Genomic DNA, 109917 nt, shown 5'->3' on the forward strand with positions numbered 1-109917 from the left:
GAAACTTAGAACAACAGTTTTTCTATCTGGGAGAGGAATTTGAAAAAATTTAAGAAGTCTTAGTAATAATAGAGAACAGTTATTAACACATTACTGTTGGTGCAAACTCTTTAAACTAATTTCTTGCTATTTTAATTTTTTGCTTTTTTAAATACAATTGTGACGCTAAAGTCAAGAAAATTGACTTGTTATTCATAATATATGGCTTTCCTTATCGATAGACGTGACAATGATGTGGCAGGGGTATTACTTGAAATGAAGATCAAATAATGCCCGTGCCACATTATAGTCAGACTTGACGATTAAATTGAAATTAAGCACGACTACATGGCCAATTACGTTCGCCGTTCGTAATTTCTCGAGTTGTTCCCTGACCGTTGTTCCCTGGGGGCAATTAAGGTTTTTATACAAAGTGTTGTCGCAGAAACTTCAAAAAGGGCTCATTTGATTGGAAATTAAAATGGCTAGCGGCCTTTTTAACAGCCGAAAGTGATTGTAAGGCAACTAACACCCCTTTCACGCCCACCATCTATCCAAACACATCCAATCAAATTTGAGATAGCCATTTTGTTCAAAGTAGTTAAAAGGTCCGGAAATGATATCTTTGAAGATGATAGTCCCCCCACTGCCCTCAGGGTAAAGGTTGTAAGTTATGCCCTGGGGGCGTATAAGGTTTTTATTGAAAGTTTTGTCGTAGAAACTTGATAATATCTTTGAGAATGACACTCCCCCCACAGCCCTCAGGGTTAGGGTTGTAAGTTATGCCCTGGGGGCATATAAGGTTTTTATGGAAAGCTTTGTCGTAGAATCCTAGAAACTTGAAAAAGGGCTCATTCGATTCGAAATTCAAAGGGCTAGTGCCCTTTTTAATAGGGCCCATTTGATTGCCGTTCGCCGTTCGTGATTTCTCGAGTTGTTCCCTGACCGTTGTTCCCTGGGGGCATTTAAGGTTTTTATAGAAAGTGTTGTCGTAGAAACTTCAAAAAGGGCCCATTTGATTGGAAGTTGAAATGGCTAGTGCCCTTTTTAATACTGGAAAGTGACTGAAAGGCAACTAACACCCCTTCCACACCAACCATTTATCCAAACACATCCAATCAAAATTTTGAGATAGCCATTTTGTTCAAAGTAGGTGAAAGGTCTGGAAATAAGTAATATCTTTGAGAATGACACTCCCCCCACAGCCCTCAGGGTTAGGGTTGTAGGTTATGCCCTGGGGGCATATAAGGTTTTTATAGAAAGCTTTGTCGTAGAATCCTAGAAACTTGAAAAAGGGCTCATTCGATTGGAAATTCAAAGGGCTAGTGCCCTTTTTAATGGTCGAAAGTGACTTGAGGGCAACAAACCCCCCTCTCACACCCACCATTTCCCCAAACACATCCAATCAAGAGTTTTAGATAGCCATTTTTGTTCAACCTAGTTAAAAGTTTTAGAAACTAGGTCTTTGAGGATGATAACCCCCTCAGAGCCCTCGGGGCAAGGGTTGTAAGTTATGCCCTGGGGGCATATAAGGTTTTTATAGATAGTGATGTTGTAGAAACTTCCAAAAGAGCTCATTCGATTGGAAATTAGAAGGGCTTGTGCCCTTTTTAATAGTCGAAAGTGATTGGACGATAACCAACATCCCACTCCCACCCACCATTTCCCCAAAGACATCCAATCACAATTTTGAGATAGCCATTTTGTTCGACGTAGTTAAAAAGTCCAGAAATAATGTTTTTGAGGATGACACTCCCCCCACAGCCCTCAGAGTAAGGGTTGCAAATTATTTCCTAGGGGTATATAAGTTTTTTTTTTAATAGAAAGCGTTCTCGTAGAAAATTCAAAAAGGAACCATCTGATTGGAAATTCAAACGGCTAGTACTCTTTTTAATAGTCGAAAGTGGTTGGAGGGCAAGTAACCCACCTCTCATGCCCACCATTTCCTAAAACACATACAATCAAAATCTTGAGATAGCCATTTTGTTCAACGTATATATTACACACTATTACACACATTACAGTCACACTTGACGATAAAATCAAAATTAAGCACAACTACATGGCCAATTACGTTCGCCGTTCGTAATTTGTCGAGTTGTTCCCTGACCGTTGTTCCCTGGGGGCATTTAAGGTTTTTATAGAAAGTGTTGTCGTAGAAACTTCAAAAAGGGCCCATTTGATTGGAAGTTGAAATGGCTAGAGCCCTTTTTAATACTGGAAAGTGACTGAATGGCAACTAACACCCCTTCCACACCAACCATTTATCCAAACACATCCAATCAAAATTTTGAGATAGCCATTATTTTCAAAGTTGGTGAAAGGTCTGGAAATAAATAAAATCTTTGAGAATGACACTTCCCCCACAGCCCTCAGGGTTAGGGTTGTAAGTTATACCCTGGGGGCACATAAGGTTTTTATTGAAAGCTTTGTCATAAAAACTTGAAAAAGGGCTCAATCAGTTTGAGATTGAAATGGCTAGTGCCCTTTTAATAGTCGAAAGTGATTTGAGGGCAACTAACCCCCTCTCACGCCCACCATTTCCCCAAACACATCCAATCAAAAGTTTTGATAGCCATTTTGTTCAACGTATTGAAAGTTTTAGAAATTAGGTCTTTGAGGATGATAACCCCCTCAGAGCCCTCGGGGCAAGGGTTGTAAGTTATGCCCTGGGGGAATATAAGATTTTGGTAGATAGTGATATTTTAGAAACTTCAAAAAGGGCACCTTTGATTGGAAATTAGAAGGGCTTGTGCCCTTTTTGATAGTCGAAAGTGATTGGAGGATAACTAACATCCCTCTCCCATCCACCATTTCCCAAAACACATCCAATCAAAATTTTGAGATAGCCATTTCGTTCGACGTAGTTAAAAAGTCCAAAAATTATGTTTTTGAGGATGGCACTCCCCCCACAGTCCTCAAGGCAAGGGTTATAGGTTCTGCGCTTGGGGCATATAAGTTTTTTTTTTTTAATAGAAGGCGTTTTCGTAAAAAATTCAAAAAGGAATCATTCGATTGGAAATTGAAACGGCTAGTGCCCGTTTTAATAGTCGAAAGTGATTGGAGGGCAACTAACCCCCCTCTCACAACCACCTTTTCCCCAAATACATCCAATCCAAATTTTTAGATAGCCATTTTGTTCAACGTATATATTACACACTATTACACACATTATAGTCAGACTTGACGATAAAATCGAAATTAAGCACGACTACATGGCCAATTACGTTCGTCGTTCGTAATTTCTCGAGTTGTTCCCTGACCGTTGTTCCCTGGGGGCATTTAAGGTTTTTATAGAAAGTGTTGTCGTAGAAACTTCAAAAAGGGCCCATTTGATTGGAAGTTGAAATGGCTAGTGCCCTCATTAATACTGGAAAGTGACTGAAAGGCAACTAACACCCCTTCCACACCAACCATTTATCCAAACACATCCAATCAAAATTTTGAGATAGCCATTTTGTTCAAAGTAGGCGAAAGGTCTGGAAATAAATAATATCTTTGAGAATGACACTCCCCCCACAGCCCTCAGGGTTAGGGTTTTAAGTTATGCCCTGGGTGCATATAAGGTTTTTATAGAAAGCTTTGTCGTAGGATCCTAGAAACTTGAAAAAGGGCTCATTCGATTCGAAATTCAAAGGGCTAGTGCCCTTTTTAATAGTCGAAAGTGATTTGAGGGCAACTAAACCCCCTCTCATGCCCACCATTTCCCCGAACACATTCAATCAAAAGTTTTACATAGCCATTTTGTTCAACCTAGTTAAAAGTCATAGAAACTAGGTCTTTGAGGATGATAACCCCCTCAGAACCCTCGGGGCAAGGGTTGTAAGTTATTCCCAGGGGTAATATAAGGTTTTTACAGATATTGATGTTGTAGAAACTTCAAAAAGGCTTCATTCGATTGGAAATTAGAAGGGCATGTGCCCTTTTTAATAGTCAAAAGTGATTGGACGATAACTAACCCCCCTCTCACGCCCAACTTTTCCCCAAATACATCCAATCAAAATTTTTAGATAGCCATTTTGTTCAACGTATATATTACACACATTACAGTCACACTTGACGATAAAATCGAAATTAAGCACAACTACATGGCCAATTACGTTCGCCGTTCGTAATTTGTCGAGTTGTTCCCTGACCGTTGTTCCCTGGGGGCATTTAAGGTTTTTATAGAAAGTGTTGTCGTAGAAACTTCAAAAAGGGCCCATTTGATTGGAAGTTGAAATGGCTAGAGCCCTTTTTAATACTGGAAAGTGACTGAATGGCAACTAACACCCCTTCCACACCAACCATTTATCCAAACACATCCAATCAAAATTTTGAAATAGCCATTTTTTTCAAAGTAGGTAAAAGGTCTGGAAATAAATAACATCTTTGAGAATGACACCCCTCCCACAGCCCTAAGGGTTAGGGTTGTAAGTTATACCCTGGGGGCACATAAGGTTTTTATAGAAAGCTTTGTCGTAGAATCCTAGAAACTTGAAAAAGGGCTCAATCAATTCGAAATTCAAAGGGCTAGTGCCCTTTTTAATAGTCGAAAGTGATTTGAGGGCAACTAACCCCCTCTCACGCCCACCATTTACCCAAACACATCCAATCAAAAGTTTTAGATAGCCGTTTTGTTCGACCTAGTTTAAAAGTTTTAGAAACTAGGTCTTTGAGGATGATAACCCCCTCAGAGCGTTCGGGGCAAGGGTTGTAAGTTATGCCATGAGAGCATATAAGGTTTTGATAGATAGTAATCTTTTAGAAACTTCAAAAATGGCTCCTTTAATTGGAAATTAGAAGGGCTTGTGCCCTTTTTAATAGTCAAAAGTGATTGGAGGATAACTAACACCCCTCTCTCATCCGCCATTTCCCCAAACACATCTAATCAAAATTTTGAGATAGCCATTTCGTTCGACGTAGTTAAAAAGTCCAAAAATTATGTTTTTGAGGATGACACTTCCCCCACAGCCCTCAAGGCAAGAGTTATAAGTTATGCCCTGGGGGCAAATAAGTTTTTTTTTTTTTAATAGAAAGTGTTGTCGTATAAAATTCAAAAGGGAATCATTCGATTGGAAATTGAAACGGATAGTGCCCTTTTTAATAGTCGAAAGTGATTGGAGGGCAACTAACCCCCCTCTCACGCCCACCTTTTCCCCAAATACATCCAATCAAAATTTTTAGATAGTCATTTTGTTCAACGTATATATTACACACTATTACACACATTATAGTCAGACTTGACGATAAAATCGAAATTAAGCACGACTACATGGCCAATTACTTTCGCCGTTCGTAATTTCTCGAGTTGTTCCCTGACCGTTGTTCCCTGGGGGCATTTAAGGTTTTTATAGAAAGTGTTGTCGTAGAAACTTCAAAAAGGGCCCATTTGATTGGAAGTTGAAATGGCTAGTGCCCTTTTTAATACTGGAAAGTGACTGAAAGGCAACTAACACCCCTTAACACCCACCATTTATCCAAACACATCCAATCAAAATTTTGAGATAGCCATTTTGTTCAAAGTAGGTGAAAGGTCTGGAAATAAATAATATCTTTGAGAATGACACTCCCCCCACAGCCCTCAGGGTTAGAGTTGTAAGTTATGCCCTGGGGGCATATAAGCTTAAAGATATTTCGCTTAAAGATAATGCATTTCGCTTCGCTAAAGATAATGCATTTCGAAATACATTTCGCTTAAAGATACATGCAAGACCACGTGGCAGACGGCCACCAGTTACCCTGGTAGCGATTAGAAATGCTATGTGATTTTGACTTCGTCGCAGAAAATTAAGGGTAGCTGAAGTTTAAAGATGCTCCTGTAATCAAACTAGATCGTACTGGCTGCATAGTTTGTCAGTGGAAAAGTCTGTCCTTAGTTTCATTAATATTGAACGATATCACTGAAAACTGAAAAGTCATTTATGTGGATGCTGGTCCTTTTTTCTATCTCATTTTTATGTTTATCAAGTTTTTTTTTGGATAAAATAATAAAAGATTTATCGAAAGGTATATACGTATACATTGATTTTATGTCAAAATATGCGGGAATTAAAACAGAAACTATATTAAATTTAGTTAAAATAACTAGCAGGTATACTTATTATTTCAAGTTTAGGGATAATTTTTACCATCAAATTAGGGGAGTAGCGACCCTTAAGTCCGCTGCTAGCAAATATTTATGTTGAGTATGTAGAAACTTTAGCTATAGAAGCATATCTTTTAAAACCTAAATTTTGGGGCAGATATATGGATGACGTTTTAGTTATTTGGAATTATGGGGAATCACAAACTGAAGATTTTCTGGAACGTTTAAATATTTTGGGTGGGGAATTAGTTTTTACAATTGAAAAAGAAACAGAGAATAAGTTACCGTTTCTGGAAAATTGGATCCATTGAAAAAATAATGAACTAGCTTCTTCAATTTACCGTAAACCGACTAACAACAACCGTTATTTGTCTTTCGCATCAAATTACCCGATCTAAGTAAAAGGGGTGTAGAAATTTCTTTGGTTTGTAGGCTATTAAATTAGCATCCCTAGAATACATGAGTAGTGAACTAATTTTCATTAAGGGCATTCTTCTAGGTAATGGATATTCCAAAAATATGATTTCTCAAATAATTGAAAAAAGGAAAAAAAAAAGTAAAAAAGTTAATGGAACCTATAATATTAGAAGAAGATGAGTCAATTCAACAAACAAATTACATAACTTTGCATTATATCCCAATATTCTCATAGAAATTAAGCAGAGAACTAAAAAAAAAACATAAGAACAGCATTTGAATCAGGACAAACTATAAGCTCTTTGCTAAATAATGGAAAAGACAAGGTTCCAAGAAACATACAAAGGGGAGTATACAAAATTCCATGCCCTTGTGGTAAATTTTACGCTGGAAGAACACCGTAGAATTTAGAAAATAGGTCACAGCAATACAAAATGCGATTGATTGCTTGCTAAAACATAATCAAAAACGGGAAACGTTTGAATCAGCTGTAGCTGAACACGCATTTGACTTTCCTCATCACTATATTTTATTCGATCAAACAAAAATTATAGATACGTCTGTACGACTTTTGCAAAGTTTCAGAGAAATTATAGAAACAGAAAAAATTATCTATGGGGATATTAATATTAATAGAGATGAAGGGGATTTTAGGCTAAACTCAATATATAATAGTTAAATTAAGGAGCAGGAAAATCGTCAACCAGTAGTGATTTACATAATTGTCCTGGAACAACTGATAACCTTGCGAATAAAAGTCAGAAAGGGGTCAAAGCTGGAACAAGTCAACAGACTGTGGCTAAACTAGCAAACAAAAAAATCCAATTGATTTATAATTCATGAGTTTGTTTATTAGCCTGTGAGATTTAGTTAGGGATGACGGACTTGGGGTTTGGTGACCTTTTTCGTTTGTTCAAGTTATTATAGTTTTCACTTTTAATAGATTCCCATTTATATACTGAATGTTAAGAGGAAAGTGACCAATGTTTCAATATAAACACTCACTTTGGTTTTATTCTTACATTGTAAAATCAGTGCTGGAAGTTTGTTTATAATGCGAGGTTTCTTATTTGTTTTTTTATTTATTTTGTTCATGTGTTTAATTGTGTTTTTTTTTTTTTTTTTTTGAGACAACTGTTTTTTGTTTTTTTTTTCACTTTTTCCCGTTTAGAAAGGCTCCCGGACATGGGGTCAAAATATTTGGACTATATAGTTGTTGTTTTTTAATTGTTGTTTTGCTTTAAATTTTTATTCACTGCTTTGTTGAAATTAAAACCTGATTTCTCGCTAAATTTTTCGTAAATGGAAAAGCAGTGTGGTCTAAGAAATTATCTATATTATTTGAGTGCAAAAAAAACAATTTTTAGGCGGTATGATCTCTATTATCTCTGTCTGTGCCTTGCCCCAGTCTTCTTTTCAGCATTTTCAACCATTTAAGAAGAAGTAGATCAAATTAACAAGTAGAAACCCAACAGGTCTGCGAATTCAAATATATCTGACTGAAAGACAAACCTAGAAAAAAAGGACTTGAAACGTTAGAATGTGAAGGATTTAAAAGGATCTTGAAGCCTCATATCCAAATCCTACTTGTAATCAAGATTATGTTTATCTAAAAAATGTTGAAGCTTCTTTCAATGTTTTGGGTCATTATTTTCCCCAAAAAGCTCATTTTTTTATCAATCTTTAGTAATTCTCTCTCTTCTTTTTTCAATTTTAGCTTTTTCTTTGATCTGCTACGTGGTGAAGATACGACACGAGAAAGTCCGTAAGAACTCCAAAGAATAAGCAAAAGAGCTCACAGATTCAATAGCAATCTAGTTTAATAAAAAACTATGTTTTCCAACAAACCACATCTTTTTATTTTGTCTTCTTTTATTTTGCGAGCTTCTATTTGGGCAGCATTTTAAAATTTTGAAAAACTTGCAACCCTATCCTCTCATATAAAAAAAGGAAATTCAAAAAAAAAATATGCAAAAACCAAAAAAAATTGACATATGTTGGACTCTATATTCTATTCAGCCCGCTCAATTACTTTCCAAGATAGTAAAATGCCATCATCTAGCATTCAAACCACCCTAGTCTATTCCAGCAAACCGGCCTAGTAATATTCCAACAAGTGATAGAATCAAGTTCAATCTATGTTAGCACAGAAACTTAAGGCCTAAACTGATTACGGCAAATTTAAACTAATGCATGCAAATTTAATTGATTGCAAAGTTAATAGATTTACATACTGAATCTTTTATTAGGCTAATTACAAAATTTTCTTTCTTTTTTGAGCAGAAACTTAAGTCATTTTATGCAACAGGTTATTTTAAAATTAGCCTATAGGCTAATCAGCCAGTTACACTTATCTCTTCCTAAAAGTCAAGTGTCAATCCTTTTTCTTTTTTGTACCTGATACTTTTCATGCTGAAAAGTATGTTCAAACCTTCACCTTTTACTTGAAAGTAGCGATTTTCATAATGTGAGATTTCTAGCTTATGCTTGTGCATTTTATTGTCTAATTATATCCAAGCTGATTCCAAGGTGAATTTCCAACGTCCTTCTAATCAAAGATCCACGTTCTATTGCTTTTCATCGTAGACGTTTGGCTTCGCCGGTCGCCATTCAGAGTTTTGCTCCAGCAAAAACGGAAATCGGTACAACAGTGAACTTGCCGGTTATCAAAAACAGATTTAAAGCAAAACGGTGATCAAAAATACAGCTAATTGCAAATCAAATACTTTGACTTGCACTCTTTTTTAGCAAAAATTGCTCTTTTTGGGCCTTGATTTGCAGTCTTTTCCGATTTCAACAGGCCTAGGCCCACCTTCACACGACCAAGTCAGTGCCATAGAATAGTAAACATAAATACTTACAAGAAAGTAAATAAAACCAAGAGAGGTAGTGTAGGGGGGGGCAGCTGGCCCCCCTAGACCTTCACATTTACATTAGATATGGCTGAAAAAGCAGATGGTTTGGAAAAAGCCGTTGATAAAACTCAATCACACTATTGACTCCCCCCCCCCCTAGACAATATGCTGCCTACGCCCATGGCCTTATTTTTAAACTTTATAATTCCAGGGTTGTGAGTGTACAAATAATTGTACTTATCTAAAATATAAAACACACTCGAGAACTTGTATTAGGAATACCCGGTTTTTACGCTGTCTATCCCAGACAATAACCTTTGGCTCATTGAGAAACCATATTATAGCTTTTTTAAATTTAATATTCAGTTGGTATTTTGGTTAGGTTACGCGCTATGGGCGGCTCCCCTTCCATAATTCTTTGTGGTGATTTTCATAATTTTGTTACTAAAGTTTTGTATTTTCATCATATTTTGTTTTATTTCATTAGCATTCATTAAACTTCACTTCTTGAGTGTGTTTTATATAATGCACAAGTACCAATACAATCTTTTTTTTTAATCTGTCAAACAAAATATTCTTTTGGAAAGTGTCACAAAAACTTTTTTAAATTCACCCTTCAGCTTTTTTCAGATTTGGCATTGGCATTCTTTGTTAGTTTAGCAAGTATTTCGAATACCTGCTGCATGGCTTTTTGGGGTAAGATTTCCAAAATTTATCTATGGTATCTTGAGCAATCTATATGGAGAAAAATCGTCTCTAGGAGTAGATAATTATTTATTTTGGTTTTATGCAATTCAGATTAATCCAGTTAGGCTACCAACATCTAGAAACAGGGTTTGGTAGGCCTATATATTTAGGGGTTGGCCTCTCCAGAAGGAAAGACTTTAAAATTTTTACAACTGGTTAAATTTTTTTTAAATACTTCTGTTGTTTATAAAACCATATATATATATATATATATAAGGCTAGCCCAAAACATATATTTTTCTTGAATTTGCTTCTTGCTTTTTCCCATTGACATTACCTTTAATTGCATTTTCTAGTGACTTAGGTTAAAGAACCTGTAGATGCAAAAACATTACTTGTTATTAAATTAATTTTAAATATGGTAAAATTCTACTTTAGCTACTTTTGGCTATCCTAGAAAGGGGCTAGGTTAGGAAAATGAAAGTTTCAGGGATGGGTATACAGTCTAAATATGGTCTGGGAAGGTGTTTTGAAGTACCTACCTCAACTCATTCTCCCTCTAGAGGGTCCTAACCTTTGATGACCTTTAAAACCTGTGTGTTATAAAAGTAAAACCTTGCAAAATAGATCTTTTGCTTAAAGGAAGCACAACAAAATTGTTTTTGGCTTCACAACTTTTCTCAATCCTCATTTATAAGGTTTTAAAGATATGCAAATACATATCCTAAATTAAAAAAGAAGAAAAAAAAACATTGATCTGGCTTAAAATTCTACCCAAATAACAGGAATTGTATTTTCAGAACTAAAACCAGAGAAAATGAAACTGAAAATTAAGGTAAAATGTTGTTTTGTCAAAATTTCAATTGGTATTGACCTGTCATGTAGGCAAATTTCAGGACCCTCTAGAGAGATAAAGAGTAGAGGTATTTATTTCAAAATAATTTTCCCAACCTAACCCCAATCCAAGATAGTCAAAAGTAGCTGAAGTAGAATTTTACCAGGAGATTATTGGGCCTAGCCCACAGAAAAGCTATGGAACAAATATAGGCTAATTTGGGCTATAGACCTACATTTGCACATTTGGGGAAGGGGGTTAATTTTAGGCTAGTAATGTGCTCTTAGAAATGGTATAGGTTAAGTAAATATTTTAGAATTCTTAAAAGTATTTTAGGGTAAACATGCAGTTTTCAACATAATTTAGCTAGGATGAAAGTGAATAAATCAATTTATGTCTATTTTATGTTCTCTTTTAATTTAATAATTGTTTGTGGAGGAAATTACATTTTGGCTCAAAACAGCCTATAGTAACCAGCAGTTGAGAAATGTGTCTGAAAAAATTGACTAGTGAAAAAAAGGCCTTTTGTTGCTGATTGAGGAATAGGAATCATTATTTTTAAGTCTTGAAAGTAAACAGTTGTTTTGAAAACAAATTCATAGAAGTTTTAAAAAGAGCCAGAAATTCCTAAAAAATTACATCAGTTTTGCTGTGATTGTTTTTTTAGGGGTTGCAGACTCTTTTTAAGAATTCCTGCAAATTTGTTTTGAAAATAAGTTTTTACTATTTAGACCAAGGAAAATAATAATTTATATTTCAGAATTGGATACAAATTTGAATTTTTTCACACCTGATACATTTTTAACTTTTGGTTATAATGGAATTTTTTACCTTTTGGGGCCCCATTAATGGTCAAAGATATAATTTCCCCAAAAATCAATTATTGAATTGCGAAAGAGCATAAAAAGGACATCAAGTGACGTGTTCACTTACATCCTGGCTAAATTATATTGAAAACTTCATTTACTATTATTAAAATTTTAAAGTGTTTTTTTTTTCTGTAGAGACAAGCCATAAAAAAATAGGGTAAGATTACCCAGTAGTTGGACAGTTAATCACGCTTTCAACAGTTAAATCACTAAAGTTTTGGTAAATTTAAAGAGTAGCAGCTCTCAAGAAGGAGACATGCTAAATAAAAAAGAGATACATTTTTAGGCTGTTAATATTTTTATGGTTTAAGCCATGGTTGAGATTATTGTATCTTTACTAAAATACCACCCAGATGAGTAAAGTTAACCACTTGAATGATTTTCTTGTTACGAGTGTTGCCTAACATCACCTATTTTTCCTCATTTCTTCCTAGTTTGAGCAACTTAGTCTTTTCAAAATTAATTTCCATGTCTATTCTTGTACCTTGAAATATCAAAACCTCCAAGAATCTTGTTTATTTTGATAAACAAATTTTCTAGCAATCTATAATCTATCTATGTTATTTGGGTAGAATTTTAAGCCAGATCAATGTTTTTTTCAAAATTTATGTTATGTATTTGCATATCTTTAAAACCTTATAAATTGGGATTGAGAAAAGTTGTGAAGCTGAAAACAATTTTTTGTGCTTCCTTTAAGCAGAAGATCTATTTTGCAAGGTTTCACTTTTATAAGACACAGGTTTTAAAGGTCATCAAAGGTCAGGACCTCTAGAGGGAGAATGAGTGAAGGCAGGTCCTTCAAAATACCTTCCTGGACCATATTTAGCCTGTATACCCATCCCTGAAAGTTTCATTTTCCTAACCTAGCCCCTTTCCAGGATAGCCAAAAGTAGCTAAAGTAGAATTTTACCATTTTTAAAAATGAATTTAATAACAAGTAATGTTTTTACATCTACAGGTTCTTTAACCTAAGTCACTAGAAAATGCAGTTTGAGGTAAGATGCAATTTAAGGTAATGTCAATGGGAAAAAGCAAGAAGCAAATTCAAGAAAAATATATGTTTTGGGCTAGCCTTTATATTTATATATAAGAAAGGGTGGGGTAAAGTAAAGCAATATGGTTTTATAAATAATAGAAGTATTTAAAAAAAATTTAAACCAGTTTTAAAAATTTTAATGTGTTTCCTTCTGGAGAGGCCAACCTCTAAATGTATAGGCCAACCAAACCCTGCTTCTAGGTTCTGGTAGCCTAAACTGGATTAAGCTGAATTGCATAAAACCAAAATAAATAATTATCTACTCTTACAGACGATTTTTCTCCAAATAGATTGCTGGCAAATTTTCTAGGATGCTCAAATTGTCTGTTCCTTAGAACAAAGTTCATCAGAGTAATTCCTTAAAGGATAGAATGCAATGCTGCATAACTCCTGGTTCCTTTCCTAATCAACTACTAATCTGACTTCCTATCTTAACCACAGCACTATTATTCTTGTACATGGCATGAATTACTTTAATATACTTTTCTGGTATCAAACAGTTCATGGTAACTAACTGTAAGTAAGGAGCAACTTGGAACAATAGCAACCAAAAACTCTTAAAAACATAATTTTAATAACAATAGACACCTCAAAAGAATTGACCTTTTATGCTGATTCCAAATATAGAAATCTCATTAAGTTTAATGGTGCCCATCAAAAGCTACAAGCCTGAGAAAATTGCTTTATGTTGGATAAAGGGGGAAACACCCCCAAAAAGTCAAGGAATTGTAATAAAAATTCCACCATCAAATTCAGCATATCAGAGAACCCTAGCATAGAGGTTTCAAGCTCTCATCTGCAAAAATGGGAAATTTATATTTTTTGTCAGAAGGAAGGTCATAGATGTGTGTTTATTTGCTTTTCTCCAGGGATGATTGTATTGCAGCAATAGTTCTAGAAGATCAGAAGAGGTGTCATATAAATGGAAATTAAAATTTCTAGTGCCCTTGTTAAGTGACCAAAATATAGGAGGGCAACTAGGATTTTACATTTTACATGGGAAAAACGTTCCATACAGGAATTTCAGGGAGAGGGAATTTATCTTGAATGGGGGGGGGGGCAGATTTTCCAGCACTATTTAGAAAACAAATCAGAAATTAAATTAAAAACAAGTTTTTTCAACATAAAGTTAGGAGCAACATTAAAACTTGACCTGTACCTTGCTCTTTATGCTAAAGTCTGGCTTTTGGCACCAATTCTTTCAGAATCTGGATTAAAACATGACGTTTCTTTGGAGCTGCTGCTTTCTCATCCTGCTTATATTGGTTTTTGACAATCAATTTGAAAACGTCCTTGTTTTTCTCATACTTCTCTCTCCTTTTGCCAGCAACCTGTTTAGCTTAACTGCACTCATCACATCACTCATTATGTCATATATGGTTATGAGTAGACAATCAGTGTTAGAAGTAACTAAAGGGTCATTAAATTCTGAAGCTTCTCAATTATTAATCTGAAAGTGAAAAGTTGGTCATTGCATCCTCTCCCATTTCTAAAACCCCACTCATCTTCTCTTTTATCATCTGCAGCATCTCTCATTCTGACAAGTATCATCTTGCTATGTAATTTGCTTCCCACAAAAATCAAACTGATGTCTCTGTAAAGGCTGCACTCATCCCTATCATCTTTCTTATAAAGTTTTAATTAAAGGTTTCTTATAAAGGTTCAGTTAAAGTTTTTTTTTCTAAGAATGCTATGTGAATTTCCTTTTTCAAAAACTATCATCTTTGTCAGTAGTTTATCTATGTTGCAATTAGTATGTTTCAAAAAGACATTTACCATACTATCATTATCTAAGGCCTTATTTTTTCAATCCTTCAAGTATTAATTAAAAATCTTTAAAAAAAAGCTTTTTAAGGAAAAGTTAAGAGCTACACTAAACCAGAAACATGTATAATTAAAGTCAAAAAATAATTGAAACATAAAAAGAGCAGAAACCAAATAAAAGAGATCCAAAACAAACAGAAATAACAATTAATAATCAAGTCAAACTTTCAATGCACAGAAATTACCACAAACAAGAGCAGGGCTAATGTCCCTAAGCCTTCCAAAGGCCAAAAGCATCATTTACATTTCACCAAAAACAACTTTTATTTCAAGTAGTATCTTTATTTGTCAAAACATCAACAAAGAAAGAAGTCCCTAAGCCTTCCAAAGGCCAAAGGCATAATTTACATTTCATCAGTGTTTATTTCAAGCAGTATCTTTATTTGTCAAAACATCAACAAAAAAAAAGAAGAAAGTTGCCATAAAAACACTGATTACTGAAAAACATAATAAAGTTTGAGTGACTATTCCTAAAAAACACACAGTTTTGGATTTGTTAATATAGTAAGAGAGAAAACATTCGAAATATATTATATCTTCAGTAAAGTGTAAATAATACTTTGACCTGTTAGCTTCTCTTGCTAGTGGTAATTTTTACTCTGACTAAGCAAACAATGCTACCACTGATTTAACTTAGGTTATTTGTGGAAAGTATCAGCTAAAGAGGTTAAATGCTTTTTAATTTCGAAAATTACTATTAGAATTTAATTCGATATTTCTGTTAACCAAATTGAACTTAGCTATTAGATATATTTTTACTAAACCTAGGCAAAGCTATTTTGTGAGTGTTGGAACCCTTGGTCCCAGTTTTGTCAGATAAATGTCCCTCCCAGATTCATTTCTTTTGGCCCCTTAATTATTTTCCTTCCTTAAGTAATAAATATTAATTTTCCTATTATTTTTTTTACGCCATTTTTGGTCCTCTTAACTGCCTACGTGCTTAATAGACCACGAGGGAAAAATTACGCAGTTAGGGCGGTTGACTAGTAAATTAGTAGTCCTAGGATTGTCTGGAAAGATTCATTTACCACCCTAGTAACCCCCGCCGAGCACGTGGCTAGCAGGCCGGGAGGAAGTGTTCATTTTTTAGTCAGTTCATTTTATACCGCGTGATTGTGAATACAGTAAGCATTTTCTATGTACTCTTTAACGTTTCAGCTTAGGTCGAATCTAAAAGAGTTAATTAGAAATCTTATCGGTAAACTTTGGCTTTAAATGTGGCCATAGACCATCCGATCACGTTAGTATACGGAACCGTTGGAGTAACCGCGGAAATCCCACTAATTTGGGGCCAAAGAGGGATCGTCCCCCTCCAGTAAGTGGCATAGCAACTCTTTGCGCTATTTTTGCCTTTAAAAGTGGTGACCCCGCATAATAAACCTCCAATAAGTGGTGCCAGCGGTGCCCACACATCCAATAGAGAGCTTTTGTTTTTCATGTTGCTAATCTTTTATTGCTTATTGGTTTTGCAATGAAACCTCTGGACATTGTTAACTTCCAGATAATGATCATAATCTTGATAGGACAGTAAGTATAAAAAAGTAAAAAAGGGTCATGAATCTTGTTTTTGAAATGAAATGTACTTTCCTACTGCACTGTCCAATATCATGTCAACTAACACTGTCTTATACTGTGAATATACCAGCTGGGCTTTAGTATTTTCCAATTAATTTGTTTGTTGCTGCCACTCAGACCTCAATATATTTTGGAGTCTTCCTTGTAGCCTATAAAATTGGTTTATCTTTAAAACAGCTAGGCCTGTATCTGTGATTCAAATCATGTACTGCAACATTGTTGTGCTAAAGGTGGATCCAGCTCATGCTTGCTTTATTCTTATTCAATTAGAATGCTGATTGTGTTTTTTTTTTCTAAAACCAGATTTTGAGGTTTCCCTCTTTCTAAGGCCTTCACGCGTTTCTGCTTGATTGAATCTTATTTTATGTATATTTTGTATGTTGCAAGAAGAGTAAAAAAAATGTAAAGTGTAAAAAAAAAAATTAAACCACCAAGGTGTGATTATCTTCTGATCATAATGATTAAAGCAATTAAGGTTTTGTTTAACTTCGACGTGAAGCTTGTTATTAAGCAGGGCTCCCACGGCGTCAATAAAGTTAATAAAGCTGTCCATAAAGTTAATAAACCGTTTTCCTCTCATAACTTTATTGACTTTATGGTTGTCAGAAAGAATTTAAACTTTATTTAACTTTTTCAATAAAGTCTGGAAAGTTTAGCCAATAGGAGAAGACTTGTGGAAAATTTCAATTCAGCTAAAAGAAACTAATTAGATAGCCAGTCTTGAACTTTTTTCTCTAATTGTGGAACATTGATATGTGGAACATTGAAGCAGAAGACTTGCTTATTTCACTAGTGAGAAATAAACCTATAATATACAGATCCTCACAAGGGGAACATAATGACAGAATTTGTGTTGAAAACGCATTCAAGGAAATAAGTGAAGTAATGTGTCAAGAATTGGGTCCTCATTTTTATCTGTGAGCCTTCTTTAGTAAATTTTAAAGTAAAAACAACAGCTAACTTAATACTAACTTATTACATTGAAAAAGTTGTAAAAAAATAATGTAAGATATATTCAAGAATGAACGTGTGAATAATTCAAATTAATTGCTTCAAAAATTTCCATAAAGTCAGTAAGGTAAAATTCAGATGTGAGCGCAACGAACTTTACGGTATGTAACTTTGTGGAATACTTTATTAACTTTATTGATGCCGTGGGAGCCCTGCTTTAGGGACTTTGAAACCTTTAATATCAGTTTCAGTGAATATCATATTTCATTTTTGAAATACAAACTTATTTCGTTGTAGATTTCTGCATTTTGCAAAAGTTACCAAATTTGCATGGCTAATTTTTCCCAAAAAGGAAAAAAGGGCCATGAATCTTGTTTCTGTTGTTGTTTGTTACAACTGTCAGGGATTTGAGACTGCAATCAATTTGCTGTTTTGGTCATTAAAGGAGTCGCGTTTTTGCTTTGATGTTATGGTACTGTCAGAAACGTTTCAGCCTGATTTGACACCAATGTCTCAGCTTTGAATAGAAGGGTTTTGTTTGTGTTTTCAGAGCCAAAGTAAGATTTCGCTATGAGGTCTAGCTATATAAGTTAAGAATGCGTTTTCTGTTGAGGTTGAAACAGAATTAGGTATCTGTTACAAGGGAGCTTTCGAGCCCCCCAGTTGTTCAGATTTCCCAGGTTGATCATATAGTTTTGTTCAGTTGTCTTTTTTAACCACCAATAGTGCCAACTTTTCAAACGCTATATTTATTTATTTTTTTATTTCTAACCCATCATAAAATACAAAAAGTACACAGAGACGGAGTACACAGAGAAAACGACAAAAAAAAAGAATAAAAGAAAAAAAAGAAACATCACAACATTTATTGGAACAATTAACAAACAACATCTATAAGACACTGAACAACTTCTAAATGCAACCAACTTTAAATATCACTGTATAAGAAGGGGATACCTTGGATGAAAACTGATTTTCCTATTCTGTTTCGAAATACGTTTTGATAGGCCTATTGCTGGGTCGACTGTTTTATATATAATTGTGGGTTAATGCTGAATTTCGGGTCCACGGGGGGGGGGGGGGAAATGAAGTAAATATTTTGCAAATTTGAAGTATACTGAACGGAGTTTACGTTTATTTGTTTGTGAGAAAATCATCCAAAATGGTTCTGTGTATAAAAAATGTGGTAGTGCTGTTGAATTATACAGTTTAGCAAGGATTATTTGGTTGAAACGTTTTTTGTTTTGGACAAATAAAGCACAAGACGCATTTTTTTCAAGGTAAGAAATCAGCAGCAAATGGGTTTGCTTTAGGGATGGCCCGATTGGTGGCTGGCATTTACCCCCTTCCCGAGTGATAACCCCCCCCCCTCCAGAAAATACACCCCCCCCCCCTCCCCGGAAAATACCCCCCGTCGAAAATTAGACCTTCCAAATTTGAGAATTTTATTTGAGTTTTTTTTCTGTATGGGGGAGGAATTTTGGCACTTGTGTATTATACGCCACTCACTCAAGTTTACACTGTGTAAAATTCGAGAATAAACCGGTTTCTTCGTTAGTTTCTTTCAGCTTAGTACGAGACAAAGACAAGTGACAGAATAGATGGAAAATATATAATTTGGGCTATATTATTGCACATAAGGGGGGGGGGGTAAAGTATTTGGGTAGTTTGAAGTCAGAAAACAATTCTTGTATCATAATATGCAGAATAGTTGTACCTAATATATTTTGCATGCAGAACCGCTATACTTTACCCGCCCCCGCCCCCCCCCTCCCTCCGCCCTAATGTGCCAATATATAGCCAAAATTTGTTTCAAAAGTAACGAAGAAACCGGTTTGTTCTCGAGTTTTACACATCATAAACTTGAGTGAGTGGTGTATAACACAAAAGCACCAGAATTTTTCATGGAGAGAGAGCTGGATTTCCCGGTATTATTTAAAAACGATCAGAAATTAAATTTAAAAAAAAGTTTTTTTAACTGGAATTAAGGAGCAACATCAAAACTTAAAACGAACAGAAATTATAACGTATATGAAAGGAGTTGCCCATTCCACAAGACCTTTGCTCTTTACGCTAAAGTTTTGAATTTGTGTCCTAATTCTTTAAGAATGATTCCTGTAACACAATGGTCGTTTAATTAGAACATTTGAAAATTCTAAAAAAAAAACTTTAACGCAAAGAGCAAGGTCTTGAGGAGGCGGCAACCTCGTTCATATATGTAATAATTTCAGTTTGTTTTAAGGTTTGATGTTCCTCCTGACTTTCAGTTGAAAAACTTTTTTTTTTATATTTAATTATTTACAGATAGTATTTGTTAATGGGAAACATACGTTTTTTAAAGAAAAGTAAAGAGCCTCATTAAACCAAAAATGAGCAGAAAAAATGTCGAATAATCTTTCAAGTAAAAACTATGGAGTCTTATAGAAAAAAATAATAAAAAGATATAAAGTATTTTTGTATATGAAAAAGACTATGTTAATAAAAAATGAACAGAAATTAATATAAACAATTTTTTTCTACAAAACAAGTTTGTCAAAGAATAGTAAACAGCCTCGTTAAGCCAAAAATGAGTAAAAATAAATTCACATAATTTTCCGAGCGTAAAACTACCACAAATCACCATCAATAAATGAACTAACACAAAACGAACAGAAATTACAATAAATAACCAATTCAAACTCAAAACAAGCAACAATTAACATGAGTACGACAGACAACCCCGACATCTCAATACCAGAACAAAATTTGCACTTTACTGAAAACAAAATACATTTTAAATGTTTTCACCTTTTTGACTTTAACAAATAAAGAAGTATTAAGACTATAAGAAATAAAAATCAGAATATGTTTATCAAACTGACAATTCACAGTTATTTTTTTTTTTTTTAAGTAAAGTGCAAATTATGTTCTGGTCTGAAGAAGATTTGGGGTGTAGCAGCCATGCTGCTTTTAATTTGTGCTCGCTTTGAGTTTGACTAGGCTATCTATTGTAATTTCTGTTAGTTTTTGATTTCATTTATTTATTAATGGTAATTTGTGGTAGTTTTACACCTGGAAGATAAGAAAAACCAACGCGTAGAATTTGCAACGCTTTCGTCCGTAAAAATTTAAAATAATAATAATTTGTTGGTTCCCAAAGCTAACTATCCTTTCAAAGGATAGCTAAACCCCCTTAAACTTTTTGGTGCCATATGGTTTAGCTTAATTTTGATGATTGTTTGGCTACATTTTTTTTCTTCTTCAATGTTTTTCCGGGTATTTTCCGAGGGGGAGGGGTGATTTTCCGGGGGTGGGTAAATGCCTAGAACCGGCCCGATCATGTGATATTGTTTTGATCAATTGTGTTGTTAACGGAAGTCCAAGAAAATTAAATTTATTTTTTCTGGAGATTTTAATTTTTTTTCTTTTGGCATTAAAAGGGTATCTAAACTTAATTTTTTTAAACCTGATGTTGTCATATAATTTGCTACCAACCATAAGTTAACTTTCGCGTTTAAATTCAAGTACAGCAACGTTAATTCATAATATTTTGTCCCCAAAATATTTTCTACAGTTATTAATTTTTTTTGTGATCAATTCCTTTTTTTATGCTTTAAATATATAAGAAGATGATTACTATATATTTAAAAAAAAATTTAAGTTGAATAATTTAACTCGTTTGATTTTTCCAATAGTCAGTGACCCAGGGACCGTTATCTTTCAAGGGGTGGCTCACATTCGCAGCAGCTGGTTTGAGGGTGGATTCTAGGGTAATCGGGGGCGCTGACAACGAATATTGGGGTGCACAAGTTCGCACGCGTGTATAACACGGTCACTTTAGCCTATAGAGCCAAATTTGGCCTATAACGACGTCATACTGCTTTTGATTTTTTTACACGGTAAACTAAACTGAAAACTTTATAAACTTGACATATTCTGAACCCTAAGAACGAGTACTTTCACCTGGTATTTTTAGTTTCCCCCACCCCAACCTTTATTTTTTTTCGTTAGCCCTTATTTAATTTTGAAAACAAGGTTTTTTAATGTACTTTTTCTTAGTTTTTTCGGTTTTTCTGAAATTTTTGCCTGCAGAAGTACATCTTTTTATGCTTTATTTGAATTTTTGTCGTTATTACAAGTCAAACCAAGTACCTCTTAAAAAAAAAATCTTAATTATTGAGAAACTATTTATTTTCTCTAAATAACGTCATAGTTTTCAGAAATTAGCCTACAATAACTAGGTTTTTTTGAAAATTTTTTCAGCTCTTAAAAAAAATGAAAACGAACCAAACTACACATCATTTGAACCGTCAGGATGTTCACTATACGTTGTTAATAAAAACAAAGTCGAGACTAGAATCTGCAAGAATATATAAGCGTTTGAACAAGAAAATTCTCCCCCCCCCCCTAAAAAGAGAAAACTTTCTGAATAGTGGCGTTTTACTCGAAATATTTTCAAGACAACCTATAATTTTTATCTCACCAAACGATAGATCTTTCTTTTTTGAATCAAATAATATATTTATATTCTATACAACTAATATTTTTAACCAGAAAAAGAAAACAGATGCCTCGTTCTGCGATCCCATGCGCGAATCTGGTATATATTTTATGGTTTATTTGAATTCTTCTCGTCATTATGAGTCAAACCATGTGCCTCTTTTCCAAAAAAATCTTAATTCTTGAGCAACTATTTATTTTGTCTGTAGTAGTAGATACAATCTGGCTTACGTTGGCTCATACACGAGTCTCAAGGTGGCGAAGCCGTGTGAACGCGTGGTGCAGAGGTGACTAAGGCTGATTTGAGATACTATTTACTTTAATTTACAGCATAGCAGGGGCCAATGATCCAATCGGTTAGATCGGGTCAACGGCCGCTGATGTAGTAGACGTTAACAGTCATGATCAGCTGAAAGTAAGGTTTAGACGACTGCATTAGCAGTTTAATATCAAAACAAATAAAAATCAAATATTTAAAACTGAACATGAAACGGTGGCTAAAATCTCTTTTTCTTCTTCATCTTCGTCTTCGGACTCGTTCTGATTTACATCGGAAAGTAGGGATTTTTGGGGGTTAGCTCCACACTTGCACGCGCTGTCACAGAAACCTATTTTGGAGCATTTACAGTGCGAGCCACATCTCGTCTTGTCATAGTTACAAAAAAGAAAGCGATGCTAGCCCATGCAGCATCGCAGAAACTAGGTCTGGCTTCAGTTCATGATCTTCAATTCTCCAGCCCATATTGGTAGCCTGAGGTAGATTAATACGGGGCTTGTGGCTTTGGATCCAAATCAGTGACTCGAACATGCACCTTTTCAAATGAAGCAGAAACGAGATATCAGTAGGTGGTAAACGCCGCAAATCCTCCAATCTTGGGCACAAATGTGCTCGAAGATCATTCAGACTTTTGAAGTTAGTCGCACTTCTACCATACACTGTAACCACAAGCTGCTTACAGACGTTGGATAAACCATCACTTTGCACAGATGATGGCATTTCTGCAAGGGCTAGAACTTCATCATCTAAAGGCCCCAACAAAGTTTCTGAAGACTTTGCAGCTCGAAAAAAGCGGACCTTTCCAATTCCATACAGAAAGCTTGTGGTGTCACATCCACGCTAGCCGGGTATAAGCGGCTAGGCGTTGCAAAGTGTTGCTCCTAGTTTTTATGCTGCTGTATTAACAGGTATGCAGTAGGACGGAAATTTAACCCAGAGCTGCTTGAGGCCGAGACTAGCAAGATGCTGGAAGTATTATGCAGCTAGTAAGACGATATCAGTATCGTTGGCTTGTATTATCCCAAGTGTGCTCTTTCGTCTTGCGGCAACTGCTGTGTGGTATAACACCCGAGTGTCTGCTTCCTCATGGCCAGACGACAGATCGTCATCAGCAGAGCTTCCATGGGGTGAAACAGTAACAGCTCTATGTTGACTCTCGAAACCTCCAGCGAGATGAACCATCAGACGGGTCGAAATTTTGTACTCCCAGACCTCGAAAAGAACTTTCAAGAGTCGACCTTTGGCTGAGCGACTACGGAGAATCCCGTCCCAGAGTGTTGCAGCTTTGCTAGAGGAAGTGAACGGGCTAGAAATATTTCCTCTAGGATCTCCTCTTCTTTCTCGACAGTCAGATGCTTCTTTGAGGTTGAACAAGTAGTCATCACGGGTTCTATCGTGACTCAGACCGCCATAACTGTCACCCAACAAATGGATAGACTGACAAGGTTATGTTCCTAAGAATCCTATCGTAAACTCTTATTCCCAAATCTGCTAGCGTCTCATTTTGTTCTGGTCGATAACACCTTATGCCACTCATGACATCAACTATATAGTCAGATCGAGGAGAGTCTTCAAAAACCTTACGTGGAATTATTTTTGGTCATGACTACAACCCACACAGTTACAGAGTTTAGCTCAAGGCTGCTTACTTTGCGCCAGCACGTTGATGAAGCTTCTTTCAACTGGAAGTTAATACTACATGTGAGATTATATATGGCTGTAGAATGTAATTCAGTAGCTGGCATAGAAATAAAGGTTTTGTCACATCTGCAAGACGCAGAGCTCGTTTAAGCAGCTCAGTTTCCCCCAAATATTTTTTTTGTGGCTTTCTTTTTGCTTTCTTTGGCAACAGAGGCGAAAGTTTGTACTATGCCAACTTTTACTTTCGTGGATGTCCCTTCGAGATACGAGCTCATGGCTTCGAAGCCAATTTCTTGGAAGTTCAGCTGACTATTTGATATGGCTTCTCGAGCTGTATCCCCGTCATAAAGTTGTGCAGCTCTGTTCACGTCGTTTTGAATGGGTTTCTGAACAACTCTACAAAATCCATAACCCGATTTCGGCATTTTATGGTCAAATTCGTAAACGCAGTGATATCATAATGATGCTTCATTGTCTCTTCATCCATATTCAAGTTTACTTTCACCTTTTTGGTGACAGCTGCAAGAAAGGGGAGAGTAGCCAGATATCGATCCTTGGCATTTTCATATACCAGAAACTCCTCGATGACCTTTGATGTCCAGATTCACAGTCGACTCTAAAGCCAGATCGCATGCCATGCTGCAAAACGACTTGGTTGTTTTCCTAACAACAAAATTGCCACTTACAAACACCCTGTGAACTTCTGGCGTTTTTTCAGGCAGGCGTAGCATTTCTTATATGTACTTAAGCGCGGCTGCGGCGTATTTATGGTTTCCAGATGCGAAGAAAACCGGAATCATCTCTTTTGTGGCGTTTAAGTGTGATCCCCATCGGATAAGATCTAAATAGTTGATACAGAGGCTATGATTCCTTATGGTAGATCTGGACTCGTTGTACTTCGAGAAAAGCGGAGCAATACTGTCCAACGCATCTCTTGTCTGTTTACATGCTTCAGAACTAGTTTCACTTTTAAAGCGTTCAATTGCATAACTCAGGATTCGAAATTTCTCGACTGTAGAAGGCACTAAATTGAAGCAGGATGTTTCAAGCCAATTCTCAAATGCCTCCCAACAGAGTGAGTTCATTCCTTCGTAGACCTGGAAGTGAGCATGGAGTGCCTGGTACAAGTTCTTACCTAAAAGGACCTTATTTGCAGTAACGTCCCTGAGAATCTCTGCCGCAGCAATAACTTCTTTTAGTCCTGCTCCATCCATGAGAGATCCAACCGTTCTCTAATAGTTCATGAGCTTGTGAAAACCGCCCAATAAGAGAATTAGATTAGACAATTTTTCGGGCTGGGACTTTCGAAGGCCATAGCTTATTTCATAAACAGCTTCATCCTGACTGATGACTGTGTACTTGTTTCCAAGCTTCGCTGCTGTTTTTTGACAGATGCTAATGGCATAGGCTACGACTTCACAGGATATTTGTGAATAGGGACGCAAGAATAAGTAACCTACGGTGGTTTTGCTAAACCAGAAAAGAACGATTCTTGCGTTGAAGGCTTTCCGACTGGGAGTTGGTTCTTCAAGTTCCACTTCAAGGAGTTTCGTGGAACACAACCTACAAAGCGTCCAGCAGAGGTCCAGGTTCGGCACCGAGAATGGCATCGGAGTCTCGTAACTATTTTCAAACAAAGAAAGTAAGGAAGCAGAGTCACACGGTCGCGTTTTCCTGGGGATTTTAACGTTCCATGTATGTTCACTAGCTTGAGTGCCAAGAGGGTTGTCGGTTACCATATGTCGGGTTCGTTTCCGGGGAATCCTCCCGAAACTTCCGCTCGATACACCAGTCACATCAACAGTTCTTCCGGGGTCTGCAGGAGACGTTGACGAGCAACCTATAGAAAATAAATCTTTGTTAAAAATCAGAATTCATCACAAAAATTTGCAATAAAAGTAAAAATCTGAGATTAAATCTGGATTAATTTGGACATGGAATGTACACCAATCCCAAGTTGTGGAACCCTCGGTCGGAGGGAAACGGAACAAACTGAATGTCAGAAGGAAACACAACAATTGTAACACAAGAATGAAAACCCGACAATGAAAACAACATTACTAGGCTAGAAAACATGGTTTACCTCACGCAAGACAACTGAGACCCCCCTAAAATCGTTGTTGCCGGAATCCTTACCTTTAGCTAGGTCAGAAAATATCCTAAATCCTTTCCTTTTATGTTGTAACTTCTGCTGCTTTATGCTACTAAAACCCGATATGTAAGATGCTCAGGTTTTTTATTGATATGGAAACCAAATTCGCGCATGCGATTGCAGAACGAGACATCGGTTGTTTTTTTCTGATTAAAAATATTAGATGTATGAAATGTAAATACAAGATTTGATTAAAAAAAGAGTTATAAATCGTTTGGTGAGATAAAAATTATAGGTTGTGTTGAAAATATTTGGAGTAAAACGCCATTATTAAGAATTTTTTTTTTTGGGGGGGGGTGGATTTTCTTCTTCAAACGGAATTTTCTTGTTCACTTTGTTTTTATTGACAGCGTGTAAAAGACATTCTGACGGTTCGAATGATGTGCAGTTTGATTCGTTTTCATTTTTTTTAACAACTAAAATAAATTAAAAAAAACTTTGTCATTGTAGGCTAATTTCTGAAAGCTATGATGTTATTTAGAAAAAATAAATAGTAGCTCAAACATTAAGATTTTTTGGAAAAGAGGCATATAGTTTGACTCTTAATTACGAGCAGTACTCAAACAAAGCATAAAAAATATACTTATGTAGGCAAAAATTTCAGAAAAACCGATAAAACTAAGAAAAAGTATATTAAAAAACCTTGTTTTCAAAATTAAATAGGGGTTAACAAAAATAATAATGGTTGTGAGGAAAAACTAAAAATACCAGGTGAAAGTACTTGTTCTTAGGATTCAGAATATGCCAAGATTACAAAGTTTTCGTTTATCTTACCATGGAAATAAACAAAGAGCGGTATGACGTCGCTATAGGCCAAATTTGACTTTATAGGCTAAAATGACCATGTTCTACATGCATGCGAACTTGTGCACCCCGATATTCGTTGTAGGGGCCCCTGATTATCCTAGAATTCTTCCTCAAACCAACTGCAGCTAGCCTTGGATCACTGACTACAAGTAAAATACTCTAAATGTTTGTTTTTATCCTTGTATCTGTTTATTAGAATGCTGTTTTGAGTCAGATGAAGTTGAGAATAGACTTTTACTTTTGTGGAATATAGGAATCAGGGTTTGACTACATGCTATAAACGTCATTGGATAGGGAATCAGCGTAAAAGAATAGATGTATCATGGATGAACTATGAGCTGAGAGATATGATCAGAAAATTAGGAACAAATCATAAGACAACTCAAAAGACTCAGTAGATAAATATATTACCGAATATCATGAAAAGTGGAGAAAGCCATGAGTTAAATGATCATTTTTTGGTAATAAATATTTTTTATATTTATCTAAAGTAGGTTCTATTATTTCGAAGCAATTGGGCATGCACCAACCTGACATTGATATGAGTTTTGTAGCCCATATTGCTATGCAGCCATAGCCAGATGATCATGCGAGTTCTGAATCCAGTACTCCTGGTCATTTACCTCTCTAAGGTTTTTTATGCTGTTAACCACACAATTATGCTTTAAAAAAAATGAGAAGACTGAGTTGCCCAACCTTTATCACATCATAGATTTTATTATATTCAGACAGTAGATCCCGGGCTGTTTATTTAGATCAACAATTTCTTGTGAATCTAAAATTATTTTGTGAAATCCTTCAAGGATTAATACTAGGTCCCCTTCTTTTTCTTATTTATATCTGTGATGCTGGGAATTTATTAACTGACTGCACTTTAAAAAGTTGTGCTGATTATGCAGTTCGTCTTTTTCTTGTTCTTTCGATAAACGAGCTTTAAAGTGTGACGCAATCTGCTCTTTTTAGGATCAAGCTCTATCTGCAACATTCAATAAAAAAGAGATTTTTGCTGGGGGGGGAGTTGGGGGGAGGGGGATTTTTCTGGTGAGAGGATGTTTCTGTGGTGGAATTTTTCATGGGGGAAGAGGAATTTCCATGAAGGGGGTGCCGGATATCCCATAAATATTTAAAAAACGATCAGAAATTAAATATAAAAAAAAAAATTTTCAACTGAAAGTAAGGAGCAATATTAAAACTTAAAATGAACAGAAATTATTGCGTATATCAATGGGGTTGCTCCTCCTCAACCCTTCGCTGTTTATGCTAAAGCATTTTAACACTTAAAAAAAAAGTTTCTTATTGTTCTAATTAAACGAACCGTGTTTCCGAAGTCGTTCTTGAAGAATTGGGGCAAAACTAAAACTATAGCGTAAAGAGTGAGGCGTTGAGGAGGAGCAACACCATAAACGAACTTCCAGCACTGATGCTACTACATAAGAATAAAACCAAAGCTTTGGTTTGTTTATAATGTGAGTGTTTTCTTACTTATTTTTTTTCTTTTTGTGTGTTTAATTGTCTTTTTTTGTGTTATTTTTTATTTTGTATTTTTTTCCCTTGATTAATTTTTTTCGCTTTTTTCCGTTGAGAAGGGCTCCCGGAGGTGGGGCCGAAATATTCAGAATTTTTAAATTATAATGTTGTTTTGTTTTTAATTTTTGTTCACTGCTTTGTTGAAATTAAAACCCATTTTCTCGCTTAATTTTTCTTAAATGGAAAAGCAGTGTGGCATAAGAAATCATTTAAGTATATGGATAAGAAAATGAGAAATATTCCCATTTAAATATTGGTAAAAAAGAAGCTCTGATCGCAATCACTCACCAGGAATTTTTTGATCGCCTTCATGATCCACTCTAAACCTCTCTCCCCGTTGTACGGGTAAGCATATAAACGATCACCAGCATATAATGCTTACTTATATGCTACACGAAGAATTTGTGAAATAACAGAAAGCTCTCACCTTGCGGCACCAAGCTTAGTCCAAAAATACTCCTGGAAGGAAGGGATATTTTAAATTAATTCGTATCCCCCCTCAAAACTTCCATTGATCTAAGAAATTTGGGCACAAAAACGTGCTATTTGAGACTTAAGGCTTACTACCCACCCCACCATCTACACTAAGATCAATCACCCCACCTCTATAATAACGATTGTGCAATTATACGCCATTGTATTATGGGATTCCATTGATATTCATGTGTCTTTCCATTACATCAAGCGTCTTTTTTCACTTTTCTGTTTTCTTGTGATTAGTCATCTGTCAGTTTTTTGCTTTTTTTTGTTTTCGAGTATTATTGCTACGTTTGATAGCTCTAAACAAATCATGCTTTTTTGGGCGTAATTAATGTTCTAAGTTTTGTATAAAGTGTCCTTAGCAGTGGATTAAAAATGAACTGAATTAAAAAGCAGAAAATTTCCATTACATCTGAAGACCATTTAGTGAGTGGTGGGAAGACTGTGAGGGGGATGGTACTATCCCTTGCGTGTGCCCGTGGTTATGGCGACTTAGTAAGGACTTGGACCAAATATGGAAACTAGAAAAGAGATAGGACGAAAGTTTATGCGTAGTTGTTACAGAAATATATTTTTTATTTTAGAGTAAAGGCATCCCTACTCTAGAATAATTGCTTTGATCTACATACAAATTTTGCAGAAAAGTGTGTTCTGTCTGAGAACCCCTTGATCGGTTTTCCAACACTCGCCTCTTAGTTATGCGCTCTACTAGAGGAACCGGACATAAAAAGCAGTTAAAACAGTAAAACCAAGTAAGAAAAATAATATTGTAAACTGGATTATGAAATAAAGACCCTACTAAGGAAAAAAACTGGTTTCATGTTAAAATAAGAATGATTTACACTGATGGACATAACCAAAAGTGTTACAGAAGATAAAAAAAAATGCGCTTGGGAAAGGAATTTAATGGCAAAGTAATGAATTTTTGGGCCCCAATTTACTAGTTTTTCTACATTTAGTCTGTTTCTTACAACCTTTTGAATGGTCCTAAATTGGAGGATCCTGTTATCACCCTATGTGTGAGTACAGCACTCCTTATGAAACGTTTAGATGCACAACACTTCCTATGAAATGTTTCTTGATTAGTGGGCTTCAACATACCTCTGCTGCCCTCTTTTTCCTATAAAATGGCATTTTTGACACATTCGTTAGTATATTCATTTTTCACCTTACTTTTATTCTTCTTGCTTCTGAGGTGTCTTTTTTTTTAATTAACGGAAAATATCAAACCATTACCGGTTACGTAAATTTTGATTAATATTTGTTTAAATCTGTCGATAAGCCAATGGTTAAAAATTAAATTCGAAATCCTGATCCTAGACTCCATGTCGGAGTCTAGACCTAGACTCCATGTCATAAGCAAGTGTACTATGCACACTTAAGCTCTTGAGTGTCTTCTTTCTTTACAGTTAAATGGACAAACTTAAGAAACAACTTCAGCTATCATCTATAGTTGAAGAACAAAAGCAGGAAATTGCAAGACTAGAACTGAAATATAAAGAGCTTGCTAAAGCTTATAGAACCCTCCAGAAAGAGAAAGAAGAAAACCAGAAGTTCAACACGAGCCATCCCCATGATGAAGGATCGAACGATAATATTGCTCTTCAAGAAAAGCTGAAGCTAGCGCTCATAGAAAAATCTCGTCTAGAAGCTGCGTTTCAGGAAGAAAGGAACAAACTTATAGATGAAAAAGAAGAAGTTGAAAGATCTTTGGCTGATGCCTTAAAGAGCATTGATGCTAATGCATTAAAATATAGGTCTCATATAAAGGACTTAAGAACTCGAATGGCGAATGATATGGGCCATATAGACCAGCAACGCACAAATCATCAATCGGTTATTAAAGAACTACAACGTTCTCTTCAGGAGGAAAAACAGAAAAAAGAATATTACGAAAATGAATATAAGAAACTTACCAAGGAAGTTGAGTGTCTTAAGCATAGTTTTGCTTCTAAAGAGATTATGTATAAAAAATCAACGGATGAGATCTTACAGCTTTCAAAATCAGCAGATTTGAAGGGATCTTCTCTCAAAGAAAAAATACAAAAAATAAAAACATTAGAATTTCATATTAGAACAATGTCAGAGGACCATGAAAAACAATTAGAGGCTGAGCGGCTTAAAGTTGCAACTGTGGAAGAAAACTTGCGGCAAGTGACACAACTTCATGAATTACGAGTGAGTTCATTGGAGTCCAAAATTTATGAATTGACAGAAACAATCTGCAGATATGAAAGCCTTCGAAGTCAAGATGCCGTCACAATAGCAACTTACAAGGCTAAAGTATTGCAGCATGAAAACCAGGTGGCAATACCAAGACATACTGCTGATTTAGACTCCTGTAAAAGTGTCAATTCCGTAATGAATCACTTAATTAAATTAAAAGCTGAGCTAATTTCTTTAAATAGTATCAACGAAACAAACATAGATGTAGATGCATTTTTGAGAGCACATTTTGGAGAATACGGTGACCATGTTGTATGTGAAAGAGAAGCCAAATACTTGAAAAATGAAGTGGAGGATTTACGAAATAAGTTGAGTGGGCCGAAATCCGAAGATAACCCCCTTTTAAAGGAAATTAGTTTCCTGAAAGACAAAATAGAGGTCCTTCAAACTGAGCTTGAAGTTGTCAATTTTGAGAAGGCTCAGGTTGTGCGTGACTTTGACTCTTCCCAAAAATCTTACAAAAACAGGATAAAAGAGTTAGAAAACAAGATAGAGTCGCAGCCCACTGAATTAGCTAAAAAATTTAGAGAAACACGCGAGCGTCTACTTAAGGTGATTTCTGAAAAAGACGAAGAGATCAAAAAATTAAATGATGTTTTGGCTTCGCCAGTGAATTTGAAAAGGGGAACCTCAGCATCTTCAAACACTGCCGCTGAAGATATAACGAGTAGTCTTTCACAGATAACAGTAGCGTCAGCAACCACTCCTGCTGGGTCTCAAATACTTCATTTTGTTGAAGACGTGTATAGGAAGGATAATGAAATATCCAGCTTACGTAAAGCCAAATTTAACCTTGAAGCTAGTATTAGAGAATTAGAAATTGATAACAACACTCGTCAAAATATGCTTTTGGAGCAGTTGCAAGAATTGAAGAAGCAGATAAGGAAGCAAGACTTGGATAAGACTCGTGAAAATGCTAATCTGGAATATGTGAAAAACATCATCTTCGAGTATTTTTCAACAAATGATAAGCAGATTCAATTGCATTTGTTCAATGCTATATCTACTGTATTATGTTTTACTCCAGAAGAGATTCTAAAAGTTAAAAACAGGCATCCTAGCTGGAAATAACCTTTTTTTGTGATTCTATTATTTTCCATGCTCGGCGTAAAAGATATATGTCAATAAAGCCGATCTTCGTTGAATCAACATTTTGGTGAAGCCGTTTATCGTATCTACTTCAGATAAATGTATTCATAATTCTAGTCCTAGGTGAGGCATGCCTTTTATTAAAAAAAAATGAGGTTTGATTGATTCCTCAACTACCCTTCTAATTCTAAAAAAAAGTATTTCAAGAAACTAAAGCTCCTTGTAATGAGTGTTCCAATAAATTCATACACTACTTCAGCTTTAGAAGAATCTTATTTGGTTTGTGATTTCAGGTTTTTTCCAAGTAAGATATGCTTTTTCTATTCAGGAATAAAGTCGATTCATTGCTTGTCACTTAAATGGTACCCCCCCCCCCCCTCCAAATTTTTTTTTATTAATTTGGCATACGTCTTTTAAACTAACCACGCTGCATTATTGCCTTTTATAATTGCATAAGGAGTTGATCCAAATCATTTTTTTTTTCGATTAAAAGAATAGAATCCTGTAATGATAAATGTTTATTAGTAGAAAGAGTTCATGGCTTCTTTATCACCCCTTAAGGGATCCAAAGAAAGTTTTGGGAACATATTAGTCTTTTTTCAGCTACTTATATAGGTTATGTTCTAACCTGCCAAAAAACTATTGAAAATGAGCCCTTGATGCGCGCAAGGCTGGCTTTTAGGGGGTCTGAAGAATTTTCTTTAGGTGTGGGTGGGTGGTTGCAGTAACTTATTTCTTAACGGCATTCTACAAATTTAGGTTATGGTTATTTAAAGCTGAAATACTCCTCAACTTTAGAAGTAAAAAATTGGCCGCAATTTAATAACGGAGTACTTACTGAAGGAAGTACCCGAGTAGCTGTGTCAGCGATGGGCTATCGAAATATTTTATCTTTATGGCTCAGCAATGTCCACCTTAGGGAGGCACACGGCCCGTGTAGGCCTTCAATGAAGTCCTAAGTAGAAAATCTAATATAATAGAAGCAAAAGCTGCTTTATGCTTTCAATAGTATTTTGGATATACTTGTTCCTTGGCTTTTTTAATCTATAAATGCAGCACAGGACTTTTAATTGTGATGGAACCTAGTAAGCCGTAGTTTGAACAATCTCCATCTTGCTTTACTACGTGACCAACCCTGTTTTTCCGCTTACTCCTTTGCAACAGCCTACATATTCGGTAGAAATGTGGTAGTTAGCTGTTGAAATTATGTAGATGTTTTCCCGTAAATTTCAAGACTGAAGGAAATCATATTGTTACAAGAAATTCGCCATTAGGTTTGCTGGAAAAAAAAAGTCTTTAGGTAGTTTTTTTAATGTTTTTTGTTTAGTTCGATAGTTGACGCAAATATTAAACCTTAAAGGAAGATTGTTTGTCTCAATCATTTTTATTATATTCATCATGTTTTTAAATGAAAAACATAAGTGTCCGTGTTTCGATGTGCTAGTTTATATTTTGTTAATATATTCATTGCCTTCAATCTGCAAGTTGTACTGTTTGTGGTTAATTTGAGGATTTCTCGTTTTGAAAATTTTTATTGTGTGTCTTTGTCTATAATACAACATGTTCTCTGCGTGATTTTCATATTTGCTACTTTCGTAAAAAAAAAATTAATAAATAAAAAAAATATAGAAACAATCAAAGTGCAATGTCAAAAAAGGCAAATTGTGAGGAAAATTAATGAAAGAAAAATGAGCCTTTCCGTGGAATGGCACGGGCCAATAGCCTCCTCCTTGTGTGCATATCTGATAAGTCCAAGGTAGAAAATTAAAATTCAGGAATGGGGATAGTTTGGGATTATCGATTACTGGCGATGGCATATCCAGGATTATGTTCTAAGAGAGCTTCAATTCTTCTTCTGTAATTTTTTTTTTTAGGAAAAGGGGGAAGGATTGGGAACAGAACGAAAAATAATATTTTTGGAGAATATAACGGATATAAAAATGAGTTAAATGTAGGAACTTCCTTTAGCCAGCAGATATTGTAAGACTTGATGCGACAATGGAAACGAGTCTCTAAAATTCTAAGGGTATAGGCTCCAAGTCTAAAGGCATCGGTGCTCCAAGCGAGGGTGCTTGTCAACCACTTCGCCTCAAAATATCCGGCGAAAACACGGAGTCTGAATCGGAAGAACTCTCACTCGAGATTCAATCCAATGCTGCTGTTCTGGAGATGAATGAAGAAGAATGTGACAAACCGTCGTCACTATTTCTCTCTTCGGCTAGTTCCTCATTCTGTACTTTAAAGTGGATATTTGGACCAGTAATTCTTTTTCCTTCCATTTGCTTACTCTCTCTTTTCACCATTTCACACCTCTAAGTTGAATCATTAGATTTTCTACAACAGTCTTAAACACAGAATCACACTAACTTCGGACTCTTAAAACGATTTTTTTTTTAATCATCTCAAGTTGGTCATTTTTAGTGCTTCAAAAAATTTTTAGCCGACGTCCAAATGATTTTTTATTCCCTTGCGCATGTGTTCTCAGTAGCTCTGTTTATGGTGGTCGATCCTTGCCCATGTGTTCTCAATTATCTATGGAATTGAATCTTGTGAAAAGTATATTGTTGCACAAAGCTAAGCGCCGTTGCGAAAAAAAATGTCTAAAAAACAACAAAAAACGGTGTAATAGTGCCATCGTGTTCACTGACTACTTTTTATGTTTCTGGAAGTTGATTTTTTGGTCCGAAATCTTAAATCTGAGTGAAATTGTGTTGTATATGCCGTGATTAGTGCGAGGACGCACACATCACAAATTTGAACACTCTTTTATACAAAGCTACAACTGCAAGTCTGCCACTCGTCATCGTCAGAACGCATGGTCTGTTCAAAAGTTTTGGCCTTCTTTTTTTTTTTTACAAAAGTACGGTTCTAGTGCCTGAACAGATTCTCGTGATCTCGTGATTCTCGTGAAAAGTTACATCGTACTACATGCCAGAATTCCTTTCCGTCTGAACGGACTCTGGACAGATCAGTATTTCATGCTTTACTGTCTAAAAGGCTGGACAAATGGGGCCGAAAATAACTCGGATTTTCTACATCTGTGCATATTGCTACTAAAATCACCGCCTATTCGTAATAGGAATTCTTCTATTTTTGACACCAGTCGGTTAAATCTGCGCGGAGTTTTCCCATTTTAAGACCGTGTTCGATTCACCATCTTAAAGTCAACAATCTCGTCGACATTTTCCTTCTGTTGCCTTTGATTCGAAGTCAGTCAGCTCAAAAAGTAGACAAAGACATGCAAATCGAGCAGATTTTGTATTTCCTCCCAGTGCACGACACAAATTCTCTGTCAACGGAATGATGAGAGACCCTTTTTCTTTGTCATTCCCGAGACAACAGTTTTGCCGACAGAGAATCGAAAATGTAAATCGTTCTATGTCGACGAGGAAAACCAAATTGAACGACAAGAAGGCGACGGTTGTTGCCAAAGAATGCAAATCGAACGTGGCTTTAATACGGTATCAAACAGTTGAGATAACTAAATTAACTTTTTGACCGAAATTGCTAGCTGCGTGGTCAAGACAATATTAATATCTAAGGGACGGAATCTGAGTTTTGGCAGTCTTTTTTATTTAATTCTAGGAAAAGTAACCAGAAGCTATTGGGCGGTTAGAGCCCGTCGGTGGAAAAGGCTAGGCCTGGTACCGGTTTTTTTGTCAGGCTTTTAAAACCAACTCAATTTCAGGGCCAAGAGAGACAAACAGTGACGCTCCCAGAGACTAACCCTAAAATAATCCTGTTCAAGTTCTTTTGGCAGATCTTTCACTCATCGCCGAAAAAGGTAAAGAAGAAGGGGAACTTGAGAGGCAATCAAGAACAGCGGCCTTCTTTGACGAAGTCACCTTTGGGACTGAGGCCTTGGATTTGGGGAATTACTTACGTGAGCAGTGTTTCAAATTCGTAGACCAAACTGAGCGTTTTCTGGTTTCCAAGCAAGCGAGTATGACAAGTAGAGGTGGAATTTCTTGAAATACGCTGGACGACGCAGGTCTGGCGATGGTACGCAGGACTGAGGAAAAATGAAACCTTAACTAATCTGCAGAAACTCAAGTTAATACAACGTGGAATTAACCAGCCTATAAAGACTTACGTTTAAGCACAAGATGCGTAGTAAAGGGAATAAGCCAGCTTTACTCGCATCCCACTTTGAGTCAAAAAGTCACAAAGTTTCAGTTTCAGATCTAATTACTTTTACCTGATGCGAGGCTTCTCTGGCATATTTATTCGGCAAAGGAAGGTGAAGCAAAGATATTGAAGCAGAGAAAGAAAGAGAGAGGAATCGAAAAATTGTGAGAATTTTGATAGATGTCACTATCACACTCAGGAAACAAGGACTTGCCTTTCGAGGAAAAGATCATGACGGGGGCAACTTCATGGAGATCGTCAACTTGTTGGGACATCATAATGTGGAGATGGCACAAGGACTAAAGTGTCAAAAAGAAAAAGGTACCCATACAACTACTTACCTTAGCCGTTTCTCACAAAACTATTTTATAGACCTGGTGGGCAAATTTGTCTTGACGAAGGTTATCGATGAAGTGAAGCGATCTGAATTCTACGGAATCTTCGCTGATACCACACGTGCTCTGAGCCACGAGGAACGATAGGTTGTCGTTGTCGGATACGTCAATTCCAACGGACAAGGCAAAGGGGCAGCTGCTTTCCCTTGTCGAATGCCCCTTCAAAAAAGGAGCTGACATAACTGAAGAAATCCTTAAAGTTCTCAGGAAGTATGAACTAGATTTAGGAAAGTTACCATTCCAGTCGTATGACTTTGCAAGCAATATGTTAGGGAGGCTTGAAGGTGCTCAAGCTCATATTTCACGTCTGTTTGGGCGTGAAGTACCATACAGCTATTGAGTCTGTATGGATTATACTTCCTGAAATAGTTAGTCTCTTGCGTGACATAGGAGACTCCGAAAATGTCGACACTGAAACGAAAGTGAAATTGCTGTCACTTTTGTTAGCAATGTTGCGTCTAGATTTCATCACTGAACTGATCTTTGTGAGGACAATCATGTGCCAAACCAATGCCCTAATAAGAGATCTGCTGACGGTTGACTTGGATTTTTATCATCATAGCAGTATATGAAAGTATGTTCTTTCCTTACAGATGGTAACACTGTTTTCTTTCACAGATTTTTCCGGGCATTCTGACGAAGTCGACAGTTCTTCATCTGGCCGTAGAGGTTATCTTGAATCGGAATTCAAAAGAATTCATCGTTGGCGTCGGCTTCCAAGTAGATTTCGTGATGAAGGTGCGAGAACAGAAGCCCCAAGAATTAGGGCATGATCGGCTATTATACAACATAATTCAAAACTACAGTGGCTTCATTTAGAAAAGAGCTGCAGGAATCGTGTGACCAAGTTCAGCAGCTACTTCTGCCCACCTTCGAGTGTGTAGCAAAGCTAGACACTTAAAAATATAGTGAGTTTGTTGCAGCTTTCCCTGTCCTGCAGATACCACCAGGAGTGCTGAAGTTGGAAATAGAAGTTTTCCAGGAAATTTTAAAGCAGACTCAGACTAATAAAAAAAGAAATTTGGACTGCTCTACTTTATTGCCAAAGAGCATAAGCGTGCTCTTCAACTTGTCTATAGACCTTTCGTTTTTGGAAAAACCGTACCCATGACTTCAGCTGAAGGTGAGCGAATCTTCAGTAAGGTGAAAACGGTGTAAATCTTATTGAGGTCAACCATGGGTGATGATAGACTTGACTCACTTATGCTCCTCTACACCGAAAAAAACATAGCTGCTGAGTTGGAGTCATCAGCACTTGTTAATCAGTGGAAACTGAAGAAAAAAGGCGTATCCACCTTTAAGATTTGTTCCTTTGTAATAAGTTGGTCTTTGTCCATTAGAATTCTATAATAAATAGAGTCAAATCCGGTAAGTTTTATAAATTCTTAATTTAGTTTACGTTTTCTCATTTGCTGGCAGGCTTGACGATTTTGTTACCACATTCTCCCATATTCCCCCTCCAAACTCAAAACTCTAGCTACGCCCCTGATTGTAACAATTACTTTCGCGACTTGGGTTGAGACAGCATAAAATGCCTTTTAGCAAATTTTTTATTTAAAACTTGATAGAAGAGTTGAAGCACTCACGAGATCCAAGATATAGAACTCTAGAAAAGGTGAAGCTAACGGGAAACAGTATGCAAATATATTTTGAAACTGGAACAGATTTCTCCGCAAAAAGCGAAAAAATTCGTAATGATGAAGCCACAGAATGTGAATTAAATAAAAATAAAAGTTTTTTTATAACTGAAAGTAATGAGCGATATTGAAACTTAAAACGAACAGAAATTATTCCGTGTATGAAAGGGGCTGTCCCCTTCTCAACGCCCCAAACTTTACGTTAAAGATTGCCTCTTTGACACAACTCTGCTTTTTAAAGTAATAAAAAACTTTGGCGTAAAGAGCGAGGCATTGAGGAGGAGACAGCTCCCTTCATATACGGAATAATTTCTGTTCGTTTTAAGTTTTAATGTTGCTCTTTACTTTCAGTTAAAAAAATTTTTTTTTTTGTTTAATTTCTGAACGTTTTTCAACTAATCAGGTTCGAATTTGGCTCACCGTACAAGAACAATTAAAATGGAATTTGCATATTAATTTTGGCAAGGTTTCCCTCGTGTAAAATTTCGTCTGGAAAGGTCACATCCAGAAACTACCCTCTCAATGTGAAAATCTCCCCATATAAAATTTATTATGTGCGTGAGAGGGCTGTCTCCTCACACAATGTGGGGAAATATGGCTCCGCCCTTCCATGGAAAATTCCTTTCCCATGCGGAAAATTCTTCAATGTAAATTTCTTCCCACATAACATACCCCCCAAGAGAATTCCCCCTGACAATTCCATTTTAGCTGGACATTATCCCTTGAAAATTTCTTGCGGACGATTCCAGCTGAAAATTTTTTCTTAGCCCGCTTTTATTGGAAAAAGACTAATTTCTGATTGTTTTTAAAATCATGCCGGAAATCCCACCTCCATGGAAGATTCTTCTCACAAATACCCCCAACTCCCTAGTAGAAAGGTGCTACCGCAGAAAATTTCCTCTGGGGAATTTGTCCTGTGGAAAACTCCCCCATGGAGAATTTCTCCCATGGAAAGTCCCCCCCCTACGGAAAGATACACTAGACAATTCCAACTCGGTAAATATTTTCCCCGGACAGTTTCCCTTAATCTCTTCACATGTAAAATTGAGCCGGCAAAGAGAAAGTAAGACAAATAGAAAGAATCTTAGCAAATTCCCCCAGTGTAAAATTTCCCTTGGAGATTTTACCCCCCCCCCCGGGAAATTCCCTCCACAACGGAAAATTATTCCTGTAGAAAAAGTCCCCAGCAGAAAATTATCCTCCCTCTCCCAAAAATGTCTGTATATTTCCCAAAAAGAAATACTATACGTAAGCAAATTTCCTGATTTTTAAACCTTTCCCCAGGGGCAGTGGGGGAATATGTTATCCTTAAAGACATAGTTACTATGCTTTTCAACTACGCTGAACAAAATGGCTATCTCAGAATCCTGATCGGATGACTTTTAGGAAAAGAGGTGGTAGGGAGGGGTGCCAGTAGCCTTCCAATCTTTTTGGTCACTTAGAAAGGGCACTAGAACTCTTAAGTTCCGTTTAAATGAGCCCATTCTCGATATTCTAGGACTATTGGTTCGATGCGATCACCCCTGGGAAAAACAAATAAACACGCATCCATGGTCTTTCTTCTGGCAAAAAAAATACAAAATTCCTCTTTTTTGTAGATGGAAGCTTGAAACTTCTACATCAGGGTTCTTGGATACGCTTAACCTGATGATTTGATTTTCATTAAGATTTCTTGACTTTTATAGGTTGTTTTCCCCTTATCTGAAAATCAGGCAAATTTTCTTACTCTCTTAGCTTTTGATGCGTAACACTAAACTTATTGAATCTTGTATATTTGGAATCAATATATTAAGCCGATTCTTTTGATATATTTATTGATATCAGAGTTTGGCTACTATTAAGCTGCATCACTTCTTACCTATAGTTCTTTACCACGAGCTGTTAGAAGAAAGAGCAAAAAATCCGTTTACAAAGCATGAAAATTTTAAATTGAAATCCGTGACAAATTGATAAACAAGTAATTCGTGAACTCACTTATGGATTAATTTGGACACTTACGGACATGTAAGGAGACGTGCTTGTGGATGACACCGAGTCTTTGTTCAAAAAATCATAGCTAAGATCGTTACAAGAATATTGTTGAAAAAGTTAAGAATTTGAAAGCGATACAATTCGTAAAATTATTTGAGGATGAACCGAAGACCTTATATTACTAGACACCAAATTAAGCTATTTTTAGTTATTTTTCTGTGTATTTTCTTAATGCGAAGTTTTAAAAACTGTCTCTATTTTGCTATTTTGCGTCCACGGGAACTGGATGTTTCCTTCATTGTACATGCGCTCCACAGAAAATCTAATTTTGACTTTTTTAATGTAATTTCCCCGATATTTGGACTCTAGAAATATAAGATGTTTGAGATAAAATGAACACAGTGGAGCTACTCAGCACCCCCCCCCCCAAAAAAAGAAGAAGAAAACTATCATTAGAAAGTTTCTTTTCAAATTTCTGTACAATAAGAGGCCCTTTTTTCAAAATTACCCTGTTGCTATGGCACAGGCAAAGAGGAGTTTCTGTCAAATGAAACAAGTTGAAGACGTTGATAGATCATCATTTTAAGCGACTACAGCCTTGTATCATTTTGTTCCCAAATCAGTATTCCACGCTCGACAAATCTATTATTCTATATTTTAAGACTTTATAAGAAAAAAAGGTAAGGAAATTTATTTTTAAGGATTTCTGGATAACAACAAAAATTGAATTCTTGTCAAGTCTTCGCTTATTATACTGGAGTGCTAACATAGCTAGGAATCAAATTAATAACTATTTATTAATTAACTATGATTTTTTATTGCAAGTACATCTTTCTTAAAATTAGGGCATAAAAATTAATAAACTCTGCCTTGAATAACCAGTGAATGAATTCTAATTTGCAGCTGTCTTTATATATATCAGGTGCATTGTGCCTTCCCTGGGCAGTTGCTGTGTTTAATGTTTATTGTATGAGTTTTCTATATAGCATAGTCAATAGTATAAAATTGGAGGTTTTGTTGTCCATATATATATATATATATATATATATATATATATATATATATATATATATATATATATATATATATATATATATATATATATATATATATATATATATATATATATATATATATATACATATGACACTTATATGATCTACGCCCTACCACTCTAGTTGTTCATTCAGTAAAGCATTGCACAACCTTTGATGAAGGGCGCGGGGCTGAAGTTATATTGGCAGTTCACAAAACCTTAAAGTACCAGCAAGTTCTTTCATTGCTCTGAAATCTTTATTAATAAGTAATCACCAAAAATCATCAATAAGCTTTAGCATTAATCAACCTTTCCAAGACATTATGGATAATTGCTTGTTGTTTGACTTTTATTCTGTCATTCCAACTGTTTATTTCCAGCTTTTTCAACCATCTACCTTTTATCAACTGCTTTTTTAACCATCTACCTTTTTTCAACTGCTTTTTCAACCATCTGCTTTTTCAGCCATATATAGTGTAAATTTGAAGTTATAGGGGGGACAGCTGCTCACCTCTGCCCTCCCTTCCGTAGGCCCATTTTTGGGCTGTATATTTGCATGTTAGGGGTGTGATGGTAAAGTATTAGACAGTGTGAAGTTAGAAAATAATTCTTACTACATAATATGTAGAATAATTATACCTAACACATTAGGCATGCAGACCCACTAAAGTTTACCCCCCCCCTAATGTGCAAATATATAGCCCAAATTTGTTTCTAATATATTTGTATCATACTTCGGTATACTTCATTAGGATTGAGCGTTAGAAAACATTAAAAGAATATTAGATAGGGCGAAGGGTTACATGATGGCTTTTTAAACCGAGCCCAAACTGTGATACTAGTTACTTTATAATGTAGTTAGATTTATGAAATTATTTGACTTTTTGAATCTATGGTTTTGCTATACTATGGGACTAATTTGGATGACGATTTTGTAAGTTTTTAAATTACATTAACAAGTATTGCGAAAGCTCTGAGAACTGGTCTTTCCGCGCATGAAATCCATTACGAAAACGAATGGAGTGCTTGCTTGCCAGTATAATCCGGCGTAGTTTTAAGACTAGTGATATATTCTCTTTCTTTTTAGTATTCACGTGGTCCGTGAAAATGAAACTAGTACTGAAATTAAATCCTGTTAATAGAGCCTTTAAATGTTTAGTTCGTTCTGTAACAAATGTGATTCTTCATGAAGGCCGTTTACAGCTACATAGTGAGGAATTTGGGAAACCTCTCTGTTTTTATAATGTTTGGCTGCGTGATCATTGTCGATGCAATGAATGTTACCATGTTCGTACAAATCAGAGACTTTTTGACGTTTTGAAGTTGGACCAAGATTCGGTTTCAAAAATAAGCAAAGTATCCGTTAAAGAAGATTCATTAACAGTTAATTGGGCTGATGGCCACAAAAGTATTTACAATATTAATTGGCTACTTCAGCATGCTCACCAACTTAAGTCGAGAAACTCCTTGGAATTATGGGATAGATCAAATTTAAAAATAGACTATTATCCATACGAGAAGTTCATGTCATGTGATAAAGTTCTGCGGGATTTTCTTGTTGCGATGGTCAGCAAAGGTGTAGCAATAGTGAGTAATGTCCCACCCAGTGTCATAAAAACTCGAGAAACTGTTGAAAGACTTTCCCCAGTGATGAAAACATTTTATGGTGAAATGTGGGAGTTTTCTGATAATTTAGAGTACAGTGATACAGCTTACACAAGTGATGCCATCGAATCTCACACCGATACTACTTATATGCTACAATCTGCTGGAATTCAAGTGCTCCACTGTCTGAAACACAATGGAAAAGGGGGAGAAAATACGCTCGTTGATGGCTTTAATTGTGCAAAACAGTTCAAGAATGAATCTTATCAGGGGTACAGCATGCTCTCTTCTTTAAGTACTCCAGGTGAATATATTGATGGTGAACGACATTATAAATGTGATTTGCCGATGCTACTTCACAATCAGGAGAATGAGCTCGTTCGGGTTCGGTATAACACCCATGATAGAGCACCGTTGGAGACTGTGCCACCAACGTTAATCCCAGAATACTACAGACATTTAATACATTTTACTAAAATAATTCGAAACCCTAAGAATGTTCATCTCTTGAAACTGACCCCAGGAAATGTTATTTTTATGGATAACTGGAGAATTCTGCATGGACGGTTGGCATATACTGGGGCAAGAGTAATGACAGGATGCTATATAGATCGATCAGATTTCGAATCTGCTGCCCGCTTCCTCAATGTGCTACCATAAGAAAAAATTTTGCATTCCATTTTATGAAATAGAAAAATAAATTGCAGAAAGTCTGTAGTTTTTATCGTTAATAGTCTGGCCCTACCTAAGGAATTATATATATATATATATATATATATATATATATATATATATATATATATATATATATATGTGTGTGTGTGTGTGTGTGTATATGATGTGTTTTGAACCTACGAAACAAAATAAACAATTTACAACAAAAAATTGTCCGTGAATCTTCATTCCCCAAAAATTATAGCAATAATTTGAAGATATTTTAAAAAGTAATAGTTATTATTTAAATGCTTCAAGGCAAGAAAGAAAGAAATGATCTATATAGCTAGTGGTCAAAAAAGGATATAAAAAAATAAGGAAAGGTTAAGCAACAGAAAAAGAAATATTTACAAATAGCTGTTCTGCTAAAAGAAACCGCAGAATAAGTGAAAAAAAACTACAGTCGGTGGTAAGTGATGACAACCTTATTTATATCGGTACTTGCTTGTTATAGCGCCTACGTTAAGTTGTTCAACCATTGACGCACTGTAGAACCGGTTTCTTTCGTTAGTTTCTTTAGGTTAGAGTGAGACAAGACAAAGAGAAGTGACAGAGTAGATGGGAAATATATATTTTGGGCTATATATTTGCACATTAGGGTGGTGGGGTAAAGTATTTGGACAGTTTGAAATTAGAAAACAATTCTTACTTCAACCGTAAGTAACTGTACTTATGTAAAATCCATGGCACCGATAGCGCTTTTAAGGTTACAGAAAATATTAAAGTTTTTTGAAACTGTATTGGTGATGAAGATGGTCAGTGTGTCCCTTGGACATTATTTATAGTACCCTTATTATCACAAGAAATATACCTGTGTTACTCAGACATTGTGTTGCTAATATAAATCCCTTTTTCCATAATCAAACTTTGTTGAGTTGGTTTGGTTGACGATATTTGTTTTAAAACTACAAAAAATGCTACATTAATCCTTCAACAAGCACAGTCTACTAAATTTAGCCACTAAAGATTAAGAAACTGTGCTTAAAACAAGACATCTATATCCTCGTTCAATTAATTATAATTAATGTAAGTAGATAAAATTAACAAATAATTAGATTACAGGAAAGAGATCCACTAGTTATTATGGTGTAATAAAAAAAACATAAACTTACATTTTCTTTTTTTCAAAATTTTCTATCACGTAATGGTTTCGGAGATTCAGAACACCTAGTAGTGTTGCGGAGCAACGGTAGTGCTTAGGTAGTTTTGTTTTTATCGTTGCAATCAGCGGTCTGTAGTTCGGTAATAGTAAGAGAGGAAAATTGCCGAATTTTCTTGGGTAAGCTATATTGGCTTCTAAAACGGAGGAAAAGGGTTCATCTGAAGTATAGAAAACTTTCAGTAATTTAGGAAAAAAAAATAGAAATAATTATTTACCAGACGTATCTAAAGTATAAAATTATCTCTTCGAGTCTGATGATGACTTTCCTAGATTTCTACACAATAACTCCAGAAAATCCAGGAGATCCAGAATTCTGATTTTATTACTCGCGATCAGCGGTATGTAGCTTGGTAATGGTAAGAGATGGAAGTTCGAAAATCTTCTCCATTACGTGGATCGTCAGGTGGAGTAGGAAAGCTCTTCTAAAGTTAATAATATTTCTGGAAATCATTTTTTTTCTAGCTTACGAAATAGAATAAACAAGAGGCAGAACGGAAGCGGCATAACTCCAAAAACAAACTAAAATGCAATGTTGTACTTCACGATAAGTTACATTTCTACTTATTCATACGCAAGTTGATGCTAGGCAAATCGAATCTATTTGGGAATGTTTAATGAACAAGTTCGAAATATGGTATTAAAAAAAAAACAGAATCTAGTGAAAGGGCTCAACAATGACTTGCGTTCTTTATATTGGCATTCATCTTTCTTAGGGTATGGGCGAAAATGAACGTCTTTGCTTTAAAAAAGCTTACAGCTCATTCTGATTCTCACTGATTCAAAATTTTGTAACACTTGAGAATACTGCGTTTTTTGTATTTAGAAAAGAAAACTAAATTAGTGACTTTTCACTCCTTTTTTCGCACAATACCGATTAAAATTTTGCGCAGATGTTTCACTCCAGTCATAATACAACAACAAAATTAGGATAGAATTTGACAAAGATAAGAATTAATCCACGACATTAAATTTTCCATTTTTGTGTTGCAATGACTATTTCGGCCTGACATTGGGGGTGGATATAAATGCCAATTACGTCGTTTTCCTGGCCGTTGCTCAGAATTCATATTTTAGACATATTTCCAGGTCTTTTAGTAAAAATTACTATCTTATTTTTTTTATAAAATATAATTTACGGCGATTTTTAGGCGACATAACGATGAAAATTAGTTTTAAAACTTTCTATAACTACTTAGAAACTTTCAGCACAGTAACTGACTTCTAACTCATTTTCCTTCTCCAATAGATTCGGAATTTTGCATGCAAGCTCAGAATTGTTGACAATATACTATTATGGTAAAATATTACTGCAGAATCAACACAAAAAAGGCTTACTGTACTTACGACCTTTCAGTGAATTAGCTATCATGAAAGCTAGAGAAAACTATTTATTTCCGGACATCATCACACTCAAAAGGCATGCGCGTGCGTGTGTATTAATGCTAAATCGCATCAGTAGTCTCAGGATTGCCAAAAATATTGAGGTATTTTGAAACTGTATCTGTGATGAAGACGGTCAGTTTGGCCCCTAGACATCATTTATAGCACCCTTATTATCACAAGGAAATTATTTATGCTGACTGGACATTGTTCGGCCAATATAATCCCTTTTTCCATAATAAAACTATTAATTAAGTTGGTTTGGAGACGACATTTGTTTTATAACTGAACAAAATTGCTACAGTAATCCTTCAACAAGTACAATCTACTAAATTTAGCTACTAGAGATTAAGAAAATTAGCTTAAGCAAAACTGTTTCCTTGCTCGATCAATAATCATTAATACAGGTAGCTAAATTAGCAAATAATTAAACGAGGAAGGGAGGTGCTAGAGTTTTGGGGTGTAGCAAAAAACACATAAAATTTTTAAAATTAGAAAATATATATTCTATCACGCAATAATTTTGGAAATTCAGAACGCCTAGTAGTCTTCCGGAAAACAGTGATACTCAGCAAGTTTTGTTTTTAGCGATGCGATCAGCGGTCTGTGGCTCAGTAATAGTAAGAGAGGAAAGTTGCCGAACTTTCTTGGGTAAGTCATATTGGCTTCTGAAACGGAGGAGAAAGGTTCATCTGAAGTATAGAAAACTTTCAGTAATTTTGCAAAAAAAAATTATGAACAATTATTTACCGGACTCATCTAGAGCAAAAAAACAACAGAGAAAAAAAATCTTAATGAAAAAAAAAGAGACTGGAAAGAAAAGTGGAAAGAAAAGACTAAAAATATAAAACATCGCGGATATTTCGCCTGTATCAAAACAAGGCATCTTCAGCACAAAAAAAAACTCATCTAGCAACTCATATAGAGCATAAATTATCTCTTCGAGCCCTCATAATGACTTCTAAGTTTCTACAAAACAATACAGGAAAATTCAATCCAGGATTCCCAAATTCTGATTTTCTTGATCGCGATCAGCGGTTTGTAGTTTGGTAACGGTAACGGATGGAAGTTCCAAAGTCTTCTCCTTGGTGTGGATTGTCATATAGAGTAGAAAAGTTCTTCTGAACTGTGTAATAAAATCTGGGAAATCATTTTTGGTCTAGCTTACCAAATAGCATAAACAAGAGGCAGAACAGAACTGACAACTTCAAAAATAAACTTCTAAAGAATCATTAACGTCAGACTCGTGTAGATTTTAAAATTATCTCTTCGAGCCTTTAGATTGAAAATCTCTATCTTATATGTCTAAGAAATCATCCTGGGAAAGTCGATCTGGAAATCTCCAATTCTGATTACTTTTTTTATGAAACTGGATTTTGATGCTATTTTCTGAGATCTCTAATAAGTTATCATAGCTAGGGTTTATTACAATATACTGAACATCTCTCCTGAAATCGGTTTATAGAATTTAGCTCTTTAAAGGGTTTATATTTCCTTCTTCATTTTTTTTTTTTTTTTTTTTTTTTGTTATGTCATTTATAGTTAGTCTGGTCTCAGACCTTATTTACAGCAGAGTATCTACCAAAACCAGCCATAGGATCAAAATTAATATAGTCAAGGACAATATTGAATGTCCTAATTGTGCCTTTTCAGAGGTCAAGATCGACTCGGCCTCTGTGAAGTGAAGGAAGGTGGGGGTCCTAAGCTCGTCACAGGCATATTCACCGGATACGTCAGATTCCAACCATGTTTATTTATGTTGTGCAACTGATCTGATCCTTGTGGAAGGGAATGGAGTATCAAAATCTCTTTTTTATCAACTCAATTACTAGATAGGGGGGTGAAATTTATTCAACAAGACTTGGTCAACAGCTATAGTTATGGCATCGGGTGTCCATGCTCTATCGCGTGGGAAGGCTATACTCTTGTCAATCGTATCCATAAGATATCTGGGATCTTAATTAAATTTTGAAGGGATTAGTAGCTATAAATTACATTGTAGGTGGGACCCAGAAGTCGAAGTAGCTACAATCTAGCCAATACAAAAAGCCTAGCTAATGCAATTGTTTCATACTAATGTCAGTTTTAAAGTTTATTTTACTGCATTGAAAAATTAACTAGGACATTGGGTTGCTTTTAGCTTTTAGGATAAATGCAATTTAAGTGAAAACATCAAATATTTTAATTCCAAGAAAATATAACTCAATTTAATATGGTAGAAATTCGAATCCCCCCTTCCCCAGCAAATCGAAAATAATCTAAATAAAATACAGTGGTTAATTATTTATCAGGAACAGCTATCAAAACGGTTAAAACGGCATATCAGCCTGGATTAAAGACAAAATTAAATTTGAAGGGGTTGAAAAAAAAATCCGTACCAACTACTCGACGTCACAAAACAGGCTGGTTAGACCTGCAATCTTGAACATTACAAAGTAGTAAATCAAAAAATAGACTTGAATATGACTGAGGTTTCATATCCAGTATTGAAATCCCAAGTAAAGGAAACCTTTACTTTTAGAAAAATTAAAAGGAATTTTTTTTCTAAAACAACGTCTTTCTTTTATGAAACATTGTATATTTTATTACTACATTACAAAATGTGCGATATACAGCCCGCTATACATACAACCTACTATATAAAAAAGAATAGACGCTAAAGTTTTCTAAAGGTGGCACGGAAGCGTATAGAATGGGATTTATTACTGCGTGGGATGCGGTCGGAGCAGGATACGCCATTAGTTAGCAACAGTGTCTCAGGAAGCCAAGACCGGGTCCTAGTATGCCCTGACGAAGTAAAAAAAAAATTCTTGGGTCCTTCTACCCAAAGCTTTTTCTTCTGCTTTCATTGCAAGGTCATTGTAGATGCTAATCTATCAGTACAGAATGGCGGCAACTCATCGAAGCAGACCTGGACGTTAAAAGTAGAAAACTCTACGTAATTATGACCCCTTTTAACATCTGACTGCACCAGCGAACAAAAGGGGATTCGCTTATAGCAACCTTATCTTACAAAATTCCGCAATATAGCATCATAGCCAATTTTTCAATCCTTATTCTACAGTATTATGTGCATGATAACAGAAGTTTCAGATAATTTTAGAGATAAGGCTTGTTCGATGTGCATTTTCATTTCTCTTTTTTTATTTCAAAATGATTGTTGACCGTGCTGTATACTGTGAATTGTACGCCGCCTTTCGGCCAATAAATTGTATCTGCTAAGGCTCGTTTTAATTCTTAAACTGACCTTTTTAATTTAGAGAGTTCAACCAATCATAGCTCCATGTTTTAATGGAAGATCCATGGACATGCGTATTGCAGAGGAAATACTATTTAAATCTCACTTCAGACGCTTTATGCTGAATATGACAAACAAATTTTCTTCTTCGAGAGTTTATATCCCGCGAATTTAATTCTTTTCCGCCTTTGACCTTTATTAACCTTTGATGGCGGGGTGATTCTTCTTGATAATTTGTTTCTTAGCATTATTTTTAGATTTTGCCGTGCTGGGGTAGCCTCCTTTGTCCTTCTCCTTCTATATGTTATGATGTTTTTTTGGTTTATCTTCTTTATTTTTGGTGTACTTGAACTCATTGTAATAATTGTTAGCCTTCCTTTCGAGTTTAGCTCCCTGTTGGCTTTATTTAATTATTTGTGTTGTTTATATTTGTATGAAATACAATTTATCTTATCTTATCCGCAAAAGCACTGAAAAGAAATTCAATGTTTTAACACATGCCTTACAGTTGATAGTTGGTGGAATTGCTCTAAAAACACCTAAGCCTTTTATCTACATCTATTCTATATAATACAAAACTTGTTTATTAATTCCTTTTCAAAACAGTATCAAAATTTCTTCGTTACAAATTGAATGGACTCGTATTTGTCTTTCACCAAAAACAGATTTACATATGGTTTAGTCACTTCATAAATTAAGAAACAGAACATCAATTTTCTAAGAAAACGATTAACTAGAAGTCATACTCTGGATAAAATTAACCAAGAGATTACAAAATAAAATAGAAAGATAGGATACATTGCAAGAGCTTTTCTTCCTGGAGGTTGACTGTCGCCCAGAAAAATGACTGAAGCTGAAAATAAAAGACCAAGATTAATGGGAAATGTTAAGTAAAATTATAATCAGACTTGTTCATCAGAACTATCTTCTGAACAATAGCCCTACCCGGAAATTATCGCTTTCGGCAGCATTTCATAGAAGATCATAAAGTTATACAGTCGTGTTCACAAAAAAAGAGCACATCTTGCAGTTACTCTTTATAATGAGTTAGTAAGTGGAAAAGATTTCCCAGGTAGATGTAGATGGTAGATATGTATCTACTTTACATGCTGGCAGTTTCATATTTACTATTTACAAAGTAGGGGAGATTATCCATGATTTGGCTAGACTTTGTTCCAGTAGTAGCTCTTGTTTACAGTTTTTTTTTTTTTCAATGATATCCTACAACACAAAACTGTATGTGTGAAAATTTCAAAGATCTTATTTTCGCCCTGCTATATATTATGAAGACGTCCCTTTCATTTTGGGCATTATTATGTAAAATTGGATTTTTACAACACTGACCAGAAATATTAAGGGTTGCCCTTTCCTTTGGAATTATTTATTCCAAAGAAACTTTTGTGATAAATTTCTGGAGAAATTTCCAAAATAATGTTTAACCTAACTTCTCAAAAATTATTAGTTCTTCGTAACCCTTAGATGATGCAAAAATACCATTAAATCCATATTTTTTTTAATTTTGGATTCTAAATAGGCAAAATTTTTATTTTTGAAAATGAGTGAGTCATTTACATAAAACAAAACACTTTTTAAAGAATTTTGGTTGTTGTAAATCCACTCAATGCAACAACTGAGTTGGACTTTATACAATTCTTAAGTCTTATTTTTCTAACGTTACCTTTAAGTCACATTAATAAAGCCTGCATGACGAATACACTATTTCAAACATCCTAAAGCCATCTGCTGTGGAAATAAAGCTTCAATTCGTCGTCCTTTCTAGTTTTTGGCACATGACAAGAAGCCTTTTGATACTCGTTTCAGCAATCAATTTAGAGCAATGACCCCTAAGGAACTACAAAAGTTTTAATAGCCCAACTACAAGATGATCAACTGGGTCCTACATTTCACCTACATTTCAAAAAATACCTTTTTTTTTGTCCCTTCGATTTTTGCAGCTTGGCCCGACTGACCCCCCCCCCACCCTTTAAGTGTAACTTGCGCAAATAAAGGCACCGTAATTCTTAGTAACTTGATACCGTATCTACAGCTCGAAGAGCCAAGCTTGAAACATAATAGACGAGTAAACAAACAAAAACGTGCTAAAGAATCATATTTTTCTTTTAATAACACACTTTCACTTCAGATACTGGCTTTTAAACACTATAATATATACTCACAAGCAACATAAATTCAGCCACTACATCTAAACACGTCAACTAAAAGCTTCAACGATTTATTAAATAAATATATCCCATTCTGAGCCTCAAATGTTATGTTCTAAGTCAAAACAAATAATCATGCTCCTTCCTATAATGCGTTCTAGTACTAAAAGAAACAGAAACCAATCTAGCCCTCGCTTGCTTTCGGCCTCCAGAGCTACTTTTCTTTTTTCTCTTCTGTTTTTCTGGCTGGATCCCAGAGGTAAATTCAACTTTTGGAGTGTCATGTAATGAGGGAGCTTCCATTGCACTTCAATAATGTATTTTATCAATGAAGACACTATGATTCGAACTTACCCTAAGCTCAGTCAGCATGAAGAGCAGTGATAGGGACTGTAGCGGAAATTATTTCGAACCCTTTTTCCAACCATTTTCAAGCAATTTCTGGCTCATTCAACACAGTGAATAACTGAATACACGAAGAATTCAATGAACATTTGAGTGAAGATACTTCAGTTAGTTGTATGCTTAGCGAAGTCAAGTCATGCTGAGCAACAGAGTGCAGTGTCTTCATCAAAAAATTTGTTTAAGCTCGTTTGAACAAGGACAATTGCCACAAGCGGCAAAAAGTTTAACAGCCCGAAAGTTTGATCAGATTTGATTCTTGAGAAATGGTTCAACCTTCTCAGTAACAGTTGTAAAAAAAAGCTGCTCAGCTTTCACTGGAGACCATTCAAAATGAGATTTTACAAATACCAAGAGTTAGCTAGCACTAATTTGAACCAATCAGATTCATTAATCAAAATTTTCAGCCAGTCAGAAAATTCTACGAAAATCTGATTGCCTCGATGGCGCTGGCTAAATCTTGGTATTAGTAAAAGTACGGTGTCGGTATTAGTGATGCAGGTGGGCCTTGAGGCGTCCAGGAATAAAGAGGTCATGATTTTACCGCTAAGCAAAGAGCTTTTACCCAAATCCCTTCCAGATGGAATGGTTATTTTTTCTCAATGAAGAAGATTGCAAGCGTCAGCTACTTTTGGGTTTCTCAATTCAGGTTTTACTGAATTCAGACTTTTGTGCAAATTTGGTTGACTTTGCAATAGAACTGTATTTATCTTTACTGGTAGACAGGTCCTTGACAAAATGATAAACGGATATTCAGAAACTGATGCATATTTCATTTTGCTTTTAGATGTCCAAAGTAGAAAACTCTTTGAACCATAGTTGCGACAAGGCCCGCCTACAAGTGGTAGCCCAAGAGCATTTTTTACCCTTGGAAAAGAGTAGTAATGATTCCAAAAAAGGGCTAATCATGAAACAAAAGCTGGATAAAAAAGAACTTTTGTGATAGGTATCATTAAAGTTTATGCAAGCTCAGGGTTCCATGAGCCTCAGACTTTTGTAATAAACACAGTTAATTTAATAAGCAGATTAAATACAATTTTGTAGCTTTTGTTCAAAGACACAAACTGGTATTGACAGAACAAGCAGATATTTTAAGATTAAAAGATAATTTAAGATAAGGCAGTTGCCATTGTACGAAGTAACTAGCAAAAATTAACCCGATCAATTGTCCAACTGTTCAAACAAGTGAAAATAAAAAAGGATACATATCAGATTTTCTCAGGCTTAGTCGATAAAACTACTCAATAAAAACTACTTGATAAAACAGGCAGAAAATTACGCTTGGTGTACCGAATTCGAAGCTCCCAAAAATATACAAAATAAGTCTTTTGGACAGCCGTACAAATGAGTACTGAGAGACGCTTTTAAACAATGAAATAAAAACTTTAATTAGTACCTATTTAGTTAAATATCTAACTAATTAATTATTAAACTATACTTCACATATTTAGCTAAAGTTAAATATTTATAACATTTTCTCTTCTATTAACTGCAACAAAAATAATTTCTATTGTTATTTCGATTTTTTTTACTCTCTTATTAGTTTTGTTTTTACAAGTGGAAACTTCATTAGAAATATATACTGAAAGAGAAACAGAGGGAGGGAATGCGAAGAAAAGAGAGGCATAGGGGGGGGGAGGGAAGTGATGGACCAGAATGCGCCTCTCGGTTTATGTGCAAAATTAGAAACAAGTGTCTGCTAAAAAATATAGCGGACTACTTGATAGTAGGCTACTTATAGCTCAACAAATACGAGTCGTGTAGTTATGGGAAGCTTTTTGAAAAATATCTAAAAACAATCCAATATTATGGTACCGCACCTTATGACTTCATGCAATTTTTAGGTTCAAGTCTTTGCAGTAATTAACTAAAAAAAAAACAAGTTTTTTAAACTGAAAGTAAGGAGCGACATTAAAACTTAAAACGAGCAGAAATTATTCCCTATATGAAAGGGGCTGTCCCCTCCTCAACCCCTCGCTCTTTACGCTAAAGTTTGACTCTATCTTACAACTTTATTTTTTAAAACAATAAAAAACTTTAGCGTAAAGAGCGATGCGTTGAGGAGGAGGCAGCCCCTTGTTTTTTAGTTAATTTCTGGACGTTTTTGAATTAATGCAGCTTTGATTTTGGCTCACCGTACATGAATAATTAAAATGAAATTGGCTTATTAATTTTCCTTTTTTTGGCTAATTGGCTTTCTCGTAATTTTGTTCTGACGTAACTTACGAATTAACTTACGTAATGTATATCTATATTCGTATATTTTTATTACGTATATTAGGGAGTTCGCTCCCTAGTCAATACCTCGCTTTTTACACCATTAAATAAAAAAAAACAAGTTTTTTTTAACTGAAAGTAAGGAACGACGTTGAAACTTAAAACGAACAGAAATTATTCCGTATATGAAAGGGGCTATCCCCTCCTCAACGCCTTGCTCTTTACGCTAAAGTTTTTCATTGTTAAAAAAAGAGTTGTGAGAAAGTAAAACTTTCTCAAAGTAAAACCCTTTCATATGCGGAATAATTTCTGCTCGTTTTAATTTCAACGTCGTTCCTTACTTTCAGTTAAAAAAACTTGTTTTTTTTATATTTAATTTTTGAACGTTTTTGAATTAATGCAGGTTTCGCTCACCGTATATGAACAATTAAAAAAAAATTTGAATATTAATTTTACTTTTATTTCGTTAAATGGCTTTCTTGAAACTTTATTAATTTTATTTACGAACGTTTTTATTACTAATAAATACACATAACTTTCAAATTAACTCGCGTAACGTACTTCTATATTCATATATTTTTTTAATACGTATATTAGGAGGTTCGCCCCCTAGTCAATACCTTGCTCTTTAAGCTAAAGTTCGAATTTTGTTCCAATTCTTTAAAAATTACAATAAATAACTCTCTAAAATGAAAGTACTACAAAATCTTTGGCTTAAAGAGCGAGGTATTGACTAGGGGGTGAAGCTAATCCTATACGTAATGTTTTCTGTCATTTTAAGTATTGATGTTGCTCCTTACTTTCACTTGAAAAACTTGTTTTTTTATAAATATAATTTCTGATCTTTTTTAAAATAATATTGGGAAATCCGGCGCCCCCTTCATAGCAATTTCCCTTCCCCCGTGAAAACTTCCTTCATGGAAAGATCCTCCCACATAACCCCCGACCCCCCCCCCACTACCAGAAAAAGTCCCCCCTGAAAACGTCTGTATACTTCCCAATAACCAATACTATATGTTAATATTGGGTAAAGTTCATAACTTTCAGCCCTCCCCCCGGGGACTTTGGGGGATTAAGTCATCCTAAAAGACATAGTTATCATATTTTCGCCATGCTGAACAAAATGGCTATCTCAAAATTTTGATCAAGACTTTGGGAAAAAAATGAGCGTGGGAGGGGGCCTAGTTGCCCTCCATTTTTTGGGTCACTTAAAAAGGGCACTAGAACTTTTAATTTCCGTTCCAATGAGCCCTCCCACGATATTCTATGACCACTGGGTCGGTACGATCACCCCTAGAAAAAAAAATAAATAAACACGCATCTGTGATCTTTCTTCTGGCAAAAAATGCAAAATTCCACATTGTTGTAGATAGGAGCTTGAAACCTCTACAGTAGGGTTCTCTGATACGCTGAATATGATGGTGGGATTTTCATTAATATTCTATAGATTTTAGCTGGGTCTTTCCCCCTTTTTTCGAAAATCAGGCAAATATTCTCACGCACTTTGCTTTTGATGGGTAGGAATAAAATTGATGAAACTTATATATTTGAAATCAGCATTAAAATCTGATTCTTTTGATGTATCTATTGGTATCAAAATTCCGTTTTCTCGAGTTTCGGTTACCATTGAGCCGGGTCGCTCCTTACTTTCAGTTCGTTACCACGAACTGTTTGAAAGTTCGAATTTTGTTCGAATCACAAACCCCTGAATCACAAAGGCCGGTTAATCAGAATAGATAGCTCTTTTGAAAGTACTAAAAAACTTTAGCGTAAAGAGCGGGGTATTGACTAGGGGGCGACCCCTCTCATATACGTAAAAAATTCTTTTAATTTTAACGTTAATCGTTGCTCCTTGCTTTCAGAGGAAATATAACTTGTTTTTTTTATTTTAATTTCTGATTGTATTTTAAATGGTGTCGGGAAGTCTCGCACCTCCTTCATAGAGATGTCCCTTCCCCCTATGAAATATCCTCCCCTGTAACCCCTACTCCAACCCCGACCCCCCACTGGAAAAAAATTCCTCCTGAAAACGCCTGTATACTTCCCAAAAATCAATACTATATGTAAACAATGGGCAAAATTTATAACTTACAGCCCTTCCCCCGGGAACTTTGGGGGATTAAGTCATCCTCAAAGACATATTTTTTTAGATTTTTGACTATGCTGAACGAAATGGCTATCTCAAAATTTTGATTCGGTGACTTTGGGAAAAAAATGTGCGTGGGAGGGGACCGAGTTGCCCTCCAAGTTTTTTGGTTACTTAAAAACGGCACTAGAACTTTTAACTTCCGTTTAAATGGGCCCTCTCACAATGATTTATGATTAATGGATTGGCACAATCACCCCTGGGGAAATAAAAAAAAAACAAACAAATAAACAAGCATCCGTGATCTCTCCTCTGGCAAAAAATACAAAATTCCGCATTTTGCAGATACGACCTTCATACTTCTACAGTTAGGTTTTTTAATAAGATGAATCTCACAGTGTGATTTTCATTAAAGTTCTGGCACTTTTAGGGGTTGTTTCCCCCTTTTTGCAAAAATACGGCATGCTTTCTCTGGCGCTCAACTTTTGATTAGTAAGACTAAGCTTAACCGAACTTATATATTTAAAACTATAATTAAAATCTGATTCTTTTGATGTATGTGTTTGTATCAAATTATGTTTTTTAGAGTTTCGGTTACTATTGAGCCGGGTCGCTCCTTACTTACAGTTCGTTACCACGAACTGTTTGATTGGTGCATTTTTTTCCCCTCTGCTTTCTTTCTTCTTTTTATGGCTGCATTATCACTTAAAGTAACATTATATCATCAAGCGCGTTAGCCAAAGAATGTATTGAGCCTTTGTTAAATTGTTACCCTCCTAGGCTCCTGCTCAGACCCCCAAGCCTGGCTAACCCTGAATAACACATTTATTGACAAAAGACCTTACCATAAACAGCCCATGCAAATCCTAAGAGGGTCACTATAAATCTAAGAAAGAAGAGGAAGGACGTCTGTTCAGCGAAGAGTATTAAGAAGCATACAGTGAGAGCTATGACACAGGGAAGGAGACAATATCCAAGCACACAAACACTTTGGAAGAAAGATCTAGAAAAAAGAAACAATTCATTAAATATTAGTCGTTAAACAAACTACTTTGAAAAGTAGTTTAATATAAGCCCTTAATGTAAAGATACTAAATAAACACTTCAGAAGAAAGATCTGAAAAAGCTCATTAAATATTAGCCGTTATATAAACTAGTAAGTATAATTTTCAGCTTAAAAAAATTTTCATCGCACAAGATTATTATCTGCTATTTAAGATTATTAAATACAAATGAACAGTGTATCTTATAGAGGTGCTTGTACAATAAGGAGAACTTGGTATTAACAAAGCCGGAATCACTAGGATTTTAGCCCCAGACCTGTTAAATATTAGCCCAGTGCTCTATCAACTGGATGGCGGCGGCATGTTAAAGGCGATCTGATCAACTGACCTGGACCCCGCATCTCACCAAAGTAAGCTTCTCAAAATCGATTTTATTTAATCATCATTTCGTCATTTCAATTGCTGAGTAGGATTTTATCAGAAGGATTTTATCAGAAGGATTTTATCACAAGGATTTTATCACAAGGATTTTATCAGAAGGATTTTATCAGAAGGATTTTATCAGAAGGATTTTATCAGAAGGATTTTATCAGAAGGATTTTATCAGAAGGATTTTATCAGAAGGATTTTATCACAAGGATTTTATCAGAAGGATTTTATCAGAAGGATTTTATCACAAGGATTTTATCAGAAGGATTTTTATCAGAAGGATTTTATCACAAGGATTTTATCAGAAGGATTTTATCAGAAGGATTTTATCACAAGGATTTTATCAGAAGGATTTTATCACAAGGATTTTATCAGAAGGATTTTATCGGTATCAGAAGGATTTTATCAGAAGGATTTTATCAGAAGGATTTTATCAGAAGGATTTTATCACAAGGATTTTATCAGAAGGATTTTATCAGAAGGATTTTATCAGAAGGATTTTATCAGAAGGATTTTATCACAAGGATTTTATCACAAGGATTTTATCAGAAGGATTTTATCACAAGGATTTTATCACAAGGATTTTATCAGAAGGTTTTTATCACAATGATTTTATCAGAAGGATTTTATCAGAATGATTTTATCACAAGGATTTTATCAGAAGGATTTTATCACAAGGATTTTATCAGAAGGATTTTATCAGAATGATTTTATCACACGGATTTTATCACAAGGATTTTATCACACGGATTTTATCAGACGGATTTTATCACAAGGATTTTATTACAATGATTTTATCAGAAGTATTTTATCACACGGATTTTATCAGAAGGATTTTATCACAAGGATTTTATCACAAGGATTTTATCACAAGGATTTTATCAGAAGGATTTTATCAGAAGGTTTTTATCAGAAGGATTTTATCAGAATGATTTTATCACAAGGATTTTATCAGAAGGATTTTATCAGAAGGATTTTATCAGAAGGATTTTATCAGAAGGATTTTATCAGAAGGTTTTTATCACAAGGATTTTATCAGAAGGATTTTATCAGAAGGATTTTATCACAAGGATTTTATCACAAGGATTTTATCAGAAGGATTTTATCAGAAGGATTTTATCAGAAGGATTTTATCAGAAGGATTTTATCAGAAGGATTTTATCAGAAGGATTTTATCAGAAGTATTTTATCAGAAGGTTTTTATCAGAAGGATTTTATCACAAGGTTTTTATCACAAGGATTTTATCAGAAGGATTTTATCAGAAGGATTTTATCAGAAGGAATTTATCAGAAGGATTTTATCAGAAGGATTTTATAAGAAGGATTTTATCACAAGGATTTTATCACAAGGATTTTATCACAAGTATTTTATCACAAGGATTTTATCAGAAGGATTTTATAACAAGGATTTTATCACAAGGATTTTATCACAAGGATTTTATCAGAAGGATTTTATCAGAAGGATTTTATCAGAAGGATTTTATCACAAGGATTTTATCAGAAGGATTTTATCACAAGGATTTTATCACAAGGATTTTATCAGAAGGATTTTATCACAAGGATTTTATTAGAAGGATTTTATCAGACTGATTTTATCACACGGATTTTATCACAAGGATTTTATCAGAAGTATTTTATCAGAAGGATTTTATCACAAGGATTTTATCACAAGGTTTTTATCACAAGGATTTTATCACACGGATTTTATCAGAAGGATTCTATCAGAAGGATTTTATCAGAAGGATTTTATCAGAAGGATTTTATAAGAAGGATTTTATCACAAGGATTTTATCACAAGGATTTTATCACAAGGATTTTATCAGAAGGATTTTATCAGAAGGATTTTATCACAAGGATTTTATCACAAGGATTTTATCACAAGGATTTTATCAGAAGGATTTTATCAGAAGGATTTTCGTCCAATTCTTTTTTTATAACAAATTTCTGTTATTATTATGAAAGCCTTTGACCTACTATGTTTTACAATGAGCTCCTTTAGACTAGCCTCACATAAAGTGTTAATAGTATATTATAAAATGATAAAATAATTAATAATTATCGCTATTTATGATCAAGAACCACAACTATTGTCTCATAGAAGAAGCGTCAATTCGTTGTGCAGATTAATGATGGGGATAAGGGCAATTATGATTAGTCAGTAAAAATTGAAGTTTGAATAATTGTTAGTTTGCGGTAATAATCGCCACTCCCTCAAAGGTTAAGCCAGGATAACTGCGTGAAAATTAGTTTTATAAGAAATATGGGGCAAATATAGGGAAAGACATAAGAAATATATTACATTTCCTTTTTTAATCAGATTATTTGCTCGAAAAGTATATAAGTAATACAAAATATATATAGATAACCTTCACAGAGGGATACATGTTTGCGTAGGGAATAAGGCCAAAATAAAAATTAACACTCTCAAACAAAAGAAAAAGCCTCGGCAGGATGGCACAAAAGTAAAGCTTACAATAACTATGAAATAGGTATAAATATTCCAAAATTAATTTTCAAGAGGTTTGACCACTCACATTGAAAAATTTAGCTTTAAAGTTAACAGTATTATTTCAAGGAATAGAAATTTTAACCTTTTAAAATAAAAACTATACAAAAGCACAGTTTTTGACATAGTTTAATATTAGAGTAGAAGTAGAGTAGAATATTTTTATTTATAACACGTACATAAATAAATGTCACAAAACAGCGCACATGCCTGGTGGCATACTTTAGCGCTGAAAATATTGCCAACGAAAATACACAGCCATTTTCTAACTATATTTTACAACAACGAAAAAGAAAATCCTAATGAACAAAATGCTTAGCATGTCATAAGATATTTCTTCACCAGTCTTAGAAAATGTCGCTTGTTGCTACATTCTCGAACTGATGCAGGGATTGAGTTCCAGATTTTTGGGCCAATGTGACGGATGCTGAATCCCGCTCTCGATGTCGGGCGAATTTCGCACGAAAAGTCTGAACGATGCGTAGTATGATAATTATGAAATTGAGAATTAGTTGAGAAAATGCCGGAGAAATTTACAGGTAAATTACTATATTGATAATCATGACAAATACTAGAGATAGAAATTAAATGAAGTTGGTCCAAAGAGAAAATTCCTGAAGTCCCATATAGGTGTCTAACTGAAGTTCTGCAATCAATATTAAAAAGAATCCTCATTGCTTTATTCTGAAGTATTTGAAGAGATTTGAAAACAGACGGAAAGGTAGATGCCCAAACCGAAATGCAATAGAGAAAATATGGGTGGACGAAAGACTAATAAATAGATTTTAGAATAGCTTTAGGAAAAAAGTGACAAAGACGAGTTAGCATGCCAATATTTCGGTAAATTTTTAACGACAGTTTTTTTACATATTTATGAAACGACAAATTTTCATCTAAAATAATCCCAAGATATTTGAACTGATCCACCCGTCTTAATTCAAGACCATTCAAAAAAAGAGAGAAGGTATCTGACACTACTGATCCAGTTCGCGAAAATAACATATACTGGCATTTTTTTTCATTAAGAGCTAGTAAATTCCTTGAATACCAATCAGATACAGTTAGTAACGTACTTACAAGGTTCTGGAAAAGAACTGATAGGTCCCGATGAGAAGCAAAAATTACTAAATCATCAGCAAACATTATAATTTTACAAAGAGGCAAAACTTCTGGCAAATCATTTATAAAAAGAATAAATAGAATAGGCCGAAGAACAGAGCCCTGAGGCACTCCGTAATTAATTGGAAAAGTTTCGGAACAGAGATCACGAGATTTATCAACACAATCTAGTCATCTCCCAGAAAGGTAAGATGAAAAAAATTTAACAGCTTGTGTTGAAAACCCATAAGACTTTAGTTTAAAAAGAAGCAACGAATGATTTACGGTGTCAAACGCCTTGGCGACATGAAGAAAAATCGCCAACGCGTGTTGACCATCATCTAGGGAATCATTAATATTTAGTAAAAGCTCATGAATTGCCAGTTCAGTTGACTTTCCTTTTATAAAACCATATTGAGACGTGTGTAAAATCTTACTATCAAATAAATATTTTTGTAATTGACTATTTGGAATTTTTCCAAAAATTTTGATGAAAACAGAAATTAGAGAAATGCCTATATAATCTGAAGGGTGAGTTGAACTCCCAGCTTTAGGTAATTCTATAACATATGCTTTTTTTAAAAGCTCAGGAAAAACCCCATGCATAAGTGATAAATTAAAAATATGTGCCAGCAAAGGTGAAATACTTGACGCTATGTGCTTAACGGTTTGAGCCGAAAATCCAAATTCGTCCTTAGAAAAACTCCGTTTAAGCTTCAGAATAACTTTTTCAATCTCATGAGGCTTAATCTCAGAAAAAGAAAACGAATGTTCTGCATGTTGCTCATTAACTGGAACAGAAAGGGAATTCAGTTGCATATTCATAGTCAATGCAAGTCTAGAACCAATATTACTGAAATAATCTCCAAAAGCATTTAAAATTTCATTGGGCTCTGTAACATTTTCATCATTTAAAACAAGGCAATTAACACTAGTATTCTTACGACTATGAGGACGTATCTTTTCATTTATCAATTGCCATGTTTTTCTCATATCCGATTTATACTCCAAAAATTTCTCTTTATAATATTTTCTCTTCACATGTCTTATATTTTAATTTAACTTATTCATAAAAACTCTTAATTCTACAAACGACTCGGGTGTCTGTAATTTTAAATAATTCTTAAATTTTCTATTTTTATGTTTTAACGATGCCAAAATACCTTCAGTAATCCATGGGTCAAATTTCTGCGCAAACTTTCCATGCGAAACTCGTGTTGAAGAAGCCCGATCCCGCAGTCGCATCATTTGATCAATAAAATCTGAAAACGCAGAATTTGCGTCATCTGAGCCATAAACCGAACTCCAATCATGGTCACCAATTAACTGACGTAATCATTTTTAAATAGCTTTTACCAGGTGTCTAAATTGTCACTTGTGTTCTTGATACCGCAAGAAAATACTGAATCGTATACACGATTTTAGCGTAAGGCTGACAAAAACATCACACGCGTTTAACTTAACAGCAACACTACAATTAAAATAGCAAAAAAGTCCAAACCACGAACACTAGAAAGTAATTAAATCTCCCTAACAATCCAAACTTTGCAGTTTATTTCAAAAGCCTTCGAAACCATATTTTTCTTTACCGTTTGATGGCTGCATAAATATATCTCCTTTAGTCCCCGCCCCTAAAAAAAATTTTTGTCAGCGGATAAGAATTTTCGCGACATTAGTGATTTATTATTAGCCAAGAATAACTACTAGGAAAATAATAATAGAGGGAAAGCATTTGGTTCAGTACAAATTCGTAATGGGTGGTCAGGACTAAAGAAAATGTGAAACTAATGAGAATCAGAATTTTGGCGCTTTAACATTGCTCCTATAAGACTTAAACATAAGTAGCGACAAAATACAACATGAAAAAACACAGTCTTAAAAGAAATTAAATTAAAAAAAAAAAAAAAAAAAAACAAGTAGGTTTAAACGGATAGGCCTACATTAATTAAAAAAATTAAATAAAATTTTTAATAAAAATTGCACCAAATGTCATATAGCACATGAAATTTTTACAAACAAAACATTAGAGATAAATTAGAGGACAAATTATCAGCACAAACTAGATTATAAATTATGGTAGAAACTCATTATATATAGCTTAATCAATGGCGTCAATTGAAGGAGGGGGTAAGGGGGCCTGTATCTCCCTAGATTTTTTGCCCCTTTCTAGTTTTGAAAAACACCTTTATTGGGGAATATTCTCATTGAAAATGCATTTTTGGCGTATCTTCATTATAAAACTGAAAAAACGACAAATTTGCACCTCCCCTTAAATTTCGTGGTGTCAAAATGCATTTCGTGGTGTAAGTAAGTGGTGTTAAATTTCGTGAATTGACACCACTTAAATCACACTTTCCACCAGTCGATCAAAGTAAAAGCGTGCCAGTCAGATGCAAATTTAAGCTGAAATTTTAAATTTTAGCTTAGAAATGTTTGATTGAAGTCTTAGATCCAATTGCTGAGAAATGGTGTTAACTAAATAAACCCCTGGTGCTGGGGTCAAGGTTTATTTTGGGAAAGCAGAAAATGGGGCAATTTGAAGTCTCTCTAATATTAAAACGTTTTAGAATAATGCATATCAATTCCAACTCAGTGCATGATACAGTTAATTGGAGCATCTTAGTATTTGTTTTTGTTTCAAGTTTATTTCAGAAATTTGTCTTGCATTTAAATATCTGTATTTCAATTTATGAAATTTGTGTTGCAATCAAGCCGGATTTTTTTATTATTTCAGCATCGCGGCAGACACAACACAATTTGCTCTGTTTGTAGTCTGATATGCAGACTTCTGAGAAAAACGCAATATGGAAGACATCCTTAGTCCATGATTCTAACAGCTGGTTAAATTGTATTTTCAACCACTAATTTTCAATTGAATGGGCATATAAACAACAATTTGATCTCTTTAAATACACCAAAGATAGAGTAGTTCAACAAAACTTAAGGCAGTAATTATGATAAACAATCCGTCTGGCTAGCTTGCTAGAAAAAGTAACATAATTTTTTAAATATAGTATTATTACAATTAAGCACTATAAAAAGTATAAATTCCAGAAATTCAACCTTGCATTGGAAACTATTTGGTGCCCTTCTGCAAAAGGCGCCAGGGGCAAGATAGCTTTACAGAAGTGATCCGACACACATGGATCTTAAATTGGGAAATTTACGTTCGTTAAATTTTAAACGAAGTCAAAAAATCAGCTTTGAAATCACAAGATCCGTTCAGATTCTCTCATTTTGCCCAGATTAGTCAATAATTATAAATTAGGTATGTAGACAGGGTGAAGATCTTTGGCCAAGCATCCCCCCTCCCAGGTATTCATATTTTTCCATCTTCTTTTTTTTATAGTGACCCATTCAGTCTTTTTCTTTTTTATTTTTTTTATTATCTTAATAAATATGATGAAAAACAAATCAGTTGGATTTTGAGGCTCAGACTAGCTCCCCTCCTCCCCCCCCCCGAAAATTCAGAATTCCAGAAGTAAATTTCCTTGTATGTGCCCGCTACAGATTTTTCTTTCAGCTGTTAATGAAACTTCTTCCAGCTCAACCTTCGTGTGAGTTAAATACTTTCAAGACAACTACTTCAATTAAGGTCATTTCGTGCGAAAATGAACCTTTTTTTCTAGTTGCTGTCCTTGAACCTTTTTTCGGTTCTATATTTATATGGATGAAAGGATCATATTTAAATTCGACATTGTCTAAGAATTATACTATACATTTTCCCACCAAGCAGCGACGAATTCAATGTGACGACAATAGCTCCAAGACAAACTATAAGAAAAACCTCCGCAAATTCGGGTCCACTCTCACTTGCATTGCCACTGCTGTCAGCAGACTTCTGAAGCATCCTAAAAATAAAACCATTAATACATTTTTATCCTGAAAAGCCTAAATGAGTAATATGGCTGCAATGTGTTTGTGCTTAAAAACACAGACAAGGATACTAAAAAAAAACATCACAACAATTTTTTTATATTAAAAGGCACAAACGTAAACTTTTAAAAAAAATCCAGACTCAATATAAAAAAAGTAACCCTTCAGAAATTAAACAGAATTGAGCATCCTGAAACTACAACTTCCAAAAATTTTTATTTTAGTTGTGTCAAAATTACGAAATCTTCAGGGGATCACCACATTTTTATCAGTGTTGCCAAGTTAAACCATGGAAACTAATTAGTTGAATTTGAAAATAATTTCTGCCCGCAACAAATCAAACATTAAAAATCAATTGATTCACAAAGACAATTACACTTTCAAAGAACAGCAACACCTTCTAAAGTAGTTTGATGCTACATGTTTTAGGTTACATTCCACCCATGTTCGTTTTATTTTAATCTGGTGCCCACACCTAACAAAAATTCTAAAAGCTCATATGGGGGCCTTTTTCATTAGGTTTTAAATCCTGAATTTTTCCTAATTTAAGAAGATATATATGGTCGTGTAGATTTCCACATAAACAGTTCATCATTTTCACTGTCCATGGCACTTTACCAGACCAAGACGAAAAAGAAAAATAAAGATAAAATCAGAATTTCTGAGCTTCAGATGCAGTTCGCGTAGAAATTGATATATAAACCTTCCCTAGTTGAGTTCTGAACAATTTATTTCTTTTTATTAAAAGAAATATTTCCTCATTTTATTCTTCAAAAAGAGATACTCTTTTCCTCGATAAAATACTAGCAAGAGAAAAATTTAAGTTCTTGCTTTTCATAAAACCTGGAACTAGATTTATTGTTAACCTTCTTTAGCTCAATAAAAAAAGTATCCTCACTACACGGATTGAATATTGACAGCAATTAAACCCACCATTTTAGCTAGAGCAGAAAGGGCTAAATCAGAGAATCTTGTAAGGGGAGTGGGATGTTCAATTACAAAAAGCATGCTGTCAGCAGAAAATTCCCTGGAAGAGTAGGACAGTTTCCCCTTACCTAAGGAATAAAACTTAAATTTTCTTCCGTTTTGCCCTCATTAGGAAAATTCTTAACACTTTCTCCTTCCAGACCAACATAGGTGGAATGACGTTTCTGAGCTAAGAAGGGAAATTTATCCCATTTGCTTAGTAACCAGATAAATTTTTAGCCATTTAAAAAAGACTTTATGAAGACAAACTGTTATATGAACACAAGTAAAATTGAGAAAGAAAAAAAAACCAAAGCTTTAAAAATTACAGACTTTATATTACAAAAAAAATACAATACTAGTAAACAACAAAGGCTTTTCTCTTTTTGTGCTTAGGACAGTGTGTTAACACGGTACGGATTTAAAAGCAATATGTGTTAGTCTCTATCTTTTCTCATTGCCACTGCCATGGCAGTGCCATATTTCCTCATTGAATTCAGTCGTGCCCGAAAACAAAACGGCACATCTCATACGTTTTCCAAAAATAATCGAAAGAGCGACAAAGATTCCTCAAGTAGACGGTTTTTTATTGGTCTTGTTCTTAGAGACATGCTTACTTCTTAGAAGAGGGAGGAGGAGGGGAGCAGGATAGGACTGAAAGGAACAAACTTTTGATACCTCTAGTTCAAAAACTATCTAGCATAAGTTTATTTACTACGTACCCAAATTAGGCTACGTTCTTTGACTGGGAGTAGTTTTTGACGATGTTTTCTCATTTTTATTTTAAAAAAATCTGTGAAAAGTTTAAATATCCTCATCACTTTGGTTTAATTTAAAATTATGAAAATGAAAGATACGTCCTTTTGTTTTGGGCATGACGATACAGCTGACTATTAGTTAAACTTTTTTACCCAGAACCAACTAATCCTAAAACGAATTATACAGATAAAGCATCATTTTAGTTATTTTAATGTATAGAGTTTTGCTAAACACACTTGTGGACCAAAAAAAAAAAAAAAAAAAAACCTGGACAATTTTTGAACACAACTTATAAATAAAAAAAAAAAACTGTGTTACTAACATATACAATATTTGCACACAGGTTTGAACCTTAGGAGAAGGAAAGGGAGGGTCGAAAGTACAAAAAAATCGAATTTTTTAGGCAAAACCTTTAAAATATTTTATAAGGGGCCCTACAATTCTGAAAGATATCCCTCTTTTCCCAACCGATGTGCAAATATGTCAACAATGATATATCATCAATATAAGCATGCGACTTGGCAAAACAGCAAATGGAACCTTTTCAAGCAAAACTATTATAAAACAAAGTAAAAAGAAACCTAATAAAATCAATCATGTTATTTTTGGATTTGATATTTAAATTTAAAAAATCCCTGCTTGACATTTGAAGAATTCACTAAATCTCTGCCACATTGAGCAAAAAAATGCAAAGAACAGAAGCTTTTGCTAGCCAGCAACAGAATGCATACTATGTCTCCAAATCGCAATAAACATTGAAAAATGAATCAGAAATTTTTATCAAACTTTGACAGCCTGAATAAGCAAAAAGAGCGGATTATTCCCATACAAGTATTCAGCACAATAATGAACGCACTTTTCATCTGCAACTAAGATACACGTTACTGGGATTTCTAAATCGTTAGAACATAAAAAATGTACCTTCATGTCTCAAACGGTGTCCTTAAATTAAAACTATATCTTAAGTAACTAGGAAACTCCATTGGATGTATTGTGCTTAAGGATAGACGACCCTCAAGATAAATAGAGCCAAAAAACTAACATAGCTTTATGCAGCTGTGTTCGTCTCAAGCAGCTTCAGGTTGTGATGAGTTAATATTTTATTTATTTTATGTGATGTGTTACTTTTTGTTCAGGACTAAGTCAGCTATATATATATAAAAAAAAAAAAAAAAAAAAAAAAAAAAAGAGAGAGAGAGAGAGAGACGTCTTTGACACTTAATATGGTAGTATAAGGTGGACTTGCTCTTATCTCTTTGTTACGTAAATTGACTTACATATCTGAAGACGTTTCTTAACAAGGTAACAAGGCTTTATTTTTCTGTCAGTAAGCAAGGATGATCATACAGAAGAAGGCGAAGAAACTACCAAATAAGCAATCAATAATGAAAATCACCAATAACTACATGACACAGTCCGGACCAATCATTAGTCCGGACCTTTGTATTTTTGTCTCGAGTAATTTTAAACTATGACAAGGGGCAAAATCTGTTTTAATTCAGATAAGGAATTGTTTCCAAAAATGAATGTTAAGAGGCTAGTGGAGCCAGTCCCTCTTGACGCCTGGTGCCAGCTCATATGCCAAAACCCTATTTTTTGCTTAACTCTAATGTAAATTTGAGACGGCTAGAAAATTTCTCATTTAACTTGCTACAAGGCCCTGGTAAGTGATGACCAAGAACCCACAAGATTTTTGTCGTTTTTTTCTTCTTTTTTTTACTAGGTTGTTGGGTCTATGGATTTCCCCACTAGCCAAGCCAAACATTTCGTCACTAAACGAGCACGATTGCTTTCCATTAATCTTGTGGGTTCCCTTCTTCAGAATCCCAAACTTGGTTGAGATGGTTATACCTCCAATGACTCCATTTGTTCTACAGACACACTGGATGCGAGTTGACCCTGAGCCAATCTGATTTGCAGCCAATCTGATTAGACATTGGTCAGAGATGGAAGATTGGAAGGTTTATTTGAGATTTTGCAGTTAGTCTTTTGGTGTTTTGTGTATATTTGTTCAATTGTACTTTGAGATTCTGACCAACAGGGTGCAGTGGCGGTCATTTATCCTCGGGGGAAGGTATGTGGCCCCTGATCATAACTATCAGATAAATGTCCTTTGATCATAATTTATTGTTTCCTCTTTATACTTATTGTTGGGCCCCTGGCCCAAATTATCAGCTAATGGTCCTGTTCTTTAAATCGCTCTAAGCTTGCTTCTTTTTTTCTCCTTTTCCACGATAACCTTTACGTCAAAATGAAAAAGCTAATTAATTATGACAAGCAAAAAAAGTCTCATCCATAGGTCCAGAGACACAGATAGCCAGGGTTGCCTAGTCTTCTTCAGTTTCCTTTCACGATTCATTGATTTTCAGGAACTGCACAGTTATGGCATTGGTCAGAATTGTCAGAGGGCCACATCCCCGCTCAGGAGTACAACACCTTTTGATGACCTTTCTTTTTCAAATGAATTTAGTCCATTTTTGTACATTGAACCAACTATATTACTTTTTTACAGTCTGCTGTGCCTATATATTTTTCCTGCCCCAGGTTTTGGAAAGTTTTGATACGACTTTTGCTTTACGAGAGTTCCTCTCTTATGTTGGTATTAACGTTATCTCTCAAGGAAAAATATCTACGATGTAGCTTAACAACTAAGCCACTTTTTGGAGCATAGATAAAGAGTTATCAGCTTCAATTGTGCCTGCAGGATACCCGTTTCCTAGCCTATTGAAAGGCTTCTTATCCGGGATGGTTTTTCTGTAAGTTATGAGGATATAACACCATAAGTTAGAATCTGTGTAGGTTCTTGTACATAGATAATGGAGTGCAAGCTTCAATATCACACCGAACCCCTTTTTTACTCTCTACGCTATAGGCAAGCTAGGCAAACTACATTATAGGCAATAATGTAAAAGTAAAAAATAATGCAATAGTCTAAAAGGGCGAAAAAGAACAGTTTTCGTATCCTGAATCTTAAAATAAAAGTGAAAAGAAAAGCAAGTGTCTATTTTGTTCCGTTTGTGCAGATTAGATTGATGGTCTATTATTCTGAATTAATTGTATTTGTCAAATTAATGTTGGCCATTAAAATCAAAGGTTAAGCTAGTACTTACATTGCCATATAGGTACAGAGCATAAATGGTCCCCAAAGATCCCCTAAAAAAGAGAGAAAAAATAATAGCAAAATATTAGACTTGTTAATTCAATGGAAAAAAACTACTAAAATACAATGTTTGTCACATCCGAAATTGTACAAAACAAGATACAACAAGCCATTTCAGAGACAATCAAGAAAATTGAAAAGGCAACACTGATTTGCAAAAAATTGAAGGGATTAAGGCTAAATGCAAAAATTATCCTATTGCTGTGACTCTTTAAAGATATTGCATTTCCTCACAAACATATTCGAATTCATTCCTGTGAATGCGCCTTTCAGAGCCCAAGGAAATTCAAGAAATACCTGACAAGAAGTACAAAATAATGTTTTTTCTGCTCGCACATTTTATTGATTTTTAACATGTTTAAATTTTAACAACCATCTGAGAGTTTTCATTAAACTCAATAGTTTTGCCTGAAGCTGCAATTTTTAACAACCCTAATCTGACAATACAAATTTCAAAAAGCAATATTTCCCTTTTTCCAACTTTATAAGAAATTGCGAAATTTCAGTAGGGATTTATTGGGAGCCAGGGGATCTTATATGCAGAGGTATTTCAATCTTGAGGAAGACCAGTCAGGGGCGGATCCAGGATTTTTTTTTTTTTTTAGCGGGGGGCGCATAATAGGTTGTTGCTCCAATAGTCTTGCTAACAAAGAAATACCAGGACTTTAAAGGGAACCTCAACAATTATACGTCGTAGGTAGATAGTGGAAATGGTCATACAGTAAATCTAAAATCTGGTGAGGGTTAAAGTTCTAATAAATCTATTGAAATTAAATGGATGTAAAAATATTGATACAAAAAATAGTAAGTTATAAAAACCACCCCGCCATAAAAAAAAAAGCTGTTCACCATCTACAAAAAAATATGATATTTAATATTCTCTGCATAATTTTTAGCATTTGCACTTCTGGCTACTATAGCAAGTTAGGTAAGCTTTGCATTGTCAAAATAAAATTGGGTTTCAACCATCTTTTGGAGTCATGCATTCTTTGTGAATATTTGTATAGGTTAAACCATTTAGCATGTCGCCTAACTGTATGGCATCGTTTAGTAATTATGATTGTAATGAAGAGTAGGAAATGGGGATTAAGATACAATCGTATATGTGTAAAGATTAACATTAAATACTAGTTCGTTTAGGGGTGCAACAAGAAACATAGAGCAAAGAGACAGAAATACATAGAAGACATTTAAAACGAGGGTTTTTATAACAATTTTATAAGGATGGGGAATATTCAGTTTAGAGCTTTTCGTTAGTATTTCCTCTTCTATTCACCATACAATATTCTAACAAAGACCAAAATCGTCAGAAAAATATCAACTCTAATATAGCAATATATACAATTTTATGGACAAATATATGCAGTCCCTATACATAAACATAACAATATTTTATGACTGGTTGGTATTAAGAAGGTGAAAAATGCTTAAATAATATTGTAGTTGCATTCCACTTCCGTGGTTAACTCAATTGGTGTGAATTTTCACTTTTTTTTTCAACATTTCATAAGTAAATGTTTGAAGGAAAAATTGATGCCATTCCACTTATTCAAACTGCGAATTCAGAGACCCATATATATTTTTATATTTTATATAAAATATATATAAAAAAAAATAAACACATAGTTATTTGCCATTTTTTACAAAGAATTTTTTTGAAAATCTATTTTTCTTAAATGATTTCTCTGACCTTTGGAGGAGTATTTCGATTCATGTAATTAGTTTTAAGCGTATACTTAGACGAACCTCTATTATAGTTGAGAAAATTCTAAAGAGTTTGGCCTTTATTTTAACGTTTTAGGATGAACAGAGGAGGTGATATGCCATATAACGCGCAGCTTTAATAAGATGAAAATAGGCAGTAAAATTGCCACCATTTGCTAACCGCAATCCAAACCCTAAATTAATAATATATTTTCACATCTCATGCATTTACTTTCTAGTATACAAATCCCCCAAAAAACAACAATGTTGTAAAAAACCGTCCTGCTTCGCGAAAAAAGCGAATCCAAATTTTATGACAGCCAAAAAAAGGAATGATATCAATTCCTTCGCCTCTGAGCCTTAGCAAGTCTTGAAAAGAAATCTTTGACAGTAAATAGAAATTAAAAATTAATTTTTTCATCCCCGCTGTAACAGCACAATCCTGAAACATCATTTCGACAGCCTAAACATGTTGGTTTTTTTAAGTTTCCCCTCCTTGTTATTTCGAAATTAAGATTTTCGCCATTCGGTTGGCTTTTGTGATAATACGGACGGATTCCCGTGATAAATCTAGGTTTAATTAAATACTCTTAGGCAATATACGCCATCAGTAAAATCTAACAGAGACCATCTAACAAAAACGAGTTATAAAAAAATAACTTTAAAGTGTTACATCGTCCCAGCCCCAACTGGTCCCAACCCCAAATCCACCACTAAATTAAGGGGATACGTGCCCCCTGCGCCCCTCCTTAGATCCAACACTGAGACCAGTGTAAAGCTTGTTTTATTTAAAAACAGGAATAGAGGACCAATTCTCAGAAGGATAGTAACTACATAATAGCTTTAAGAACATAAAATAAAAAACGCTTAAGAAAAAATTCCATGATAAGTGAAAAATCACAATGCTAAATAGAAAAACAAAGCTAAAAAATCCTTCAATATGCTTGAACAAATTAGTATATTATACTAAAATTGATCCTTGGGCTGTATTCAGGTCTCTTTTTGGATTTAAGATTAGACAGTCCTGTTTTATAGCCAATAACATGTTGATTACTTCACAATGGATGAACTTTTCCTAGAGACCTAACGAGTTGATAATGCTATTTATTGGCATGATGTTTGGCTTTTGATATTCAGTTTGATAGATTTATTTATTTCCGCCAAAATCGAGGAGTATACAAAATACATACATGAAATTGCAAAAAGAAAAATTCAACAGATGAAACAAAGCATTGATTTACAAAAGGTCTAATAACATAACTGAATAAAATACGTAAAAACAAAAAAATATCAAAAATTATAGATTCTAGAAAAAAGAGAAAAGGTTCTGAATAAAGAGAAATTTTTTTTACTTGTGATAAAACTTACCAATCTTAATCCTAGCTAATCTTAATGACTAGAATTAAGATGAATAATTTTTATTATGAGTCTGAAAATTTCGTCTTTATGCACAATGTTTTCCCTTTTTACCAGAATTTATATTTTTACCAAAAAATTATATTTTTACCAATATATGTTTTTACCAAAAATTATATTTTTACCAATATATGTTTTTACCAAAAATTATATTTTTACCAAAATGTTTGACATTTTCTAGCATTTTATAAAATGAAGAATTAGAAACCAATACTCTCAAAATACTATAATTAGGCCTTGTGCAACAAAGAATAAAGAACATGGCAGATTCCAGGTCTAATTATTAGTAGTGTTTTGAACAAATGCAACCAAGAAAATTAGGTACTTACACTCTTTAAGCAAAGTTTGCTTCTGCTTAGGAAACAGTACATATTTGAATTTTTGTCCAGCAGCACCAAGATCTCTCATCTGAAAGACAAAAATGATGGAGTTTGAGACGAAAACAGCAAGTACACAACTCAAAAATAAATTTACTAGCTATTTCCTGCACCTGTAGACAGTATGTAGGTTCATTAAAGCTACTTACAGAACAGAAAGCAGACAGGAAGAAAAGAAATATGCTGTATAATTCCCCATTCAATGCTATTTCTGAATAAAATAATTACAGCCATTACAATTACATCCCAGTCCTTGTCTTCTAATGGAGCCAAATATAGTCCTAATGCTTGCTAATTTAGTGGATTTGCCATTATTTCTGGGGCTTATTTATCATCAGCAGTTGGTTCATAATGCCTAAAATTTTCATTTATCATAAATTTGTTTTCCCTTTTTTTTGGTGCTTATTTATCATCATCAGCTGGTTCATAATGCCTAAAATGTTCATGTAGTATAGAATTTTTTTCCCCATTATTGTTTGTGCTTATTTATCATCAGCAGCTGGTTCATAATGCCTAAAATTTTCATTTATCATAGAAATTTTTTTTCCCATTATTTTTTGTGCTTATTTATCATCAGCGGTTGGTTCATAATGCCTGAAATTTTCATTTATCATAGAATTTTTTTCCCATTATTTATCATCAGCAGCTGGTTCATAATGCCTAAAATTTTGATTTATACCAGAATTTTTTTTTTCCCATTATTTTTTGTCCTTATTTGTTAAAAAAAACTTGTTGAAAAACAATTCAAGAGCAAAATCAAAACTTGAGACAAACAGAAATTATTGTGCTTACAAGGGGGCTACTCCCTTATGAATCCCCTCTTCTTCATGTTAAAGTTTGACTTTAGGTCCTAATTCATTAAGAACTACTTCTCAAAATACAAGGGACACCGGTATGGATTAAGAAATGTTTATAACTACTATAAAGCTTCTAGTAGCCCCCTCTTCTCTTTAAACTAAAGTTCAACTTTGGGCCACATGTATAGAATAAGAAATATTTATAAACTACCCTCAATTCTGAAAATACAAGGGCCATAGGTAGGGAATAAGAAATATTTACAAACTACTATAAACCTTTTTATGGTTTAGTAGCCCCCTCCCCCTTTCTTTAAGCTAAAGTTTGACTTTGTGTCTCAACTCTCTAAGAACAACTGTTCTAAACACAACCTTCCACCATAAAACAAGAGCCATTAACCCAAACATGATAAGAGCCTCATATATAACAGCTATGCACAAGATATTTGGAAAGAGTATCAAACGGGGAATCACATGCTACTATTATTTGTTATTATAGCACTTCCTTGTGAAGAGCCACTCTCTTCTGGAGTTATCTGGTTTAGTTGAAGTTAAGAAATGCAGTGTCTAAGAAGCAACACCCCACAGCCACTGCCCCCAGGGTAGTTTTCCAGTCCCCCCCCTTGAACATCTCTGAAAATGATTTTGAAAAGCTGACAGTTCTGAAGGAACATGATAATCTGGTTAATAGAAACATGCTGTAGTTTATAAGGTAGGAATTGCATTCTTTTACTTTTATTTTTTTTTATATTTTTATTGTACTAGTTTAGTGGTAGACCTCCTGAAAACTGCTTTATAAAATTCTAAAATACTTATATCATTCCTAAATGCACTTCACTTTACCTCACCCTCTAACAGTCAAATATATAGTTGAAACTATATATTCCATATGAATTTTCCATGCATGATTCTTTTCTTCAAATCAATTTAACAACAAACAAGCAACATCAACTTACAGTAAAATTCATGGTAAATATCTAATTAGGGCTACATATTTGACCATGAGGTGGGGAGTTTGATAAAAAAAAAAAAAAAAATATCAAGAAAACCAACAAACTTGAGGAAATTTACAGCCAGTTAAAAAAAAAGAAAAAAACCAAAAAGCCAAAAACAGATATTTCAGCAAGAATTACTGCCAAGTCATCTGCAATGCTCAAAGCTAAATTTTTTTTTTTTTATTTTAACTGCCTCCCTAAATGATTGTGGCAAATAATTTACTGTGGAATTTAAAATTGCCTCACTGAAAAGAACTAAATGATGTGAATGTTCAAAAACATACAGGGCAAAGAAGATTCCAACTCATCATTTTTATTTTAGAGATTTATTGGTATTTGTGCATTATATCCTACACAGCGCTATAGACTGTACAAGGAAATACCACAGGAAACCAGTCAAATTGGTATTTACAATGAATAAGTGGATTGCAAAGTGTGATTTCTTATTGTATTTACAATATTTAAACTGTTGTTTTTGAGGGGTTAGGACGGGGAGGGGAAGGTACTTAGGTTAGGTTACGTATTTAATATATGCTATGCTTTACCCCCACCCCACCTCTAATGTGCAAATATACAGCCCAAGTTTGTTTCTAAACTATTATATTTTCATCCTATTTTATTTCATTAGCATTAACCAAACTTGACTTCTTTCATGTGTAGGATATAATACACAAGTAACTGTATTTAATATATGCTATGCTTTATTTGGAAAGAAATAGATTATATTTTCTTAAATTTTTCTACAGTCATCACTGATTCAGGGAATATATGGTAACTTTTTTTTAAGTCAAGTAAATATCAACATCAAGCCTTGGTGGAAGAGGTGGGGTGAAATAAAGTGGATTTGTTTAAGGAATAATATAAGTAAGTATTTTAGAATTTTATTATGTTTCCTAAAGAGGAGGTCAACCACTAAATTAGAATTATTTTTATGCATCCGAGGGCTAAATCTGGGGCCATCAGGGATTGAAATATGTTGTCAGGGTAATGACCATCATATTGAATGGGTTAATAAAATGGGGAATATAATAGTACTTCTTTTGGTTCTTCAAGATCTTTGGTAACACTTCTTGATTTCTGTTTTTTATTCTCATCAAATATAATAATCAATTTACTTGCAAATATAACCTCCCATTTATGGCTGCATCAATAGTCTTAATAATTTATTTCTCTATACTGGTACTTCTTAATCAAGTCATGTGTTATAGGTTCTATATTAAACCAATTATCTTCTTAGTCATGACTTTATCACTGTGTATGACCAATTGTAATATGCCAACATATTGTATAAAATGATTTTGAAAAGTGGATAGTGATGAAATAAAAGATGATAATCTGATTAGTAGAATCATCCAGTAAATGTATAAAAAAGCACCTCTCCAGAAGGAGACATACTAGAACAAAATTATAGACATTTTATAGATTTTTTAATTTCAACTTCAATTTTATGGTTTTGTTAATATTTTTGACAATTCATCTCTAGACCTCCTCTGATGGTCTTATATTGCCTTGGGCTATATAAAATCTTATATATATCTTGGGCTATATATAATCCAAATCTTCAGCACTATTAATAATGGCACACCACTGACCCTTAATTAATATTTTACTGTTTTCTCTACTTTCCTTAAATTCCCCTTATTTTCATTACTAGGTTGCTAGCTACTACTGCAACCCGGATATGATCTACCCCTTAAATCTTTCTTGTACAAGCCCCTCATCTTTTTCACTATACTCAAATCATTGTCACTAATATTCTTGGCTGTATTTCTAACTTTCCTCCTTATGACACCATCTGCTCTAATTTTAGATTTTCTAGTTTAATATTCAAGTACTCCTGAAATTATTGTCTCAAATACTCATCCTGGAGTCTACCAACGTTATAATTTCTGGAAGGGACATTGAAACCCAGAACGGAAGTAGTACTTCTGAGCGAGAAAGTTCAAACCTGGCAGATTGGAAATCTTCATTTGTCTTGCAACATCCAGTAAATCATCCAGTAAATGTATAAAAAAGCACCTTTCCAGAAGGAGACATACTAGAACAAAATTAGAGACATTTTATAGATTTTTAATTTCAACTTCACTTTTATGGTTTTGTTAATATTTTTGACAATTCATCTCTAGACCTCCTCTGATGGTCTTATATAGCCTTGGGCTATATAAAAAACTAACTAAACAATGATGGAATTCTTACTTTGCAATATGCAGCAAGTATAAAAAAAATCATACTTCTTTGTTTTCCCACTTTTATCTGTTTTGAAATCAGTTATCACCAAATATTATGCTTTTTCTTACATAGCCCAGGGCTATGTGAGCCCATTAGAGGGGAAAGGAGAGAGGGCTGGGAATGAATTGTCAAAAAGTGAACAAAACCATAAAAATGAACATAATATTGGCAATCTGAGATCTTTTTGTTCTAGCATGTCTCCTTCTGGAGAGACACTATTCTAGACCTTTACCAAAGCTTCCTGCATATTAGAAAGTAAGAATTTTGTTGTTTTAAAGTTTTGTTTTGACATTCATATATTTTGGGGGACTATTTAAGGGAACATAAGGAGGGGAGGGGTGCATTTGCAAGTGAACTAATTGCTATATTTGGAAACAGCACAAAAAAAAAGTTCTGGGTAAATCTTCCAACTGATGTATTACTGATATACCTAAGAAATTGACATCCTTATAGAATAAGAATTTCATCCTGAATCTAAATATAACATTTATTTGCATTACAAATGAAATTTACCCCCCCACACACACAAAATGTGCATATATATCCCATGCATTGAATGTTTTACCATGAATGTGCAGAATCCGGTTAATGTACACATTCACTGGTGAATGTCTGAAATTCAATTTCTCTGCCTGGATTCAATTGGCTTTGCAAATCAGCTTTTTCAGTCTTATGCAAGCTTTGATGGTAAAAGTTAAAGTTAGCCTAAATTAGGTTATAAATCTAAGAAATGAGTGAAAGCCTAGAGGAAAACTATCCTGGACTTAGATTATGCTGAATCATCCCACATGAAAGTGTGAGCAAAATGAATAAGCTTTTAGAGGTTTTGCAAGTTCAGGGTGCAAGGATATGCTTGAAAATTAAGGCTAAGAAGTCTATATAAGTTACATCTAGTAAGAAGTGCATACAGGGTAAACATTGACCGATTCCTCTATTTTTTACCTTAAAGCAGCTTTCTAAGCCATTACCTTGCATTAGGTAAACATGGTCTATACCTATGCCTTTAGGCTAGTTATTTGGTCCACATTTAATGTAGCCAGGGCAAAGTAATTCAACACTAAGGCTATAATGTAAACAAAGGTATAAAAGTGAACATAAAACCAACAATCTAAAAATGTCACTCTTTCTTTTCTATCATGTCTACTTCTAGACAGATATTCTAGACCTTTAACCTGTTTCTAAAGATATGTCTATGTTCAGAACCATTCCTGGGGAGGGGGCAACCAGTATACAGTTACCTAGGTGTTGTGGCTTTTGGGTTCCATGGCTGGGTAACTGCCCACTTTAATTCATTTTTTCACTTTGATTTGGCTCTTTTGTGTATACTTAAGTCAAAAGAGGGGCCCTGTAATAAATTTTGCCTGAGGCACCAACAATTCTAGGAATGGCTCTGTCTATACTTTAGCTACATCTCAGTTGGCTAACAGCCTATGTTAATTGGAAAACAAGCTGAACTGAGTGGATATCCACTCTTTGACTATTGGAAAAAATTAGTTCATAAGTTTATATAGAATGGTACCATCTAATCTCCTTATAATTAAAAACATTCTAGTCATCTATCTGGAAAATTTGGCCAATTCGTATAGGAAAATCTAAATTTGCCAACTAGTGGACAATAAATGTTGCCCCAGCAAAACTTAATTTTTCAAACTAGTTGACTAATAACTTCTCCCCAGCAAAACTTAATTTTGCCAACTAGCTGGAAACAAACTTTGCCCCAGAAAAGAATTCATTTTCCAACTAGTTGACTAGTAACTTCTCCCCAGCAAAACTTTATTTTTCCAACTAGTTGACTAATAACTTCTCCCCAGAACACTTAATTTTACCAACTAGCTGGAAACAAACATTGCCCCAGAAAACAATTTATTTTCAAACTAGTTGACTAGCAACTTTTCCCCAGCAATACTTTCTTTATCCAACTAGCTAGAAACAAACTTACCCTATCAACACTTTTGTTAGCCATCTATTTGGTAAGTAAATTTTGCTCAGAATAATTTCTTAGCTAACAACATGACATAAAGAGAAAACAAAAAACATACTATTCCCAGTCCAATAAAAATTGGCAGTATATGATTTTAACAAATGCACTACAGCTAAGGTAAATCAAACAAACTGAATTCAGGAGTAAATAGTCTTTAAGCCACAGAACTAAAAGTCTTCTCCTTCTATAAGTGTGCTTTCCAATCTTAGGCAACACTCTGCAAGATATATCTATATTCACTTATAGAAGGAGAAGACTTTTAGTTCTGTGGCTTCAAGACTATTTACTCCTGAATTTGGTTTGTTTGATTTACCTTAGCTGTAGCACACTTGTTAAAAGCACATACTGCCAATTTTCATTGGACTGGGAACAGTATGTTTTTTGTTTTCTCTTTATGTCATGTTGTTAGCTAAGAAATTATTCTGAAGAAAAGTTACTTGCCAAATAGATGGCTAACAAAAGTGTTTATAGGGTAAGTTTTTTTCTAGCTAGTTGGATAAAGAAAGTATTGCTGGGGAAAATTTGCTAGTCAACTAGTTCAAAAATAAGTTGTTTTCTGGGGCAATGTTTGTTTCCAGCTATTTGGCAAAATTAAGTGTTGCTGGGGAGAAGTTATTAGTCAACTAATTGGAAAAATAAAGTTTTGCTGGGGAGAAGTTACTAGTCAACAAGTTGGAATATGAATTGTTTTCCGGGGCAATCTTTTTTTCCAGCTAGTTGGCAAAATTAAGTTTTGCTGGGGAGAAGTTATTAGTCAACTAGTTGGAAAAGGAAAGTTTTGATGGGGCAACATTTATTGCCCAACTAGTGGGCAAATTTAAATGCTGCTGGGGGAAATTATTAGTCAACTAGTTGGGAAAATTAATCAAAAATTCTAAAAATGAGACAAAAATATTCCTCCAGAAAAGAAACAGAGACAGATAAATGAAGGAACATATACAATTTATGTCCAATAAATGCAAGATAGAAATAAGCAAAACTTCAAATATGCATCCGTTTTCTTTAAACAGACAGGAGGAATAATCCTTGAAGCTTTGACAAATTCAATCTCACTTTTGGGACCAGGTATAAGACTAATTATCCTGGGAATTAAAACAAAAAATTCTCTGGCTTCAAAGCCCAATATATAACTCAAAATAAATCTCCCACTAAGAGGGAGACAGGGAGAGAGATGGAAGTTGTAACACAAATATTGATAATTAAATTTGAAAGAACCCTATAATATGAACATATTTTATGCTATTCAGAATAAATTCTAACTATTATTAGTCAACTAGTTAGAAAATGAATTGTTTTCTGGGGCAATGTGGTAAAATTCTACTTTAGTTACTTTTGGCTATCTTGGAAAGGGGTTGGGTTAGGAAAATGAAACTTTCAGGGATGGATATAAATGATAAGGTATGCCTTGGGAAGGTACTTTTAAGTACCTACCTCCACTCCTCCCCCCCCCTAGATAGAATGGTCAGGTATTGCAACTTAATAGTTATTTTAAATCATATTTCATACTGTATTACTATAATAATTATAAATAAATGCTTACCTTAAACAACTTAAGCTTTTAACCTTGTTCATTAAACTATATTCCAAAATCCTATTTAAATCCTAAACCATTTAATTTCCTATCCTTGTTGACTATTGTTATGGTATAATAAAACCAGGTTTGTTGTGATGTCACAACTTTGCTTATCAGAAACCCTTACTCTTGAGGGTAGCAGGCACATGCCAAACACCTCTGTGTTGGTAAGACCATTTAAACTGTATTAATTAGGGAAAGGATTTGACAAGAAAGACCAGTAAAAATAACCTAATCGTTTTTAGAGGACAAATTATGTCATGGGAAGATGTTTTTAAAATCCCCCTTCCCCCCAAACTCAAAATTTTCCAAAATTCTACTTTAGAAGCTTTTAAAATATTTCTAAAGAACTAATAGATAGAGTGCTAAAAACATCAGAATCGACTTCAGAGGAGACGTTATATCACGGGAAGAGGTTTTTAAAATCCCCCTCCCCCCAAATCAAAATTTTCCAAAATTCTACTTCAGAAGCTTTTAAAATATTTCTAAAGCACTAATAGATAGATTTCTAAAAGCATCAGAATTGTATTCAGAGGACATCTTATATAACAGGTAGATGTTCTTGAAATCCCTCTACCCCCCAAACTCAAAATTTTCCAAAATTACACTTTAAAAGCTTTTTAAATATTTCTAAAGCACTACTAGATAGAGAGCTATAAACATTAGGATCGAATTCAGAGGACACGTTATATCACGGGAAGAGTTTTTTAAACTTCCCTTCCCCCCAAACTCAAAACTTTCTAAAATTCTACTTTAGAAGCTTTTAAATATTTCTAAAACACTAATAGATAGAGCACTACAAATATCAGAATCGACCTCAGAGGACAAATTATGTTACGGGAAGATGTTTTTGGAATCCCCCTTCCCCCAAACTCAAAATTTTCCAAAATTCTACTTTAGAAGCTTTTTAAATATTTCTAAAGCATTAATAGATAGAGTGCTAAAAACATTAGAATCGACTTCAGAGGACACGTTATATCACGGGAAGAGGTTTTTAAATCCCCCTTCCACCCAAACTCAAAAATTTCCAAAATTTTACTTTAGAAGCTTTTTTAAATATTTCTAAAGCACTAATAGATAGAGCGCTAAAAATTTCAGAATCGACTTCAAAGGACACGTTATATCACAGGAAGAGGTTTTTAAAATCACCCTTCCTCCCAAACTCAAAATTTTCCAAAATTTTATTTTAGAAGCTTTTTAAATATTTCTAAAGCACTAATAGATAGAGCGCTACAAACATCAGAATCGACTTCAGAGGACACGTTATATCAAAGGAAGAGATTTTTAAAATCCCCCTTTCACCCTAACTCAAAATTTTCCAAAATTTTATTTTAGAAGCTTTTTAAATATTTCTATAGCATTAATAGATAGAGTGCTAAAACATCAGACTCGACTTCAGAGGACATGTTATATCACGGGAAGAGGTTTTTAAAATCCCCTCCCCCCCCCCCAAACTCAAAAATTTCCAAAATTTTATTTTAGAAGCTTTTTAAATATTTCTAAAGCACTAATAGTTAGAGCGCTAAAAATATCAGAATCAACTTCAGAGGACAAATTTTGTAATGAGAAAATTTTTTTTAAATCCCCCTTTCCCCCAAACTCTAAATTGTCCAAAATTCTAATTTAGAAGCTTTTTAAATATTTCTAAAGCACTAATAGATAGAGCGTTACAAATATCAGAATCGACTTCAGAGGACAATCTATTTCATGGGAAGATATTATTGAAATCCCCCTTCCCCCCAAACCCAAATTTTTCTAAAATTCTACTTCAGAAGCTTTTTTAAATATTTCTAAAGCGCTAAGACATAGAACGCTACAAACAGCAGAATCGACTTTAGAGGACAATTTGGACAATTTTAGAGGCCCCTTTCATATACGGAATAATTATTGTTCATTTTAAGTTTTAACGTTGCTCCTTACTTTCAGTTTCAGTTCTTACTTACTTTCAATTATTCTGTATATGAAAGGGGCTGTCCCCTCCTCAACCACTAGCTCTTTACGCTAAAGTAACGTAAAGAGCAAGGCGTGAAGGAGGGGACAGTCCCTTTCATATATGGTATAATTGCTGTTCATTTTAAGTTTTACTGTTGCTCCTTACTTTCAGTTAAAAAAAATGTTTTTATTACTTAATCTCATAAAGACAATACTTTTGTCAGCATATGAAGAACCATATATATTGCAATTATATCTGTCTGGTTTATATGCAAAGTAACACAAGAGATGAAAATTAACGTACAAGAGAGTAGTGAAGAATTATGGTATACAAAGTAATATTTGGCAGGGATAGTCACTAGTGATAAATCACTAGAAGTGGCAACATGATTGGATGATTTTCGGGGATTTGGGGAACCAAATTTTTTTAGGGTGGCACAGAGATTTCTGGGAAAATCACCGAAAATTTGGGAATAGTGCAAGCCCTGCTTGATTTCTAATCAGGAAAATCAAAATACTTCAACCTCACGAGAAAAGAAAAGCTTCAACTTTGCGGTTGACGCAATAAAGAATTGCCACAAAATTAATTCAAAGTCAACCAAACACCGCCGCCTCTTCCAGTGGCACGCCAGCGACCTTGTGACACTTCAGTGGCGGTCAACCGAGCCTCTCGTTGGCAGCGTTGGGTTGATGCGCCGGCATGGTGCTGGGGTCTAGGTAAGACACAGAGCGCTACAAACATCAGAATCAACTCAAGAGGACAAGTTATGTCATGGGAAGATGTTATTTAAAAAGCTTCTAAAGTAGAATTTTGGAAAATTTTGAGTTTGAGGGGAAGGGGGATTCCAAAAACATCTTCCCGTAACATAATTTGTCCTCTGAAGTCGATTCTGATATTTGTAGTGCTCTATCTATTAGAGCTTTAGAAATATTTAAAAAGCTTCTAAAGTAGAATTTTGGAAAGTTTTGAATCTGGGAGGAAGGGGTATTTTAAAAACCTCTTCACATGATATAAGGTGTCCTCTGAAGTTGATTCTGATTTTTGTAGCACTCTATCTATTAGTGCTTTAGAAATATTTAAAAAGCTTTAAAATAAAATTTTGGAAAATTTTGAGTTAGGGGGGAAAGGGGGATTTTAAAAACCTCTTCCCGTGATATAACGTGTCCTTTGAAGTCGATTCTGAAATTTGTAGCGCTCTATCTATTAGTGCTTTAAAAATATTCAAAAAAGCTTCTAAAGTAAAATTTTGGAAATTTTTGAGTTTGGGGGGAAGAGGGATTTTAAAAACCTCTTCCCGTGATATAACGTGTCATCTGAAGTCGATTCTAATGTTTTTAGCACTCTATCTATTAGTGCTTTAGAAATATTTAAAAATCTTCTAAAGTATAATTTTGGAAAATTTTGAGTTTGGGGGGAAGGGGGATTCCAAAAAAAACTTCCCATTACATAATTTGTCCTGTGAAGTCGATTCTGATATTTGTAGTGATCTATCTATTAGTGCTTTAGAAATATTTAAAAATCTTCTAAAGTAGAATTTTGGAAAATTTTGAGTTTGGGGGGAAGAGGGATTTGAAAACATCTTCCCATGACACAAATTGTCCTTTAAAGTCGATTCTGCTGTTTGTAGCGTTCCATGTCTTAGCGCTTTAGAAATATTTAAAAAACCATCTGAAGTAGAACTTTGGAAAATGTTGAGTTTGGGGGGAGGGGGGATTTCAAAAACATCTTCCCTTAACATAATTTGTCCTCTGAAGTCAATTCTGATATTTCTAGCACTCTATCTATTAGTGCTTTTGAAATATTTAAAAAGCTTCTAAAGCAGAATTTTGGACAATTTTGAGTTTGGGGGGAAGGAGGATTTCAAAAACATCTTCCCATAACATAATTTGTCCTCTGGTGTCGATTCTGATATTTGTAGCGCTCTATCTATTAGTGCTTTAGAAATATTTAAAAAGCTTCTAAAGTAGAATTTGGAAAATTTTGAGTTTGGGGGGAAGGGGATTTTAAAAACCTCTTCCTGTGATATAATGTGTCCTCTGAAGTCGATTCTGATGTTTTTAGCACTCTATCTATTAGTGCTTTGGAAATATTTAAAAAGCTTCTAAAATAAAATTTTTGAAAATTTTGAGTTAGGGGGGAAGGGGGATTTCAAAAACCTCTTTCCGTGATATAACGTGTCCTCTGAAGTTGATTCTGAGAATTGTAGCGCTCTATCTATTAGTGCTTTAGAAATATTTAAAAAAGCTTCTAAAGTAAAATTTTGGAAATTTTTGAGTTTGGGGGGAAGGCGGATTTTAAAAACCTCTTCCTGTGATATAACGTGTCCTCTGAAGTCGATTCTAATGTTTTTAGCACTCTATCTATTAATGCTTTAGAAATATTTAAAAAGCTTCTAAAGTAGAATTTTGGAAAATTTTGAGTTTGGGGGGAAGGGGGATTCCAAAAACATCTTCCCGTTACATAATTTGTCCTCTGAAGTCGATTCTGATATTTTTAGTGCTCTATCTATTAGTGCTTTAGAAATATTTAAAAAGCTTCTAAAGTAGAATTTTGGAAAATTTTGAGTTTGGGGGGAAGGGGGATTTCAAAAACATCTTCCCATGACACAAATTGTCCTGTAAAGTCGATTCTGCTGTTTGTAGCGTTCTATGTCTTAGCGCTTTAGATATATTTAAAAAACCTTCTGAATTAAAATTTTGGAAAATTTTGAGTTTGGGGGGAAAGGGGATTAAATGTACATCGTCACATAACATAATTTTTCCTCTGAAAACGATTCCGATTTTTTTAGCAATTTATCTCTTAGTGTTTTGTAAATATTTAATAAACTTATTAAGTAGAATGTAGAGTTTGGGGGGAAGGAGGATTTAAAAAATTTTTTCCCATGACATAATTTGTCCTCTGGTGTCGAGTCTGATATTTGTAGCGCTCTATCTATTAGTGCTTTAGAAATATTTAAAAAGCTTCTAAAGTAGAATTTGGAAAATTTTGAGTTTGGGGGGAAGGGGATTTTAAAAACCTCTTCCTGTGATATAATGTGTCCTCTGAAGTCGATTCTGATGTTTTTATCACTCTATCTATTATTTCTTTGGAAATATTTAAAACGATTCTAAACTAAAATTTTTAAAAATTTTGAGTTAGTGGGGAAGGGGGATTTCAAAAACCTCTTCCCGTGATATAACGTGTCCTCTGAAGTAGATTCTGAGACTTGTAGCTCTCTATCTATTATTGCTTTAGAAATATTTAAAAAATATTATAAATAAAAATTTTGGAAATTTTTGAGTTTGGGTGTAAGGGGGATTAAAAAACCTCTTCCTATGATATAACGTGTACTCTGAAGTTGATTCTGATGTTTTTAGCACTCTATCTATTAATGCTTTAGAAATATTTAAAAAGCTTCTAAAGTAGAATTTTGGAAAATTTTGAGTTTGGGGGGAAGGGGGATTCCAAAAATATCTTCCTGTAACATAATTTCTCCTCTGAAGTCGATTCTGATATTTGTAGTGCTCTATCTATTAGTACTTTAGAAATATTTAAAAAGCTTCTAAAATAAAATTTTAGAAAATTTTGAGTTTGGGGGGAAGGGGGGTTTTAAAAACCTCTTCCCGTGATATAAAGTGTCCTCTGAAGTTGATTCTGATGTTTCTAGCACTCTATCTATTATTGCTTTAGAAATATTTAAAAAGCTTCTAAAGTAGAATTTTGGAAAATTTTGAGTTTGGGGGGAAAGGGGGTTTTAAAAACCTCTTCCCCTGATATAACGTGTCCTCTGAAGTCAATTAATGTTTTTATCACTCTATCTTTTAGTTCTGTAGAAATATTTAAAAAGCTTCTAAAGTAGAATTTTGGACAATTTTGAGTTTGGGGGGAAGGGGATTTTAATAACTTCTTCCCGTGATATAACGTGTCCTCTGAAGTCGATTCTGATGTTTTTAGCACTCTATCTATTAGTGCTTTAGAAATATTTTAAAAGCCTCTAAAGTAGAATTTTGGAAAATTTTGAGTTTGGGGGGAAGGAGGATTTTAAAAACCTCTTCCCGTGATATAACGTCTCCTCTGAAGTCGATTCTGATGTTTTTAGCACTCTGTCTTTTAGTACTTTAGAAATACTTTAAAAGCTTCTAAAGTAGAATTTTAGAAAATTTTGAGTTTGGGTGGAAGAGGGATTTCAAAAACATCTTCCAATGACATATTTTGTTCTCTAAAAATGATTAGGTTATTTTTACTGGTCTCTCTTGTCAAATCCTTTCCCTAATTAATACAGTTTAAATGGTCTTATCAACACAGAGGTGTTTGGCATGTGCCTGCTACCTTCAAGAGTAAGGGTTTCTGATAAGCAAAGTTGTGACATCACAACAAACCTGGTTTTGTTATACCATAACAATAGTCAGCAAGGATAGGAAATTAAATGGTTTAGGATTTAAATAGGATTTTGGAATATATTTTAATGAACAAGGTTAAAAGCTGAAGTTGTGTAAGGTAAGCAGTGATTTATAATTATGATAGTAATATAGGATGAAATATGAGTTAAAAAAACTAGTAGTGTGCAGTAATTTACCATTATATAGAGGGGGGAGGAGTGGAGGTAAGTACTTCAAAGTACCTTCTCGGGACATACCTTAGCATGTACATCCATCCCTGAAAGTTTCATTTTCCTAACCCAACCCCTTTCCAAGATAGCCAAAAGTAACTAAAGTAGAATTTTACCACATTGCCCCAGAAAACAATTCATTTTCTAACTAGTTGACTAATAATAGTTATAATTTATTCTGAATAGCATAAAATATGTTAATATTTTAAATTTAATTAAAATCAAATTTAATTATCTTAATTAAATTTATCTTATCTTAGCTTTTTAAATATTTCTAAAGCATTAATAGATAGAGTGCTAAAAACATCAGAATCAACTTCATCTTACTCTTATCTTATCTTATCAATCAACTCTTATCTTAGCTTTTTAAATATTTCTAAAGCATTAATAGATAGACTGCTAAAAACATCAGAATCAACTTCAGAGGACATGTTATATCATGGGAAGAGGTTTTTAAATTCCCCCTCCACCCAAACTCAAAAATTTCCAAAATTTTACTTTAGAAGCTTTTTTAAATATTTCTAAAGCACTAATAGATAGAGCGCTACAAATTTCAGAATCGACTTCAGAGGACACGTTATATCATGGGAAGAGGTTCTTTCAAATTTAATTATCAATATTTGTGTTACAACTTCCATCTCTCAACCCCTTTCCAGGATAGTTAATAGTAACTAAAGTAGAATTTTACCGGCAATGTTTCTTTCCACCTAGTTGGCAAAATTAAGTTTTGTTGGGGAGAAGTTATTAGTCAACTAGTTGGAAAAGGAAAGTTTTTCTGGGGCTAAATTTATTGTCAACTAGTTGGTAAATTTAAGTGTTGCTGGGGAAAATTTATTAGTCAACTAGTTGGAAAAATTAAGTTTTGTTGGGGTGAAGTTATTAATCAACTAGCCTAGTTGGCAAATTTAGATTTTTCCTATAAAGGTGAGCCAAATTTTCCAACTAGATGACTAAAATGTTTTTAATTATAAGGAGATTGGATAGCACCATTCTATATAAGAATATACAATAATTTTTTCCAATAGCCTAGTCAAAGGGTGGAGTCCTGAACTGAGTGGACCTAGTGTGTCCCCACTGTCCCTATTTCAGTTATGAAACCTTGGAAATATTTTCCTCAGAAGAGCCTCTCTTCTCTAGTTCTACCAATTTCTTTAATATGTCCATGTGTTCTATCTGAAGAGCAGCTCCCCAGTGGTGTTACCAAGTTTAGTTAAAATTAAGGATTGCAGTTCAAGAAGCAATAGTTAACTTGAAAATTGCTGTACTTTGGATTCACCAAAAATCAAAGGGAAAAACAAACAAGGTCAAGCTTTTCTGTTAAGAGAAGCCTACTTTTGACAGAATTGGTCAACATAGGCTAAATGATTTATTAGGTGAAAGTCCCTAAGCCAACTTACAATAGTATCTTTTATTGGTTCGTCAAGGGTATTGAATTCTGGTAGGCCATCTTCACCTATCCCAGGCCTTTCAAGTGAGGCCATTTCTCCTTTAACAATAGGGTCATAGAAATCCATTTTTTGCTAGCGGTATGGGTTGCCAAATATTTGTAGCTGAGATTATCGTTTTTTTTAGCAGAAAAGTGTTACTCGGTATCAAGCAAACTAAAAAAGTCACTGCAACGACGATGAACCCTGCCTAAATTTTGAGATCTCATCTAATTCTGAAGTCAAACAGTTTATGGTAACGAACTGTACAGCAAGAGCGAGCCGGCTCAATAGTAACCAAAACTCTAAAAAAAGGAATTTTGATATTAATAGATACATCAAAGGAATCGAATTTTTATGATGATTTTAAATATATAAGTTTCATCAAGTTTAGTCTTACCCATCAAAAGTTACGAGCCTGAGAAAATTTGCCTTGTTTAAAAAAAAGGGGGAAACACCCTCTAACAGTTAAATAATCTTAATGAAAATCACACCATCAGATTCAACGTATCAGAGAACCTTACTGAAGAGGTTTCTAGCTCCTATATGCAAAAATGTGGATTTTGAATATTGTCAGAAGAAAGATCGCAGATGCATGTTTATTTCTTTGTTTTTTTCTTTTCTCCAGGGGTGATCATATCCAACCAGTAGTCCTAGAATGTCACGAGACGGCTCATTCAAACGGAAATTAAGAGATCTAGTGCCTTTATAATTAAAAGAAAATTAATTAAATTAAAAACTTTCTTATTTAAATTCCACTAAAATCTGTGTTTTTAGTGCCAATCTTGATGAATGCCAGCTATCCTTACCACTAGTAGAGCTACCACTGTACGATCGGAAACTTGTGAAAATAATTTACATATAATCACATTGAAAAGGCCACTGTTCACAATATGTGGAAGCGCTACAAAACGATTGACTCTTCTGGTATAATCATATATGACGTAATAAGTGAATGCAATATATATACACGTTAATCTTTCGATCATAATTTTGTTTTATTTCTTTATAAAGGATCTGTATAGTTCAATGTAAATGTGGACATGGATATCATGATTATAAAGATGTGTGAAACCTAGTGAAGATCAAACCAAGGCATATAGTAACTAAAAATTAATATAATGAAAGCATCTTTTACAAAGTTTTATAATAAAACACAAGTGGTGGCTTATAGTAAGTGAAATATTAATTAATATAATAGGATTATTATACTATTATATCACTTTTTGTTAGTATTTCCTCTTCTATTCACCATAAAATATTCAAACAAAGACCAAAATCGTCAGAAAAATATCAATAAAGATGCATTTAAGCACGCTTCAAACTTAATTTGCGCTACAAGCTAAGTTGATGAGTCAAAATATTCCTTAAAAAAAAATTATGTTTTTGTTATTTTGTATTTGATAGATATAGATTGGTGATTTAAATTCTCAGGGTTTCAAGATGAGGTTGATTTTTAATGGCTTTTTTTTTAATCTTGAAATTTTCAGATACTACATTCAAACATTTAAATCTCGGTATATCTGTTTAGCACCTTTTCTCTTTTTTCTAGAATCTATAATTTTTGATATTCTGTTGTTTTTACGTATCTTATTCAGTTATGTTATCAAGCCTTTTGTAAATCAATGCTTTGTTTCATCTGTTGAATTTTCTTTTTGCAATTTCATGTATGTATTTTGTATACTCCTCGATTTTGGCGGAAATAAATAAATCTATCAAACTGAATATCAAAAGCCAATCATCATGCCAATAAATAGCAATATCAACTCGTTAGGTCTCTAGGAAAAGTTCATCCATTGTGAAGTAATCAACATGTTATTGGCTATAAAACAGGACTGTCTAATCTTAAATCCAAAAAGAGACCTGAATACAGCCCAAGGATCAATTTTAGTATAATATACTAATTTGTTCAAGCATATTGAAGGATTTTTTAGCTTTGTTTTTCTATTTAGCATTGTGATTTTTCACTTATCATGGAATTTTTTCTTAAGCGTTTTTTATTTTATGTTCTTAAAGCTAGTTACTATCCTTCTGAGAATTGGTCCTCTATTCCTGTTTTTAAATAAAACAAGCTTTACGCTGGTCCCAGTGTTGGATCTAAGGAGGGGCGCAGGGGGCACGCATCCCCTTAATTTAGTGGTGGATTTGGGGTTGGGACCGGTTGGGGCTGGGACGATGTAACACTTTAAAGTTATTTTTTATAATTCGTTTTTGTTAGATGGTCTCTGTTAGATTTTACTGATGACGCATATTGCCTAAGAGTATTTAATTAAATCTAGATTTATCAAGGGAATCTGTTCGTTTTATCACAAAAGCAAACCGAAAGGCGAAAATCTTAATTTCAAAATAACAAGGAGGGGAAACTTAAAAATCTAACATGTTTAGGCTGTCGAAATGATGTTTCAGGATTGTGCTGTTACAGCGGGGATGAAAAACTTAATTTTTAACTTCTATTTACTGTCAAAGATTTCTTTTCAAGACTTGCTAAGGCTCAGAGGCGAAGAAATTGATATCATTCCTTTTTTTGGCTGTCATAAAATTTGGATTCGCTTTTTTGCGAAACGGGACGGTTTTTTACAACATTGTTTTTTTTGGGGGGGATTTCTATGCTAGAAAGTAAATGCATGAGAAGTGAAAAGATATTATTAATTTATGGTTTGGATTGCGGTTAGCAAATAGTAGCAACTTTACTGCCTATTTTCCTCTAATTAAAGTTGTGCGTTATATGGCACATCACCTCCTCTGTTCATCCTAAAACGTTAAAATAAAGGCCAAACTCACCAAACTATTTAGAATTATGTCAACTATAATAGAGGTTCGTCTAACTACACGCTTAAAACTAATTATATGATTCAAAATACTCCTCCAAAGGTCAGAATAATCATTTAAGAAAAATAGATTTTCAAAAGATTGTTTGTAAAAGATGGCAAATTATGTGTTTATTTTTATCTAGCTGGTATATATGGGTCTTTGAATTTGCAGTTTTAATATCACAAAATGTATACTCTTTCCTAGTAAACAGGCATTGGTGCCTCAGTTGTTAGAGCGTATATCTCTTAATTCTAAGGTCGTGAGTTCAACCTCAACCGGGGCAACATTTTAAAGTAATTTCAAATGATTGATGATGATTTCTAAGAAAGTAAGGTTTTATTGCAAACTTTTATTCTCTTAGTATTATTACTTCAAGAACTATGAGCTACAGTTCATTCCTTTGTGTAATAAGTTGCTAGCTACCACTACAAACCGAATTTTATGTAACATCTCTTACTAGGTTGCTAGCGGGCAGCAACCTAGACATAGGGAAGCCAACTAAGTCCAACACATACAATGGTTTGTTCTTATAATGATCCTCTTTTGAGGTGCAATCTGATGCTAGAATGGTGAGCATACGTGCTTGTAACTAGTGGTTAGGATAGCTGGTATTCATCAAGATTTTCTATAGAAATTCAGTTTTTTCTATCAAAATTGATTTTATTTAAAAAAATATTTTACTTTAATTACAGAAGTCACTAGATGTAGCAATTCCCTATAAAACGAGCCATTATACAACTCTCTATGCTTATCCAGTACCGAGCTGGCTGAGGAGAAAAGAACTGGAAAAACAGATGCAGTTTATGCAGAATATCGCAGTAACTGCCATCTTTCTTGATTTTCAGGCCAATATATTTCCCGTGTTGTTCAAGCCAAGGGACGGTAAGTTCCCTATTTAAGGGTATCAGATAGGGTGGCTCTTATGGTGTATTTTTTGTTTTGATCTGACTCTCCTTTCAGGAGTTGTTATATCACTCTATTATATTTCTTAGCATTGGACAGGATCGTCTCTTACTAGGCTGCTAGCTACCGCTGCAACCCGAATATTTCTAATGGACATAACTAGCCCCCATTTATAATGAACTAAATAGATCCTTTATGTAATTATATCGAAGTGCCTTTTATAATAACTTTGTATTCGTTCTTTATTATAATTTAAAGTAAATATTACAATGGATATTTTTTCTGATTTAAAAAAAGTGATATTAAAGAACCAACTATATCCAATTTTAGTTTAATTAAGGTAAAGAACGAACAGTAAAACCTATAATAATTGAATATTACTGGGAGACTAAAAGTTTGTAATAAAACCTTAATTTCTTACAACTTTTGTAAAGAAGCATAGGTGTGAGATAATACTTTAAGAGACAGTTCTTTCAGGGTGTTCTTTAACACCCTTGAAATTGCCTAAATTATTAATAATGCAAAGGAAAGCTATAGAAAATTTCTAAATTGGTTAAGGTAGCCAACAACATAGCTTAAAGACTCTTGTTTTCAGCTAGAAAAAAGGGATATTTGAACTTCTGAAAAAGTTGCCACACAGCAATGGGGATCACTCGTTTCAGTGATCTCCAAAATTTTACAATTTTGAATCCTCAATTATGTTTAAATTTAGTAATCTTTTATTAGGTTCGGTGCGGTTTGTCTTTTAAAGTTTATTGTTTTCCTCCTCTTCCATATTGTCCTACCTTTTTCCTGGTAATGTGATGGATAAATAGAGGACTGTGATGTCAATTGCCACCGTCAGATGTCAAAATAAGTAAGATGCTAAGATAAGTCAGAGGACTGGGTTGGGATTCATGCATATTAATCACCCTTTGAATAGCTATCAAAAACCGCTTTTCGCATCTTTCTAGCGGCATTCGTTAACGATTTGTTAACGATGGTGCATTTGTTTTCAGTCTTCCGTTCGGTCTTGACCTGTCAAGAATTCTTGTTTTTAAATAAATAAATAAAAAAAACTTTTTCCATAAAATAAGTTTTTCAAAGAAAAGTAAAGAACTCCTTTAAACAAAAGATGAGCAAAAATAAAATAAAATAATCTACCAAGCATGAAACTACCACAAATCAGCATTGATAAATAAATGAAACCCAAAACGAACAGAAATTACAATAAATAACCGAGTCAAACTCAAAAAGAGCAGAAATTAACATAAGTTGGGCGCAAGACCCCTATGCCTACCAAGGCAAGAACAAAATTTCCACTTTACTGAAAAAAATATAAATATTTTAACTTTTATAACTTTAATAAATCAAATAATATTATCATTTTGATTAATAAATATCAGTATATGTATATTAAACTGACAATGCAAATTCATTTGAATTTTTCAGTAAAGTGCAAATTTTGTTCTGGCCTTGGTTAATTACTCTCCACTCACTTTCAACTATTAAAAATGGCAATTCCAAATTCCAATCAAATGAGCTCTTTTTGAAATTTGGGAATATAATGGGCGCGAGAGGGGCGTTAGTCGCTCTTCAGTCACTTTCAACTATTAAAAAAGGCACTAGCCCTTTCGATTTTCAATTGAATAGACCCTTTCGAGGCTTCTACGACAACACTTTCTATAAAAACCTTATATGCTCCCACGGCATAACTTACAACCCTTGCCCTAAGGGCTGTGGAAGGGAGGGGTTGTCATCCTTAAGGACCTAATTTTCAAAACTTTCAACTACGTTGAATAAAATGGCTAGTTGCCATCAAATCACTTTCGACTATTAAAAGGGTTACTATCCCTTTGAATTTCCAATTGAATGAGCCCTTTTTCAAGTTTCTACGACAATGATTTCAATAAAAACCTTATATGCCCTCAGGGCATAACTTATAACCCTTGCCCTGAAGACTGTGGAGGGAGTGTCCTGATCAAAGGTATATTTTATTGAACTTTAAACTACGTGAACAAAATGGCTATCCTAAAATTTTGATTGGATGTGTTTGGGGAAATGGTGGGTGTGGAAAGAGTGTTAGTTGCCTTCCAATCACTTTTGACTATTAAAAAGGGCGCTAGCCATTTCAATTTTCAATCGAATGAGCCCTTTTTGAAGTTTCTACGATTACATGTTCTATAAAAACCTTATATGCCCCCAGGGCATAACTTACAATCCTTTCCCTGAGGGCTGGGGGGGTGTCATCCTCAAAGACCCAATTTCCAAAACTTAAAACTACGTTGAATAAAACGGCTATCTCAAAATTTTGATTGATTTTGTTTGGAGAAAAGGTGGGCGTGAAAATGGGGAGGGGTTAGTTGCTTTCCCAGTCACTTTTGACTATTAAAAAGGGCACTAGCCCTTTGAATTTCCAATCGAATGAGCCTTTTTTAAAGTTTCTACGATAATGCCTTCTATAAAAACCTTATATGCCCCCAGGGCATAACTTACAACCTTTGCCCTGAAAGCTGTGGGGGACTATCCTCCTCAAAAACGTAATTTATATCTGGAAATCAACTACACTGAACAAAATGGCCATCAACAAATTTTCATTGGATGTGTTTCAGGAAATGGTGGGCGTGGAAGGGGTGTTAGTTGGCTTCCAATCACTTTCGACTATTGAAAAGTGCACAAGCCACTCCAATTTCCAATTGAATAAGCCCTTTTCGAAGTTTCTAAAACATTTTCTTCGATACAAAGTGCCCTGCCCTAAAGGAAAAAAAATAATATGCCCCCAGGGCATAAATTAGCACCCTTGCACTGAGGGTTTGGGGGAATGCTCTCCTCAAGAACATATTTTCTATCTGGAAATCAACTACGCTGAACAAAATGGCTATCTCAAAATTTTGATTGGATGTGTTTGGAGGAATGATGGAAGTGGGGGGAGGGCTAGTTGCCCTCCAATCACTTTTGACTATTAAAAAGGGCACTAACCACTCCAATTTCCAATCGAATGAGCCCTTTTTGAAGGTTCTACGACAACTCCTTCGATACGAAGTGTCCTGGTATAGAAAAAAAAACAAAAAAATAATAATACATTGCGCCAACATCGTTTCTTACTTAAGCAGCGCAACTACGCTGCCTATGATTTCTACAATAACTTTCTAAATAAACCTTATATGCCCCCAGGGCGTAACGTACAATCCTTTCACTGAGGGCTCTGAGGGGGGTTATCATCCTAAAAAACCTAATTTCCAGAACTTTGAACTACGTTAAACAAAATGGATATCTCAAAATTTTGATTGGATCTGATTGGGAAAATGGTGGGCGTGAGAGGGGCGTTAGTCGCTCTCCAATTACTTTCAACTATTAAAAAAGGCACTAGCCCTTTCAATTTCTTTTTGAATGAGGCCTTTTGAAGTTTCTACGACAAAAGGTTTCAATAAAATTTTTATACCCCCAGGGCATAACTTACAACCCTTGCCCTGAGGAATGTGGGGGAGAGGGGTTTTCATCCTTAAAGGAATAATTTCCAAAAAATTCAACTACGTTGAATAAAATGGCTATCTAAAAATTTTGACTGGATGTGTTTGGGGAAAAGGTTGGCGTGAAAGGGGGATTAGTTTCCCTCAATTCACTTTTGACTATTAAAAAGGGCACTAGCCCTTTGAATTTCCAATTGAATGATCCCTTTTCGAAGTTTCTATGACAATGCCTTCTATAAAAACCTTATATCCCCCCAGGGCATAACTTACATCCTTGCCCTGAAGGCTGTGGGGGAGTATCCTCCTCAAAAACATAATTTCTATCTGGAAATCAACTACGCTGAACAAAATGGTTATCTCAAAATTTTGATTGGACGTGTTTCGCGAAATAGTGGGCGTGGAAGGGGTGGAAGTTGCCCTCCAATCACTTTCGACTATTAAAAAGGGCACTATCCACTCCAATTTCCAATCGAATGAGCCCTTTTCGAAGTTTTTACGACAAGTCCTTCGATACGAAGGGCCCTGGTATGGAAAAAAATAATACATTGTGCCAACATCGTTCTTTACTTAAGCAGCGCGATTGTGCTACCTATGATGACGCTTATTATTTTTAAGTAAAGACGCGAGATCAGCCTTGGGAACTTTTCTCTAGCTTGTACCAGTGATAATCGTGGCTTAGGCGACCAGGTTTTAGTTGAAAATATAGCTTCCAATTCAAGTTCTGTCTCGTTTTTGTTACTTAGCTTAGAATGTCCCATCCTTGTAACGAATGCTACAGAAAACGTGGATCTGGGTCTTTCCAATCACTAATATTAGTCGTGATTTAAGCTGGGGATTGAAGTAAACTACACGCTATTATTGTACAATGTGTCTGTCTCGATCCTATACAAAGTTAAAATTGAAGCATCACTTGAGGCACTGCATGCGTCTTTGATACCAGTCAGTAGAAACGGTTTCGGACGATAATACCATGTTGCGGTATAATAATTTCCAAAATTCGCTCTTGCAGAGCGACAAGGTGTTATTAGACATCGAGGACAAACTCATGGATATGTGTGATTCATCAAAGTTGAATCGTGTTAAAGAACACAAAGCCATTTTGGTCTCTTTTGCCCACGGGCGAGGAGACTCGAGAAATACTATGCAATTGGTAGATTTATTTTAGATATTGAGTGGTGAAGATTGTGTAGGCGCAACTATGGTTGGACTTATTAAAACAGCTAATAAATCAATTTCGAGGCTGCGCAATACAAATTATACAATACCTTCATCACCAGAAGACGAGTTGGCAATTAAAAATAAGTATACGTGTTGGGTTTGCACGAAAAAAAATTGTTGAGGGTAGTGGGGATATGAAAGTCCGATATCATGATGACTTAAGTAATCCTATTTTATCCGGAGGGAGTAACTTTCGGGGGGTTGCGCATAAATCTTGTAATGTAAATGTTAGACAGCAATACTCTCTACCTCTTTACATGCACAATTCCGACTGTGATTTGAAATTCATATTACCTGCGTTGGCACGTCTGCAGAAAGGTGAAGTTGTAGATGGCGCATGGGTAGATGGTTCTTTTTCTTATAACGTCATCCCCAAATCATCTGAGAAGCTGCTGCTCTTAGAATTCAAATGGGAAATGATAATTTGTACTTGGATAAAATGGGTTTTTTAGATTCCTATAGTTTTTTCCCAAAATCCTTCAGTCAACTCACTCAAGTACAGAAAAGTGGTGGTTTTAATAGTGTTCCCCTCCTCAAACAGCACTTTCCAGATTGTGAAATGCATGATTTACTAACTTGTAAGGGCAAATACCCGTATGAGCGCTACATCTCCATCGCGAGGCGCCGTGAGGAAAAATTACAGTCCATTGAAGCGTTTTATAATTCAATTCGCGATTGTCAGTGCACCACTGCCGACTATGAATTTGCTAAAAAAAAAGAGGTGGGAGGGTGGGTCAAGGGAGGGTGTAAAAATGGGGAGGATTATTGTAAAATGTACCTGATTAATGATTTACTGACCTTGTTAAATATTGTCATTAAAACAAGGATAAAAATTACGAGGAATTTGGGTTAGATTTGGGGTATTATTTTTCAACTCCTCATCTGGTGATGGATTTATTTCTTAAAATCATTGATGAAAAAATTACTCTGATCACCGACGTAGATCAGTACTTATTTATAGAGAGATCCATGCGGGGAGGGTATGTTTTACATGTTCAAGTTCAAGTTCTTTTAATTTCTCAATAAATCACTACAAGACTAAATAACACTTGTACAACATGAATCAATGGAAAAGAAAATATTTACAGAGGGTTCGTACACAGTGAGTTATACTCAAAAACAGGCACCCTAAAACAATAATAATAATAATAACAAATGATGAAAAAAATAATAATACATTAGATATACTTGGAAGAAAAATAAGACACCAAACTGAACCCAAAGTCCCACACCTCAAATCAATATAATACCACATAATTAAAAAATTTTCAACAATAGCACCGGCCTACATGACTTCAAATAAATAAATAACTATCTATAATTACTTATTAGATATAGTTTGAATTTAGCTGTAGAAACTGGAATAGAAGAACGCGAATCTATATTACTTTCATAAACATTCCAGAACTTTATAATTGAATTTTTTGGAGAAAATCTGGATCTTTCAGTTCGAATTCTAGGGCAAGGAAATTTTGCTGAACTTCTTCCTAAACAATAATTATTCTGGACAAAAGAAACTAAAGAGAAGTTGCTAGAATTTAAAGCCAATAGTAATAATTCTTTTATTTGTTTTAGTCTGAAAAGGACACAATGTACAGGAAGGACTAGATCAACTGGCAATATTCTTAAAAATATATAAAGGCTCATTGTAGGGGATTTATCGGGGAGGGAAGATCGGGAAGGAAGGAGTTCTTTTAACGTACGAACGGTATTATTTTGAAGACGTTGAAGGGGCTTAATTAGAGATTTAAAAGTATTTAAATAAGCAATCGGACAATAATTAAAATAAGAATGGATTAGAGAATAATAAACTGACTTAAGAGCAGGGAAAGGGAGGTGGAATTTTAGATACCGCAGTAAACCCACATTCCTTCCTAGCTGTATCTTTAGCCTATCAAGATGAAGTTTCCAAGATAAATTTTCATCAACTGTTAGCCCTAGATACTTACAAGACTCCTTCCTGGCAATGGTAAATAGTTCTCCGTTAAAACGGACATGTATTTGAGAAATCAACGGTACGGCATGTGAAATTCGAGAGAAGATGATAAAATGGGTCTTCGAAAAGTTTAACACCATGAGGTTGTCAGCAAACCACTGCAATAGCTTCTTTAGACCAAAACAGAGGTTTTTTCTGACGGATGATTCATCTGTACCTGTGACAAAATTAGCCGTGTCGTCTGCGAATAGTAGAGATGGTCCATCATCGGTGATAGTGTCCAGAAGGTTATTGGCGTATATTAAAATTAGTAGTGGTCCAAGAATTGAACCTTGTGGTACTCCTACCTTTTCAGAACATGGCGTTTTTACCGATCTTACTGCACCTCCATCGACAAATTGATTCCGACCATTGAGGTACTACTGGATGAGTAAGAGAGCATTACCTCTTATTCCGCAGTTGTCAAGCTTATCCATAAGAATCAGATGACAAATCGTGTCAAGCACTTTTTTTATATCCACAAATATTGTAGCTGGTATCACATCACGGTCCTTCGCATCATTCAAAACTGTAGCAAAACCAATATGGAATGTTTGGTTGAGTGTCCAGGTCTGAATCCAAACGGATGCATGATGAAGAACTTAGACTTAGGCAGATAATTCATCAGTATGTTGTAGATGCAACACTCCATAATTTTCGAAAATACAGAGAGAATAGAGATAGGGCAGTAGTTTGAAGGCAGCTTGGGGTTGCTACCTTTGTGGAGGGGTATAACCTTCGCCAACTTGAAGACAGTAGGAAAGATGCCATCTTTAAATGAAGAACTGACGATGTGTGCCATAACGCCGACATAGCAATCAATGGTCTTCTTTATGAGGTAATTTGACGACCCATCTGGACCTTCGGAATGACCATTTTTCATGGCTTGAACAATCTTCAGCAGTTCGTCCTCAGAGACTGGCGACAGAAACATAGAGGAGCAGGATGGCGAAGGTAGGTATTTTTTGTAATTATCCGTGACGACAGTTGAAAGGCCATAAGATTCCTCTACGGTTGCTTCTCCAGTGCATGCAAAAAATTCATTTAACGTGTTGGCTGCTTCTTGTTGGGATGTTAAAGATGTTCCATCAGGCTTGGTTATGGTCTCAGGAAACGTATTAGTTTTTTGTTTATTCAGGCATTCATTTATCAGTGTCCATGTCTTCTTTGGCGATCACTCTGATTCTTGAAACTGCTTATGGTAGTAAGCCTGTGTTTATTGTTATTATTTATTTATATTTTTCCTAGAAGTATGTCACACAGAACGGGTGGTCACATAAATTTTGGAGGGGCTTCATTCGATTGTAAATCAGAATTTGTAGTGCCCTTTTTAAGAGTCAAAGGTGATCGGAAGGTATCTAGCCCTCCACACCCTTTTTTCCTTAAATGTGTCCAATCAAAATTTAAGATAGCCATTTCGAACAAAATAGTTCAAAGTTCAAATTGTTATTCCTCCGAGATTGAGAAAATACGCCATAGCACGGGAGCGAAGGTTGTAAGTTATGCAAGTTGCCCATTGTTAACATATAAGTTTTTTTTATGGAAAGGGTGGTCTTATAAACTTTGGAGGAGAATCATTCAATTAGACACCGAAGGTTCTAGTTCCCTTTTAAGGAATCAAAAGAGATCTGAGGACAACCAACCCCCCTCCCCCAATGTCCGTTCCCCCAAATTCTTCTGATGAAAGTTTTGACATAGCCATTTTACTCAAAATAGTCTGAAGGTCAAATAATTATGCTTCCGGGTTTAACCCCCGCGTTGGGGCAAGGACTGTAAGCTATGCAAGTTGATTGTTGTTAATATTTAAGATAAAAAGAAAGAGGTCGTCATTTAAACTTAAGAGCGGGTTCATTCGATCGGAAATAAGAATTTCTAGCGCCCTATTTAAGACTAAAAAGTTATCTCAGAGGGCAACCAGGCCCCGCGTCTTTTTTACCCCAAATATATCCGATCAAAATTTTGAGACAGCCCTTTTGTTCGAAGTATTCAAAAGACCAAATAACTATGGCTCTGGGGTTGACGTTCCTTCCCCCTTTACTCCCGGTCAAGAGCCGTGAGTTACACAAGTTGCCCATTGTTGACATATAAGTTTTTTTTGGCAGGGGTAGTCGTATAAACTTCAGAAGATACTCATTCAATTTGAGACCAAAAGTTCTTGTTCCCTTTTAAAAGATCGAAAGTGATCGGAGGACAACCAGTCCCCCCAATCCCTTTTCCAAAATTCATCTGATCAAAATTTTGCGATAGCCTCTTTGTTCAAAATAGTCAAAAGGTCAAACAAATGCCTCCAGTGTTGATAAATTGATACCCCCCCACCCCAGCTCCTGTGTCAAGGGCTGTAAGGTATGCTAGTGTCCCATTGGTAACATAATTTGCTTTTATGGAAGGGATGATTGTATAAACTTTGAGGGGGCTCATTCGACTGGAAACTGAAAGTTCTCGCGCGCTTTTGTATTCATATTTTTAGGGAGGCTCAACTTCTCTACTCTGGGGAAAATCACCATAGAAAGGGGTTTTCAATAGCTTTCATATAACCAAAGTAGAATGTTTTCGTATTACTTTACGTTTTGAAAGTGATTCAATCTCACATTCCAGTAGAGGCGCCAAGTGACTATAATGCTGGGGAAGGGCAAGAGTTTTTTTTTTTTTTTTGCAATGAAAAAAAGGAAGTTTTCCAAAATCTATGGGGTTGCGTTTTTTCCAATTTTCTTCTCAATAAAAACACTCAAAAAAAGGAAGCTTTCATTTTCTAGATAGAATGGAAAGTTGGTAGTATCCTCTCCATGGTCTTAAAGACACCCATATACCTAGTTTTAAAGACATCCCTGCTTTTTAAAGACATACCTATCCCGCAATACACCGGCCATTTATCTACGAGAGCCAGCAGGTTTTAGTTACGTCATAGGTAATGTTTACGTATGTTAGGGATGACGTAATCTTGCGTGACTTTGCTTCAGTACTGAAAAGACTTCAGTGTGTCAACATCAAGGATATTATTCCTTAGTTATAGATGCTTTTTCTCTATTGGAACTTGAAGGTGCTAACAATGGCGAAATTAAACCTAAAGTCATGGGCGTACGGAGTGGGGGCAGTTGCACTCCCCTAAAACTCAAAATTTACACTACATATGGCTGAAAAGGCAGATGGTTGAAAAAACACTTGGAAAAGGGTAGATGGCTAAATAAAGCAGTTGATAAAAGGTAGATGGTTGAAAAAGTTGGAAATAAACAGCTGGAATGACGGAATAAAAGTCAAGGTGCAAGAACTTATAAGGTGTAAGTTCGCAGCTTCAGGGTACGATATTAGATTTGACGCGGTCAATATTTACGACCACAATTAAGCCCAGTCCTTTCTTTTATAGCTAATAATCCCTTTTATAGCCACAAAAATTTTCATCACTACATCATTGTATTTGTCCGGTACTCAAGATATGACTATTGTCCAAACTGGCACAGTACGTTTAGACTGTACCTTTGCCGAACCATTGAAAGAGAGTATTGCATTAAATTCACTAAATTAATTTGAAACCTATTGGGAAATTACCCCTGATAGTAGTGTTCTATTAGACTTGGCACCATGTACACAAATAAAATGATCAATCATCAGGATTCAACTTGTATTCATCTTGGCATGCAAAGTTAGGGTCACATTTTCAACAATGTAATGTAACTTCATTTTTATTATGTCTCTTCGTAAAGTCAGTAATACTATTTTAGTTCATATTACAAAATTACCTTGTTTCAATTTGCTTATTTGAAGCAATGTTACATACAAAATTCTCATGCAAGGTAATTACTTTCAGTAACAGCCAAATAAAAGGCTGTAGGTTTATAATCATAGTAGTCTGTATCTTCACAGCGATGTCGTTAAAACAAGACTCTCTTATAATTCCAGCAATTGAAGTAAACACTAGGCTCTTCTTCGCAAAGCAATTTCCCACCCCGACGATACCAGTCTCTTAAAAATAAACTGAAATCACGTTTAAGGTTTTTTGCAATCATGTCAGGTAAGTATTTTCCTATTGATCACATTTTCATAGTGACAATTGGAAAACAGGAAACCTCTAGCATGAGAGTCACAAATCTCTTCAAGATAGGAACTACAGTCTTCAATTTGCACTGCGTACCCTCTGTGCAATTTACATGAATTGCATAATCTACCTTTTTTTTTTTAGTCATCAACAAGAGTACAATTCTCACAGGATGACCAGCTGCCCAATGTATACAAGCATAATAGCCACGTGTAAAGCACTCTGATGTTGACTTTCTCACTTCCAAAAAGAAACTGACTGGGGAAAATGAAAGTCTTCTAGAAGAAGGATGAGTGACGTCCCAAAACTTGTTCGTCTTATTTGTTATTGCTTTGAAAAATGGCCGTCTAGGTAGGGGTTAAAAGCAAAATCACAATATAATTTAGTTTTGTTTCTATTGGTATATCAATAAATTGAGCAAATGCATCTGAGCCACGACGTAAAAGTTTCATGCAATAATCCAGAGAGGGTAAATCATTTCTCATTATATCGTTAAAAATTCTTTGAGAAGTTATTTTCCTTTGAAGAGATGACTCTAGAAAATCATCATCTAGAATAAAACACTTTTCCAATTTTAATAGATTCCGTATGATTTTTTGTCTCTGAAATCCGGTCATTTTTAATGCTGACAGTCTGATTATATACTAACAATAGATCTCACTAATAACAAAATCACTCCTTTTTTATAAATTGATTCAGATTGTTTTCTTCAATAAATTTCCCTACTGCATTTAATCCGTCTTGTAATCTTTGTATATGCATTATATTCACTTTTGGCGCAATGCATGACTGTTCTTCCGACTTGAATTTGCTTAATGATATAACATATCGCGCAAACATCTCGTCCCATTCTAGGGTTAGCCGAAAACCATTTGTAATTTCCACTGCAGTATTAGGCACTCTAGGCATGGGCATACGTAGCTTCTTGTCTAGGGGGGGGGAGCCAATTTTGTGATTAAGGGCGGATAGGGGAGCTGAAGTTAAATTGGCAATTCACAAAACCTTACATTGCCAGCAACTTTTATTATACCTATGAAATCTTTATTAATAAGTAATTACCAAGAATCATAAATCATCAATAAGCTTCAGCAATAATCTTCTTAGATTAGAGCTAAATCTTACCAAGACATTATGGATAATTGCTTCTTGTTTGACTTTTATTCCGTCATTCCAGCTGTTTATTTCCAACTTTTTCAACCATCTACCTTTTATCAACTGCTTTTTTAGCCATCTACCTTTTTCCAAGTGTTTTTTCAACCATCTGCCTTTTCAGCCATATGTAGTGTAAATTTTAAGTTTTAGGGGAGGGCAACTGCCCCCACTCCGTACGCCCATGACTCTAGGTTTAATTTCGCCATTGTTAGCACCTTCAAGTTCCAATAGAGAAGAAGCATCTATAACTAAGGAATAATATCCTTGATGTTGACACACTGAAGTCTTTTCAGTACTGAAGCAAAGTCACGCAAGATTACGTCATCCCTAACATACGTAAACATTACCTATGACGTAACTAAAACCTGCTGGCTCTCGTAGATAAATGGCCGGTGTATTGCGGGATAGGTATGTCTTTAAAAAGCAGGGATGTCTTTAAAACTAGGTATATGGGTGTCTTTAAGACCATGGAGAGGATACTACCAACTTTCCATTCTATCTAGAAAATGAAAGCTTCCTGTTTTTGAGTGTTTTTATTGAGAATAAAATTGGAAAAAACGCAACCCCATAGATTTTGGAAAACTTCCTTTTTTTCATTGCAAAAAAAAAAAAAAAACTCTTGCCCTTCCCCAGCATTATAGTCACTTGGCGCCTCTACTGGAATGTGAGATTGAATCCCTTTCAAAACGTAAAGTAATACGAAAACATTCTACTTTGGTTATATGAAAGCTATTGAAAACCCCTTTCTATGGTGATTTTCCCCAGAGTAGAGAAGTTGAGCCTCCCTAAAAATATGAATACAAAAGCGCGCTAGAACTTTCAGTTTCCAGTCGAATGAGCCCCCTCAAAGTTTATACAATCATCCCTTCCATAAAAGCAAATTCTGTTACCAATGGGACACTAGCATACCTTACAGCCCTTGACACAGGAGCTGGGGTGGGGGGGGTATCAATTTATCAACACTGGAGGCATTTGTTTGACCTTTTGACTATTTTGAACAAAGAGGCTATCGCAAAATTTTGATCAGATGAATTTTGGAAAAGGGGTTGGGGGGGACTGGTTGTCCTCCGATCACTTTCGATCCTTTAAAAGGGAACAAGAACTTTTGGTCTCAAATTGAATGAGTCTCTTCTGAAGTTTATACGACTACCCCTGCCAAAAAAAACTTATATGTCAACAATGGGCAACTTGTGTAACTCACGGCTCTTGACCGGGAGTAAAGGGGGAAGGAACGTCAACCCCAGAGCCATAGTTATTTGGTCTTTTGACTACTTCGAACAAAAGGGCTGTCTTCAAAATTTTGATCGGATATATTTGGGGTAAAAAAAGACGCGGGGCCTTGTTGCCCTCCGAGATAACTTTTTAGTCTTAAAAAGAGCACTAGAAATTCTTATTTCCGATCGAATGAACCCGCTCTTAAGTTTAAATGACGACCTCTTTCTTTTTATCTTAAATATTAACAACAATCAACTTGCATAGCTTACAGTCCTTGCCCCAACGCGGGGGTTAAACCCGGAAGCATAATTATTTGACCTTCGGACTATTTTGAGTAAAATGGCTATGTCAAAACTTTCATCAGAAGAATTTGGGGGAAAGGACATGGGGGGCGGGGGGTTGGGTGTCCTCAGATCTCTTTTGATTCCTTAAAAGGGAACTAGAACCTTCGGTGTCTAATTGAATGATTCTCCTCCAAAGTTTATAAGACCACCCTTTCCATAAAAAAAACTTATATGTTAACAATGGGCAACTTGCATAACTTACAACCTTCGCTCCCGTGCTATGGCGTATTTTCTCAATCTCGGAGGAATAACAATTTGAACTTTGAACTATTTTGTTCGAAATGGCTATCTTAAATTTTGATTGGACACATTTAAGGAAAAAAGGTGTGGAGGGCTAGATACCTTCCGATCACTTTTGACTCTTAAAAAGGGCACTACAACTTCTGATTTCCAATCGAATGAAGCCCCTCCAAAATTTATGTGACCACCCGTTCTGTGTGACATACTTCTAGGAAAAATATAAATAAATAATAACAATAGAACATTGAAGTCTTGTAGCTCTTTACTATAGTCAAAGCTAATGTGTTGTCTCTGATTGAGCACAGTGATGGATTATTAAGGATCATTTATTATTAAGAAGGGGCAGTGACTCGTTCCTGAGGGAGGGGAAGATGCTGCAAAAGAGTAAATCTTAATTTACAAATTGTATTGATGACCAAGTAGTAATTTGGTCCTCTTTGGGGCTAACGCGTCGTTTGATGACCCCAATTGGTATAAAAGGCCACTTTCCCATGGCAAAATGTTTTTATTTGGACAAACTTCTATTTCAAATGCGAAAGACTAATGAAATTATCTAGGTTCGGCTTTAAGTTTTAACATTGCTCTTTTTTTAATACTTTTCTTTATGTATCTGTAATCTCCAAATGATTTACATCCTTTTCCTTTTCTAGGTGAACTAGAGCTGGGCAGTAAATTTCGAAAATAATTCTGTATAAGCCTGTGTTCACTGTTGCATTAGTATTTTTATGTAATGGCGTTAATTTTTACATATAAAGTTGAAGCAACAGAACAGTCTTCTTATAAACGTAAAGTTTAACTAAAAATTCAAAGATTCTCAACCTTAAGTTAACTAGATTATCAATAAAATTCTTGCATATACGTCTTTCTCTCCCCTTTTCACATTTTTAAAGAAATAGAACCCTTTACATTTTGGAATCATTTTGCTCATCTCTCACTTAACAAATTTACTGATAAACAAAGCTCCTCACTTGTACGGCCTCTGCTAAGGAACTGCTTCATAATGAGAAAACTGCCAGTTGTATTTAAAACTATATGAAGACACATGTCTTGCCATACCACCTGATAGTTTTAGATTTGTTTTTGCATATTTAGTGCGTTTATCTTTGTATACTGGCTGGATGAAATAGTCCATTATTTAATTGCACTCTAATATGACATATACCATTAATAAACAACTTATTTTGAAACTTTGATTTTCCACATTGAGATTTCCAGCCCCCGAATCCTAATTTAGACCCTGAATCCTGAGCAAGCCTAAAACTAACCCAAAACCTAGGTTTTGAATCTTTAAACTCCAGGATTCTTTAAATTTCTTAAATGAATTTGCACAGGAAATGCTTATCTGATTCAGATAGAGGATTGAATGATAAATTAAACGGTATGTTTATTTCTTAGCTATCTTATAATGGTTCTATGACAGAAATCAACCTTATTCTCTTTAAAAAAGTAAGTGAAAATATCTTATTCTCAAAATTTAAAAGATTTATGACAATTATTATAGAACGTTGCAAGCTCCAGCTTAGTCACGACTAAAAAAATGGGGTATGAACAAAGAAAAATATTAATATATTTCCGAAATTGATTCTTTACCCTGTAATAACAGCTAATATACTATGCCTTCGGTTATAACAACATAATTCGGTTCATGACCGAATTTCTCACTGAAAGGTGATAATTACCAAGTTCAATAAGCTTATTGCAATTGATTTTTGTAATTTTTAGCACTCAATGGGCAATTGCAATTACAAAATTGCATTTAAAAGCGCTTTTCGAAACCCATCGCAATTTATTATTTGGTTATTGTTTTTCACAGCTCGACAAGCCGCAGCTTTTTTTTCATAAAATTTTCGGTTATTTTCAAATGCTCAATGGGTTTGAGTTTTTTTTCTTTTGTAATAACTTCATTTTGACGCTCAATAGAGCACAATGCTTATGCTTATTCAGTAAGTTATTTAATTAATAAATAACTTACTAGATAAGTTTTTTAAATAATTAAATAATTAATAGATAAATAATTAATAGATAAGTTTTTTTAATGCAGGGACGGTCAAACTACATGTTTCAGGAAATTCAAACACTCTGCTGCACGTGATTAGTATTTTTACCATAGAGATTGGACAGTAAGATGACTATGACTTCGACCTTTCGTGCGTGTAGAGATGTGAAAGTACCGCATTCAAGTTTACAGAGTCATACTACTAACCCCCGTCCCAAACCAAATAATTGGACACACTAGGATTCGAACCTTCGCCCTTCGGACTAAGTATTTCAAATTCAGCACACCAACCATTTGACTAGGACGACTCGTAATCTGGTGCACTTTTTTGTATTAGAACCGATACCGTAGACAGACTTGAAACCAAATCCCTTATGTCTTAGGGATCGTCTCCTTGCCATAACACTACGGCAACTCAAATGATGATTGGATTGTTAAGAAACAGTTTTTATCCTGAAAAAGAGGTCACACCAAAAAAAGAAGTAAAATAAAAACAGCCAAGTTTAAGCCACCACTGATTAGCGTTCTGACATTGCGCCGCCACTTTGCTTACTTGTGGAACAATATATGACACCAGGTTGTAATGCAATAGATTTTCTTTCATTTTCGTGTCTTGTTATAATTTTTTACACGAATTAGTTTTAGCCACAGACAAAAGGTATTTAACACAAGACATTTGAATGAGTAATTTTTTGAAAACCAATAAATTTGGTACTTGAGTCGTCCGTCTTGAGCTTCTTTAAAAATGTTTCATGTATGTTTCCTATTAAAAGCAAATTTACTCAGAATATCTTATGAATTAAGATGATGGGACAAAATTATAATTTGTGATTGCTTGTTAGTTATAAACCTTTAATCGTTGATAAATATTATTGAAAAAACATGAGCAATATATTTTCAATAACTTGGTCATTCAATTTTGGATCGTATTCACTAAGAGTGTCCTAAGTATACTAAGTGATTGCAGGAAAACAAAATGAGCTCTCAATACAGAAACACTTTCTAGTTTGGGGGTACGAATTTTATAGTTTGATTGATATACTATTATTAAAAATAGTGAGATATCCAAATAAAAAAATGGTTTTGATGTATGCAGTTAAAAATGACTTTTTAGGAGTTTTGTAGCCTACTGGTATGTAGACGCCATTGAGTCGTAAAGCTGCTCTAAGAAAACCTTCCAGGTAAATAAGAATTTAGTTTTTAGTATTCGTCATTGAAACTTTTTATTTAAACATATGCACACTGAAAAAATCAAGAATCTATTTTAGTTCACAAATATAGAAATGACAAATATATTTTAGTTCACAAATATAGAAATCATTTTAAAATAAAGAAATTGAAGGCTCTCTTAGAAAAACGTGGCATATTATTAGAAGCGTAGCTGGTCACCCCCAAGCCGGTAAGTCTTGCGTTATAAAAATGGAGAAGTGAATCTTCTGGTGAACCCTGTGAAGATTTCTCAAGCGTTTTGTGAATATTTTTCAAATATAGGGCCAAATCGATCATCGAATATTTAGCCACCAGAGGATATAAATTTTGAAAGGCTTTTGAGCAACAGCCATTGATGCTTCGCATCATTTAAGGCCAACGACTTTTATCGAGGTCGATAATACTGTCCATAACTATAATATAACTGTCCATAATATGACAGTCGATATAACTGTCCATAATATTAAGTCAAGTTCAGCTGGAAGTGATAAATTAAACCTAAAAGTAAAAAAATAGATTTTACCGGCAATTCTGGAAGATTTTGTTGGATAGACTGACTAATGCTATAAAGCAAGCATTTTCCCTGATTGTTTGGAGATAGCAGATGTAATTCCCTTATTTAAGGGAGGTGAGAGGACTAGTGTGTCGAATTATAGA

General features: G+C 34.6%; 3 protein-coding genes across 4 annotated transcripts; 2 read left to right on the forward strand and 1 right to left on the reverse strand.

Annotated features, from left to right (window-relative positions):
• Window positions 1-9976: 9976 nt before the first annotated feature.
• Window positions 9977-31755, forward strand: GCC88 (GRIP and coiled-coil domain containing 88 kDa). The gene is made up of 2 exons (XM_089089432.1): window positions 9977-10014; window positions 29868-31755. The coding sequence occupies exon 2, from the start codon at window positions 29872-29874 to the stop codon at window positions 31753-31755; it is 1884 nt and encodes a 627-aa protein (XP_088945558.1). The 5' UTR covers window positions 9977-10014; window positions 29868-29871.
• A 61-nt stretch (window positions 31756-31816) lies between these two features.
• Window positions 31817-43256, forward strand: Tmlh (Trimethyllysine hydroxylase). Of its 2 annotated transcripts, none has more exons than XM_089089433.1 (2): window positions 31817-31896; window positions 42028-43256. In XM_089089433.1, the coding sequence occupies exon 2, from the start codon at window positions 42048-42050 to the stop codon at window positions 43203-43205; it is 1158 nt and encodes a 385-aa protein (XP_088945559.1). In that variant the 5' UTR covers window positions 31817-31896; window positions 42028-42047; the 3' UTR covers window positions 43206-43256. The 2 variants fall into 2 exon arrangements, with proteins under 2 accessions (XP_088945559.1, XP_088945560.1); XM_089089434.1 differs by lacking the exon at window positions 31817-31896 and adding an exon at window positions 36657-37664.
• A 6333-nt stretch (window positions 43257-49589) lies between these two features.
• On the reverse strand, window positions 49590-88821 carry LOC148951948 (protein YIPF6). The gene is made up of 6 exons (XM_089088769.1): window positions 88692-88821; window positions 73154-73232; window positions 69655-69697; window positions 64663-64794; window positions 56752-56909; window positions 49590-49892 (listed from the first exon to the last, which is right to left on the reverse strand). Exons 1-6 carry the CDS (start codon window positions 88806-88808, stop codon window positions 49780-49782), a joined length of 642 nt encoding a protein of 213 aa, XP_088944895.1. The 5' UTR covers window positions 88809-88821; the 3' UTR covers window positions 49590-49779.
• Window positions 88822-109917: the final 21096 nt, after the last annotated feature.

Source organism: Artemia sp. Qi Xiang Cuo, chromosome 5 (genome assembly GCF_049724085.1).
Source record: "Artemia sp. Qi Xiang Cuo chromosome 5, ASM4972408v1, whole genome shotgun sequence".
NCBI classification, from domain to species: Eukaryota; Metazoa; Arthropoda; class Branchiopoda; order Anostraca; family Artemiidae; genus Artemia; species Artemia sp. Qi Xiang Cuo.

Bases quoted from the DNA above. Each gene is read 5' to 3' on its own strand.
- GCC88 (XM_089089432.1), top strand. From the start codon at position 29,872: ATGGACAAACTTAAGAAACAACTTCAGCTATCATCTATAGTTGAAGAA.
- Tmlh (XM_089089433.1), top strand. From the start codon at position 42,048: ATGAAACTAGTACTGAAATTAAATCCTGTTAATAGAGCCTTTAAATGT.
- LOC148951948 (XM_089088769.1), bottom strand. From the start codon at position 88,808: ATGGATTTCTATGACCCTATTGTTAAAGGAGAAATGGCCTCACTTGAA. The intron at 64,795-69,654 runs GTAAGTACTAGC...TTTTATTTTTAG, and splicing joins CTCTGTACCTATATGGCAAT to GATGCTTCAGAAGTCTGCTG. The intron at 56,910-64,662 runs GTATAGTATAAT...TCTTTTTTCTAG, and splicing joins TCGCTGCTTGGTGGGAAAAT to ATCTTTCTTCCAAAGTGTTT.